This window comes from Callorhinchus milii, unplaced genomic scaffold (assembly GCF_018977255.1).
Source record: "Callorhinchus milii isolate IMCB2004 unplaced genomic scaffold, IMCB_Cmil_1.0 Scaffold2, whole genome shotgun sequence".
Lineage (NCBI taxonomy): Eukaryota > Metazoa > Chordata > Chondrichthyes > Chimaeriformes > Callorhinchidae > Callorhinchus > Callorhinchus milii.
The window spans coordinates 72,523,195-72,667,373 of record NW_024704743.1 but is presented as its reverse complement, the minus strand read 5'-3'; the positions used below and the strand labels follow the sequence as shown (position 1 = coordinate 72,667,373).

Genomic DNA, 144,179 nt, shown 5'->3' with positions numbered 1-144,179 from the left:
TGGATCAAGAATGGGGCTTCTCTTGTGAAGGCACCATCACATGATTGTCACTGAGCAGGCACGCAGAAAGCTGGCCGACTCCATTATACTTGGAATTGGTTATCTTGCCTCAAAATGAGCCATAGTACTGCAGATCCCACTGTTGTGCTGACGGGTTTTGAAACGTCATGAGATGTAGTGAACAATTCGAAGTGCGCCTTCGGATTTGGATGTCTCCGCATCACGATTTTAGATTTTTAGTGAAGAAAATATCAAGGTCACCCACAATATATTTGCCATCTGTGAACTGGATTATAATGAAGTGCATTTTTAACAGGGTTCTACTCAATTCATGGCAGTTTGTGGGACATTCCTGTGCGGAAATTGGCTGCTGTGGTTTTCCACAAAAATAGTCACTACACTTTATACTGTAAAGCTTTGAGACGTCCACCAAACATGAAAGATGGTATATTAAATGCAAGGATTATTTGCAAGGTCTGGAGATTGGATTTTGTCCAATTATTGGGGCTCTACTGGCACATTATATGTAAACCATTTCACTTTAATTTAAATAAAAGAACATATGGTGCTGCTCACTTTAGAGAACATGAAATCCTTCAACCGAGTCCAGTTCTACCCAGTATATATATATTACTGTAGTTAGTTGTGATTGTTGAACATCTTGGATTCGGTTTGTTTCATGCAGTCAGATGTTTTCTCTCAATCATATGTGATGCTTGTGTTTTATTGACACATTCTTGGCTATGTCAAACCAAAAATTACTGTGGGGAAAGTGAGTTGGGTGCGGCAACATTCACTGAAAACTAAAGGCAAGAGGGAAAGCGTCAGAAGTGATTAAAGTCACCACCGATATTCATTCTGTTCTTACTGAAATGATCCACAAGTAGCTGGTCAAAGAAAAAAAACTTGTCCTGCAGAGAACAAAGGCTAGTTTATTTTTATCAGTATTTTTAAAGAATGTTGCTAATATTATTTGCAAAAGAATGTTTCAAAAAAAGGCAAATAAGCTTTGTAATACTCTTTTCCTGTAAAATCAAAAGTTAAAATATTAGCAAATGTAAACATGGCCAGAAAAAATGTTTTTTGCAGAGACTCAATAGAGTGGGGAAAATCAGCCAGAGCTCCCTAATGTACACCATGCTATATTATCTCTGTCAGCCCTACCCAATACTACCACCAGTAAATACACTTGTGTTATGCACTGTCAGGCTTTGTCTTGCTGTGTGATCAGAAGCACCCTCTCAGGGGGTCAGCATGATGTACTCGGATTCTATGCTATGAGAGGATACACTGTTCACTCCAACGTACTTCACAGACTCCACCATTGCGTGAAGGGCACTATACAAATGCAAGTTGTTGTGGTTCCTTTGGTGCCATTTACATTACCTTTTTTTCCCAAATGAACACTTTTTTGTAATCCTAAACCTTATACATTTATCTAAAACCATTATAAGGGAATGAATCTGTTAGTTACACATTAAAGGTACATTGTTAAGTCTTCTGTGGGTCCTGTAGCACATTGGTTAGAGCACTCGCCTCGTAAGCAAAAGGACCTGGGTTCATTTTCTGGGTAGGGTGAAACATTAGGTAAGTTTCCTTACTTCACACGCCTCTGTTTCCCCAGCAGTAAGTAGGAACCTGATCATTAGTCAATTGGCGGATCGATTTTCCGGGGGTAATAATCCCTCAAAAAAAATGTGGTCACTCAATCCACGACTGTTTGTGGGTCACTGCTGTGAACAATTTCTTGCTGTGTTTTCGCTCACAAAATATACAGTCAATTCACTTTACAGTACATTCTGTGAAGGGTGATATTACAGTTCAATGTTTTGTGATGATGTACTATTCCCACACATGGATCTTTTTATTCCATGACGGAGAGAGAAAAGGCAGCAATTTTTTGCAGTTGCTCATTCATCAGCACCGCAGAGCCATTATATACCCTTCACTGCTGCTTGTGCCATCTTCACAAGCAAACTTTGAACATAAGGGCTAAAACAATTTCCTACTGTCACATCCCCTTAAACAACGTCTGCCAGCACAGCAGGGTCACCATACATTGCTGGACTGAACACAGGAGCTTTCTCCACACTACCACTCAGGAGTTTCTGTTCTCTCCAGCAGAATAATTATAATAATCCTTGCATTTGATACAGTACCTTATCACATCTTTAAGACGCAGCAGCCAATTCCATACAGCAGTGTCCCACAGACAGTCATGGATTGAGTAACCAAATTCTTCTTATTTTTTTAAGGAATTATTACCCCCAGACACGAGATCCACCAATTGTCTTACAACCAGTTCCTACTTACAGCTAGGTAAACAGAGGCGTGTGGAGTAAGGAAGCTTGCCCAAAGTTTTGGCCTGCCCGTGAATTGAGCCCAGGTCCTCTGGCTTGCGAGGCAGGAGCTCTAAACACTAAGCTTCAGGACTCCACTGCTGCACAGTGTTCCAGTAATTGTTGTGATCATCATGATTGAAGACAAGAAAGAAAGTGTCAAAAGTGTTTAAAGTCACCACCAATATTCATTCTGTTGTTTGCACTAAAATAATCAAGTGTTCTCCATGTGGGAGGGTCTTTGTAACAACTGCACATTTCTTTGAACATAAATGTTCATGAGGACTTCATAATGATGAAGACTATTGGGAAAAGTGGTCTGATTCCCCAGTCCTAGAGCCTTGAAATTACGTTCAGACGAGCATCAATATCATGCGTAAGGTTAACTCGGTACAGTTGTGTGGATGATGTTTGAATAATAATAATAATAATAATCCTTGCATTTGATATAGTGCTTTTCACGTCGGGAGGACGTCCCAAAGCGCTTCATAGAACACACTGTAAAGTGAATTGCCTGTATATTTGTGGGCGAACGCGGCAGCCAATTGCGGACAGCAATGTCCCACAAACAGTCGTAGATTGAAAATGACCAATTTGTTTTTGGTTTTGGAGGGATTATTATTAGGCGTGTGGAGTAAGGAAACTTGCCCAAGGTTTTGCCCTGCCTGGAATTGAACTCAGGTCTCTCGCTTGCAAAGCGAGTGCTCTAACCACTGAGCTACAGGACTCCACAAATCTGGTCACAGATATATTGCTAAACACATGCGACAGAAAATTTATGATCTCAAAGGGAGGCAAAATAAATCCTCATAATTTGGGGACATGGAGATGGAGAGAGCCTTCCACATTATAATCTACCACAACTGATCACTTACACTGGAGATCCTTTTGCTGTGGACTTATTATAGTAAAATCTCATTGTACATGTTATACCAAAAGATCACTGCAATAAGTACATGATACATCCATTTGGGGGAAATAATAAGACATGAGAACGTGTAGGGGGAGAACTGATGTTTTTAAACCAACAGAGATAAAGCATTTTTTGTGTGAATGAATTACTCTTTGGAAAAACAGTACAATTGTGTGCAAGCTCCTTCCTACCTCAGAAATTTCCCTAGAATTGTGGAAGTCTATTGATTAAAATACTGTACTACAGATATTCTACTCTGCATTGTTGGGTAAAGTTAACTTACGGTGCAAACGCTAGTCAAAGTTTATGTGCCTTAGTCATCTAATGCTATGTTGTTATTAATGGTCTGTTCTCATGTTTGTGGGAATTTCTATATGCTTTACCAGGAAACAATTATTATGCGAAGAAGGGTGGGCAGAACACTGTACCACAGAGAACAGAATTCGGCTGCTCTGTTTTATAATGTTTAAAAAGGAATCAATCCTTTATTTTAGTAACCTAGAATCAGTGAAATGGCTGGAAATGGCTGTAAACCACTTGATTCCAGTGAGTTCTTTAAGGTGAATTATATTTATGAAATCATTATTTTTTGCTGGGCACTAGGTTTTCTGTACGTGCAAGCATAAAATTTGCATAACCTTCGCTGGAACTTATACTTTCATGTTTTAGTTAATTATTTGTGTGCTTTGAAGCTCCTTTCTCTTTTTCTGTTGGAATTTTCTTTCCAGCAAGGCATTGATCGTTTTGTTAGGTGATGCAATTATTAACTGGAAATTAACTTCATGTTCCATTATCCTTGTGTTCCAGGCTAGGGTATGTGGCCCATGCTGAAGATGTTGCTTCAAAACTTCTACAGTGCTTCCCAAAAAACAGACTGTCAGCTCAAGCTGCACTGAACCATGAGTACTTTAGCGACCTTCCTCCACGACTTTGGGAGCTCTCTGACGGTTAGTATTTGCCAACCTTTACTCCTAATCTCTCCAATCTTCTCCTACCCTGCTCCTCTGCTCACCCCCTCTGCTCAGCTAAACCGAACATGCTGTGCACTTCCTGCATTCTCGCCATTGGTGGCTGAGCCTTAGTTCCGACATCCCTAATTTCTTGAATTCTGTCTGCCTACTCCTCCATCTCTTCCTCTCACTTTCTGTCTTTAAGATTCATCTTAAATCTTAAATCTGAAAGCACATATGACCACTTCTCCCTTCCCTCCTTTCCCCACTCTCTTGTTTGGTGTTCAATGCCAGCCTTGAATTCACTCCGAGATATTACTCTTTGTGATTGGTGCTTGTTTTAAAGACACCGATGAAATCAATTAATATGCGTCAGATCCAGTCCAGTTCAGTAGTTTTGCCTTTTTTGCCAATTATAAAATCCTACTGACATCCACACTATAAATCCAAATAGAATAAAATTGTATGTTCAACATGGGACTAAACAGTTAATTTTGTGATGGAAAACTGCATTAATTGGAGATGAAGATGCAAAGTTTGAAGAGTTCTGCAAAGGAACTAAATGACTTAGCAACTCGGTGAAACTCACAGTTGCCTTTACTAGCAGCTATCCTGGCATCTAGGTGCCAGCACTGATTCCAGTTGAGCTTTCGAGGCATGACACTGGACTCATTTTAAAACAAAGCTTCATGTTGTGATGGGAGGAGAGTAGGATGGATATTCTGGAAAGATAAGATCAAATAGGTTGAAGGGCCTCCTTCATGCAAACCAATATTGTGATCTTATGAACTTGTGAACTCCTAAGAGACGGTCCTCTTTGGGATTGTAGTCTGGCCAGTAAAGGAGAAGAAACCATATTATAAATCTGACCATATTCTTTCAATTAGGATGTTTTGCCCAGTCCTCTCTGTTGCTCGTCTAAGACTAAATTTGGACTCCCATTATAAAGCATCAAAAAGTTAGTCAGAGTTCTAAAGTTGAGACAACTGCTTGTGCAATGCTCAAGTCTGCATCAATGGATGGTCAGGTGTAGCCAGTAATCTGGGTACCGAATTTCTCAGCAAATAATTTGAAATTGAAAATAAGACTTAATTTAGGAATTTTCCATACATCTGCACAATCTTATATTTTAAGACAAAATGATTGTTCAGGCAAAGAATAGAGGGAATTTCATGCCTCAAGTGGGGATCCCTTGGCAACACAGGATGGGAAGTTTAAAGGACCATTATCCTCACATGGGTTTCTAAGTGTTTGCTCTGTGAAGGTTAAACAAATGAGGAAGAATAGAAATAAAATATACTGGTTTGGTAGTGGGTATCCGTCTGTTGTTGGAACGACAGAAACGTTTTACATTTAATTGTAACCAATGTTTCAATGCTTGAGGATGATTCACTAATCTTTAATGTACTGAATTTTCGTGCAGTACTTTCTCTGTGAGCCATGCAAGAAATATGTTGAATTAGAGCTTTTAATGAGGTAGTCATGAAGAGAATATATGTTGTTCTATCAGAAGTTATATCAAAGTGACACAATGAGGAGTAACTACATTAATGTTGTTTTCCTGGATGAGGGTTGGGATGGGAGGAGCGTGCACTTAGTATAAGAACTGAGGGTGTGTTTCTGACATTTCAGCTGTGGTGTAGCTACTGCGTCAGTCACAAACCCCTTGTCTGTCACTCTTAATTGTTTGCCTGATGCACTCAGAGGCAGCAAGTGACCTGCACTGTTCAACTGCTCAGTAAAAGTTGACCGTCCATTAACAGATTCACAAAGTCCTCACAGTTCAGCAGTTACCTTTCAAAGCAACAGGCAATTGCAGACAGTAACAAATGAGTTTTCTTTTAATTAAAGCTTTACGTAGGGAATACATTTGAGGATTTTTGTGTGTGTGTGTGCGTGCGCGTGTGTGATGTATATTTTATTTATTTTGGAGAATGGCGTTGTTAAGCTTTATGCTATATACATCATTAGTTTGACACAAACAGCACAGTATGTTTTATTTATACTAGATGTGGCTACTGGCAAATGAAATCCTGCAAAATTGACACATTTCATTTAAAATTGGGTTTGGGGAGAGAACCCCTAAATCATCAATCATCCTTGAAGTCCTTTTGTGTGAATTGTCTGGAAGCTTCAGCTGTCAGTTCCTAATATTCAATCTACGAATTGAGTGACACTTCCTACAGACAAATCTCCCTGACAGGCTCCATGTGACTTTCCATAGAGAGAATGGTTTCCAGGCATTCGTAGGAGAGTGAGCCAATAAAGGAAATAATCATTGCTTTTCTTCAGAACTTCAAAGTATTGTCCACTCATAGATTAAATAATGCTATTGAGAAAACAGCATTGGGTAGTCTAGCTAATGTGATACGTTAACTTCAGTGCACGCCTAATTTGCAATATTGTGACATCTTCCAAAGAAGATTTCAGAAAATGTTAACACTTAAGAATACTGAAAAGTATTCCAAAATGTTCTTTCCACCTCAAAATGGAGGTTGAGATTTATTTGCTGTACAAAAATGTATAAACAAAAACCCTTATAATGTGAAATCACTTATCATGTGAAATCCAATATCTTAGAGGGTGGTTCCTACCTCTATATTCTTGGCATCTCCAACAGCTGTGTACACAATCTAATAGAATAATTACCCCAATAGCATAACCACCTGGAAGGTTTTTTAAATTTTCATTCCTGTTTGTGGAACCAGTGTTTCTTAATTATCTGGCCTTGCAAGCTCCATTTATTTATAAATGTATAAATTGGGGCGGAGACAGCATACATCATGCGGCAGAGAGGAGGAGTTTCTACAGTTTAAGATGAAGCTTTAGCCAAGGGGGGAAAAGGCCTCAAAATTGTAGAGTCAAATCCCAGTTAGAATATTAGATTATTTACAATGACTACATTTGATACACTCTCAACAGTTAAGAATATCTACGTGAACAGAATGCATGTAATAGCGTACTCAGTGTGAATGTAAATGCTACAAATGTACAGGGCCTTACAAGTATAAGAGATTGTTTATAATTGTTCTAACATTAAATGAACTCTACATGTAATTATGTGTTTTAAATTCTGCTGTTCGCTTGTTAGTTTTTGTATATAATTATGAACATTTTGAATCCTTCACTTTTTTCCATTCCTTCTATGCCAGATGCTAGTTAGAAAGTATATTTACATATATATGCACAGGAGGACATGCATATATGCTTAGATGTTTATAACAGATTACTCAGTTATTTAATGCTGTATAGAATTTATAAATTGTTTGAACAGTATGATTAATATAATTAAGGTTTCATTAGTACAGTGGAACAAACCTCTGTATTTTGTTATTTTGGCTATCTTATTGCTCATGATCAATGGGTATTGTGTTGTATAAACTAGATAAAACTGCCACTTCGATAATTGACATTCAAACTGAAGTGATTCATTTGTACATTGTCAGAGGCATCAGATCTTCATTTCTCACAGAGTCCAAGATTTTAACCAAATTCATGCTGTGAGGTGACATCTCAATCCTGTCAGGAGGGACGGTTAGGAGTTGCCAGGATTTTGATAAACCCATGGGGGGCAACACATTTTGAATAGTATAGTGGGACTTCTCCGCTAATTTGGACTTATTACACACTTCCCACTTAGTTATCAGGCTGTGGATAAATCCGGATCTGTCAGTAAACAAAATGCCTCCACATTATCAGACTGTAACAGGCTGCCAGCAGAGAAATGCTTGTTCCAATCATTAACAGACACAATCTATGCAGAACACCAGAGGGGAATTAAAATTGGGAAAGAAAATACCTCAAGGGTGGTAATTTTAATATAAGAATTTAATTTGTTATTTTCCATATTAAGAATTTGGCTGTATTAATCCTTTTATCAGCGCTCAGCAGGTTATTTGCACAAGTATAACCATAAGGTGATATTCATTTCCAGAACAGGTCTGCACAGAGCTCCAAACAGTGACTGATGCAAATCCTTTTGAAGACCAGACCAAAGATGAAAATCTACATATTTTTAAATAAAAGCAGTGCTAAATGCCTAGAGAAATGTTTAGATGTAGTTGAGTAACGTTTCTGCTTCCTGTAGATAATTGCAGCCAGAAAATTAAACCTGAATGCATTTAACCATCTGAGGGCAGGAATATTTCTCCACTGATCTCCACATTAGCTGCAGTATTTTACTGTGTTGTCTATTATAATGTGGATTATACCACCACCAACAGCATCTCATTTTGCAGCATATTTGTCGTAAAATCTTTAAATGAAGCATAGTGAAAAAAATCCCACTGCAATTATGAGACACCCAATTACTTTGCTAGTTCATTGATACATTTACGTATTTGCAATAAGCATTCTTACATGTGTATCCCTTATTTGAGGTGTAGTGGAAGTGACATATTTTAATACGAAATAGCATTTTTTTTTGCACCACTTGTTATTCTCCAGTGGAGTGGACGCAGAGTGGGAATGGCTCAACAACAACAACTTTCACCTATATAGCACCCTGCATGCAGGTTAGCGTCCCGGAATCCAGTACTGGGATGCAAGGAGATGGACAAGAGTGAATGCTGTCTGGTAACTTGCCTTACCATTCTCTGGTCCTCCCACCGTGGTATCTCCTCACTACCAGTGGAGTCCTCTCCTAGGCAGCCTAACTGCTCAATGGCATCAACCCATGTCCTTCACCTCATACAGTCAGGTGCTGTTTGTTGCTGTGTATTTTGAAATAAGATCAATGTAAAAACAAGTCAAAACATTTTCAAAAAAAATTTCAATTAGCTTTCAAAATGTATCCACATTTGATTGCAGATAAGAATACAATTTTTTTTAGAGCACTGTTAATTAAATTTTGACTAACTTTTCAAAATGTGTCCTGGGATATTTTTTTCTTTCCTGCTTTCCTTCCCCACCACAATCATTGGCCAAGCTTTCAACTACTACACCCTAGCCTCTGAAACTCACTCTCCTCTACTTCTCCATCTCATCCCTTCTCTATCCATCTTTAATTCCCATCTTAAACCCTACCTCTTCAACCACACCGGTGATCGCCTCTCTCTTCCTCCTCAACCTTGACTGGTGCCCTACCCTATCATTACGTTCTCCAAGAAGTTATCCTACAGAAAGGGCATTGTAGAAATAAAAGTTGTTCTTGGTGTTTAATGTTGACCTAAAGAACAGGCAGATGGGCCTCAGTTTGATGTCTGATCCAAATAGTGAGACTTTTAACAATGCAGCACTCTCCCAGTACTGTACTAGATTGACAGCCTTGACTATGAGATCCAAAACTATTGTGGAGCTTCTGACCAAGGCACAAGATTGAAAACTGAGCCAAGCTAACCCAGTCCCAGAACAACTGAGAGATTTTATATAAAATGTAAATTAGACGATGATACTTTTATGGTGTAATTTAAACCAGGAGGCATGTACATGTTCCTGCCATTCTGTTGTTCTGGGCACTGGAACTGTAACATAGAACAGCTGTGCTATTTCTCAATTGTTCATGTTAATACAGCTAAGAAATAAAAAAAGTGCATGAAATTTCATCATATTCTTTAACTCTGTGTTTAAAGGAGTCTTGTTGGCGAGATTCTATATCTAGAAAAAAGTTTTTTTTTCACAAGTATTTTTTAAGGTAAATGCAGAAACTAAAATTTTTTGACCACTCTGTTTTTGTTCACCCCCAGTATCTTCTATTTTCACTGTGCCCAGTGTAAAGCTGCAGACTGAGATAGATGACAGCATGAGACTTTATGGGAAAAGCAACAGCCACGGCAAAGGTTTTTCCAACCACAAACACTGAAGAAATCTTGCCCTTGCTACCAGTGTACAGGTAAGGAAGACATCTACTAGCATTCCAAAGTGTCTTCAGGAACAAAGAAACTTTATTTTTAACCTGTCAATGAACGATTCATATCAGTTTGGTTCAGGATGTTGCTTTTAGTTATCGGAACTTTTACTGAAATAATTTATCTCTACAATCAACGTGTATCAGTGTGTGAGAGATTATACAATAATATGGAAGCGAATCAATAAAATCAACTTTTCAAGGAAAAAAATTAAGAGTACAAACAAAGTACAGGGGAACTTTGTGAGAAAGGGGCCTCTGGGTCCAATAACTTAGAGGCAACATTAAAGTGAAGCCTTTAAAAAAAAGTAGGTTTTCAGGTCAGGGCTAATGACATGTCCTGCACGCTAAATGTGAGACTCTATGTGGACATCAGTCCTGCATGTAGTGATCATGCCCATCATACAGGAAGTGACATATGTAGTGCTTTCTAGCAAATAGCATACATGTGCAGGAAGTGATATCAGTGATGCTTCCTGCATATAGGGTGCATGTGCTCAACATGAAAGAAGTGACATGGATGAAACCTGACAACCTGGAAGCCGGCTCGTCATGCCAGAGGCTGGCATACTGTGCTTCCGCTTAATGTGAGTCCACAGAACCCCAGCAATATAAACAAGGCAGCGTTATACCAAAGGTCATTATAACAGGGCCTTCTATACATACCAACTGCATCTGATCTGCAACAGTTACAGTACAAATTTGCCTCTTCTAGGTAATTTACCTACCTGCCATTACTAACAATGGCAAATTTGATTGTTATGGACTACCTTAAGTTGAAATGTCAGCCTCTTGCTTTAATCCATGGATAAATGGTGTGTAAACATAACTGGAGTCACTTCTGAATTGGTTCGCTTGCACAATTTCCTTTTAACCAGTTTGTTTGGTAAGCCTTAGCAGTAGTTGAGGTACTGAGATTTTCAATTTGTTAGTTTTGTTCTGAGCAAAAAATAATTCCATATTTATAGGTGAAAAGACTGCATATTTTTGCCTCATTTCATTTGCTTTCAGTCAGACAGACAGGCTGTGAAGAATATCTTCCCATAGCATGATATTCAGTCAGATATTGCACATTATTAAAATGCCCGTATGAAGTTGGTGAGTTTTGCCATGGAGATGACAGTAAGTGTATAAATTGAATTTGGGAGAAAATAATCAGAAAAAGAATGTAGGCCAGCATGCAGCTGGAAATAATTTTGGCCTTAGAAACCACATGATATCTAATAATAACGCTGGTGAATGAAGTTAAAATTACAGTGTTCAGGTTAGGATTAAATTTTAAATTACTTGGGGAATATGAAGGGATTTAAAAGGTTTTAGAGGCTTTGGTAGATTTATGTAAAGTTCCCTCCCCAATCTTAAAAAGTGAGTACTGGATCACAAGTATCTCCCGCTGTGTTTGTGTTGGAGTCAAGGCATTAGAATCCAGTCGCCACCAGAGAGATTCCTAATTGAATTGATTAAAACCTTTTACCGGGAGAGTCCAGAGCAGTACCGACCTGACTGTGTGGGGATTCATATCCTGCATTCTTGTTCTCTTTAAGTTGAGGCAATACAGAGATGAAGTGCACGCCAGTCATTCCTCTGCATTTGTTATTCATAACACACCGTGCGGCTGCATCAGGTAAATCTGATGAAGGAATTCACCAGGGGATCCATATCCCTTTAAGACACCTTTGTGCTTGCACCTCATGTGTTCCGTTTCTCACACTCATGCTCCCATGAGGTCCATTGCTCTTTTCTGTTGCCCATTACATTCTAGCTGCTGCTGAAAATCAGACAATAATTTTTTTTATTAAGCACTGTCTCCATGTCTCAGCCTGGAGGCTTGAGATTGGTTTCTATCGTAAAGTTTTAATATATTTCACGAATTGTTTCAGTACATTTGCTCAAGTCCTGCCTGGAAAGTGCTTAACTGCCGGAAGACTCCTCCTATAAATAACCATCAATTGCTAGTTACATTGTTCTACAGTCACTATACTTTACAGTAAATCTTGTGATGTGCTTTGAGACATTCCCTGATGTGAAAGGTGTTATAATCAAATGCAGGTATTATTGTTATTGTGGTCTGCTGGCATGGCCATGTTAAGGAATAATGATAAAATGGAATAATGTGGCAGCCATTTTGCACACAGCAAGGTCCCACAGAGGTGAATAACCAATAAATCTAGAGGATTATTGGTCAGGAAAATTCTTTTTTTCTCCAAATCGTATCATAATAATAATCATCCTTGAATTGATATAGCCCCTTTCACTTTGGGAAGACATCTCAAAGTGTAGTGATTGTGTGTTTTTGTAGGCCAATCTGTACATAGCACAAACAACTATGAACTAATTGTGCCCAGCAGTGTTCCATAAACAGTCATGGATTGAGTGAACAAATTATTATTTTTTTGAGGTATTATTATCCCCGGAAAAGCGATCCGCCAATCGACTAACAACCGGGCTCCTACTTACTGCTAGGTAAACAGAGGCGTGTGCAGCAAGGAAAGTTGCCCAACGTGTTGCCCTTCCCGGAATAGAATCCAGATCTCTCCCTTGCGAGGCGAGTGCTCTAACCACTACCAGGATTCGAGGGGATGGTCAGGAGGGAGGTGCGGGGGAAGCTGAGAGTGTTGATTAAAGGCACAGTCAAAGAGATGCGCGTTAAAAGGGTTTTGAAATCTGAGAGAAGGCGCAAAGCAGACAGATTTTGAACGAATTCCAAAGCATTAGGGTATAACAGCGGAGTCTTTAACCGCTGTTGGGGTTGGGGAGACAGACAGCAAGGAACAAGCAGGAGCCCAGAGTTAGAACACAAGGGACAATAGGTCCGGCCGAAGGTGAAGGTTTAAAGCCAGGATATGAAGATAAACAGGGAAAGAGGGGCGAGCAAAACTGAGGGAGTTTCTGAAAGCTCAGCCACTGTTGGTGAGGTGAAGCGGGGCCAGAAACTGTGCAGCAAAAGCTGAGTGGAGGGTGAGCAGACGGGTTAGGGTTGGGTGGGAGAAGATCAGAGGTAGAGAGGTGCTAGAGAGTGGAGGGATTGTAGCCGAAGCTGAAGACACTGAAATTGATCCTCTGGGAGACAGTGGAGCCTGGTGAGGATTGGGACCATGGAGGGGGTGAGGTAAGAGAGAGGAAAAAATATCAACCAGGATACCGACTATCCAGAGCCTTGTTGAAGTTGCACAGTGCAGACAGGACTGGGCTGGGCTGTGATATGTAGAGTTAGAGAGTGATACCAGTCCACATCGGTGTTTATACTCCATACAAGCCCCCACTACCCTCTCGCTCACGTACACGGCAAGTTTTCTGTTAAATACTATACATTGAAGTGATTTACTTCACCATGAATGCAACACAGACAGAATCCTATAACCTCTAACAATGCTGTCCCCCCAATACTGCACCTCTGACAATACAGTGTACCCCAATACTGCATCTCCAACAATGCTGTCGCCCCCAATATTGCACCTCTAACAATATAGTGTACCCCAATACTGCACTTCTAATAATACAGTGTACCCCAATACTGCACTTCTAACAATACAGTGTATCCCAATACTACATCTGTATCAATACAGTGTACCCCAACACTGCACCTCTAACAATACAGTGTACCCCAATTTGCACCTCTAACAATACAGTGTACCCCAATACTGCATCTGTATCAATACAGTGTACCCCAATATTGCACCTCTCACAATACAGTGTACCCCAATACTGCACCTCTAACAATGCTGTCCCCCCAATACTGCACCTCTGACAATACAGTGTACCCCAATACTGCACCTCTAACAATGCTGTCCCCCCCAATACTGCACCTCTGACAATACAGTGTACCCCCCAATACTGCACCTCTGACAATACAGTGTACCCCAATACTGCATCTCTAACAATGCTGTCCCCCCCAATACTGCACCTCTAACCATGCTGTCCCCCCCAATACTGCACCTCTGACAATACAGTGTACCCAAATACTGCACCTCTAATAATACAGTGTACCTCAATACTGCATTTCTATCAATACAGTGTACCCGAATACTGCACCTCTAACAAAACAGTGTACCCCAATACTGCACCTCCAACAATACAGTGTACCCCAATACTGCACCTCTAACAATATAGTGTACCTCAATACTGCATCTCTATCAATACAGTGTACCCCAATACTGCACCTCCAACAATACAGTGTACGACAATACTGCACCAAACAATGCAAATAGCAACTACAAGTTGCAAATAACGAATTCTGACAGTCACTAGATATGAGTCCCATGAACCCGTGGGAATACCTCAATCTACTTCTGAGCTCATCAGAGCAACGTTCCTGTATGTCAATCTCTATTTAAGAATCCATGTTGTAAATACCATATTATTTACCTCAACGACTTGTCCAAACAATAGTCGAAGAAAACTATAACTCAGGAAAATCTAGTCGAAAAAAATATTTTGGGATCAGAGAAGCAGGACTTGCAGACTGCCTTTCACTAGCTCCAATTTCATGCGGAGGAATAAAATGTAAATTAAGCTTAAATATTAATTTCGACCAGCAAGGGAAAATATAACATTTGTGCGATGATAGTAAATACTTAATGCCAAGAGTTTTGTTGCATGAACAGAAAGAAAGATTGGAGGTAAAGTTGCTTTATCTCTGTGGTAGTGGACAGATGAGCCCTTTATTTCAGCTGTATCCATTTTTAGTTTATTCTAATCCGTGATGTGGATACTGGGGTATGCCAATGGGAGTGGGAAAAGCAGAAGAGTAATTCTACCAGGACTCAGAGCTTTTTATTGTATTATTTATACGAAGACATCAGCCAAGTAAGGTTCACTGCAAAGTCCCTGTAGGCACCGAGCATCAGCCTTTGTGCTGTTGTCTGAGAAGCGACTGAGCATAAAAGGCTGTTTCAGCTGAAGTGGCTGACAGTCCACGACGACACATGAATGCACTAAGGACTATATCATGGTGACAATGACTGCATGGGGAATGAGCTGCTTTCGACTGTGAAAACCTAGCGGCCCTCTTCTCCCAAGGCCGGTCACTTCATTCTGGGGAGCATCTGTCACATGATCCCAGTTCCCCTATTCTTAAAAGTGAATCACTGAAGGGGAGAAACTGATCTAAGGCCATGAACAAAGCACATGCTGTTATGCTGAAACAGACCCGTACCCATGGAGACGGGCTGTCTGATGAGCTACTGTCTCCTGTATAGACTCCGAGCATCTTTCCCACATGAAGGTAACATTAAAATTTGAGAACTAGCTGGTAGCTGTAGCCGGGGTTGAATGTCAAATCTATATTTTTATTTTGAGATACCGTATCTCTTCCTGGCAGGTTAATGAAGCGCTATTCATACGTTTATCTTGGTATGGAAGCTTGCCAGTAATTACGCAGATAGTGATTCTGTTCAAACATTTTTTTTCCCTGCCAATTTCTTAATTTTTACTTGCCTCATAGGACTCGAGTAAGTCTCCTGTGACAGCTACAGGAGCAGAAGCAGCAGCTTTCTAACCCGCGCTCTCCTTCTGCAGTGCTCTTTCACAAAGGTAACTGGTGGCTACACTCCACTTTGTCAGAGCTGGAACGTCCGGTAGGGGTTTAATACTTGGTGATTTGCAATAGAATTGGTTTTCAAGAAATCACTTTGACACACTGCCAGATGCTGATGGGAGTCACTGAAAGCGACTCCTACCATAACCAGACGTGAATCATGTAGACCCAAGGGAACTTCACTCTGACAAGATTTGGTTCCCCACGTTTCCATGTGCCAGTGCCCCGCACATACAGATGCCACCTACTTTTATGCATATATTCATGGAGGGTAACTTGTTGGAACACATAACAATGTCATAGTTTGAGGCTGAGTAGCGAGAAAGAGGAAAGTCACCTCTTTCTCTGAAGATGGCAAAGATGAGGCAAGACAGAGGGATTGAGGCAGTGAATTCCAGAGGTTCAGGATGTAATGGGTGAAAGCACGATTTGCAACTTGGGATCACTATTACCAACTCCACTTAGGAATCACCAGAAGTGACTCTGTGGAGTCCTGTAGCTCAGTGGTTAGAGCACTCGCTTTGCAAGTGAGAGACCTGAGTTCAATTCCAGGCAGGGCGTGAAGTTACCCTCCATGAATATATGCATAAAAGTTCACAAGTGTGTTCACAAGTGCTGTGAATCAGAGATCAGTGCGGGGGGTAGGTGGGGGGGCAGAGGATCGAACAACAAAAATAGCATTTCCACAGTATATATTCTAAACCTGTCTTCCTCAGGCAGTCGTCATCAGTAGGTTAATAATAATAATCTTTGCATTCGATATAGCGCCTTATCATGTCTTCGAGACGTCTCAAAGCGCATAAATGATTCCCAAGAACTGCTGCTCCATTTCCTCTCTTCCCACTTCCCCACCCCCATTGCCCACTGTTTCTGTTTGTTGAAAGAACTGATTTATTCTCAGCAGATGTGCAATGTTTCGAGGATAACCCCTAGTCCAACCTGCATACATATATGGCATATCCGTGCATCCATATGCAGGGCATTGTATTCTTGAAAAACGGATCAGTTACATGGATGGGACTACATAGCAGTGTAAATGAGACACTTCCACAGAGATCAGTGGATCAAGATTTCTCATGGCTTTAGCATTAAGGCCATTGCCCTGAAAGGAAAACTGTGCAGAATTTTGTAAGACTTTTACATTCCGTCTTGATTTTGAAGCTATTTTTCTGCAACTCTGAAAACAAATGGAAGAAAAAAGAGTTTTGAAATTAAAACAGCTTAAAAAGCTCTTTCAAAATGTTGCACAATCTCAAATTTTAAAACAATGGTCTAAAGGCCTAAGACAATGAGAACATTTGGACCTTTGATTTCTGAGCCTGCATGGCAGCGCTAGGTCTCAGCATAAACAAGGTATTGCACAACACTGCAAATCAGATTTGAAGTAGCAGCCCACATACGCCAATGGCAAGGATATCTATTGATGTGGCTTACATCAAAGATGCTGCCCAGACAGCACTGGAAAAAAATGTTCCAAATGTACTCACAACCGCTTGACAACTAGAACTTTTTGAAACTCCCCAGTTAACTTTGTGCTTGCCAAAATGTATTTAAACCTGAAGAAATTATTGCCAAAATAGAATAAAACTTGTGTTAAAACTATTCAGCAATTGGAGGTACATGGAACAACAACAGCATGCTTTCGTGCAGTGCCCTTCACGCAGGGAAGCATCTCAGAGTGCTTAACAATGGCGGACTTTGACGCTGAGCCTTGGAGAAAGGGGAGGTGACTGTAGGCATGGTGGAAGAGCAAAGTCGTTAGGTGCAATCTGAAGCCGGGCAAAGAGGGGCAAGGTGGTTGATTGAGGTAGAGATTTCAGAAGGTTCGGAGTGTAGTGACTGAAAGCACGGTCGCCGATGGTGGAGTAGGGTCGAGCCAGCAGAACACAGGGGGTGAGTATAGAAGTGCGGTTTGAGCAGATTGGAGAGGTAAGCAAGTGCGAGGGCATAAAGTGATTTGAAATCATCTCTCACACTGTGCTTTACTAAATTTAGAGTAAAGTGTAATGAACTGCATATTTGAAGACAAAGGTAGCAGCCAATTTTCACATAGCGTTGTCCCACAATCAACCATGAAGCAAAGGACCAATTTTGTTTGTTGGCCAGGACACTGTGACTTCCACTGGATCTTTAACACACCAGAACATGCAAATGAGAACTTGGTTAAATACACTGAAAAACCACAGCTCTGACAATGGAGTGCATCCCCAGCGCTGCACTGGAGTAACATCCAGTGAACTCACTATGAACTCACCAAGTCCTAATGTGGGTCTTGAACCCACGTCTATTTAAAGGCAAGAGTGCAACCAAATGAGCCAAGCTGACACTTCTTGAAAGGTTGTAAAGTTATCAGGTTCAAGGCTTGGCACTGCCTATCACAGGAACCAACTTTCCTCACATAGGTGAATATTGTCATTTCTCAGTTTTTTTAATTATTGGAGTACACCATGGAAGCTCCTACACTGAAAATATAGACAGTACAATACAAATACAAAAGTGGTCTCAATATTAAAGTGTCCTCACTTGTGGACACTTTAATATTGAGACCACTTTTGTATTTGTATTGTATTTAGGTTGCATTTCAGTGACGTCAGCTTAACATATTATGCCATCCTCACAGTCGATGTATATATATGTTGGGGGAAAAAAATGTTACAGCGCTAGATAGATTTTGCAAAATACAGACAAAAAAACTTTTCAAACTATTAACATTGCTGAGTTTATTTTGTAAATCTATTCATTGAGGCAATGAATTGAAAGAAGACTATTGATTACTGTTAATATTTGCTGTCGCAGTTAATAAAGTTTAATAATCATTCCTCACCCTTTAATTGAATTGAATTAATATAAATAAACTGTTGGAAGGAATGATGCAATTAATTAATTGCCATGTTTACTCCCACAGTACTAATGATTCTGACTGTACACGAGAAACCATTCTATAGCGCATAGATTTTAAATAATGCAGCGCTGTCTGTTCATGTTCATGGCTACCAGAATTCACATTCTTCAGAGCAACAGCTCCACTCGGAGATTATGTTAATCAGTTTAATTCACAGCCAAAATTCCCCCCACACACACTGGAGAAGGACAGCATTTGCCCCCTCTGGTGATAAACAAATTATACATGAAATCAATTCCACTTCACAATAATTTTCCCCTTCGGGTATTATCTTCCTCTCCTTCTCTCTTCAGTTAAACTTGTATCCTGTAACTTACTAATGAGTCGAGGGACTCCCATTCCAGGGAGCACCACCTGCCTCGAAGTCGTGACACTTCCCATTTTGAATGCTGCTGGCATTTTTTGACAGTGACTGCTAACTAGCCTTCTTGACCTCCAGACAGAGGAACTCATCTGATTGAATCCTTCTTCCTGTCAATCATGCCCACGCAAATCTTTATAGTTGCTCCCAAGGCGGGAGAGGGCGAGAAAACTGTTTACCCAGCACATTTCACTCAGAAGTAAATCCGGAGTATATTCAATCCCAGTGTAGCAAGAACAATCCGCATCCCGTGATAAAAACTCACCTCTTGGATGTGCACACTGCAGATATGCATTTTTGGACTGGTCTGATGGCCTTTGCTTGAAAAATGCTAAATACATTAAGGCAGCAGAAACGCTCCCAACATTCTTATCTTTCACTTTTTACCTGCTACAATTTGTTGGAAAAAATCTTTCTACTCTGGGGCATTTTGCCTGTTTTAAGCTAAGTTTGCTACACAGCACTCTGAAATAAATCAGTTCAAAAGAAACTAGACACATACATAAAATGAACAACATGAAATAGTGAATTTTAGAAACGCTATATATCAGAGAGATTGTAAGGGCAGAATTTCAGTCAATAAGTTGTGTGGAGTTATTTTAAAATGAAAATAAGATCAGATGCAAGCTCATGAATACAGAGAAATACAGAAAATGCTACAGAAAAAACAACCAGTTATTTTTAAACAAATGCATTATTGGAGAACAAATAATAGTGTAAAAATCATAACCCATAAAGAAAAAGATAAATATTAACTGGTGTAAATCCCTTATAAACCAGAGGCCAGAGATGTAGGATCAATTGAGGTACGGCGAAACCCCATTATAATGCAGTCGGTTGGGTCGAATATCTCAGAGAAAAGATTTACATGAGGCAAGAAAAAAAATGTCCAGTTTCTGGGTCCTCAGGCTCTCCATTTCCGGCTCATTGTGCATGCAAGCCACGCGCAGAATGTGCTCTACAGCAGTCATTTCCTTCTCAATTTGATGTTGGAGGCACGGTGGTCTGGCTGTTTGGGAAATCAGAAAATTTCCTGAGCCCCCCCCTGGATTTGCTCCCGATATTTACTGCTCCAGAGCCTCACATCTGGGTGAATGACACCACGGATCTGCCAGTCATCACCCAGAGCTCACCCTCCCTGATGAGTGACCTCTTCAGACGAGGTAGATCTTGACTGACCAACCTCATAGACCTATGGTGTTGTCCCAAATTGACTGTGGAAGCCATATCAATCTATATAAATCTTTTGTTACGACAACAACTTCACGAAAAAATCTGGTCTTCATTTTTATTGCTGTATGTTTATAGTAAGACTGTTGAATGGCATGAGTCTATTTCAGTTGGATAAACTTGAGATATTATGGGACAAAATGTACTTTCAATTATCGGAATTGACTAGTTGATAAAGCAAAACATATGAAAATTCAACACAGTGCAGAGAATATGAGCACACCTACAGTTATTTTTTATATAAAATACAGCAGATAAAACCACAGCAAGGAGGGGTTTTTTTGGCAATTAAAACATTCTTTTTAAAAAAACATTCTAAATTCCAGACATTAGCCTTATTTATATTTGCCAAAGAATAAGAAGTACTTTTTGATAGTTGTTTTTAATATATTTGCTCACTGCTCCTTGTTACATATTAAATATTATACATCCTGTTTTCACTGGCAGGTAACCAAGTATTCTGTCAGACTGTTGCTCTCACAGTCTTTGTGATTTGGTTTCTGCAGATCCATGATTTATAATGCATCTTGTGTCTTGTGTAATTGTGCTCTCTCTCTCCTCTCTCTCCTCTCTCTCTGGTTAACATGAAAAGAATGGCCTGTCACTGGCCTCCTGTCCTTTTCATCCCCCACGTCTCGAGTCAGCTTTTCCCATTTTGCTGCAGGATGGCAACGCAGCTTATAAATACACAAAAAGTTTCATTCTGAAACAGAAGATTTGTTGCTGTAGGCTATCTAGATGAAGGGGAGGACCAGTATATTGAGGAACATATGTTCATATTAAGATCAGATAAAATGTGATGATTTTTTAGCTGACTTCACGCTGTGCTATAAATTCATGCCTGATTGATGCAGCTTCACATTTCTCGTGGTGTAGATTCCTCTTTCTGGCCCATCTGCCATGTGAAGTATTTACACCTAGGGTTTTGGTGCCGCCTTGTCTCCACCCACATTCCATCACCGTGCCTGAAATGTTACTAGGGAGGAAGCACGACAGAAAAAAATAAAGGCTGCTGTGAAAAGTTTAAAAGATCCTGCGATGAATGCCTCGGTTGTTAGCGTTTTTTTTAACAATTACCATACCTAGGGGAATATGCAGGGAATAGTTAATTATGACTAAATGAGTTCTTTTAGAGTCAGTGCCAGGCCCAGGGTTTCAACTGTCAGCACTGTGAAGGATATTGAATTGGAAGGCTGGTCTCCCTGTCAGCCAGTGGGATGGGCCGCTTGAGATGTAAAACAGACAGTGAAAAGATAGCTATTCTCAGAGCAGCCCCAGTTGAGGGAACAGAGCGGTGAATTTGCATACTTCTTCTCTAAAGGGGTTTAATCCAAAGAGGGAAGGAGATTTCCATATTGTTAGCTAACGCTTTGTTAAAGGATGAAAAGTGGGAAAAAAATCTGATGAAGGGGCCTGTCTGGAACCTCAGTATTAGCCTTGAGGTTGCCCTAGTCTCAGGATATGCTTAGGATTGTTGACACCTTATCTTCTTGTCTCTTCCTTTCAGAGCATTTGGATATTGCACATGGGTTCTCAGGCCTTCTCTCTTTCAGATTGCCTGCTTTAATTTTCCGTGTGTACGTGTGTGTTGTGTGTATTTCACACATCCATTCGAAGGCAAATGGGTTTTGGCTTTGCATTTAATATTGGAACAACATTGACAGAATTACTTCCTGTTTCATTTTTTTGAATCACTGTTTTTATAGCATCTTTTAATGAGTATTATCCCTGATTGTATACGAATATAAAAGCTGATGGAAGTTCCTTGATTTTTTTTGTAGCAATGCAAAGGATTTGTCGTACTGCTTTACTTGGATATTGCAATCTTTTGTGATGTTTATTGCATGGAGTGGAGAGCGATAGCAGGGAATAAGAAAAAAAGAAAGATTTGATATTTGATGAATTACTTTATTCTATCAAACATGTCAATGTATTGCAGACATTTTTCTGTAAAGTGTAGTGACTGATTCATCAAACTCTTCCCTACATCTCCTACCTGCTTACAGCTACACTTATACCCGACCACTTCGCTCGTCTGGCATGGGTCTTCTCCCAGTCCCCCACTCCTCCGCTCCACATCGGTGACAATGCCTTCAGCCACTACATCCCAAACCTATGGAAGTCCCTGCCTCAATCTCTCACCTTGCCCTGCCTTTACCCATTTTTAAATTAGTCCTGAAGACTTTCCTCCCTGGCCCAATATAAAACTCTACCATTGTTCAGAGCTCTGAGATGCTACCTTGACTCAAGGGCACTATATAAATGGAAGTTGTTACTGTGTATTTGTGGGTGAACACTGCAGCCAGTTAGCGCACAGCAATGACCTACAAACAGCCATGAAGTGAATGGCTACTTTTCTCTGTGGGATTGTTGGCCAGCACCCTTTGGAGAATAAAACTGCCTTTTATTTTTGGATAGTATTGTGGAATCTTTAATATTCACCTGACAAGACAGATGGGATCTTGTTTTTTGTCTTATCTGAAGGATGGCACTACCAATACTCCCAGCACTGCATTAGAATGTCAGACTCAATGAACTCAAAGCCCCAACATGAGACTTCAACTCACAACTTCTGATTCAGAGATGGGAGTGTTATCACTGAGCAAGGCTGACTATCCCAAGTTAAGTTTGCTAATGGATATAAATATGATAAATAAGATATGTTTGAGAACAGCTATATAGGGCAACATTAATTTACCAGACATCTCTGTCAACATCTGTATCAATATCCAAAGCAGTACCTTCCAAACCTCCACTTCCTCTGAATCTCTCGCTGCTGATATCTTCCAAATGGCAGAAAAATAATGGCAGTGGTACCAGACAGAGGTGTCTAGTAAGTATAGTACAGTATTGTGTTAATAATGTTGAGAATTCTAGAAAGAGTGGTCTGGATCAAGATGGAAAAGTTTCCCACATCTTAAGTTTATGTTTCCTGTGATCCAATTGTGAGTCTGGTGTGATTCCCAAATAGTGAATGTAAGTTATTTAAACTAATTCAGCATAAATTTGCACTATTCTTAAACTTGTTTATAGTTTAAAATACAGTATGAGTTGGAAAAAGTGTTGAGATAACATCAGGTGATTTTGTTCTCATTTGCAGACTGCACATTTTGAATTTAGAACATTTAGAATAAAGAAAATGCACCTTTACGTCTGAATGCTATTATCTGAATCTCATGGCAGGACAGATGCCAATCATGGCAGATAGGCAATGCTGTCACATATTTCATGCTGAGCTGTGTTGCCCACCAAGAAGCTTGCAGGGAGTTCCTGGTAACTACCATTCACCTAGTGAGGGCTCAAATCCCTACTTAACAGATATCAAATCTCCACCTTGTGACTATCCTCGTTCCTGTGGGTGGGGGGGGGGGGGGGGGGGCGGGGGTGGTGGTGGTGGTGGTGGAGCTGAACTGTCTCCAAAGTGATATATTTGGCAATGAAATGTCAGAATCGAGTCCACCCTCTGTCTTGATAGTTCCTGTCCTGAGCCAGGTGGGTCCATATTACTCCAGGACACTGCTGATAACAGCACAGCCTCCCTGGCTCATAAGTAGATGTAAAATAATAATAATAATAATCCTTGCATATAGCGCTTTTCACATCTTCTAGCCATCTCAGAGCGCTTCACAGAATAGACTGTAAAGTGAATTGACGAAATAAGAAGATGATCACCAATGAAGTCATGATAAAGTGCCTACAGGAAGGGTGGCTACAAGAGAGGGAGGCAAGTAAATCCTCCCTCTCCTGTTTTTGTAAAAATGTTAATAGTGTAGAATAGATAGAGTGTCTTCACCAACAGGAGAATCTACATGTCTGATCTCATTGTGGGTGTGCCCATTAAGGGGAAATTCTATTCCTTGTATATGTCAGTGTGAATCTTGTGGAGTTATATCAAAGAGTGTAATCATTGTCCTAGAAGATACTTTTGCAACCATGGCATGTACTGAATGTAGCCTTTGGGCTCTCTGCCATTCTGGTCCATAGTCACAACATGCACGATTCCTTCTCCAATTGTACACATAACAGAGTTTAGAGTGCATTTAACCTAGATTTTTGTTGGGTGTGCATTGTCTTTGAATACGGAGCCTGAAGTCATTGCACCTCTACTTCCTCTGAATCTCTCTCTGCTGATATTATTGACTTCAGCTGAGCAGCCTGTGTCTTGACAAGGTGATCTGATTCCACCATGATCCAAGGAAACACAGACAAGGTGTATGATTCCAGTAACCTTAGAGATGATAATATAGGAGTCTGCCTGAAGCAACTGCACCTCTTGCACCCTAGATTACAGCCCATTGTGCAAGTTTCAAAGCCATGAAAAAGCTGCACTTTTTACATGGTGAAGATGAGGGTCAGGAAGCAATGTCACCCTCTCATGCATGGTTAGGTTCAGAGATCTGTATGGAACCAGACAATAGCTCATCAGCTGAGTCTCCCAGGACTGGGTGCAGCAATGTGAGAAATGGAACAAAAGAGGGAAAATACTATAAGGAGCGATTGGCGCAGCAAGAAAGAAAGAGAATTAATTGAATGAACAAAAGTGAATAAATGCAAAGAAGAAAATAAACTGAGGGCAAAAATAAAATTGCTGCAATTTTTTTTAATGAAAAAAAGTTGAACTTCATTTACTAAATAAAATGGTCTTGGTTAACAAAAAGAAATTAAAAGTCCAAAAGAGAGAGCATTGAAAATATCACTCCGATCATTAAATAAAAATAAGAATTTTGCTGGAATACATAGGTTCGCATTTCTACTGCTGGGTACAGTTCAACTTTCAACAAAATGTATTTCTTATTTGCATGTATTCACTCTTATTCATTCAATTTTCTTTCAGTCATGTTGGGGGTAAAAGTTCACTTGGGTCTAGATTTACTCTATTGACAGTATTTCAGAGCGTACAGAATTTGGCAATTTGTTTCCTGCAGTTTTTAACTGGCTTCAAAATTAAAGACTATTTAAGAATTTGACTAATTTTGCATGCTCCGAAATGCTAACTTAACAGAGTAAATCTAGATCCAGGTGGAATTTGTAGTCATTTGACATTTATTGGAGATTTGATGATAATCACATATCTGTAAAATAATTTTACTATCCAGCTTAATATCATGCTGCATATTTCATAAAATGCAAAAGAAAAACGTCGTCAACTTTTTGGACTGTCAACTGTTATTATTTTGGAGTGAGAAACCTTAAGTAAAAGGTATGTCAAGTGCCGCTTTAAAATAGGTATTGTATTCCCTCATGATTAAGATGAGATGAAGCAATGCCACCCTCTCATGCATGGTATGGTTCGGAGGTCAGTATGGAAATGGACAATAGCTCATCAGCTAAGTCTCGCAGGACTGGGTGTAGACAAAAGAAAACAAGAGTATTTCCTCATGATTAAGATAAGACCTTCAATATTACTTTGTGTTTTTTTAAAAAGCACAATTAAAGTTCAGGCTTCTTTTTTCTCTTTTGATATTGCTTTGTCGTTGTTGCTCACCATCTGTGCTTGTTGACAGATAATCCTGCCATCCAGAAGGAATATAATAAAAAGAATCCTTGCATTTAATATAGTGCCTTATCACATTGTTGAGAATCTTAATGTGCTTCACAGAATATATTGTAGAGTGAATTGACTGTATATTTTTGGGGGTGAAAATGTGAGGGTATAACTTTTTCTTCACCAGAAATACTGGGCGCTGAAACCTAAGTAAATGTCACAGGTACTTTTTCCAATCCTAAACTCATTGTCTTATTTTTTAGAAAAACATGAATAAATTTTAGTTTATGACTTGTACTTTTATTTTTTTTATCATACACCCAGGAGAGCTAGGGAGAGAGAAGTCAGCTAAAGTGAAAACATTTTTTCATTCTGGCTTAGATTTAGGAGTTATAAAAGTTTTACATTCCATTAAAATTGCTCTGGTGTTTTTATCAGTTTTAATTTTTGTCTACCTCGACATTCCATGATTTTCTTTCCTACATGACTTTCACTTAGTTTTGTGTTTTTTTGTTTCTTGTACGTGCCACAGGCACTGAAATTGAGAAGTGAATTTAGCATCTGAGTGCCTCTGACCTGTACGTAAATGGAGAGGAAGAGAAAACCGAGGAGGAAAGGCACATAATAGAGGGTTATTTGAACTGCTGTAGCAAGGGGGTAAATGATCCAGAGCTGTTGAGGGGAAAGAATAGGAAAATGCTCACAGTAAATATCACGAGCAAAAATGAATGAAATAGAAACAGCAGAGACTGGCGTTTTCTGGGGAGTGAAGAAAAGGCCGGAGAGAAGTCAGAATGAGATGAGAATTGTTAAAAGGAGCAAAGAAAAAGCAGCAGAGGTCAGAGCTTCCATTGGGGAATAGAGAAATGCAGATTGGAACTACTGGGGGAGGGGGAGAAGAGAAAAAACTGCAGAGATCAAAGCTGTGAGGGTGGGGGGAGGTTTGAAGGCACTGAGAGATGGGAGGAATAAGTAAGTGCAGCTGAATCCTGATAAACACGTAACTGGCTTGCCAAGATTTCATGCCTGAGTCAGGATTTCTAAAAACCCGAGATAAAAATAGCCAATTTGAAAATCTTTGTTCCAGAGACCGTTTAGTCATTCACTGACCAATTCAATCTAAACAACTTTCCAAAATTGCACATTTTACACAAACACAGTTTAAAGTCTAAAGTGTCCTGCAGTCTGTAGATGAAATTTCACAGTGGATTGATAAGAATTTGTGTTGAGCATTGAAAACCAGATAACTGAGGAATATTTTATGCTTGTATCAGGAATTCCTATTTGTATTTAAATGTCTACTTCAGTAATACATTCTGCACAATAGAAGAGAGTGGCAAATGGTTCAGGGCACTTTAATTCTGTGCTTAGATTGCTGAGTTTCTTTCCTCCAGGTATGCATTTACCCAGTCAATGAGTTAATTAAATGGCATAAACTTAATATATGTCTGTACAGATGTTGGTGGGTCATTATTACTGATAGGAAGCAAAATGTTTGTCCTTTTTTGCACAGGCCCAGAACACCAGCATATCAGAGAGGAGGAATGTACGTACCAGTGTACAGATCTGTTTATGCAGGAAATTCTTAACTCAGTAATTTGTGATTGCAACTTTTTATTTTTTTGGGATGTCTCCCTCCTCCTCTCCTACAGCCAGTCACTCATTGGGGGATAAGAACTGTAGCTTAATTCTGAAGGATTCTGTTGTTATCGTGTTATTCCACTATCCATCTTCAATGCCACTCTGTGGGAGCCACAGTTTTAACAGCTGTAACATATGGCTTCAGGCCCACCATTGCAATACAGTTGGGGGCAACACCCTAACCACCAGCCTTGTTATGGGCTAAACTCACAGCCACAAGTCACAATTTTGACCACATTGTGGGGTATGTTATCATGGACTCTGCCAGCCCTATTGTACCATAGACCAAGTGAACATTCTTCAAGCAGGAGAATAACTTTTTTAGAATTCACTCGTATACCTTTCAGTCCTCTTAGTTTTATTTTTATCTAACTTCCACACACACCAACATTTTCCAGCAGAGGTCACTAAATAGCGATCAGGAGCAGGAATGTTGGCTGATTCATTCCCCTGTCCTCAATGAGAATTACTATTATTTGTGTTCACAAAACTGGGGAAAATTTCTATTTGTTTTTACCACAAGGAGGATAGGCACATAGCTACAAAGAGAAAGGAATGGAGGATTGGCATTGGTGAAGGAGGTTCCACAGACCTATATCAGTAAGTAGATATGCCAGTCTTGTCCTCATATCATAATGACACCACCATGTGCATAGTGTCTGGCGTGCTACTCTAGCTCCAGCTGTTACACTCCAGCATTGAACTGCCATTTGCTGGGTCTTGCTGGAGGCAGGGAGCTAAACTGGAGTGCGATTATGGTGCTTTGTACTAGGATTTTCTTTTATAATAGGAGCAAATGGTTGAATCCAAACTCTGCAATTCCTGACAGATATCCATGTTGACCTGTTTACTGAGCCAGAATTGTCTGATGCACTATTTTGAGGGCTGGGTATTAACTGTGGGGTGGGGCCCCTTTCTCCTCTCTCATGGTCCCATTTGTTTAGGAGTAATGAGGTAATCCATGTGTGCAGCTGCCTCTTAACATTGCTGCTGAGTGACAGTCTACACACTCAGTCAGCTTTTATAGTGTTGTGGATCAATTAATGCCAGGTGGAGGCATGCCTTAATAATGCCACACATTACCACTCTTATTGGAGTGAGAAAGTTGCACTGGGGTGTATGTAATGCTGCTTTTTTTCCACATGTCTGTTGTCAGTACACAAACTGGGTACTCCTAATACTCCTGATTTTAAGTGCAGGAGGAAGATTTTCTGTTATTGTTGCCATGAAAGAAGGGGAAAAATACACCAGCTGTGTTAATACCACTCACTTGATAATGCCAGGTAATGGAAATATGTATTTTTACAATGATACTTCAATACTCTTGTTTTTGATTCTCAGCAAATTTCCCCTCAATGTTCCCATATTTCAAAGCTTTCTCCATCAACGTTTTTCACACAAGATCTTTTTTGTATACATATGAGCATTACTTTTCTTATCTAGCCGCTGAAGATGGTGCATTTTTGAGCTATGTTGAAAAACAAGTATCTGGGATTTCTACTTGAAAGAATGTAATTTGCATTATATTGAGTTCAAGGAAGTAACGACTTTAAAAACCTTTGCTTCATTTAACAATCTGTGACAAGATTTTATTTAGCTAAGAACATGTTTTTAGATGTCTCCAGTGTTAGAGGTGGTGGTCACTACAATTAGCCTTCCTGCCCTTTGAGACAGAAGGGGGAGAAATTGACACAGGTCTGTACTCCTGGTCTGTGTCATTGACTCTTGCTGGGGAGATTCAGTGAGATTTATTCAGCAAACATTAGGCATTCATTGAGTAGGATCAAACTCAACTGTGATTGTTAAATGGCCTTCTGAATATCACTATCTTACCAACACACAAAGAAGAGCCAAATGCACAGTAAGATGATTGCTGCCACCCTTGATTCTGTACCCAGCATGAGTCACCACTTCTAGGAGGTTAAGGAAGAAGACGGGAGGGAGATAAAAAAAACAATTCCTTCTCTCCTCCCTCCCACCCCTCCATTGCAGGCCAATGATTGAACCTGAAGATTTCTGTATTCCATTGTTACTACCATTAATTAACATTTGGTGCAGCTAAAAATAGGACTGACTTGTCTCAAATGGTATCCACTGCTGGCTCTGAGGGTAGGGTGGGGAAGGGGGAGAAACTAGGCTTCTGATCAGTGATATTCAAGATCACAAGATTCCCAGATTGATCTGGATGAAGAAGGCCCATCAGATCTCATTCCTCCAGAACACTCATTCTCCTATCTCCTCCCCCACCCCATCACAGCATCAAGCTGTATTTTAAATGAGTTCATTCATTGACTTCTATCACCTTTCCTGGTGACCTGTTCCAGTTGATGATTACCCTCTGCGTAAAGAAAAACTTCCTGATACCTGTTCTGAAATTGCACTTTACAAGTCTAAACCTATGTCCGCTTGTTCTGCTGACTTGATAACTCTAAAAAAGAGGGTTTGGTCCAAAGCATTGTGCCAAAACTGGGTAGCATCCCAGAGCGCTTAGAATTCCCACATTCAACTAGTCTTTAGGAATGGATGGAAAGATGCATTGTTTCATAACAAGTTCCATTATCACATCAATTCTGTTAATGAAACATTGCATTTTTCACTCCCTTATGTTTTAAGTTAGATGTGAATTATTCTAAAGATTTAAAAAGCACTTAATGTTTGCTCAATTTGATTGTAAATATCGAACATTGTCACTTCTCACACAATAACAACAATTTGTATTTGTATGATCACATGAATGGCTAATGCAGATTCAGTCTGCTGAGTAAATAATAAATTGGTCACTCAAATCCACAACTGTTTGTGGGACACTGCTGTGCGCAACTGGCTGCCACATTTCGCCCACGGAATTTACAGTCAATTCACTTCACAGTATATTCTGTGAAGCGATTTGAGACATCCAGAAGATGTGATAAGGCAAATGCAAGGTTTATTATTATCATTAACAAAAATTACATTTATGAAATTCCAGAAACATATAGGTAATATTGATATGATTAGAGGCATCAAAATCTTTTGAGCACAGCTTACAGCTGCATCTGGAAGATTCAAGTACAAGTTCTGGGGTACAAGTACAGTCTGCTACTCCCAATAGATATATCATAAGAAGTACAGTTAATAGACGACACATTTGTGATGTAAAATAACATGGATTACAAGTAACAAATAATTTTGACTTCCCGTAAAATTTATATTCTTTCACGTTCACAACCATAGAAGGGCGATAAATCAAAAAGAAATGGTCTTAATTTGGAAATATAAAACGTGAATGTTTTATTTTGCTTTGCAGAAGGTAGCACTCCAGGGCAATAATCCACAATGGTTGTGTCATTTTCCATTTACTGGTAATGGACATAACTTCACCGCCTTTTCTAGTTGGAAACGCCTGAGCCCTGCTCCTGCATTCACTTTAATCCATTTTGTCTGCAGGAAGGGGTAAACCCTTTCTTAGACTGTTTTTCCCCCCTGTGAGAAGCGTGTCTGATTTGGGGAGACTAAATATGTTTCTTTGTTGTCGAGCTTGTTGAGCACAGTGCTAGGTTCGCTTTCCCACCAGGAAGGTCAGACCCTTTAGGTCCAGCCTATTTTCTGTCATGATCCCTACTGTCTGTCCAAGCTGCTGCACCAAATTGAAACAACAGTTGCGCATGTCACTTTCTGCATTCATTATAAAGCTTCAGAAATACAGTTAGAGACCTTCGTTTTCAGGGAAAGAAAGTCTGAAAATGCACACACAGAGAACAAAGGGTGAAAAAAGCCAGGCCTATCATTGATATGCATGCAACCAACAGACTCCAGATAATAGAACTAATGAAATCTTCACCAGCCCTAATACAATTGAACTCTTTAAGCCTCAAACAGTGGTTAATTATTGCTTGGAAATTACAAGCTGAAACTAAATAGATGAAAATATTCTTTGTTGGAATGAGGCTTGAGTTTATTCATTAGGTGGCTTTTGATAAGCTTTAATTAAAACTGCACCTCACCACTGTGATTGGAATGAATGTTCTTGTTTTCTGTAGTGTACAATTTATTCACTCTGGCTATGCTTCAGCAATCAAAGCTGGCACAAAGTTTTTTGTTCATACAGTGTGCGGGAGAGCAAGAGGAAATAATTGCTCAGAGGCAGAGCTGTCAGATTGTGTGAGTCCACTGGCTAACAAATCTCTGGACGGATTTTGTGAGAATACTTATTTGAGCAAATGAGTTTAAATACATTTACGGGGAGTGGAAGTTTAGAACTGGTACTCTGGCCATTAAGCTTTGCAGTGAGTTTTGTTCCTGAAAATTTCAAAAACATTTTCGGCTTGTTGAGAGCAGATCACTTGGTAGTCAATTTAAAAAGCATTAAACTAACCAGCCTCAAGGTGCAAACTTAGCTAATTCCAAATATTTATTCGAAATAAATCTGAAATAACAGTTGCTTTTCCGTGTTATATCAGTTTAAATTTAATTTAGTTTACCAAAACCATCAAAATCTTTAACATTGTGAGCAGCATACGTACAATAAAAACTGCTCGCAAATCTGTTTCATAATTTTTTTAAATTGGTCGCATTAGTGACTACAGATGATTTAGTTATCAATGAAAGCTGTCAAATCAATTGATCTGTATTTGTAATTTGTCAATCTGTTCTTTTCATTCTTCCAAAGCTTTTCCTTTATCAAACTTTCCCCTTTTTGATGGTGCAAAAGCATTGGAGAAAAATCATCTTGTAGATAATTGAGTACAAATCAACAGAAAATCTAATGCTCCCCCTCCCCCAGGTACATCTTTCTAAAAAAAACAGGATTGACTCATTCCATGGGGGCTGGCAATGTAGTGATTTCACGCTCAGTTGTTGGCTAACAAGATACCACAGTCTTTATGTAGTGATGCTTGATTGCAAGATATGCAGAATTGTATAAGACTAGGCTGCCAAGGTTACAGCGCATGCAGCTTAAGGCGATGCTGGGTTCCAAGTGAGAGGAGGATTGTCTCTGCTCAGCAGGTGAGGAATGGATCTGGGTTGAAGATTGTTGTGCACAGGATGCTGGCTTGGCTTGCCGTTTCACAAAGCTGATAAATTAAAACATTCACTGCCATCCAGGAAATTGAGTAGCCAATGCGTGTGTCATTACATTTTATGATAATGTTTGCTTATTATGGTTTGAAGCATATCATATCTTGTGACTTAAAGGTCCACCTCAAGACTTTCCTCTTTGACTGCGTTGCAGCCATCTTTCCTTCCCTCAGGCCCCATCTCCTCAGCCCCCAGCCCCAGCTCAAATGCAAACCTAGACTGTCCAGCACCTTGGAATGTCTTCCCAATGTGAAAGGTGCTATATAAATGTAAATTTGTATTGTATTATGTTGAAGCAGCTAGTATTTGAAACACCATGTACTTCAGCTTGCTGCATGTTTTTGGAAACCCAATATCAGACATTGGGATTATAGTAACACATCTTGTTGCCTCCAGAAAGTATAAAATACAACAAAAGAAATAGTTTACATGAGCACCTTCTGAGGCAGGAAAGACCCATTGGCGAACATAAGCACAAACAAATACCATTGGAGGCAGCCATGTTTTATTTGGATTTCACCAATGCCTCCTTGCTTCTCCAGCTGCTCACTTCAACTCACAGAGCCAATGGAAAATCCCTTATGTTTTGTTCAGTCGTCTCTTCTCCCTTAAGCGTTTCATCTAGTCTTTGACAAAGTCAGCTTTCCTCCATCTTCACAGCATCGCCCACCTCCATCCGACCTTCCATTGTAGCCAAAACCTTACCCATGCCTTTGTCACCCTCCAGATTTGATTTCTCCAATGCCTTCTCAGACAACCTTCTAAGCTCAGCTCTCCATAACCTGCAGACCTCTACATCCCACATTTTCTCACTTATAGGCTCTGGGATTCAATTACCCTATCCTCAACAGATTAAGTGGTTCCCTATTTCCAGCAGATTGACTTTCTGATCCTCATTCTAATCCTCAAATATCTTTGCCCCCTCTCTTTCTCTATGAAGCACTTTGAGACATTTTCCTATGTGCAAGGTGGTGTTGAAGTAGAGTTGTCATTGACTTCCCCCTTCCAGATAAAAGTTGATGACTTACAACCAACTCTGTGTGTGCAAATATTCCAGGTCAGCAATATAAATGTGCATGATGAATAATAAAAACAGTAACAAATACAGTAACTTTACAAAAATGTACAAATATAGTCTGCTTTCAAAAAGGTCATATGATGTATTTCTTGAATTGTGAGTGGCAGCATAGCCTCGTATCTCAATTCTGATCAATATGGTACCAGTTGACCAGATTATACGGCCAGCTGCCATACTGATGTTGATAGTCAACTGTGACTCTGTGCACTTGTTTGTTTTCTTAGTTGAAAGTGATTCTGATGTTGTAGGGTTTTTCAAGTCAACGATCAAGATGTTTTCGCTGCTTATTGGGATGGTTCCAACTTGTTCTGAAAATAATAGTTTCTCTTACATAGATCCACACAAAACGATAAAACTGTGTAACAGTCACATATATTCAAATCGTTCTGTAAACTTCATTGTTTCGTTGATACATTTCAACGTAAATGTGGCATTTGTTCTGCATTGTTAATGACTACGGATCCAAAAATGAATGTGCAATCGTTTGCAGTACATTGACTGAATCGCCAAATCTTGACCTCTGTGAACTTTGATGGCACAATGAAAAATGTTATTCTTTTGATTCTTCAAAGACACTGTAGCTTCTTTATGTGTCTTTCAATTTTCAAAGATGCTGCAGTTTTTTCATGCCACTAACTACTACCTCATACCTTTGGTAGCTCTTCTCTAAATCCATACATTGAAATTTGTGGTCTCACTCTCTCCTTTCATCTCAAATTACATTCTCATAGCTCCACCCCCATTAAGGTCCCAGTTATGTTACAGAGTTTGCATCAATAGAAACCACATTAAATTGACACTACGGTGTAGTATAACTTTATTTTAAGGGGCACGGATTTGAGTTAAAGACCCTCTGAGGGAGATTTTGCAATTGCACCATCCGATGGCTGCAGTATTACTGGTTTTATTGCAGCTAATCCAGAGGGAACATTGGACTTTTTAAATTGAATTTAAAACGTCCCTTATGCTCCACTAACAGCTGATTAGCATTATCAGCTGCCAACACTCTTGGTTCTTCAGTAACTGCAAGACACCCATATTAATGGCAAGCCGACCAGGTTTTAGCTGGTTAGACTCCAGCAGTACCCCCAATGCACACTCTGGGGTCCCCAAGCCTTGGCTTTTGCCAGCCTGCGCCTAACACTTTCCAGAATTAGGTAAGCAGGATGCGTCCCTCCAGGGAGAGGGTGTGCATTCAATTCTAAAAATCTATCTGTAGGATTTTGTGTCGGTTGGATGGATGGAAATCTCAGCTTGGTTTGGATACTGTTAAGTATGGTATTCATCAGGATTTCCACATGTATCAGACACCCGGCTGACACTTCAAAAATAAGAATGTATCCATCTTCTGTCATTGGTAAATGTTTAGCTATTGTACTCAATTTTCATGGAATAAACCTGGATTGAGTGCAATTTGGAGCCTAGACCTGAATCTCTCTTTATGAGGCATCACATTGAATCATAATCTGCAATGTAACTGAGGTATAAATGTGCCTGTGAGAATATTGAGCCCCAATATTTTCTCATCATCTTAGCCTTGAGATCATAGTCTTAAAATACAAGATTGTGCAGAATTTTGGGAAATATTCATACTAAAATTCAGCATTAATTTGGAAACTGATTTTCTGCTTTAAAAATGTTTGGTCTTAAAAAATTAAGGCTGAATTTAAGAATCCTCCAAAATTTTACACAATCTTAAATATCAAACTGTTTGGTCAGTGTAATTTTTAGACTGAAAATCTTTTGGTGCTTGCACACCAGCTTCAAAGGTCTTCAGTGTATTATAGGGTGACTGTATTTTGTATCATATTTTGTAAATCAAATGCAGGGACACGTATATATTAAAAAAAAGGAACTCACCACAATTGCTGATGCTGGCATCACTGGAGAAGCTTGTTGAATTAATGGCTGTGTTTCTCTGATGAGTGTAGCTGTTTTAGAATTTTTCATGCTCTTGCTGAACTCAAGACAGAGCACATTTGGCCCCAGGGACACAATATTTCATCCGGGGACTGTCCCCAGAAATTGAGGACGTATAGTCACCCTAGCCGTAGTGCAGCATTGATCTACGTTGACTAGGAAAGTCTCCCATTGTGTACATTGTTAGCTGATTTAAATTAGATTTGTGAAAGAGGGAATATAATAGTACGATTGGGACAGTGGTCCTAAGAAGAGGGAACATATTATTAGACTTTATGTTTCTAATTGCCATCAGAGACCCACAGGTGAGGTGAAAGATCAATTAATTTGAAGGATTGCTAACTAGAGCACTGGAAATGGCTACCTTCTCTTATTGAATAGTGTCAATAATATAGGATTTTTAATGCCTCCATAAAAAGCTGTATGCCTACAAAATAGAATTACTACACTTTATTGTATATCCTCTGAAGTGCTTTGAGACATCCTCTTGGCATGAAAAATACTATATCAAATGCAAGGATTATTATTTATTATGATCAGAAGAGACTTTAGTTTAATGCACCACCTTTTGGTAAGACGGCACCTCCGACATAGCAGTGCTTTGAGCTGAGAGTGTACTGGGTGTCTGCCTGGGCTCTGAGCTCAAGCTCCAACACTTGAATCCAAGACCTTTTGACATAGAGGTGAAAGTTTTACCAACTGAGCCAAATTGATACCCCACAAATGCCTCTGCCATATTTGATTCCATGAGGACTGTGTGTGTGCGCGCGCATAAGCGTGCGTGCGTGTGTTTCCCTGGCTTTCGATACTATTTAGCAGATCAGTGTAATGCCTTTTGATTTAATTAAACAAGTGGTTTTCAGTGGAATTGTGACTGTGTTGTTTATGATTGCTCTTTGCTTGAGAATCATATACAGTATTTTCAAATCAGTCCTGTCACACATCTGCTCATCCCTTGGTCCTGGGCAGGGCTCAGATAAGCATCGCTCCACTTTATTCCTTTATATGTAAAATAAACACACTTAGAATGTGTCCCTAAGATTTTTCTAGTGAAGTTACTGAAAAGCATCATTATCCAGGAGACTTCTAATTGAGAGAGTGATGAATCCCGGGAGTCTGTATGAATACAAACACATCCATCTGCTCAGTATTGTTACGAGATTTTCCTTCTCCCATGATTTTCCATTAAAACTGCAATTTTCTCAGAATTATTTAAGAATATCATTTGATAGCAAAGCTATAGTCTTCAAAGGGATATCATGGAGATTTTAATTTTGATAGTTTCAACTTAAAGCCTACAAAGGTCAAAGGAAAGCATACTTGTGCTTTGAAATGTCAATAAGGCTGGCTATGTGTGATCTGGGAACTGTATTGGCAATCTCGTTTTTAATACAACATAGTACAGTCAAAATTGTGTTCTAAATTAAATAGACTTTTAAATGAATAATACCATAATCTATCTTCTTCTCCAGTTTTTGTAATTGATTGCAATTTCATGGGACATTACGAATTGTATTATTGTGCATGATGAAAGGAATTTTTTTTAGTGTGTAGGTGTCATTAAATACACGAGTAAACATTCTTTGCAGATTTAGAAAATTGTGTAACAACAATGTTTGCCTGGGTGTTGAGCATTGTTGTGGGTAGGTTATTCAGGCAAGTTTAAACATAGGAAGAATGCACAGTAAACCAGACAAACTGGATGCTGGGCTGTATTGCCAAACAAGTTGAGTTCAGTTCCCTGGAACTCATGCTTAAGCAGTACAGTGCCTCTGGTCAGGCCGCATTTGTATATAACTTTGGTCACAGCAACATAACTGGCCTGTGCAGGTAGTCCAGAACAGAGCGACAGGCCGATCAATATCCAGTGTTAAAGGGATGATCTGTGAACTCAGACTTGAGAGGAAGACTCAGAGGAGTCCTCATGGAGTGTATACAATTTTAAATGGGACTGATAAAGTAAACCCTAAACTCAATGCATCCTAAACAAAATACTTTAGGATGCACCTAGATGAGGACAAGAGGACATACATTTAGGATTGCAACAACAACAACTTGCATTTATATAGCGCCCTTCACACGGGGTAGCATCCTGGAGAGCTTAACAGTGGTGGAGTCTGACTCCGAGCCAGGAGAGAGGGAGGAGAGAGGTGACCATAAGCACAATCAATGAGTAAGATCTTTAGGCAGGATTTGAAAATGGGGAGAGAGGGGCGAGGTGGAGGGATTGAGGGAGGGAGTTCCAGAGCTTCGATGCCTAGTGGCTGAAAGCACAGCCACCAGTGGTGAAGCGAAGGGGGTGATCACAAAGGGCAATTTCAGGACAGACACTAAGAAGCGTTTCTTTAGTCAGAGACCAATTAATAACTAGAACCAGTTTCCAGGAAGGGTGTTTCAGGCCAGGACACTGGATTTATTTAAAAGCTGCTTGATGCTGTGATGGGCGGATAGTAGGGTGGGTATTCTGGAGGGATGAGATCAACGGGTTTGAAGGGCCTTCTTCAATCAAAACCAATCTTGTGATTAGGGACCATTAAAATTGCTGTCACAAGAACGTCTCAAAGCACTTCATGTAACTGACTGGAAGAGGAGATAGGGAATGGAGTAAGTTCATCTCAAAATCGATCCACTGGGAGATGGGAGCCAGTGGAGCCAAATGGGGAGCCGAAGAAGAAAAGAAGTGACAGACTCAGGGAGCCTGGTACAGGAAAATATATGAGCTGCAGAGCTCTGGAGGGTCTGCAACCTGTGCAGAAAAGAGCTTGGGAGTCTGGCAAGCATGGTTTGGTTAATTGAGCCTGGAGTTAATGAATGTGTGGATGAGGATCTCAGAAGCCTGGAGGGAGAGATAAAGGTAGAGGTGGGTAATGTTATGGAGGTGATTGAAAGCAGAGCTAGCGAGCGCTGTAATGTAAATCCAAGTTGTGAAACTCCATTCAGACTCCATTTTTTGGCGCGCATCACTTCCTCTGGCTGTAATGGATGTCAGTTGAAAAACACCCTTCATTTGAGAACTCTGGGTCTGACAACAATTACCTCAATTACACTCAGTACAGTTCTATCACACTAACCAGATGGAGCAGTCACTTTGATTGCATGTATGTTGGAACACACATTGTTACTCAAGATCTCTGCTTGCAAACACATATCTTTGAATTACCTTTCTTGTTTCACATACGTGACATTATCTGGATTTCTGGGGTGGGCAAAACATAATTTATCTGAAATAAGTGAGGGACATTCCAATGGTATCCCCGGTTGGAAAGAGAGGTGATTATTCTTCTAGTTATAGTTCTGTGTAGTAAAGTCAAAGGTTTATGGGTTCAAACCCCATGTCAGTCCTTGAGGTCATAGTCTAGGCTATACTCCAGTAGAGTATTCGAGGAGTGCTTACGTTATTGAAGGTACTGTTCTTCAATGAGACAGAGAGAACTAATACCTTCTTATTTGTCAACTTACATAAATTTCATATTGTAAAGTATATAATAATAATAATTTGATATAGCATCTTACCACATCTTCGAGATGTCTCAAAGCGCTTCACAGAATGTACTATAAAATGAATTGACTGTATATTTTGTGGATGAAACACGGCAGCCAATTGCATACAGCAGTGTCTCACAAATCATCGTAGATTGAGTGACCGAATTTTTTTTTGCAGGGCTTATTACCCCCGAAAAGCAATCTGCAATCGACCTACAACCAGGTTCCTGCTAGGTAAACAAGAGGTCCATGGAATGAGGAAACTAAGGTTGTTGTTATTACCACTGTGTGCAACATAATCTTAATTATACAGATTATTTATTTTATAAAATGTTGTAAACCAAGATCCTGTAGGCTTGTCCTCAGGTGGATGACAAAGATTGTGTGACATTGTAGGAAAAACGGAATTTCTCTCAGTGTCATAGCTAACAATGCTCTGAATTAATGCCTATTCACATATGGCTGTTTTTTTGGTCCATTGCTGTGTGCAAATGCTTACTATGTTTACCTACAAAAAAACAAGTCACTATTTGTGACAGCAGGTACTGTGAAGCATTTTAAGGTATTTCAGTGTTATAGGTACTATAAAATGCAAGTACTTTCTTCTTACTTAGTCCATGAAGACATCTGGCAGTACAGGGGTTAAACTGTTGGATTCACTGTGTTTGTAGGTTCAACTACCCTGTGGTGACTGACTGTCGACTCTGTGTTCAGACAGGCTGTACAGACCCATGCTAGTGGGGATCAGATCTTAGTTGGCTTGCTAGCAAATTTCTAATTCAATTCAGACTTGAATTAGTTGAAAGCAAACCATGCAAATCTTAAAGAGAATCCAAGGCTTACCCCGTCCCTCACAACTAAATAGGCTCCTCAGCTTCGAAGAGAACAGCCTTTGTGTCCTGTGTATTACATTTGTGACAATATACTTGCTATAGGGGAAAAGTCTGAAGACTAAATTATCGGGTAAAATTGTTTGTCTATCAATCTAGCAATAGGGACAAAAAGAACTAATAACTTCTTTCTTGTACAGTCAGATTTCAGATCATTTATTGTTATAATATTTGCTGCTTTTACCACCGTCTGTGTGTGTGTGTCTGTCTGTGTAACATAATCTCAACTGTACAAATGAGTTATTTTCTGAACTGTTTTAAATCCCACTTTATACCAATGGAGCCTTCTTGGCAAAAAGAAACTACTGAAAACGGTATTTCTTCTTCTTTTCAATGCCATAACTCTTGTTTCTGTTTTTAATTAAATATTTTATATTATTGTAAAGCAGTATTACTTTCCTATGAACTGTCCCATGCTTTGGTTGTTGCAACGAGACATCATAATTAATGACAAAGCACTGCTGTTCAGAAGACCTTGTGAACATTATAAGAAACTAATGAGAAAATCAATTAAACATTACGTTGCACATTGTAACAGAATAATCTGCCTTCAATTTCAATTTTAGCAAAGGCAATTCCAGTGAGAAATTGTTTGGTTTGGCATTTGTAACCCAGAGCAGATTACTAAGGGGTATTAGCCAGGTCTCAACAAAAGAGGCCTATGTTAATGTCAAAATAAATATCAACATTGATAGTACAGAAGTTTACAAAATAACACAATAAAACAACCTTGTTATTATGGAATTTGACCTGATAGTCTAGGCACACACTTCAATGTATTCCTGGAGGAACGCTGCATTGTCTGCAGATGAGACTTTAATCTGAGGCAACCTCTGCCTGTTCACGTTGACTTTTCAAAAAGAGAAGGGAGTTTCTCCCAGTTTCCTGGTCATCAGTCTGCCAGGAATAATGATCATTAATTTTAAGTGGACTGGTGATTGTGGGGCATTGCATAAGTATGTTGTTGCATTCATCTATAAATACACTTGTCAAGAATTACGTTGGAAGCACTTTGAGACGTTCAGATGCAATAAGGCAATATATCAAATCAAGTAATATTTACTTATGACATTTTATTCATGCCATCACTGTTCCTCACCATCTAGAGTTCCACCTGTCTGTTTTCAAACTAAAATAAAACGGATGATGATAATAATAATCCTTACATTGTAGAGTCCTGTAGCTCAGTGGTTAGAGCACTCGCTTCGCAAGCGAGAGACCTGAGTTCGATTCCCGGCAGGACGAAACCTTGGGCAAGTTTCCTTACTCCACACGCCTGATAATAATCCCTCAAGAAAAAAAACAATAAAAATTGGTCACTTCAATCTACGACTGTTTGTGGGAAACTGCTGTGCGCAATTGGCTGCCGTGTTTCGCTCACACAAAAAAATACAGTCAATTCACTTTACAGTATATTTTGTGAAGTGCTATGAGACGTCTAGAAGACGTGAAAAGCGCCATGTCAAATGCAAGGATTACTATTATATTTGTTACAGCTTCTTAGCGTGTGATTGAGACATCTCAAAACACTTCACAGGATTTTGCATACGACATTGTCCCACAAACAGCTATGAAGTGAATCACCATTATTGTTTGAAGAAATGTTGGCTAGGACACCTCAAAAATCTTCCTTCTCCTTTCAAATTGTGCCATTGGGTCTTTAAAGCCTGATCCAGACTGCAGTTTAGGGTCCAAGTTGTATGGAGCAGAATATAGTTTTGAATATAGCTTCTGGAGTAAGGTGAACCAGCAGAAGAAGCTGATGCAATGCAGACCCTATGATACAGTGCAGAGGAGAGCAACTGTTAGATCCCTGTTAGAGGAATGAGCCATGAGCAACTACTAGACAAGCTGGGACATTTCAGACTGAGCGTAAACGTTTTAGAGGGGACCTTATAGCTGTGCGTAAATTTTAAATGGATTGAAAAAGTAAACCCAGAACAATATTTTTATGAGGCACCAAAGCAAGAAAACAAGAGGACATTGGTTTAGAATCACAAAGGGCAATTTTCAGTACAGATATCAGGATCTGTGTGGGCAAAATCTAAACATGATTAGATATATACATGGCATCTGCATTAATGGAAACATTTTGTGACACAAATTGCAGATTTGCTGTTAAACTTGCAAAAAAAATTGGGGATGGAGATATGTTCTATAATGAAGGCCGGTAAAGGCTGTTCTGTGGCCAGCCTTATGCTTTTCTACCATTTGGTGTACTTCAGGGCCTTTAATCAGTCAAGAGACAAGAAGTATACCAAAAGTAAAGTAAAATCCCATGAACAATTGCAACTTGAAACTCACCATCAATACAGGAACTTCCTGTTTGTGAATGCCACATTTTCAATTCCAAAGTCGATCTCACCCCAGAATGTAAAAGTGCCATTGGGAACAATGAAAGTACCATCTCTTAAATGAAAAGGACTAATTTGAAGGCAAACATTTTTGAACCGATGGGATAAAAATCCATAAAGCTCTGTAAAGTCAGGTATAATTTCCATATTTGTCAACACTTATTATTGCTTTCCCCTCAAGTACTATAGTTTGAATACAAAACCAATTTTAATTTCAGGAACTATAACCATTTTATTTATCTTTTCCTAGAAAAAAAACACTTCTTTTCCTCTTCAAAATAATAGAGCCTGTTTATTTTAGTAAGCACAAATGAATCTTTGGCAAACTGGAGTGTTTTTTTAACACTGGGTGTATTATACATCGGCCAGTTGGTTTGTCTAAGATAAGTGATTGTCTGTCAATGTTTTTATCCACTTGCAAAGAAAATGAAATGGAACAGTTTTAGATTAAATTCTGATTAAAAGCAAAACAACTGTTTTAAATCTGAGTGAAATTCCGTTTCCAGATTCCTCTGTGTTCCACAGCTCTTGGAATCCCTCCTTCCTCATTTTGCATTGATCTGTATCCTCTGATGTTTCTATTTGCTTTCCTTGGCAGCCATCTGTTGGGAAGGTTGTTTTAGTTATTTCCTACTTTATCTGATTACTGCACTATATTAATACGACAGCTTTGCTGAATCACCGTCCTCTTTTCTGCTCTGTATTAATACACCAATTATTCAAGTCAAGATCCTATCAGATAAGGTGGTTCTTGCAGGACAAACAGCAGAAAGAAGAGCAGCAGGTGTTGTTCTGGAGTGAGACCTGGCATTCCATACCAGACAAATGGAAAACATGCATATGTAGAACTTTCAGTCTGGTTTGAAGATTCTTCAGCATGATGATGGGTTTCTGTGTGTATCAGACACCCAGCTGACCAAAAAAGTCACTCTGGGCTGTCTTCCTTCTGCTGTTGCTGATATTAACAGTGGGCCTTATTGACATGTTCTACTGAATGTCCACCATGACTCTTCATGTGCATCCACTTTGTCTTTGAGGAGTGGGTTTTACTGTAGGCACGTGTAGCCAAAGCAGCTTAACGTGCAGAATTGCTCCAACAGGTGCAAATACACAATCAATAAACTTTACAGAAAACTCTAAGTGCTTTCAGATGCTTTGATGAGATAAGATGCGGTATCAAGGGCAAGGGTTATTATTATTCATTATTATCATCCACTTTTTAACTTTTACGACAAATAAGTAGGAAAATAAAAGGCAACATTTTAACATACTTCTTGAAGTCTTTCACTAAAGTGACAGTCTGTATGATACCTTTCTGGATTTATCTGAAGTGATGGAGCTGTACTAATCTGGATTTATCTGCGTCAACAGTACAAATGTTGGTGAAAAACAGAGTGAGGTCAAGGCATCCCACATTTCCAGGTCACTGCCTGCTGTATACATTAATTTCTATAATAGTGCTGCAGCAGAGAAATATTTCAATAGTTGTACCCAATTAGGTTACCACAATGTTTTATGTTTGTGTTATTTTAGTTTTAATTACGTTTACGTTAGAAAGGGAGCAGTTGTTTTTTTTCTTGAAGATGTGTACCTTTTTTACCCACTTGGCTCATTGAAGCTTTTAGTCAGATGAACAAAATCTAGCAATCCACTCAAGCTCGCAACCCTTTTGAGGTGGTTAAAATGAGTGCTATTTTTAGGAAATATATTCTCCTGGAAAGGGGAGAAGTAAGTGGAATCTTTCTGAGACTGAACTGGCCCTAAGGAAACATGCTGGCAGATTCACTGTAATCCAAGGCAGACTTGGAGGTGCATGTATTCAACCTTGTAAAACAAAGCCCCAATAGCTAGGCTTGTCCTATCTGCATGAGCACCATGCTGTACGGTTACCAATTTTTTAATGGATGCTGCTCAGCATAGGAATTCTAGTTTCACAAATCATTGAGCATTGATGTGTGCATTGGTAATTACAGTGTACGCTGTACAGAATATTCTGCTGTCAGTTATACGTAGAGTCAGTTCAAACTCTTGGCAACATGGTTAATCTTTATGCAACGGACAGCATTCGTAGTTCAAAGTCTAAAGACTTCCAACTTCAAAGACTTAGACTCTCTTGTTGTTATGCATTGCAGCAGTAAAGCCCCTGGTGAAGCTGGCAGTTAGCAATGCTGTGGCCAGCTACCTAGTGAAAACATTAACCTTCCGCACAAAATCCTCTTTAAATATTCTGATACGCGTGGTGGGAATATGTTTAATTCTTCTTCCGCAGCAGGTGTTCATTCAGTGAATAAGGTTTTAACGCTTGATTTTTGGTGCTGTACAAAACAGGAGCATTCTTTGCTGAATAACTCTCAAAACAGAAATTCCTGACCTCATTGCAAGTCTGAATGATTTCACGGTGAATGAATCCCAGGCCTGTAATAATTCCGCAACTGAGCCTGGAGAGGCAGCCTTTGCTTGATGTGCAAAAACAAAGGTGACTGCAAGCTTTTATGAATGTGCCAGTGGACGTGTAACTGTAGATTTAATAGTTCTCGTTGTCGCAGTCCATGCTCATTCTGTAGAAGCTGTGGAAACTTTGAACCTTGGGCCTCTGAATTTCCTTTGGATGGTATCTGAATACATCAATTACCATTTAATACATCTTTCACCATACCGATCTACCGAGCCTATTGTTGTGAACAAGGCATTGGGGGAGGGTGTATGTATGTGTGGAAGAATAGCATGTCATAAACCATTTACTCCCAAATTTTCTGTGTTAAAATTTTCTTTCATTCTCACAGATTTTCTCTTCTCTCCTCTCCCGAGGACTGCATTTTTCTTTTACCGGAGCCTAGTTCCCTAGATGCTGGTTACCCCCTCTCAATTGTCCTATACAAAGAAAGAAAAAGTGCAGTTGGAATAGAGAAGATTGAAGGGTAACCTGAAAGAGCTCTTTAAAATGATGAGAGGTTTTGGTAGGGAGTCAATAAGGAGAAATGATTTCTACTGGTTGGTGAGTCAGTGACTGGAGGGCATCAATTTAAGATAGTTATGAAACAACCAAATGAGGAGCTTTGGAGACATTTTTTTCACATACAATCCACGACTGTTTGTGGCATATTGCTGTGCGTAATTGGCTGCCACATTTTGACCACAGAACACAGTCAATCCACTTTACAATATATTCTGTGAGGCTCTTTGAAATGTCTCAACAATATGATAAGGTGCTATATCAAATGCAAGGATGATTATTATGATTATAAGAGAATTCACGCTGTCGTGAAGTCTGTTGTAAACTGGGCTGCACTGTTGTAAGGCTTCGAGGAGGGGAACTTCTGCATGGTTCTAGAATTAGGTTTTTTATCTTAGCATTTCAGTGTGCAAAAATTCTTCAATTCAATTGAATCTTCAAACTGGTTTTCTGTAGTTCTGAAAAAAGAGGGAAAGAAAGGAGAAAAATTGCCCATCAGATCTCATCCTTGTAGAACATCCACCTTATCATCACTTTAATCAAGCTGCTTTTTAAATGAGTCCAATGTCCTGGCCTTTCCTGGCAATCAGACATTAATTTCCCTCTGGGTAAAGAAAACGTCTAGTGTCTGTCCTGAAATCTTTGGTAAAAATAATTTTACAAAATTAGATTCAAAAAATGTTTTTATGTTGTTTTATTGAGTCAGGTTTCATGGGTCAATAGTAGGTCTCCAGCAAGGGAAGTAAAGAAGAATTAAAAGACCTCAATAGTCTGTAACTGTCAACAACATCAATAACCCGTTGCACTTATGTAGCACAGTGCCTTTCACATATGGAGAATGTCTCAAAATGCTTTGCAAAGCCTGAGTGGGAGCCCGGGCTGGCAGGGAGATGATGGAGTGGGTTTGGGGAAATGTTGCTGAAAACACAGAAAGGTTTTGAAAGCAAAGAGTGGAGGCCGTGAGGCAGTGGGATTTCGGCAAAGAATTCCAAAGTGGCTGATGATGGGGCAGAGCAGGTGAAGGTGAAGGGCATGAATCAGGCCAGAGTAGGACAGTGGACATAGGATATGGCAAGTCTGTAGAGGATGTTATTTGGGGGTTGTGGAGGTGAGGAAGAGAATTTTGATATTGATAGGGAGCCATTGGATTTGAGGAATAGTGCGGAAGATGACATGGGCTGCAGAGTTCCGTATGGTCTGATGGTAGCGGAGGCCATCAATTAGAGCATTGGAAAACTCAAGTCTGAAAGCGAAAAAGGCATGGACGAGGATTTCAACTGTGTTGAGGTGAGGTAATGGCAGAAGGAGGGAGAGGCTGATGTTGTGGATATTGGATGAAAGCGGTCCTAGTCAGAGCCCTCGTAAAAAGTTTGAAAGGAGAGCAGAGAACAAACAAACAAACTATGAAGGTACCACACAGACAACATGAGTTGTGAGAACAGGACCACAATGCAGTCAGCTGTTGAGGTTGAGGAGGTGCTGACTGGAAACCCCTTGGTTGTGTTAATGTGAAGTTGGAGACAATTAAGGCCTGATGTCTGACAAGCAGTGTATCAGAACAGCAATTTCCTTGGAGTTGATGCATACCTGTGTGATTGCATGATCACAGTTATCTCACAAATTCCTTACATCCTTTAAGAAACTACATTCACCTTTTCTCTTACAAGTTTTTAAACTATTCAAGTTTTTTTTTCTCACTTGTTTCTGTGCCACACCAAAGTAATAATAACCCTTGCATTTGATGTAGCACTTTTTACATCTTCTAGACCTCTCAAAGCACTTCACAGAATATATTGCAAAGTGAATTGACTGTATATTTGTGGGTGAAACAACTACAGTACAATCAGTTTTAACAAAGATTTCTGCTTTGTAATGTTGATTTTTGAGAGACTTTTGAACTCCTTCGGGCTAGGTATGTGAGACTAGTTTTGTGCAATGGTTGGATGACAATGTTAAAATTCAGGCAGCTCTGCAAGAATGGTAGGTATGTGGAGTCAGTCCAGTTTCAGCATTTGTTTTAAAGAGAGGGAATTTGTTTTGTTTTTTAACCCATTCCTTCCTAAACACCAGATTAACCATGTTAGTTAGCTATATATGATTTCTTGTGCAACTTTTAAGATGAGTACCTTAGAAACAAATTACTAAGCACAGCTAGTTATTTCCTGTTAAATTTTGAAAAGTACCCCATTTGAAATTTACATAGTAGAATAGTATTGATTGATTCAAAAGAAGTTGTGTTTTTCAATATTATAGTTTAGAAAAAAGACAGATATATAATAATAATCCTTGCATTTGTTATCACGCCTTTTACGTTGGACAGATGTCTTAAAGTGCTTCACACATATAAACATATAGACATATAACATTTATACATTTAATTAAAGCCTTTCATGCCGGGATAACATCCCAAAAGGGGAGAGAGAGAATGACATAGGGCTTGAACTCACAACCTGCTTACTCAGATGTGAGAGAGTACTACAAGCTGAGCCAGGCTAACACCAAAACAGCTGATTTATTTTATATACTTGTGTGTGGTTAATATGGCCCACAGTATACTGTAGGGGAGGAGCATTGCCAACCATAATTGTTAGGAGTGGCTTAACTTATTTTCTACAGTGAAAGCCAAGTGTGCAGCACAAAAGACTACAGTAGTTAGACGGGTATTAGAGGAGATCTTGCATGCATGCGATCAGTATCATTGATCAACTAAACATTTAAATACACAATTATTCTCTCCCTTATTTTTGCAAAAATGCATTTTAAAACTTTTTGTCAATTTAGGTTGCAACTCCTTGTAAATTTCAAAATACTAAAAATAACAAACACATATGAATTTTATTTTATAAGCACATGGAAAGGGCCATTTAGATCATCAAACCAAATCCCTTCATAGATAATGTCAATCAGTCAGGATTCCTGCTGATTGCTGTTTGGTGATTTGTGGTGGAAAGTGCATATTTGTGGATGTCGGACAAAGGTAGAAATCTGGCAGGTAAAGACAGATCCTTCTCTGCAAAACAATATTTTTTTCAATAATAAAGAAATTGCAAGGAGGTGTGAGAACAGGAAAGTGGAAAAAATTAACAATATTAACATGATAAACAAGGCCCATTTAAAAAAAATTGAAAGATATTGCATGAAGCTTATGAATAAAAGAGATGAAGTGGAGCATCAGAAATGGTGCCCACTTAAAATCTTTGATATTGTTTAAAATGAAATCAAATGTTAGCCTGACTCAGATGCTAATACTCTCACCTCTGAAACAGAAGGTTGTGGGTTCAAGCTCCATCTGAGAAGGGATTTTCACCTGGTGTCCTGGCGAACAATCCTACAGATGAATTTGGTCATTCACTTCATGGCTGTTTGTGGTACAGTGCTATGTGCAAATTGCCTTCCACCTTTTTTTTACAAAATACAGTCACTACATTTTACAGATATGAAACATTCTGTGAAGGATCCTTCTGCTGTACCAAATGCAAGGATTATTATAATATTTATTATAAAAAAATAGTGTGGTATTTGGATGAAAGATTGTCTTTCAGGGTTATTTTAAAACCCTCACTGTATGGATGATCACAGTTAAATCATGTTTCTGTTACAGTGATTAAAGTGTTGGTTTAATCACACCATCTCTGTAGGGTGACACAAGACAATTAATTACCAATAACATCACTCCCTACCTATGCAATATTACAGTACACATATCTGACTCAATGTTGTACTTATCTTACCATATCACCATCTAAGTTTAATTCAGTCTGGTAGCAGTCTCTCTTGGGAGAGAAAGTAGTTGGCCCAAACCCCATAATCACACAGTTGTTCTAACTCAGTACTTCATAGCAATGCATTACCAGAGGTGTCATCCTTTGGATGAGATGATCCATGATATCAGTAATTGATAGCAATGCATTACTGGATGTTAAAGATCTCATGACACCTTGCCAATTGTTCTCAAGATAAATAGATCATTCATTGCACGACTGATTATGGGGCATTACTGGCTACCACTGTTGCCTATAAATAGTCACTGTGCTTGACAGTAATTTTCTGTGAAGTACTTTGAGATGTTTTAATCCTATAGATACTATATCAAATGGAAAGATTTTTGGTTTATTATTATGAAGTACTTTCTGATGTTGTCAGATACAATTTTGTTAGTCGAAAATTCACTAAAGTTGCTAGAGAACAGGCGTGGAGTCCTGTAGCTCAGTGGTTAGAGCACTCGCTTTGCAAGCGAGAGACCTGAGTTCAATTCCAGGCAGGGCGAAACCTTGGGCAAGTTTCCTTACTCCACACGCCTAATAATAATCCCTCCAAAACCAAAAACAACAATAAAAATTGGTCATTTTCAATCTATGACTGTTTGTGGGACATTGCTGTGCGCAATTGGCTGCCACATTCGCCCACAAATATGTACAGTCAATTCACTTTACAGTGTGTTCTGTGAAGCGCTTTGGGACGTCCTCCCGACGTGAAAAGCGCTATATCAAATACAAGGATTATTATTATTATTATAAAGCATATATAAGCATTGGAATAACCTTCGCGTCTAAGCAGCCTGGTTCATTAACCTGAATTAATCACAGTCCACAATGAAGATTGGAAGCCACAAGTCAGGACTTCTTAGTCTGGGCTGACATACCTGTATGGTGCTGGGGACAGCTCACAGTCCAGGCTGACAAAGGAGTTTGGTGCTGCAGGAAGTGTTGTCTTTCCAATCGGTCAGTAAACCAAAGTCCTGTCTGCCTGCTCAGGTGGATGATAAAGATCCCATTGTTCGAAAAGACAAGTAAATTTCTGCCAGTATCTTCTAGATTAGCTACCCATTCATGTCATTTGTGAGACCTTGCTGCTGCAATAGCTGCTGCATATGCCTAAAATAAATAGTTCATCTGCCACTCCATCTCCTTCTCTCCCCACACTCTGACCCCTACCCATCCCTCCCTCCACATTTTCAAACCTGCCTCCCCGTCCTCTCTCATCATCACTATATCCAGCATAAAACACACCACTTACTCCCTTGATCCCATCCCCACCCTTCTCCTTACCTCCCAGATCCACCTCGCCCCTCTACTCTCCGACATCATCAATCTCTTATCATCTGGCATCGTTCCCATCCCACTAAAAACAGCTATAATAACCTGCATCCTGAAAAAACCTTCCCTGGACCCATCCCTGCTTTCCAACTACCAGCCCATCTCCAACCTCCCTTTTCTTTCCAAGGTCCTTGAAAGAATCATTGCTTCCCATTTGAGCTTTGTTCATTTCTCTCCTACCATTCCTTTCATGAGCCCCTCCAATCAGGTTTCCGTGCGGCTCACAGATGAGGAGGCATCCTGTTCATCTGTGACCAGGGCTCCCTCTGTCTCCTCGTTTTCCTCGACCTCTCTGCTGCCTTCAATACTGTGGACCACTGCATCCTCCTCTACCAGCTCTCCTCTTACCTCAACCTTCAAGGTTCTATCCTCGAATGGTTCAGGCCTTATCATAGAATCATAGAATTATACAGCACAGAAGGAGACCATTCAGCCCATCGTGTCTGTGCCGGCTCTTTTAAAAGAGCTATCCAAATCAATTCCACACCCCGGCTCTCCCCATAGCCCTACAAACTTGTGCTCCCCAAATAATTATCAACTTCTCTCTTAAATGTTATCAAATCGACTTCCACTACCTTTCAGGCAATGCATTCCAGATGCAATGCATTTATCTCTCACACCACCTCCAATTTGTCTTCACGAACAGTTTCTCTTCCAGCCCCCGCATAGTTTTGTGCGTTGTTCCTCGGGGCTCTGTCCTCGGTCCCCTCCTCTTCAACCTCTACATGCTCCCACTTGGTGACATCATTTGCCGACATGGGGTCCACTTCCACATGTATGCGGATGACACCCAACTCTATCTCTCTGCCTCCACCCTTGATTCCAGGACAACTCTAGGATGAAACCTTGCGCAAGTTTCCTTACTCCACATGTCTGATAATAATCCCTCAAAAAAATCCAATAATAAATTGGTCATTTCAATCCAATACTGTTTGTGGAACACTGCTGTGCGCAATTGGCTGCCACATTTTGCCCACAAATATTCAGTCAATTCACTTTACAGTCTATTCTGTGAAGCGCTTTGAGACGTCTAGAAGACGTGAAAAGCACTACATCAAATGCACGGATTATTATTATTATAACTACGTCCTGACCCTAGCCCTAACCCTAACCCTCTGTCTGACATCAAGTCCTGGATGAGAGCCAATTTACTACAGCTGAATGTCACGAAGACCGAGGCCCTTCTGATTGGCTCTCGCCAGCGCCTCCGCACCTCAGGCACTGGCAGCAACAGCATCCACGGATGCACACTCCATCTCACCAAGTCAGTTAGGAACCTGGGTGTCTTGTTTGACCCTCAACTGTACTTTCTCCCCCTTATCCGTGACATGACCCGCTCTGCCTTCCCCCACCTCCACAACATTGCCCGACTCCGCCACTGCCTCACCCCTCAGGCCGCCAAAACACGCTACATGCATTCATCACCTCAAGGCTCGGCTACTTCCTCCACAAGCTGCAGATCATCCAGAACTCTGGAGCTCATGTCCACTCCCGCACCAGGCTCCGTGACTCTATCACTCCCACCCTCGCCCAACTCCATTGGCTTCCCATCCCTCAGAGGATAGAAATCAAAATTCTCATCCTCATCTTCAAGACCCTCCACGGCTTTGCCCCTCCTACATCTGTGGCCTGCTGACCTCCTATCAACCCGTCCATTCCCTCCATTCAGCAGGCGCCCGGGCTTTCAGCCTCTCTACCCCCACTCTTTGGAATTCCATTCCACAATCCCTTTGCCATGCTCCCTTCCTTGCCTCCTTCAAGGCACAACTCAAGACCCTCCTTTTCGACACTTCTTACATCTCTCTGCCTCTGCTCTGATTGCCTCATCATCCTGGGCGACTTCAACCTGCACTTCACCCCCTCCTGCTCCATCTCCTCAGACTTCTCTTCCCTGCTCTCCTCACTCAACCTCTCCCTCCACATCAACTCCCCCACTCACAGTCACGGCCACCCACTCGATTTGGTGATCACCCGGGGCCTCAGTGTCTCGGATGTCACTATCACCGACAAGGCCATCTCTGACCACTACTTCATCTCCTTCACCACCTCCACCCCCCTCCCCACCTCCACCAGACCCACCACCATCTTCTACCGCCCTGGAAGAAGTTACCCCCACAATCCCTAACCGCTGCCTTGGAGTCCTCTGAACTCCTCTCCCTCTGGCCTTCAACCCTCACTGACCCCTCTTCTCCTCTCACCCTCCTCCACAACACCCTCTCCTCCACACTCGATACTCTTGCCCCCATCACCTCCCGTACTGTCTCCTACTCTCGCTCCTCCCCCTGGTTCACCACCCACCTCCGCTCACTGAAGAGCCAGGTGCGGGCCGCTGAACGCACCTGCGTCAAATCTGGCCTAACGGTCCACCGACAAATCTGGCTGGACCTCCTCAAAATCTACCGCTCCACTCTAGCCTCGGCCAAGTCGTCCTTCTACTCCAGGATAATCCTGGAGGCGAAGAACAACCCCAGGCTACTGTTTTCTACCACATCCCGACTCCTCCGTCCCCCCGCCACCCCGCGCAGGTCATCTCCTCCAACCTTCACTGCGAGGAGATGCTGGATTTCCTTGAATCCAAATCAAGGGAATTCGCTCCGCGGTCACTTCCCCTCCAACATCCACCCACCCCCCCCCCTCCCTCCCACACTCCGACTCCTACCCATCCTCCCCTACACACTTTCGTACCCGTTTCCCCACCCTCTGTCACCAAACTCATCCTATCCCTGAAACCACCACCTGCTCCCTTGACCTCATCCCCACTCCACTCCTTATCTCCCAGCTCCACTTTCTTGCCCCACATATCACAGACATCGTCAACCTGTCCCTCTCCTCTGGCTCTGTTCCCATTCCCTTAAAAACTGCCACCATCACTCCCACCTTGAAAAAACCCTCCCTTGATGCGTCGCAGCTATCAAGCTACCGGCCCATCTCCAACCTCCCCTTCCTGTCCAAGGTCCTGGAACGAGTTGTCGCCTCCCAACTGCGCTCTTTCCTCTCCACCCCTTCAGTCAGGTTTCCGTGCTGCCCATAGCACAGAAACTGCCCTGGTCAAGGTCACCAATGACATCCTGACCATCTGTGACCAGGGCTCCCTCTGCCTCCTCATCCTCCTCGACCTATCGGCAGCATTCGATACGGTCGACCACGCTATCCTCCTCCACCGCTTGTCCTCCCACCTCAACCTTCAAGGCCCTGTCCTTGAGTGGTTTAGGTCGTACCTCTCCCACCGTCTTCACTTTGTTTCCACGAATGGTTTTTCCTCCACCCCCGCACTGTCTCGTGCGGTGTCCCTCAGGGCTCTGTCCTCGGTCCCCTCCTCTTCACCCTCTATATGCTCCCCCTTGGTGACATCATCCGCAGACATGGGGTTAACTTCCACATGTATGCGGATGACACCCAACTCTACCTTTCCTCCTCTACCCTCAACTCCACGACCACCGATGTCCTGACAGCCTGCCTGTCCGACATCGAGTCCTGGACGAGAGACAACTTTCTTCAGCTCAACGTGCGAAAAACCGAGGCCCTCCTGATTGGCTCACGTCAGCGCCTCCGCACCTCAGGCGCTGACAGCATCAGCATCCAAGGCTGCACTCTCCACCTCTCAAAGCCAGTCAGGAACCTCGGGTTCTGTTCGACCCTGAGCTGTCCTTTCTCCCTCATATCCGCGCCACAACTGGCACCGCCTTCCATCACCTCCGGAATATCGCCAGACTACGGCACTACCTCACCCCTCACGCTGCTGAAACTCTGGTCCACGCCTTTGTCACCTCAAGGCTGGACTATGGGAACTCTCTCCTCGCCGGCCTTCCCGGCACCTCCCTCCACAAGCTGCAGGTCATTCAGAACTCTGCAGCTCGTGTACTGTCCCGCACCAGGCTTCGGGACCACATCACTCCCACCCTCGCTCGCCTCCACTGGCTCCCCATCCCCCAGAGGATCCAATTCAAGATCCTCATCCTCACCTACAAGGCCATTCACGGCCTTGCTCCCTCCTACCTCTCCAACCTACTATCCCCCTACCTACCTGCCCGTACCCTCCGTTCCTCTGGCTCCGGTCTGCTCCACGTCCCCCGCCCCAACCGCCCTACCATCGGTGGTCGGGCCTTCAGCCTCTCAGCCCCGAGGCTCTGGAACTCTATCCCCCAGTGCCTTCGCCGCCTCCTCCCTTTCCTCCTTCAAGGCCGGTCTCAAGACCTTTCTCTTTGACCGTGCCTTCAGCTCCCCTCTCGACTCTCTTCCCCCTCCTCGCTCCCTCCCTTCCTTCCCCTCACCCTGACCATTTCCCCCCTGCTCAGGTCCCGACCCAACTGTACAGCGCCTTGGGACGTCCTCCCGACGTAAAAGGCGCTCTATAAATGGAATGTTGTTGTTGTTGTGCCTTCAGCCGTCCTCCTACCTCTCTGCCCTCCCTCACTCCTAAGTCTTTTGCCCAGTCCTGATCTCCGACTGTTCAGTGCCGTAGGATGTCCTCCCAACTAGAAAGATGCTTTACAAATATAATTTTCTTGTTGTTGTTCATGTAGCTAAACAAATATGAAAGTTTCAGACTAGACTGCAAGCTCAGTACCCGACATGGGATTTGAACCCATAATTGTCTGACTTAAATATAAGAATTCTACCAACCAAGCCAAGTTGATACCTTTCACAGAATGAAATGAAAGTATAGTGAAGAACAAAGAAATGTACAGGCTTAAGAGAATTTCATCTTACACATCAAAAGATCAAAAACAGGTTTCATTCAGTATTAACAATCAAATTTTAAAAGTAAAATTACCAAAAGGCAAAGATAAACAACAAAGATAAAATAAAAACATAGTTAAAAACAAAATAGAAGATCCTCATAAACTAAAGAGTGAAAATAAAGTTATAGAAATTGCAGGAAAAAANGTGAAATGGATATATAGTAAATAATAGTACTTACAGAATTAATTTTGAAATGTAAAAGTGAGGAGTTGCGACAGTTCTCACTCCTTGTTGTGTTTGTGAATTTTAGTAACTCTTTTCGTACTAAGTGGCTTGTCAGCGTGAGTCCCTACTCCAAAGATGTCTTAACCAAGTCAGAATTAGTAACTCACACAGGTATTCCCAGACAACTCCAATGCCCGATAACTGTGAAGTTTAATTGGAGTCTGCTTGCACTACCAAAACTCAGATGTCGACAGCTACTCACTAAGTGCTTACTCCTTTTCTTGTTTTAGAATATTACAGAGACTCGAAGATACATTCGGTAAAACAACAGCTCTTTATTAAGACCCAAGCAACCCTAGGCTACCTTGCATATGAGAAATGTAACAATTTAAGATAAACAACAATGGGATCAAATATAACTAACACACATAACTATAACAACTAGCAGCACAATACTACATCAGTATAAAATATTTAAACCAACCTGACGTTACAGTAATCCTGTAATGTCAGTACGTACCAGATGCCCATTAGACAGAGACTACGAGGCGCACCTAGCATTGCTTTTTATAGGCGCGTGGCTCTGCTCGCCTAAGACGCGAATGCTAGGGCTTTTTCCCAAGCGAGCGCCATGTGACTTTCCATGCTGCTTGTTAACTGACTGTCAAACAAGTAACCTTGAACCTAGTATTGTAATTTGGGCACCTCATGTATGCTGTTTGCTCAGTCTTTTGCAAACAGCTTCTGCAATTAAATCTTTTGCAAGCATTTTTTAACCATAATCTAATTAAAGGGACAGGCTTCCCCATTTCCCTAAATATATATCTCCCTCTATATATATATATAGACATGTATATTATTTACATATTATTAAGGATTGTACCGTGACAGAATGGTACAATGAACAAGAAATGACAAGTCCCCATTTCAGCTCTGCTATCAGACAGAGATAACGTGCTTCCCACAGAGAAGGAGAGAAAGTCAGGAGGCAGATTACCAGGTACTGTAACTCAGCCTGACAGCAGGATTGATAGATGGCTGAGCATTCTCTTCGAGAAAGGTGCATAACTCAGTAATACCTAAAGATTTATTTTTGGTCTGACACATGTAGAAACCTATCACAAGGTTTAAGATTATCCAAATCAATACATGTAAATTCTCACATCTTGAATGGAATACAGCCTCTCACATGGAGTGATGCATCCTGCTTACCATATAGTTAAATCCAGAGAGCTTGCCATTGAAAGCACTGTCAGGTAAGCTTACTGTTATGCAACTAGGACCACACTTCCCATAGGGCTTTGGCCTGCAGGGTTAACTGTGTATCTGATACACACAGGAACTTATCCCCATGTCTTCAAGTCTCTATATTCAATCTACTGAGAGTTCTAGATATGCATAGTTTCCATTTGTCAGTATGGAGTGAGCAACCACACCCCAGATGGATGCACTCTGCTCACCTAATCCAGAATCATTAGGTGCTAGTTGGTAAGAGACAGGTTTGATAATAATAATAATCCTTGCATTTGGTATAGCGCTTTTCACGTCTTCTAGACGTCCCAAAGCGCTTCACAGAATAATAATAATAATCCTTGCATTTGATATAGTGCTTTTCACGTCAGGAGGACATCCCAAAGCGCTTCACAGAACACATTGTAAAGTGAATTGACTGTATATTTGTGGGTGAACGCGGCAGCCAATTGCGCATATTAGGGTACTCCTGGAGTTTAACTAGTTGAAATCATGCAGTCTACCTTTGTAGAACAAGCTTCCCACTACTAGGACTCTATCTGTTTGACTTTAGTTTGCAGGATTAACACGTGTCGAGTGGGAAGAATCACAGCCCCCAGTGACTGGTCTGTTCCTTCAAGTCTTGCCAATGAGCCAGATTGATCCATTATCAGCAATGGCTTTGAGGACTACAAAGCTGCCTGGCTCAAGTAGTTGATCAGTAAGTCAGACAGAGAGTACAGACTTGATTCCATTCCAATTTTCCATTGCAAGGCTTGTCACTTTGGAGCCAACGTAGCCTTATTGTACCCCACCCCAGCCCACCCTGCCTAAGAAGGATAGTTACTAGTTAGTCTTTAGTCTCCGCCGAGTACTAGTTTGAGCTTTAGCCAGATGGATAGCAGGCCCCAGGAAAGGTTAAAAAGATTGAATGAAGTCATCTAGTCCAAAGTGTCTGATGTGTAGAGTGATGACTGGTGCGTGTGAAATAAGAATAAAAAAAAGATCAGTAGGTTTATTTTTTTTATTATGAACAAAAGTAAACTTAAGATACAGACCTGTACAGTATGTACAAACTGACTTGATAACTGGATGAAACACAGAACATTGCTTCATCGGGAGACAACCACAGATGTGTGAGACAATATCATTGTTTACGAGGTGTATTGTTAAAACTTCAGATTAATACTGGCTCAATAGAGAGTAAGTGTTTAGCAGTGGGGATTATTTATGAATTCACTGAGAAGAAAGTTATCAATTATTTACAAACACCTGTTTCTCATTTGTATCTTTGTTTCTTTCTATCTTTATTCAGTGTACGTTTCTCCAGCGGAGGACAGAATTAATTTCCAAGCAGATGTTCATTTAGATTGAGTTTTCTCCGGTATTCATAATTGTTTCAAAGTTTGTGTTGTTTCTAAATTTGCCTAAATTTATCCTATTCTCTTTGCCAACAGCAATATGTTCATTTACAAGCCCTTAAACTAACAAGAAAGGAGTTTCTCCCAGGTGCAAAACTGGTTTCCAATTGAGATTGGATTTGAGAAATTTCTAAAATTCTGTGAAATCTTCAATTTTAAGTTAAACTTCAAGATCCTCACTTTTACATACAAATTCCTTCACATTCTAGCACTTCCCTACTCCTCTGTCCTTCTTTTACCCTACACACCACTTGGCCCACCCGCTTTGTTCTGCTAACACAGTCCTGCTGTGTCTCCCTGACCTCTCTACGCCATCGTTGGTGGCCGTGACTTCAGATACTATGCTCCTAATCTCTGGAACTCTGCATTAATCTCTGCCTCATTTATGAAATCCCACTTGAAGACCGAGCTCTTCAATCCTGCTGATGGTCACTTCCCCTGCACCCCCCCACTCCCTTGCTCGGTATCCAACCCCACAACTGTACAGCACTCTGTGTCTCCAATCTTGCATGAAGGGCATTGTATAAATGCAAGTTGTTGTTCTTGTTAGATTAAGGCAATGCTGTTCAAAAAACATTTTTTTGAAAATACGATTGTTCGTAAAATACACTGTCCAGTGAAATTCCATGCACCGCTTTGAAACATTTAGCCACGATAATCAAATATCAAATGCAAGGATTATTATTATTCTTTTTGATTGGCTCCGGCGCTTGTACCTGCCTGCATCTTTTATGAAATAATGATGAAAATGATAAAGTTCTCACTCTTCAACTCTTCGGAAGCTTCTTGAGTGGAAAAAGATTTTCAACATTATCTTGTACAGTGGTTATATTCTCCTACCTGTAATAATTCAATGTTGATTGTTGTATTATTGTGAAATATTAGCCTGGGAAATATTGGCAGTTTTCATTCAGCCAGAAGGCAAGAGCACCAAGCAAATGAAACATGTTGGCAACCCCCTCAGGACAATAATAACCACAGAACACTGTAGATCCAATCTCCTTTCTACTTACTATTCAGAGGATGAGTGTTGAGACTCAATCATTCACTGAAAACTTGAACGCTATATCATTAGATGGCGTCAGACATCATTCTAAGTAATCAGACCCTGATTCAAGAGCAATTTATTTTTCAGTGACCCAGGACTGTCATCTCCAATATACTATATATCATTATATATCAAAATAGAAGCTGTTTTGGGCTGAAAAATCCTGTTTAGTCAGAAATAATTCCTTTTAAATAGGCATAAGTGTAATTAATCAGATATTAACCATATAATCACAAAATTTCAAGGATGAGACATGGATGTTGATTCAGAATTGGCTGAAGGGAAGGAAGCAACTGATCTTTGTTAGAGAACTAGGCCAAAATCGGGTGAGGTATTAAGCAAGGTGCCTCAGAGGTCTGTATATTCCTTATATATATTAATGACCTGGAATCACAGACCCAGTGTAAGATAGTTACATTTGCAGCAGGCACCAATTTGGGGTAAACTAACCCTAACTCCATGACTGGCTGTCAGGATTACACAGTCAATCCACCTTACTTTTTTCCTGTATATCCTGTGAAGCGCTTTGAGATATCTCAATGCCATGATAAGGCACTATATCAAATGCAAGGATTATTGTTATTAAAAGTATGTCACACTGACACACAACATACAGGACATACAGGAGTCCTGTAGCTCAGTGGTTAGAGCACTCGCTTTGCAAGTGAGAGACCTGAGTTCAATTCCAGGCAGGGCGAAACCTTGGGCAAGTTTCCTTACTCCACACGCCTAATAATAATCCCTCCAAAAAACCAAAAACAATAATTAAATTGGTCATTTTTCAATCTACGACTGTTTGTGGGACATTGCTGTGCGCAATTGGCTGCCGCGTTCGCCCACAAATATACAGTCAATTCACTTTACAGTGTGTTCTGTGAAGCGCTTTGGGACGTCCTCCCGACGTGAAAAGCGCTATATCAAATGCAAGGATTATTATTATTATTATTATTATAATAAAGTGATCCACGACAGAGTAGAATTCCCATTTGCCAATGGGTATTCTAAATAATAGATCCTTGCATTCTATATACGAAAGGGATTAAGGAATTTCATTAGGAAATGCTGCAAATTATACCCAAACATGAGGAAAGGTAGTGTGCAGTTTTGAAGGTTACAGATTGTTATCATTGTTATATCTTTCTGTATTATAGCATGTTTTTGGTGAAAGAAAAATGCTGAAATAGTGTTTTTTAAACAAAGGAAAGGTTGTCTGAAGTTGTGATATTCCTTCTTTGTGAGTTATTTCAAAATTATTGGCGAATAGCAGTAGTCTTGTTGTTTTCTTCCGCTGTTAATATAAACATTTTGACAGTGGGGAGTACTTGAGGACCTGGCAGGACAGTTGCGCCTAATGTTCAAGAATAGTTCCAGCAGTGATTCATGCCAGAAATAAACTATTACATGTAAACCGCTGCTCCTCTGCCCATTCATCTGTTCCAAATTGAATTTCTACCAATCTAATCAAAGAAATATGTATTCCCTTCAAAGAAATCTTAACCATATTTGAAAACAACACAATAACAACAAATTACATTTGTATAGCGCTTTTCACATCGGGAGGACGTCCTAAGTTGCTGGTCAGTCAGAGTTTGTACCCGGGTTTACGGGTTGGGATCAGGAGGGGCGGAGGGCAGGGAGGGTGGGGGTAGGATGGTGACCAAAGGTACAGTTGAAGAGGAAAATCTTGAGATGGGCCTTGAAGGAGTCTAGGGAGGGGTACAGTTTTCTACTTACTCATAAATTTCAACCGCAGAACATCTATATTACTTGTAAAACTTATGCTTTTGGGTGAGCCACCACATCATTGACTTCACCATACAAATCCTTCATGGGATCCTCAGGATTCCAGCTATTCCAAAGTACTTTCCTTTTCAAACTTTTTCGACCACATGAACATTTCGCTCATATTGAATGTAGTAATGAGAAGAAAATGCATTTATAGAGGAACATTCTCTAGAAGGGAAAGTAGTTTCAATGTAAAACCCTCAGTCTGAGAATGACTGTTTCAAATAAGTAACAATTTCTCCTGCCAGAGAAGAGTTGTACCAGTCGAAAAGCAAACTGATGGATGGACACCTACTTTGTTGGGATGCCACAGTAAGAGAAGACACATTTAGTTGAGTTACATGCCAAATTTGCCTACACCCAGATATCATTCTAGTGAGTATCTTTCCTCAATCCTAAAGGTGAAGCCCAACTTAACTAGATTGCTGAACTGTTCAATGCTAAAATCTTACCAATAAATGTTCTTATTATTAATTCCCTCTCCTTTTTTAACCCCACTGATGTTTGAACCTCCTATATCCAAGAGAATGGAAGATCACTTCCCATTCCTCCACCAATTCGGATCTTGAGCTAAATGTCTGGAAGTGCCCAGGAATGGCTCAGTGGAGACTTGCTGTCAAGTTATATGCTCTGTAAGTGGAGCAGGGATGTTTCTATACAGGGATGTTCTATCTGCTTGTCTGGCAGACATCAAGGCCTAGATGAGTGTAAAATTCCTGCAGGTGAATATGAATTTGCTTCCATACTCCTTGGCTCCCGTCAATGTCTTCACTCCTGCGGATCTAAACTCTTCAACCGCCCTAGGCTCTCCCTCAGATTCACCGAACCAGTGCGCAACCTGGGCATCCGGTTCGACCCCCCAGCTGTCCTACCTCCCCCAAATCTGATCCCTTACCAGGACCACCATCTTCCACCTCTGCCACATTGTCTCCCCCCAACCGTATCTTTCCCCGAATGCAGCCGAGACTCTCGTGCATGTGTTTGTCATCTCCCGCCTAGATTACTTCAAACACACACCTCACCGATCTCCCCGCTCAACATCCAGCACATTCAGAACTCTGCTGCCTGCATACTAACCTGGACCAAACTCCGTACCCACATCTCACCAGTTCTGGCCGGGCTCCACTGGCTCCCCATCACCAAATGGATCGACTTCAAGACCCTCACACTCGTGTTCAAATCCCTTCACTCTCTGGCATCTCCCTACCTCTCCAACCTCCTCACTCCCCAATCCACCACCCGGCGCCTCCGCTTGACTGGCACCAGCTTCCTGCTCGTCCATCGCACCCTCCACCCCACTATCATCCACTACGCCCCGAAACTCTGGAACACTCTCCCTGAATCCCTCCGCCTTGCCCCCTCTCTACCCTCTTTCAAATTCCGCCTGAAAACTGTTCTCTTTGATCGTGCTTAAGGCCACCTCACCCCACCCCCGACTCAGAGTCAGGCTCCGCCACTGTTAAGCGTTCTGAGACGCTATCCTGTGTGTTGTTGTTGTGGTCTCTGCTTCATGCCTTGCTGCAGTACTGAGGCTGACATTAGCACAATAGAGCATTGAACCCGTGGCTTGCAATTCTGTATTGCTGTGTAACTAACCGGTAAATGCAAATGCACTTCCTTCTTTCTGGTGGGAAATCTTACGTCTACCTTTTGCATGCCCTGACTGAGAATCAGAACAGAACACAGCACTTCATTACACTCCTACCACCACCAAATCAATCAGTGTAATAGTACAGAACCTTCCCTTTAATCACATAGGGACAATACCACAGACTTTGGATGCTATTAAGCAAACTTCATTTAAATGAAGTGGAATCAGTCCCAAATTTGTGAACCTCAAGTCCCAGTCATTCACTTTCTGTATTTCATTTGGAGCTGCCAGAAGAAAGATAAGGAAATCATAAGTGTATTGTTGAAACAAGGCAATACATTTAGCAGTTAATTTTATTGCTGCAGTTTTCCTGGTAACATAATGAGCTATGTGGCCTTGGTAGAGAAATCCATATTGCTTTTGATTCATGTCCTACTTAGATTTGAGTTCCCCAAATTCCTAGAGATGTTCGTTGGCTGATGACTATTTATTATCTTTAAATTTAACATCATGCAGAATTTTGGAAAATGGTCTTAAATTTAATTATATTTTGGAAGCAGATTTTCTTGAATACCAAATAAAACTGTGGAAAATCAGCTTCCATATTTATAAGTTTAAATGTTCACAAATGTGGAACTAATTTCAATTCTTTTAAACAAAGTTTTTAAGAGCACACAATCTCTGGTCTCAACACTATTTAATTACAGCAAATAATAATAATCTTTGTGTTTGATAGTGTCTCAAAAGCACTTCATTGATTTTTTACTGTGAAGTGTGATGACTGTATTTTGTAGTTGAATGTGGTAGCCAGTTTGCACACAGCACTGTCCCACAAACAGCCTTAAGGTGAAGGACTAATATTATATGGAGAATTGTTAGCCAGGACACTGGGAGAAACTCCCTTCGCTTTTCAAATAATACATGGGATCTTTTTACAAAAAAAAGTGCAGGTAAGTTTGCAGGTAGGAATCAAGCTAAAGGTCAGTATTTTATATAGATAATGACTTTCATACATAAAGACGTATTTGATTAAATGAATCAGACCTAAATGGAAAATAATGGAAGAAACATTAAGATGCAAAAATCATTTAAGATGAAAGAAAATAGGAAATCTAAAATAAAAATATGAACAACCGGAAAAGTTAAAGCCCGTTGATCAGTGTTTGATCAAGACTGTGCGTAGGATTTTGAGACGTCTCGAAGACGTGATAAAGCACTAGATTAAATTCAAAGTATTATTATTATTAGTTGCCCATTGTTTCAAATGCCATGTCACATCTTTTGTCACCCTTTAAATCAAATGCAAAGATTATTATTATCATTCTTTATAAATATTTCCTTATTGGTCCATTCAATTCATATAATCCTGACCATGTTTCGTGATCCACAAACAACAGCAAAGAAAGAATCTTGCACGCATTGTCCAAAATACCATTTTCACAGATGAATTATAAACTTGTTTCAAATTGTTTTGAATGTATTTACGTGCGGAAGAGGCTGGACTGAAAGCCAACAAAGGACCACACGCAGAATAGTATTTCATTTTAACCATCTATTAGTTTGTTTACAAAAGTGAACATACTTTATAATTATATGGTACACTACCACGCCTTAAGGCTCAGGCTGTTAGTTTTCTATTATTCCATAAATTTTTAGTGAACCACATTTGCTGAATTCTATCCAATCTAATGGATATTGGAAGAGACAGTAAATATGTTTATACAATGAAGGATTGAGTATTAGTAGAGGTGAAGAAAGAAAGGAATTTGTGTTTGAATCATATACTTAAGATTTCTCATCAATGTGAAGTTGCCATCAATAAAGCCAATTAAATACTAATTGCTTGTTGAAAAACATAAATAGATTTGCATAGATCATTGGTGAGGGCTCGCTTTAACGTTTCATCTGAAGCACGACATCTCCAACAATACAACACCCCCAGCAGTACACTGGAGTGCCAGCCCAGACTATGTCAGCTTGGCTCAGTAGTAGCACTATTGCTTCTGAGTCAGATGATTGTGGATATGGGTTATGAATGGGGTTGCATTGTCAGTGGATGCTGACCTTCGGTTGAGATGTTAAACCAAGGTTCCTTCTGCCTATTGAGGTGGACGTTAAAGATACCAGGACACTATTTGAAAAGAGAAGGGAATTTCTACCGTGTTCTGACCAACAATCCCTCAAATAAAATTAGTCATTTGTTTCATGTTTATTTGTGGGACAATACTGTGGCCAATTGTGCTGCCTACAAATACACAGTCACTCCATTGCGCTTTGAACATCCTTCTGACATGATGAGGTGCTATGCCAAAACAAGGATTATAATAATCCCTCCAAAAACCAAAAACAATAATAAATTGGTCATTTTCAATCTACGACTGTTTGTGGGACATTGCTGTGCGCAATTGGCTGCCGTGTTCGCCCACAAATATACTGTCAATTCACTTTACAGTGTGTTCTGTGAAGCGCTTTGGGACGTCCTCCCGACCTGAAAAGCGCTATATCAAATGCAAGGATTATTATTATTATTATTATTATGATGAGAGTTCAAAGTCTGGAATTGGGGTTTGATCCCATAGCCTTCTGACTCAGGAGGCGAGAGTGCTAAGCCAAGCTGACACCCTTTGTAAAGATTGACATCGCTGCATCATCGATGCGTCTAATGTGAGTTTTACATTCAAACCAGAAAGTGGAAGGTGTGGAAGAGTGAATCAATTCTCAGCATCAATTAAATGATCACCTCTGGGCACAGTCTGTGGCACATTAAGCATTCATGATGTCTGTCATTGAATTTGGAAGATATCAAAATACAGAGGATAAAGGTAGTAATTGAATAATATTGCAGAATGCAGAGCACATTCCGTGCAATTTGTTTTGAAACTTACAGACTTTGGAAACATAAATAAGCAGATTCCTGATTCAATAGAACACAGGCTTGATGCCAAGATACGAGATGTTACTTGTCCACACGGGCTCAGAACATGCACCTGAATAACAGGAATTCCATTTCGCTCAGTAGTTACCCGACCAGAGCAACATAATTGAGTGAAATCTTCCATATTTGTTGACAAAAACAGTCACTACTATTATAACATGGGAAACACTTTGTAACATAAAAAATAATAATCCTTGCATTTGACAAAGTATGTCTCAAAGTGCTTCACAGGATTTACAACAACAAATTACTTTTATATAGTGCCTTTCACGTAGATAGGGAGTCCTAAGGCTCCGGACAGTGGAGGAATTTTACCTGAGCTGGCTGTTGGATTTGGGAGGGATGGGGACAAAGTGGGGGGAGAGTGAAGGTGCTATCAAAAGGGAGGTCTTGAACCGACATGCAGGAGGAGAGGGAAGTGGCGAGAGGAAAGGACTTCAGGATGATGTTCCAGAGAGTGGGGGTAGGTAAATTGAAAGTCTGACTGCTAATAGAGAGGCGGGCAAGGAGAGGAATATGAAGCAGGGCATTGCATTGTGAGCAGATGGAGTAGGTGGGTTGGTACGGTTTAAGAGAGTCGCAGAGGTAGGGTGGGGCAAGACCATGGAGGGATTTAAAAGTGAGGACAAGGATCTTGAACTCAGTGCTTTGGGGGATGGAGAGCCAGGCGAGGATGGGGAGGATTTATTATAAAGTTTAGTGACTGTATTTTGCAGGCGAATATTTTGACATAATTAAATGCTGTAAAAATACAATTTTTTTCTTTGATGGCTGCAGAAAGACTTGCTGCCAGCACTAACCTTAACCACGCCTGCCCCTGCAGGAATGTTCCGTACCCTGATACGTCAAATTAGATCCTAGGTATGGGAGGAAATAAAACTGGAAAAACTATAACAGGTTCCAGCATTTACTCTTCCAACTATGCAACTGTGATTAATGTTCCCTGTAGTAGTTTCGGTCTATTGCCCATTTCAAAGAGTACAAAGACTGTACAGCACGGAAACAGGCCACTTGGCCCAACCAAACCATGTCTGTGTTAATACTGCACATGCATCTTCACCCATTCCTTACTCCCATCCATATCTTTCTATTCCCCTCTTTCTCACGTGAAGGTCTAGTTTCTTTTTTAATGCATCTATCTATCCGATTCAACCACTGCTTCAGGCAGTGAGTTCCACAGTCTCACTTCCGTCTGCATCAATTAGAGGGTAATTCCTCCTAAATTCTCTTTTAGGTTCCTTAATCGCTATTTTATATTTGCATCCTCTGATTATGGACTCACCAGTGGAAAGAGTCTATTTATGTTAATCTTACTGAGCCCTTTTATAATTTTAAACATGTCTATTAGGTCCCCCCTTAAACATTTCTTCTCTTGCACAAAGAATAGGCTAACCAATTCAATCTATCCTGATAGCAGTAATCTACTTCCTCTAGTAGAATAATAAAAATAATAATAATCCCTGCATTTGATATACCACCTTATCACGTCATCGAGACATCAAAGCGCTTAACAGAATATACTGTAAATTGAAATGACTGTATATTTTGTGGGCAAAATGCAGCAGCCAATTGTGCATAGCAGAATCCTACAATCAGTCAAGGACTGAGTAACTAAATTATTGTTATTTTTATGTTTTATTTATTTTTTGAAGGGATATTACCCCTGGAAAAGCGATCCTCCAATCGACTAATAACCGGGTTCCTACATGCTGCTAGCTAAACAGAGGCGTGCGGGGAAAGAAAACTTGCCTAATGTTTCGCCCTTCCTGGAATTGAACCCAGGTCCTCTTGCTTACGAGGCAAGTGCTCTAACCAATATGCTACAGATCTCCACAAGTATACCATATTCATAAATCTACACTGTATTCTTTCCTGTTACATCCTTCTAACAGTGTAAAAACCATAATTGGACATAATACTCCAAATCCTAGGGTAAGAAATCCAACAGTAGCAATTGAGGCAGTTTGTGCAGTGTGCATTTACAAAACACAAAGGGGTTCAATTTGCGTTTCATATTGTATTTATCACATTGAATCGGCTAGGGGATGGCTTTCCTCCCTCCTCCCACAGCAAGAGAAATGAGTCCATGGTATTGTATCTCTGGCTCACAGATCACAGACTAACTGGTTTGTGGGATACCAGTTTCCATCTTTATGAGGTTGTTGTTTATATAAGCCAGTGGCCTACTTAAACCGGACGTTCAGAGCTGGGAGGTGAGCTGGATGGGAGGGGGAGTCTGTCTCTGAATCATTCAGAATGATAAGTATCACATGAGCTGCACATTTGACCCTGAAAATTTTTATCAAAATGGAACATTTCCTGCTGCCAGGAGGAGGGAAAGTGTTGATTACAGACTTTTCACAGCCTTGATTTTGGTTGCTTTCTGCTCTTTGGCTGATTATTGGTGCTTATTTGGCTGAATTCCTCTCATTTGCACTGGGGCCTCCAAATTCAATGTTTAATAAAGTCACTCAATTGGTGGTAGCAACAGCCATTTAGACATTCTTATATTTTTCATTGTGTGGCATTTTTAATACTGTGGTTATCAAATCGTATTCCAAATAATCAATCATGGCCCCAGTATGAAACACAGTGTGAGATGTGAGAATTTAACGTTATACATGCAGTCTTATCTTTTGCCCCAGAGTTGAGAAGGGTGTTCAAAATTAGGTTGCGATAGGGCAAATGATAATAATTTTTTTCCACTGCATGTTAAGTCTGTAACACACACATAAGATAATCACAAAAGTAATGAATAATGATAAAATATAGGACCCATTGCCTTCATAGGCAATTGGTGTCAACTTGTGATTCTGTATTTATAGGCAAATGTGGCAGCCATTTTTCAGAGAGAAAGGTGTCACAAACAGTCATGAAGTGAATGACCAATCTAACTGGAGAATCGTTGGCCATAGAATCAAAAGAAACTCCCTTCTCTTGAGGACTAATACAATGTAATCTTTTCACATCCTTTTTTTTGGTCGGCCGAGTGTCTGGCACATCTGGAAACCCATCACCGTGTTTAAGAGTATCCAAAGCAGACTGTGAGATCCACATAAACATGCCATCTACACATATAACTAGCCCATTTTGTGGCATAAAATGTACACTCTCCCTAAAGGAACACATCCTGCTTCCGTAATTAAGTTTTCGATGCAGAATGGTAGGAGTCGAGATTTAGGAACCACAGAGTGTGTGCTGGGGGTACTCCTTGAGTTAACTAATTGAAACTGCATAGCCTTTTATCGAGAGCGCTATCTGGCAAACGTCCCACTGCTGAGACCACCCTGCCTGTTTGGGATTTGGCTTGAAGGCTTAACAGTAGTGGAGTGGGAGGAATCCTTGCTGCCACTGGTCTGTCCATCCATGTCCTATGGACAAGTCAGGCTGGCTGGTCTATTATCAGCAGTGTGTTGGACTGCTGTGGGCCCACCTGGCTACCAAGACGGCCACAGAGGGTTGCCTTGATTCCAACATTCCGTTGCCAAGCATGTTACCTTGGAGCTAAGGAGAACCCCCTTGTCTCCTCTGCCTGCCCACCAGTTAGTTCTAGTTGAACCCCTGATGTGAAGGATGCTGCCATGATAATGCAGCACTCTTGCATTTGAATACTCATTTGTCTTGACTCAGTCAAAATCCCATTATAGAGCTTGAACCTTCAACTTTCTGGCCCAGCTGACCATTAAAGCACAGGTTAGAAAACAAATCTTTACACACATGTTGGATGGTTGGAATATGGTTTTGTCTGTTGAGGCTGAAGTACATAAAATTATTTTAGAAAGGGATTAAATACTGTAGATGCTTGAAAAAGAAGAAGATTTCATATCATGTCAGGACTTTGGACTCAGTCTGCACAAATTCTCCAAGGCAGTGCTGGGGGTGAGGGTGCAGCGTTGTTGGAGGTGCTGTTCTTCAGATAAGACTCAGCAGCCAGTTGAATCAAGGTCTTGCTTGCCTGTTCAGGTGGTCTCATGGCACTATTTGAAAAGAGAAAAGAGCTTCTCCCGGTCTCCTGGCCAAGAATCAACCAAATAAAATTGCTCATTCACCTCATGGCTATTTGTGGGATATTGCTTATGCATTTGCCTACAAAATACATGGTCACTACACTTTACAGTAAAATCCCATGAAGCACTTTGAGACATCTCGACAATGTGATATATATCAATATATATATATCACATTTTAGAAGCACTATATCAAATTCAAGCAAAATCAATTGCAAGGATAATGATATGGGGAATTAACAAGTGAGTGAATTCAGACTGGGTGGCTCATATGAAAAAATACACCGGCGCAGACATGATGAGCCAAATTTTCTGTTTTGTAACATTAATGGTAACATTAATAGTAACACTGTAACATTACAGTGATACAGTAATGCAAGGATTATTATCTGCAATAATAATCCTTGATACAGTGCTTTATCACATTGTTGAGATGTCTCAAAGGGCTTCACAGAATATACTGTAAAGTCAATTGAGTGTATATTTTGTGGCCGAAACTCAGCAGCCAATTGCACACAGCAGTGTCCCACAAACAGTCGTGGATTGAATGACCAAATGATTGTTATTTTTTTTTTTGAAGGGTTTATTCCCCCCAGAAAAGGGATTTGCCCTGCCTGGAATCGAATCCAGGACCTCTCACTTCTGAGGCAAGTGCTCTAACCAATATGCTACAGATCTCAATGAGTATATCATTCTCATAAATCTCCATTGTACTCTTTCCAATTTTTTTTTGAGGAGTTTGTTACCCCCGGAAAGTAATCTGCCAATTGACTAACATCCAGGTTCCTACTTACTGCTAGGTGAACAGTGGGATGTGGAGTAAGGAAACTTACCCAAGGTTTCGCCATGCCCGGGTTATGAAGTGGTAAGGCATCTCTAGCGTCAATTAACTGCAAGGATTATGAACCTGGTTGCTTGTTGATTGGCAGATCACTTTTCCAGGGGTAATAATTCCTTTTTAAAAAAAATTGGTCACTCAATCCATGACTGGGACACTGCTGTGTGTAATTGGCTGCTGCATTTCGCCCACAGAATATACAGTCAATTCACTTTACAGTATATTCTGTGAAGCCTTTTGAGACATCTCAAAGACGTGATAAGGATCTATATCAAATGCAAGGATTATTATTATTATTAATTAACCAAGATACCTGCACCATCTGCATTCCTCTGTGGTGAGCTTATGCCACTCTCAAAGTTCTTCCCCATACTTTATGTATTTGAGAAAATGATGCAAGAAATTTGAATGAGCCCTTAAATACTAATCATGTTCAATTAAATTAAAGCAATAATTTTATATACGTCGCCTGTTAAAGATGACTAATATGTTCCTTTCCAGTCTGAAGAAATTCTGGGAAAAGTCTTCTGGGAGTAACAAATAATTCACATCATTGTAATTTTTATTTTTATCGGAATTTTAAAATCCCTGTAGATAACCACTGAATTTTCATATCAAATAACCATGATAAAAAATATTTGCATTGGCCAGACCCAAAGGACCTGACCTAGTTCAATACAAGCGAACCTTTGAATCAAACTTCCACTGAAATAAATAGCTGGGTGAAATGCAGCGATGTGCCAAGGCGTGAATAGGGATGTCAGATCACACATGCCTGTTTTTAGCACTTGACTTTTATAGCTTTTAAAAAATATGTTGAAATATTAAAGCTAATTGTTTAAACGTGGGTGATCTGTGTCTCAGCCTTTGCACATATTTCCATATCTTTCATGAATTTGATCTCATTAGATTGTATTTTGCTCAATTTTAAGAGCCAGCAATTTTTTCTGTTTATCCCTGTATTTTAACATACTGCAGAGAGCACTAATTAAGATGGACCCAATTCTAAATATGAAAATAGTGTCTATGCATTTATATGTGTGTGTGCATGCGTGTCTCTCTTTCCTCTCTCCAACCGCCTCTGTGTGTTTGCGTGCATACAGGAGTCCTGTAGCTCAGTGGTTAGAGCACTCGCTTTGCAAGCGAGAGACCTGAGTTCAATTCCAGACAGAGCGAAACCTTGGGCAAGTTTCCTTACTCCACACTCCTAATAATAATCCCTCCAAAACCAAAAACAATAATAAATTAGTTGTTTTCAATCTACGACTATTTGTGGGACATTGCTGTGCGCAATTGGCTGCCGCGTTCGCCCACAAATATACAATCAATTCACTTTGCAGTATATTCTGTGAAGCGCTTTGGGACATCCTCCCGACGTGAAAAGCGCTATATCAAATGCAAGGATTATTATTATTATTGTTATTATTATCAAGTCAGGCTATGATATAATCTAAAATTGCTTTGTTCGTGATTTTTCATGTAAATAATTTGGTACCAAGCTTGATGTTACTACATTTACGAATTAATAATATTAATAATTTGATATAGCGCTTTTCATGTCTTTTAGACGTCTCAAAGCGCTTCACAGAATATACTGTTAAGTGAATTGACTGTATATTTGTGGGTGAAACATGGCAGCCAATTGCGCACAGCAGTGTCCCACAAACAGTCATGGATTGGAAATGACCAATGTATTATTGTTTTGTTTTGGAGGGATTATTATTATTACAAATCCCTCCACCGTCTCCTATGCCTATGCATATATGCAGCCTTGCAGTCTTCATCCTGACCTTAAACCAAGCTTATTGGGATAAATGAGCTGCCTAATTTTCCACACTACTATTAGCACTGTTGTGCATCAGCCAGAGGTTAGCATGCTTTGTAGCTCAGGATAGATCCTTTTGCAGTGTTAACTCCCCTGAGACAGGATGGTGCACTGTGCAGCAGACTCCGAACAACCCAGGCAAGAACCAGTGAAATCCCCCCCCTTGTGGGGTAGCTATTTGGAGGTAGCGTAGGTAAGACAGGATTCATTGCGAACTCCATGGAGAAGCAATAAAGTAATCAATTCGAGATAATGTCGATTGCCTCACACGTCTGATGGACAAGGTGGTCTTTTGTGTACTGTATCCTGTGTTGCTAGCCAGCTCCCTCTCTGTTGGAATCCATGGCTTGTTGATGGAGTCTGGTGATTACACAAGACAGCTGCATTGGCCTTTGACACCCCCCACCATTGCTGACAGCTGCCTGCCATGTGTGGAGGAAACCTCACAGACAGAAAACAAAGATCAGATATAAACACACAGATGGACTTAAGGAAGTGAAGCTGCTGTTAAGACTTACCCAGTTTCTTGGACCTTATTTTCTTGCAGTACTGACTAGATATTCTGTTGCTGCTATTTATTAAAGTGAGAAATAAAGAAGTAACAAACACTGGTTATTCAAACATTAAGTGAGTTGTTAACTGTAATCTATTGTTAGACTTCCTCAGTGCTTGTATTGGTGGAAAAATAATATTGCAATAAAACCAGTAGAAAAATACGGTAAATGGAGTCATGTAGCTTACTGGATAGAGCACTCACCTCAAACATGAGAGGACCTGGGTTGATTCACGGACAGGGCGAAACGTTGGGCAAGTTTCCTTACTCCACACACCTCTGTTCACCCAGTAGTAAGTATGAACTACTAACTACTGTTAGTTGATTGGTAGATCACTTTTCTGGGGGTAATAATCCCTTCAAAAAAAATAAAGAATAATTTGGTCACTCAATCCACGACTGTTTGTGAGACACTGCTGTGCGCAATTGGCTACCGCGTTTCTCCAACAAAATATACAGCCTATTCACTTTACAGTGTATTCTGTGAAGCACTTTGAGATGTTTTGAAGATGTGATAAGGTGCTATATCAAATGCAAAGATTAATGTAATTATTATAATTCAGTTACTAAGAAACAATCAGTTCACAGACATTAGCCCTTAATACAGTGATTACTGGTCTTAGACTCCAGAGAAGAGACCAGAGGGAATATTGGACAATACCCTGGGCTTTTGAGACTATATTGAGGTGCAATAAGACAATAAAATTGACCTTTGTCACACCGTGGATTCCTATCGAGAGGTGGGTAGAGGACGTGAAGATCAAGCAATAGTTCAGAGTCACAGGAGCAGAGACGATGGCAGGAGAGTGGATTTGGAGGAAAATTCAACTGTAGGAAGGGATTTGAAGGTTAAGACAAGGATTTTAGAATCAATATTGGGAGCCAGTGGCATCTGACAAGTTAGAAAATATAAATGTTCTCACATAAAATGTTTTGTCCACGTCAATCAGGTGAATCCTTGTAGCCAATTGCATTTTTTTGACAAATATTGCTGAAAACTCTGAAATCTAATACAAAATAAATTGAAGTTGCAGTAGATATTCAAACAACCTGAGAAATGTAACAGTTAATTGGAATTTTTGAGAAGTTAATATTCCCAGCTGCTTTAATTAAAAAACATTGGTCCACATGCATCTGAAGCAAGAGAATTATTTAAACCCACATCACACAAAGGGAATGTAATGCACTGCTGTTCAGACAAGAAAACAAAGCATTTTATAACCTTCAAATGAGGGTATATTTACGAAGAAGGTAGTAATTGATGAAATGTCTGAAACTTTTTGTTTCATGTCAGGGGAATTTGTCTTAATGACAGCACATTGGTATTTTTTTCACCAATGATTTTCTCCCCCCTTCCCTTCCTCTTCCTCTCCTGGATGTATTTGACTCTTATTTTTGTTGCTGATGTATGGTTTCATGGGCAGCGAGTGCCCTTTGATGCACTGTCCATGGGTGAGTTTTGACATTGAATGCTGACAGATTTTTCAACCATGGGGGTCATTCAAGCCCAGCTAATCCTATCTTACCCCAACATCATCGCACATCAACTTCCAGGAGGGGACTCTGGATAACAATTGGAAGCAGCCACTCTGGCTGATTTTCTTCTTCCTACTCCTAAGGGGTGTTTAGTATCAGACATCTCTCCAGGGTACATCTGAGCATGCTTGTCTCAAGCTCTCAGTACTTATTTCCCTGGACACGTGCCTCGCCATCCCCTGGACACACACTAAGCACGTGATTAATTGATACAGTGGGTCACCATTTATGTGGTGTAAGACAAGATAGTAATATTTTCCAAGTGTAAGCCATTCTTACAACTACACACCTGCAGGGCAGTGACTGGGGTGTGCAGGTCCTCGTTGAGTTAGTGTTCTTTCTATTCCATTAAAAGATGTGGTTTTCCATTAGGACACAATATTGACATTATGTGCATTGTCTGTGGATTTGAATTGGAATAGATTCATGCAGTTTATTTTTTAGTTATTTTTACAGTGAATTTGGGTTTCTCAAACCTTGTAGATAACTACAATTAATTATTGATAATACATCGAAGCGGATGACATTGGCAGTTTGACACAATTCAAGTTGTATTTTCCCTGGTCACCATAATTTGAAGGATAACAACAGATTCCCATGTGCAGTATATGTCACATGGCCTGCTACAGAGCCAGTGGTTAATTTGATTTTTACACATTGAACATTATTTATTACAATTAAACTGGTCCGTCTTTTCCTTTTAGAACCATTTGTTTTTGCAGAACCTATTGATTTCAAGATGCTCACATTCATGTATAGATTGCTTTGTGCCCTGGCATCTCCCTTTCCAACCTGCTTACTCCTCACTCCTCTATCCACCTCCTTCGTTCAGCTGGCTCCACATTAGGGCTTAGTCAAAGCACTGAATGGGGTCAACATTGGAGATATCAGATGCCACAAACTTTGATAGCACCATGTAAGGCTATGTGTAATTGTTCTATTGTTTTAGTCAGTCTAATGGGGGAGATCCCAGGGCACAAAGCAATCTGTACATGAATGTGAGCATCTTGAAATCAATAGGTTCTGCAAAAACAAATGGTCCTTTTAAAATTATTTTGTATAAAATTGACCATTTTGTTAGAAGTTGCAACAGAATACAATTGTCAATAAAAGTCCAACCATTCCTTGCTTCCATTCTGATGATCAATGTTGTTTGTTGACCAGCGACTTTGCCAGAAGCTAAAGACAAGTAACGTGTGTTTCCTGAATCAAAATTCAAATGCAAAGAGTTGACTGGGGTCAGATCTCATCTCACTGTTGGAATGTAAGAGTGTTGTATGGAACCAATTAAAATCCTACTGCGGCGCTTTGTTTACTTGTAGTACAGAAGTATGTTCTTCTAATTAAGATGAAAACTAATTATACCAGATGTGCCCACTGGCTGTTCTGGGCTTTACAGCTTTGTCTGTGCTGTATCTTGCTTTCTTTTCTCCTAGCTTTCTCTTGTTCTTCCTTCACACTGAAGAGACTGAACACAGAGAAATCTGGTATTTTTAGCTGCTGACATTTGATAGAAAACTTTGCAGAAACATGGGTTAAAATGTTTTTTATGGGTCTCTTGTCACAGAGGCATCGATAAAACTGACACCTGCTTGATCCTGGGCAATCTGGGAGTGTTCGGTAAGAGTATCGTCTAAGGACCAAAGGTCTACTTAACTAAGAGCCCTATCTCAGAAGGCTCAAGAGCAAGCAGTCTTTAAGATGGATGTACAGCTGTGTACATAATCAAGAAGAATGAACGATGATCACTTATTTACAATCCAATATCTCCATGCCCTTAAAAAATAAATATAAATATTTGATAGAATATACAGATGTTCTGTGGCAGTGATTCAGCTTGTGTACTGTTTGAGAATCAATGTCATTTTATTTTAATAAAAGAAAAATGTAGGATGGTAGAAATAAATCAATACTCTTGAGGTTTTTTTTCCCTGCTTCTTTGCCATGTGCCAAATAATATACACCTTATGGGGGGAGAGAGAGCAAAAAAAATGGAATCAGAAAGGTATCTGGGGAATTTCTGAATCTAACAGAAGGAAGAGTAGATTTCTTCCTATTTTAATGATACTCAATAAGCCAAAAATATTTGAACCAAGAATAAAAGAAATTTTGACAAGCAGGAAATAACTGCACTACAGAAAAGTAAACTCGGTCAGCAGGAAATAAATAGCACATTTCCAGGTATGTTTGGGGATTTCTGTGTAGTTGTGTGCATCAGGGCGTTGGAAGTGCTCTCATTGGTAGTCTACAAGCAGCCAACGTCTCCAGGCAATTCACATTGCAAGCATGTGTGAAGTGGACTAACAGACTCACCAGAGGCTCTTCGAGATATTGCTCTAAAGCACACTTAATATTTTCAGCTTGCCAATACTATATAGAGTAGTGGGGGAGCGCCTTTGCTTTAGAGGCAGGATGCCGTTCTTGCAGATTGTCAGAGTGATTCTAATCAGATCAGCCGTGTAATTCTATTTTATTTTAACTGTTTATTATGTTATCTGTAATCATCGTGTCCCAAGGCTTCCCTCCCAGATACTCGCGTCTTGCTGCAGATGAGAAAATCTGGTCAGGCAATGGCCTGTGAATCAAAGCCAGGAACCAATTTAGGGAAGAAGAAAAAAAACCTTAACAGAGCATAATCAGAACTGAATGTTTCCTCTTGACTGCATCAGCAGTTTTTCTTTCTACTTTGGTTGAATATTTTAAAGTCGAAGCAAAGGAGAGGATCAGCGGCACTGACCATATGATCCCACAGATCGACGAGCAAGGCTTCAGATGATGAAAGTGAGGAGCTTATTTTGCTGCACACAAGATGGCTCGGCATGTTGTTAACACTTTCAAATATGGATGTATATTTTAAGTCTAAGACTAACCAACATTTTTGCAGCATTAGCTCATGTGTTCAATGTGTAATTTGTACTGCTTCCTACTTAACCCTGAATTGTAATGAAGAGATTTCTTCTCTAGATATCTATTTCATTCATTTCATAGCAAAAGAGATGCATTATGTCTTCACCCATGTACTTTTGTATCTTGAAATTCACAAACTCAATGTACTATTATATTGTGTAATCATTAACTCCAGGCTTGACTCTGAATCAATGCTAATACAACTTATACCTATAAAAGGACAGAAGCATCTTTAAGTTCTAGTAAAAACATTGAGAACAAAAGTACAAGCAACCTGAAGGTTAAGGTCTGACCTGATAGAGATTTTAGAGATTTTTATGAAGTGTTATGATAGGGTAAATAGTAATTGATTATTATCGCTAGTTGGTGAATCAGTAAACAAGAGAGCACCAAGTTAAAATCACAGAAATAATTAAATATTTATGAAAATAAATTGGGATGAGGATGAATCCTTCATTGGAAGAACAAACGCTGACACTAATACAATGAATCAAATGGCTTCCTACCTAAATGTATATGGTTCTATGGTAGCAGAAGTTGCCTTCCAGCAGCTATCCTAGCAAGCCTCCGAGTTTCTTCATTAGCTAGGTGACTGATATGGTGGGAGGACCTATACAAGATCATTTATGACGTGACAGTCACCTTGATGTTCTAGAGATCCAAGTCCAATGGTTTATTCTTGATTGATCAGACACCTAGAATTTATGGAACCTTTTATACAGTAGAGTGTTATAATTTAATATGTTACAACATAGATTGACTTATATCGCAGGTTAGAGTGTGGACCCCAACACTTACTTACCCGGAAAATCCAAAGTGCAGACATGAGCTCAAACGGCCCTTCGAGATAACAGCTGGTTCGCGGGAAAATGGCTGTTTTCAGGGTCACCAGGTTACTGCTGATATTCCTTTCCATGTGCAGCACGTGTAGAAGAGCTGATGGGTGATTCTGCCTGTTGTAACACTGTTTGGGATTCTATGTCCCCCATCCCCCCAACTACGACACTATAATGGGGCTCCACTGTATTATTGATAACATTTTACAATCTTGTGCACTAACAAGCTGATGCGAGATAATTCAAAATACTATGATGCTATACTGGCTGGTCCCAACCATCCATTTAAACACTGATTTTCTGTGTTGTGCATTTGTAAGCAAGTATTGGGAATGTTTTTAAAATGTTTTACTTTTATTTGAAATACAGTAGTTGATTTTTGTGTTTTTGTGAATGTCTTAGAGCATTTTACAGCAATAGTGCTAGTTGTAAAATGCTCTAAGACATTCGCATAAACTAGCCTGAGCACCTTATTGTAGTATTAGTATTTCTTTCAGTGTTCACAGTGTGAATCCTTGCACTGCGCATTGCAGACCGACCAGCAGGCTAAGGGTTAATGAAATGGCTTTTTACATCTGGTTCTGGTTTCCTATGGTCTGTGATACTGAACCCCTGCATTTAATCAATAAAAATAGAAAAACAGGCATTTTTGATTAGGAAAATGTGAACAAATTAAGTGTATGAACAAGTCGTTTTGGGTGATTTTCTGCTGGGATGTTTGCAGTTTGCCGTCTGCTGCAGTGTGTTTTAAATAAGAATGTTATCCCTGATTAGGGCAGATAGTGTGAAATTAGTTTTATTGTATTCATTTTTATCCTTTAAGCTTGCTCAAATATCTGACCAGTCTAGGTGGAAAGTTAGAAACGTCACAAGCTGAGGTTTAATAACTGCCCCTCGAGTCATGTTATAGTAAAGCTTTTAATAAGACTCTAGTTAATGGAAAGATATTTCTGGAGAAGTGGAGATATGCAGACTGTGCATGGCATTGGTGGCTGCTAAGGCTGCAAGTGCTTCACCTGGATGCGCTGGTGCTTTGTACACAAGTGCATTGTGTCACAGAAGGGTGCAATGTGGCTTCATGTCCATTGTTTTCATACAGGTAGCTTCTCAGTTTGTACTATCGACAGGAAAGAAAGGCTTTGCATTGATATAGTGCCTTATCATGCAAAAACAATGCAAAACTCTTCAGAATTACTAAAACCTCTGGGTCAGAGGATTGTGGGTTCAAGCCCCATGTTGGGATCTGAACTAATGAATTCAGCGTGACAGGCATCTGCAGTAGTGACGTTGTATTGTCAGAAGTTTCATAGTTAAAATGAGATGTTGAATCAAGGTCCTGTCGATATCACCGAATCTCCAATGCCATAACACATCTGAAAGTATTATTCTAGGTTTAAGTTCTCAATCTCATTTAAAATCTTATATACAATTATGATCCTTCTTCTTTGTGGCAAAGCACGTGATAGGTTGCATCAATGACGCTTTGCATAATACATTCACAAATTCAGCCAAGTCATCTGAATAGATGCCAAATAAAAGCTCACAAGAAAGATTACTTTTGATGACTTGTCCTTCCTCCTTGTATCCTTCTCCTCTAACCTGTTCTTCTTAATGACACAATTGTAATTAGCCGTGTGGACATAAACGTGCATCACTCCAAACTGCTGCCCCACCTTGTTAATGAAAATCAGAAATCTTTTTTAACCAGGGCTTCCGGAGAACTTGGCCAACAGTGCTCCAGATACGGTCATTCACTGTATCGCTGTTTTGGAATTTTGTTGTGTGCAAAGCGGCCACCACGTTTGCCTATAATAAACTTGGCAGCAATTACTAGTAGAGCTCTTTGAGATGTTTCAATGTTATAAGTGCTATATCAAATGAAAGATTATTATTATCGTTAATAATAAACATGTTGCATGCTTTCTCTCTGTTCGTTATGTATTTTCTTCCCTGTAAAGTGCATAAAGTCAGTCAAAAAGAAAGTCATTTTTTAATCCTGTGTGTAAACAGTGCATGCCTCCTCATTAGGACATATTATTGTACAGTTATCACTGGTAATGTGTACTTGTGATGCAGAATTTCAGTAGTAGTAGCTATTTCACGACTAGCTATGAAATGCATTTAATCCAATCCAGATGTGTGTGACTGCAGCTGATTTCAGAAGTGGCTTACTTAACCATGCCTTCCTCAGCAATAGCTAAATGGTCTGGGATTGATTTGCATTGTGAGTTTTTCGTCAATGGCAGAGACCTCTACACTGGCTGTGGCACTGAACCTTGCTCAGTTTCAGTTGGAGCTGTGTTTTGTTTAAGTGCCACAGGCACCTCTTACTTGTTGTGGTATTGTGAGCACCATCTGGCTGAATGGGGTGTGCCACACCCCAAAACCTCCCACAATCCCGTCGCACTGATTTCGTCTGAGCTAAAGTTATGCTTCTCTTTGATCACATTGCACCAGAGAATCTACATCTGTTCCTACTAAGTAAACCCCTGAAACAACAAATTCCATTGGTGATTTCCTCAACGTGAACTACTGTATTTCATCCCCCTCACAGCTTGCCTGAAGCTTTCTGAAACATTTATTTTATTGTAATCACAGATTATAAGGATATGCAGTCGGCTGAACTATTTTCAAAGGATAATGGGTCTGATTTCTCTAGTCGTATTACAAGAGCCATTTTCGGTCTGTGCAGTTTTGAAATTCCATAAAATCATCTTTTTTATAACTTTATATTTAGATCACTTAAAAATGGAGCTTAATACCATACAACAGTACAAATTTACATTTATATAGTGCCTTTCGCATCAGGAGGACGTCCCAAAGATTTTAATCGTACTGGATGATCACCCAAGCTTGGGGTGGGATGCAGGCGAGGTGGGGGGAAGGGGGAAGATGACTGAAAGACTGAAAGTGTGGTGAAGGAGGTACAGTTTAAGAAGGACCTTGAATGAGGTGAGGGAGGGGGTCCGAAGGTTTCAGAGATGGAATGGAGTTTTAGAGAGTGGGGCAGAAAGGCTGAAAGCCTGCCTGCCAATGGTGGGATCGGGATCACTAAAAATAGTTATCTTCAGAGTCCTGTAGCTCAGTGGTTTAGAGCACTTGCCTTGCAAGCGAGAGACCTGGGTTTGATTCCCGGGCAGGGCGAAAGGTTGGGCAAGTTTCCTTATTTCACGTGCCCGTTTACCTAGCAGCAAGTAGGAAGCCGGTTGTTAGTCGATTGGCTGATCGCTTCTCCAGGGGTAATAAATTGGTCATGGCTGTTTGTGGGAAGGTTCTGTGCGCAATTGGCTGTTGCGTTTTGCCCTGGAAATATACAATCAATTCACTTTACAGTATAATCTGTGAAGCGCTTTGAGACGTAATCGAAAACATGATAAGGTGCTATATCAAATGTGAGGATTATTATTATAATAATAATAATAATAATCCTTGCATTTGATATAGCGCTTTTCACATCGGGAGGACGTCCCAAAGCGCTTCACAGAACACACTGTAAAGTGAATTGACTGTATATTTGTGGGCGAACGCAGCAGCCAATTGCGCACAGCAATGTCCCACAAACAGTCGTAGATTGAAAATGACCAATTTAATTATTGTTTTGTTTTGGAGGGATTATTATTAGGCTCTGTGTGGAGTAAGGAAACTTGCCCAAGGTTTCTCCCTGCCTGGAATTGAACTCAGGTTTCTTACTTGCAAAGCAAGTGCTCTAACCACTGAGCTACAGGACTCCACAATCTTTTCAATTGTATGTTTACAATGGTATTGGCTGAGTAACTGTCATGGGACCCTTTTGAGATAGACTCTACTGTTTTTTTTAATCCATTGCACACGTGAAGAGGCAATTTCAGGCAGCAATGTGTGGTCTTAGATGCTAAAGTCCTCCCACAACACACAGACAGTTTTTTTAAAAAAGGAAACCATGTGGATGCTCCCAGGGGTAAGGTCTAATTCTCGCTGTTGTGGGAAATAATATTTTTGAGGGTGAGAAAGTATGAATCTATGATAACTATGTAGCATATTACTTGAACAGCTAGGACCACCACAATCGTTACGGCTTTAGTTTGCAGGATTGCGTACACATCATCATGTCCAAATTTACTGTGAACCTTCTACTCTTGAGTAGTTCAACAAAAGAACCATAAGTTCTTAAGAACCATTGAACACAGTAGGAGGAAACTTGGGCCCTTGATATTACTATTGTGTTTGCAATCACAGAGAACCCATTTATCCTCCTCCCAATTCCCTGCTCCTTCCCACACCCAGAGAGATTCCAGAAGATATTTTTAGACATAATACTGAGACATGATCCTGCATATAGGGTGCTATATCGTTTGTCAGCCTGGCTCAGTTGGTGCCACTCTTGCCTGAGTCAGAAGGCTGTGGGTTGAAGTCCCATGTTGGATCTTGGAACCCATATAGTCTAGGCTGACCCTGCAAAGCAGTGCTTGGGATGTGCTGCATTGTTGGAGGTGCTGTCCTTCAGATGAGACGTGAACCGAGGTCTTGTCTGCCTGTTCAGGTGAATGTTAAAGATTCCACAACACTATTCAAAAAGAAAAGGGTGTTTCTCTCAGTGTCCTGGACAACAATCCCCCAAATAAAATTGTCCAGCTAGGAGTATCCTACCTGATAGGGTTTGGGCTTGCAGAGTTAACAGAAGCTGAGTAGGAAGAATCCCCGTCCCAAGTGATCTCTCCAAGGTTGGAAATAATTTATCTTGAGTTGCTTTGAAGTATAGTGACGTGATGTTTTGAACCTACTGTTTGGAAACCCAAAGGTGGGAGTGAAACCTCATAGGGGGTTTACAGCATAGAAAGAAGCCATTCAGCCCATCATGTCTGTTCATGCGAGCTCCCCTTTTTTCCTCTCATCCCATTGCCTTGCTCTTTCCCCATACTCTTTAATTTGGCTCTAGATTTTGATGTAATTTCATACAGTTTTTGCCCCTTGTAATTGTAGCTGAGTAATTTACCTTACATTTGAATATAGGATATTTAATCACAAAAATGTGCTGATACATTTTAGAGATTTAGAAACTATGCGACAGACAAACATACCTTTTTTAGAAGCATAGTTTCAGTAGCATTATACTATATGTAGTTGTTTTGTTTACTGCTTCCTTGAGTTGGTATTAAACAATAACTCACAGAAGAACTGCATTTATAGTGTTTATAGAATTTAATAAATATCAGAATCTTTACCATGCAATAAATCATGCAGTTTGACTTTATGGCATCTGTCACCCATGTAACTGTTTACATCACATTCAGTTAACTTGGACCACTAATAAAATGCACTGACAGGGTTATTTATAATTCAGTTGGGGGAGGGGGAAGGGAAGCGTTCGTCTCTTGTCTGTAATGTAAGTCAAGACGAGAGAAAGCACAGCTGTAGAGATAATGCAGGCTCCCTCATGGCTCCAGCTGAGCAAATTTAGTGTCAATGGGGTGCCTGCACAGGCAATACGCTCTTTAATTAGTCTCACGAGCCTGGTTGGTGGCATTTCCTCAGACTAACTAATCAATTTGTAGCTGTCTGATGCTAGGTGTGAAAATCTTCTCTGGCTAGGTTTCTCCCACAGGTCACTCACCTACCCTACAGGAGTGCATGGTTTCATTTTTTAAAAATCTTTTCCATCATGTGGTGCCGTCAGTTGGTTCTAAAAAAAAAGGAGACATAAAAAAATGTAGTTCAAAGTGCATGTAGGTCAGGATGAGAATGCATTATGGGAACTGATGGAGCAATTAATTATTCAAGGATTGGTGCTTGGCAGGCTGCAATAGGATAACAGCTGAATACAAATGTATAAAATATAGGTAACAGCAGTCATTTCAGACAGAATGCATTCTTGTGGAACTGTAGTTTTCAGCTGAATGGATTGATGATGAGTAGACTTTAATGCCAGGGCAAAAATGGATGAGTGATTGGTGTACAACCCAAATGGATTATTGATCAATGAAGTGTGGCTACAGGGTGAATGGATTATTGATCAATGGAGTGTGGTTATAGACTGAATTAGATCATTGATCAATGGAGTGTTGTTACAGGTTGAATGGATTATTGATTATAGATTCAGGTTGAATAAGTTATAGTAGTGGCTAATTTGCTGTATGGGATTTATAATTGTTTCTGACTGAATGATATTGCAGCTAGAATGCCGATCAAACTTTGTTTATTGCATATTGTTATAACTGAGTGACCGAGCTTTGTTTATATCTGTTGTGCAGAACAATTTATTACTTAAGTTTATTAAATAATAATCCATACATCTGACAAAGCGCTTTTATCATGCCGTTGAGATGTCTCAAAGCACTTCACAGGATATATTGCAAAGTGGATTGACTGTGTATTTCATGGGCGAAACGAAGTAGTCAATTGCACACATTTAAGTGATAATTATGTACATGGCTGTGTAGCCTTATGTCTTATCACAAAAGTACTGAATAAAATGGAAAGAATGAAAGGAAAAATATCTATAGTAAGAATTAGTAAATGTTGTGGTCGAGAAATTCTTGGGACAAAATGTAAGCAAAATGATCGAGAAAATTAAAGCTGAGTGCTCATTTGTCCAGTCAGTGGACATTAAATATCCCATGAAATTATTTGAAAAGAGAAGGGAATTTCTCCCACTGTTATGGTGAACAATTTCTCAGATAAAATGAGTCACTTCATGGGTGCTTGTGGCATTGCTATCCGCAATTGGCCTCTTTGTTTGCCTACAAATGCACAGTCACTACACTTCACAGTAAATCCTGCAAAATACTTTTTGAGACATTTCAACAATGTGATAAGGCACCACATCAACTGTGAGGATTATTATTATATTTGTTATATCTATCATTATATGATTCAGACATAATGCATATTTGTTGAAGCAAATTGTCTCCAAAATACTTATTTGACAATTATTCAAACTGAATCTGTAAGTCAGTACAGCTACTAAACTTAAAATTGAAATGTCCTCTGATGCTGATCATTCCATATTTGCTTTTTTTCTTCAAGTATTTGTAGTTCATTTCTTGTGAAACGATTTACAGTGTAAAGCAGAACTGAGGCGACTGCTTCACAGAAACATGTCATTAAAATTAGTGACAAGCAAAAGTTTCTATATAGGTTAGACAGATTATAAAGCACACTATGTCGGTGTCGTTTATCTGGCATTTAAATGTTCTGATTGATTGTTTCTCTGTTAGTTTAGTATTATATTTATTTTTAATTGATCATTACTGAGCAACAACAACAACAAATTACAAAGGTTCTATGCAAATGTCATTTGTTGTTCTTGAACCTAGTGAATGTGCTTTGAAAAATATAATTCTGATTGAATGAGACACATAGAGTAGTCCTGTAAACCATTTTTAAGCTAAAATCATCTAGGTTATGGGAGGAGGTGGGGGGAGGGGGTGATCAGTGGTATAGTGTCACTGTTCCCTGCTTTCACACAGTTGATTCCATAGCCAAATTTAATTTCACTTTCAGCCTTTCCAGGTATCATGTACGTCTATGGAACTTCAACGTTTATGCTTTATGCTTTCCATGGTATGACGAGGAACATTGAGGTTTCCGAGGCTGAAATTTCTTGTGGTCTGAAGTGTTAAAATTGTTGTCTTGAAATGTAATATTATGCTGAATTTTAGAAAATTCTTGAATTCAGGCTGTTTTTTAGAAAGAACTGCAGAAAGCCAGCGTCCAAATTAAGATCGAATTGAAGAATTTTCCAAAATTCAGTCACAGAGGTTTTAGAGATTCATAGTCCAATGATGGCTGCGATGGTGTAATTGTCATTTGCTTTCTGATTGCAGGTTAGCACGATCATCAGTTCCAAAGATCAGCTGAAGAATCGGAAGAGGAAAGGAATTCAAGAACTTATTCCTTATCATAGTCACCTTGGCTAATGGCTGCTGTCTAAGAAGGATCTAGCTATTAGCATTGTGTGGGTTTATTTGTGCATCTGCTCTGAATTTGACATCTTGAATGCTAGACAGCAGCATGCAAGAACAACCTCGCTTTTTTAATAGTTTTTTTTAGATCTACTTTGCTGATAACATGGTATGTGCTGCTTTACAGACTCTTGTCTGTCAGGTCTTTTGATTTTCTGTGGTAGGATAGGATTTTTGTAAAGCTTATTCGGATTTCACTGCCAACAATTGAAATTCTGACGATCTTTTTTTTCAAACCATCTTTGGCATGCCAGAAAATCCTCTGATGCCAGCATTACAAAGCAATCAACAGTGGCATGAAAGACATTGCATACGTTTTACAAAAATCAGCATACCTTTGTATACAATTGAAATGAAATAGCTTGTGAGAGCACTCTGAACATTTCTGACAGCGCTCCAGCTGGGATCTCACACAGAACACAGATAAATCCACAGCTGATGGGGTAAGGTGCAGAGTTTAAAATGGTTTGTACTATCACGAAGATCACCTGCTTAGCTTTTGGAAGAGTACAAAAATAAAATGTGTAAGTAAAGGCATGTCTGTAGCTTCTGTGCAATCTGAAGACAGATTTATATCCAATCCTTTGCTAGTTCAGGCTATGGTGAGAAAATTATTGCTATAAGACTGCTCCTGACAAAACTCAGTAATGCAGGGATTCATTTTTAATAAAAGGTTTCAAGAACTAGGGAGAGTAGCACTGAACCAATTCAGAGCCATGAAATTCTGCTACTGTCTTTGTAACCTTGCAACCTCAAAGCATATGTTGTTCTGTACTCACTGGAGCACTGCCCTGCGAGACAAATGGATAAAAGTATAATTTTGTGCTTAGTTCAGCCCAAATTGAAGGTTTTCAGTTTTACTGGGATTATTGGCCATTTGTCAATGTATTTTCCAACCTCGGGGACAATCGTTTATGAATGTTCTGTTATAATTCGCCAATTAAAAATTCTGGAGGTTGTAATTTTAATGTTCCTAATGTATATGGAATTTATTTGTATTGATTGCTCATAGATTTGCTTTCCTCTACCTGTTAAAATCATTGTCTTTCAACTAGCCTTTTCTCCTTCCTGTCTTTAAATTTATATTTTCCAGTAATTTGCAGTAGTATGTTGGGAAGTTCAATTTACATGCACTTAAATTTTGCAACACAATAACATGTTCTTTGATTACAAGTCTCATTTCAGCATTTTTTTCTTGAACAAAACTACCTTTATGTTAAACATGCAGGTTTATCGGTGTTTTAGAAATTCCATTGAGGAACATTTTTGCGACAGACCGAGCAATTCAACTCACACAAGGGTACATAGAGTAAGCTGGGGAAAGCACTGTACAGATGGTAGACATTGCAAAGGCTGATTGCTGTTAAACCCACGACTCTAAAAGAACAATCAGAATTAAAACACAAGTTATAAACTGGTTTAAAAGCTTGGCACCAAAATGTTTTCGATTGCTTCTATCCTGAAATGGCACATCCTGCGAAGAATTGAATACTGACGTAAAATAAACTACATTAGGTTGTTTACCTAATACTATCACCAAGACTCAAATACAAATCCGATCGCCGTACATTAAAGCCGAATAAAACCATTGTAGAACATTCCTGTTTTTCCAATTAATTTCCAAACCCACACCAAAGAATTCCCTCTTAAAGCTGCTTTTTATTTTCCTGGATATACCACCCTCTCCAACAAATACACACATGCCTTCTTTGCTCTCTGAATTTTACAATTTTACTATTCACTGGCATACTACCAGTTAATTCTTGCTTTACTTCCAAAACATAAATCTGTATATTTATGTTAAATATTGTGTACTGTAACATTCAAAATTGTAAATATATAACTTAGGAGTGCTGTTTGAAATATTACAAAGCAACTGTTAGTATGATTCACTTTATATATCTGTGATATTAGGAAAAGCAATCAGACTAAAGTAAATCAGACTATTAAAGGCATAAAATAATTTTCACTCCTTATTATTCAGTCCCAGTGTGAAGCTCTTTGAGACATCCTTCTGACGCAAAAAGCGCTATATAAATATAAATTGTTGTTAGAATGTCATGGGAGTAAAAATAGCTATTTAAAGTCTTTCTATTATGTAGGACTTCTTTTTTATTGCCTTATTGTTATTATCTCACAACCTAGATTATTTCATTAAAGTACCTTTCACTGTGCTAGTCTGTTTTTTGCTCCCAAAAATATCAAACATTATTCTGAAGAGCATCACCTTGTACCATACCATTGTCAAAGGTTAACTACATAAATGAATCCTGAAAGCACACTTCTACACATACAACCAATGAGAGTCATTGCAATAACGAGGGTTTGGGAAAATAAACAGATAAATGTCTTTAAAACAAATGTTAAAAGTCGAGTTTAGCCAAGAAAAGTACTTTTAAGAGTTTTTTTTACAACTAATATAGTGCACAGATATGTTTCTAATATTTGATTAGCAATAGTCAGGTGTCTGTTTACATAATTTCTGTGTATTAATAATAGCACACAATACTTGTGATGTACTTTGTTAACTTCATGGCTCAATTTGTCATTAAAACAAACTTGGAAGGAAAATATACTTAGAATTAGACTGAAGGCTACAGGGCAACTATTTGCCAAAGTTCAGAGAGTAGCATATGGGGCTGTGACAGCAATGGATATTGTAATTCTTATTTGTCCTTCTGATTTTTTTTATGACAGTAACAATAGATTGTGCTGTGTTGTGCTGACTTTCCCAATCACTGACACAAGCTGTTTAGAATTTTAAAGGAATTTGTGCACTGAAATTAGATCGACACTTACATGAGCTGAGAGGTGGGAGCTTTAGGAAACTTTGGAACTATAGTACTATGAATTGAGCGTATCAGGGGCCAAATTTCTCAAGTACTTAGGCTTAAGACATTAAGATTTTAAATCATGCAGTACATTTTGGGAAATGATCTTAGATTTGGTATTAAATTCAGTCTTAATTTTCAAGTCAAATTTTGGCAGTACAGTACTCAAAAAGATTGTCTTCCAAATTCAGTCTGAATGTAATGATCTTAAGGCTAAGAGCATGAGAAATTTCGGATCCTGTTGTCTCTCTTTTAAGTGATCACCTTTTATATACTTGCTGGTGTTACTGGCATTATTTTAGGCATACAGTATTTTATTTTTATTTCTTTATGTTAGTGGTACACCAAAAGGACTTTGCTAATGAATTTTCATTTCTTCAAATATATAATTCTTGATTCAAAAACGTTGTATATGACAAAATCACAAAAAGCATAAGCGTTGTGCAGTCTGTTTGGTGATCAGTAGAGTTGTATTCACTTTCTGTGCACATATGATTCAATGTGCAGTCTCGTATTTGTTATCCTTGTAAAGAATATGTTCTCCTGTGAATATTTATTCTTTTTTGTAACTTTTATTGAGCAAATATATTGTGTGTGCCCTGCCAAGTCTTTAAAAAGTGAGGTAAAAATGTACGCCCCTTTAAGACAACAGGAACAAAATTCGAGAGAATATCTTACATATTGGGTTCTGAATGTCTCCCCACGGACATTTACGTAGAGATCATTGTATATTTATGCTATGCTGCCTTGTAAATTCCTTGAGCACTAGGGTGAATGCAAGTATCCCAAATATGTCTCTGTGATGTGTTGTTCAAAGCAACTGCATATGTATGCTTCAATGATATTGCTTTTTGTATGATGCATCTATTCAAATCCATCTCCTTTGACAAGTGCAGCAGTTTGGTACAGAAACAAAAATGTACATGAAATGTAAACAAATGACACAAACTTTAAAAAAAATCCTAGAATGTAGTAACATAGAATAAATGTTGCATTATTTGTTTCAAATTGTATGTAATGTATGATTGCAGATGTTACCGATATGTCCTTCTGTAACTGTTCATTTCTTGTTACGTGGGAATAAATAAAATATAGTACATCTGACCCATTTTAAATGAGTGAAATTTATTTTTTGTTTAATTATTCATGGACATAGAGAAAAGATGGGTATCATCATGAATTATGTTAATATTACAAGCATCCCCATTGTGTGTAAAAACATTGGTTGTTACAAAGTGGCTTCAACATCTATTGATTCAATGACAATCTGCTACAATTGCTGTTTCCTCATTGCTCTTTAACTTCAGAATGTCCACGTAAAATACCTAAATACCTGCCCTTACTCGCAAAAGTCCTAGAACGCGTTGTTGCCAATCAACTTCGCGCACACCTCTCCTCACACTCCCTCTTCGAACCCCGTCAATCTGGTTTCCGCCCTGCCCACAGTACAGACACTGCGATTGTGAAAGTCACAAATTATATCCTCTCTCTCTGTGACCAGGGCTCCCTCTGCCTCCTTGTCCTCCTGGACATCTCCGCCGCGTTCGACACAGTTGATCACGCCATCCTCCTCCACTGCCTTTCCTCCGTCATCCACCTCAGTTGGACCACACTCGCCTGGTTCGAGTCCTACCTACAAACCGCCAGCAGTACATCGGCACAAACGGCTTCTCCTCCCGCTCTCACCCGGTTACCTGAGGGGTACCCCAAGGATCCATCCTTGGCCCCCTCCTTTTCCTGATCTACATGCTCCCTCTTGGGGATGTCATCCGCAGACATGGGGTACATTTCCACATGTATGCAGATAATAATAATAATAATAATCCTTGCATTTGATATAGCGCTTTTCACGTTGGGAGGACGTCCCAAAGCGCTTCACAGAACACACTGTAAAGTGAATTGACTGTATATTTGTGGACGAACGCGGCAGCCAATTGCGCACAGCAATGTCCCACAAACAGTCGTGGATTGAAAATGACCAATTTATTATTGTTTTTGTTTTTTTTTTTGGAGGGATTATTATTAGGCTCTGTGTGGAGTAAGGAAACTTGCCCAGGGTTTCGCCCTCTGCCTGGAATTGAACTCAGGTCTCTCACTTGCAAAGCGAGTGCTCTAACCACTGAGCTCAGACTCCATCTGAGCTACAGATGACACCCAACTCTATTTTCCCACTTCATATTGCAATCCCCAGTCCCCTGATGTTCTGTCAGCCTGCCTGTCAGACCTCAGGGGCTGAATGAGCACAAATTTCCATCAGCTGAACGTTGACAAGACGGAAGCCATATTCTTTGGCTCTCATCAACGTCTAAAATCTCACGGTTCTCACCTACCCGACCTCCCCCGAAAATTCTCCGAATCCATACGCAATCTCAGGTTTGACCCCCAATTATCCTTCCTCCCCCACATCCGGTCCCTCACCAGCATCGCCTTCTTTCACCTCTGACGCATCGCCCGTCTCCACCAATACCTCTCTCCAAAAGCTGCTGAAACCCTGGTACATGCCTTTGTCACCTCTCGGCTGGACTATTCAAATACCTTCCTTGCCAGTCTCCCCTCCACTACCATTCATAAAATCCAGGTCATACAAAACTCTGCTGCCAACTCCTCTCCCCAACTAGAATAACAACAATAACAACAACTTGGATTTATATAGGGCTCTCCACGCCGGACAGCGTCTCAGAGCGCTTTACAGTTTTGGATCCCAGTTTCCTTCAAAGGCAGTTTACCACATTTCTTGTGATGGAAAATATAGACTTGTACACAATTATACACTGTGAGCTCCCACAACAGATAATTCCAATGCGTGATGTGACGACCCAAAGGTGGTCCCTGGTTCAATCTCTGGTCTGTGTTGTTATTTGATCTTAGTTGATGGAGGGGGAAGTGACAGTGAAGTGGGGAATAGTGATTGTACACGTGTGCATGTGATTACATACTCAGAGCTCCCACAATGGGTAATTTTGCTGCATGATGCAGCAACCCAAAGTTATCCCTTGTTCATAGATTTACATAAACTATACAGCACCAAATTAGACTGTTCGGCCCAACTAGTCCATGTCACACGTGCGCCTCATAATCATCTTTCCCTATCCCCTCGCAAACCTCTCTTTTTGTTCTTCCCTCTCTATTCCCTTTTCTCTCAGGCATATGATCAACATTTTGTCTGTGCTGCTATTCAATCTCAGTCAAAGGCAGGAGAAGCAATGGTAAACTGGGTAATATTATATGTATATGTGGGTATGTCAGGTACAGAATCAAGATCAAACTCAGTTGTGACACCATTTACAGTAGAATCCCCCAATTGCACTCGCTGGGGTCTAAAGCACAACCTAGATTTGCACAGGAATTGTAAAGATTGATTCTAGCCAAATGTGCATAACCCCAGCCCAACAGAAATGCTCAATCTTTATGAATCCTATGTGAATCCATATCTGTGGTTCCTGTGTTTGTATGTCTTATGCTCTCTGGGATGCCACTCTGCGTGAGGGGCGCAATATTGTCATATGAACATGCCCGCTCCCTCCAATCAGCAGACTCTGGGCTGCTCCACGTCCCCCGCCCTTCCCACCCCATCTTCGGCGATCGGGCCTTCAGCTTTTCTACCCCCACCCTATGGAACTTCATCCCACAGTCCCTTCAACTTGCTCCCTCCCTTGCTTCCTTCAAGGCACGTCTCAAGACACCACCCCCTTCAACTGCACCTCCGACCACCTTTCTATCCCTACCCTCTTTGCCCTCCACCCCTCCTGATGCCAATCCCCTGCTTGTGTCCAAATCCCTGACTGTCTAGCGCCTTGGGACGTCCTCCTGAAGTGAAAGGTGCTATACAAATGTAATTTCTTGTTGCTTTATAAATTCAAGTTATTGTTATCTTGATTTACATAAGAACAATGGTCCCTTTATTCACAAGATCACAAGATGGGTTTGAATGAAGAAAGCCCTTTGGCCCATCTGATCTTATCCCTCCAGAACACTCACCCTACCATCCTCCCATCACAACGTCAAGCTGCTTTATAAATGAGTCCAGTGTCTTGGCCTCAACCTGTTTCGCTGGCAACCAATCGCTAATGTCTCTCTGGGCAAAAAAAATCTTCCTGGTGTCCGTCCTGAAATTTTCACTTGTAACTCTTAAACCTACGTCCTCTTGTTCTACTGTCTTGGTACATCATAATGTATTTTTCTAGGTTTACTTTTTCAATCCCATTTAAAATTGTTTACATCTTAATGAGGTGCTTTCTGAAATGCCTCCTTTCAACAACAACAAAATTACATTTGTAAAGCGCCTTTCGCATTGGGAGGACATCCCAAGACTGAAGACTGAAGTGTCCTAGCTTGTCTGATTGTTGATTATACCTCATACCTCTAACACTGGGAAATCATCCTTGTTGTTTTCCTTTGCATTGCTTCTAGGACCTTGACAGCCCCTTAAGTTGTGATGCAGTCCTCTAGCTTTGGGACGTCCTCCCGACATGAAAGGTGCTCTATAAATGTAATTTTGTTGTTGTTGTTGTAGCTTTGGTCTGACCGGAGCACTATGTAGCCTGAGTGTGACATCTGGGGATCTAAACTAATTTAGCAATATAGCCTTGTTTGCCTTGTTAAAGTAATTCAAAACTCCAATGCCGATATACTCACCCACTCTAAACACTATCACACCAGTCCTTGCCAGGCTCCATTCTTCCTATCACAAAATGGATCGACTTCAAGATCCTCACACTCGTCTACAAATTCCTTCAAGCCTTGGCACCTCCTACCTCTCTGACCTGCTTACTCTGCTCGGCTGGCTCTGGTCTCCTGCTTGGCCCTGAACCACTCCACAATCGGAGGCTGTGTTTTCAGTCACTACACCCCAAAACTTGGAAATCTCTCCCTAATAAGGATTACTATTATTATTATTCCTTCATGTCGTATCTTGCATGTATCTGTATCAAACTTCAGTTGCCAGTTATTAGGCCACGTGCTGGTCTTAATAGATAAAGAAAATGAATACTGTTGTTCTTCATTGCTGCCTAATACTGTTTTGACCTAGTAAATGATGAGTCAAATAACACCCCTGGATCTAATGGTGATAGGTTTGTTTAGCCACCTCTCTAACCTTCCTTGTTTATTGTTTGATTGCAGTGACCACCTTTAAAAAGACCTATGTTTATGATTCCACTTATCAGAACAAAGATAAGCATGGTGAGACTGACTTCCCTCAGCAGTGCTGCTGGCAACCGTCACTTATCAATGATAAATTTGGGCCATTTACTGTGGTCAGGCTATAGACAAGGTGTCTGTAGTTGATAAACTGTTTGGTGTTTCTATAAAAGTATGATTTCGGTACTTGATCTGTGATCAAGGCATCTAAGCATATGTAAATCACTGCAAATGATCCTGACTTTTCAATATATAGTTATGCTCCAGAAACTCCTATGTATTGAATTTGCCAAGCCTGGAAAATAAGAATGGGTTGAGATGCTGGTCACTGTTTTGTTTTGCTCAGAAGCCACAAATCCACATTACTGTTTATTTACATCAGGTTTAACCTCATATCTTCAGCATATTCCCTCTAATAAAACTGATTAATATATTCATAGTGCTCTTTATACACCAAAATGATACATAGGTATCTTATGTAGTTACAATTTTCCATTTAAATTGGTGCTCAGAATCTGCACAAATGTAAAAAATTCAGAAGGCTATAAGCAACAAAAAAAAGTACAAATCAATGTAAAAAAATTTAGAACAGTCATGGTTTCAATGCAGAGATCCACACTTTTAAATCCCTCCAGGATCTTGTCCCACCCTGCCTCTGAAACCTTCTTAAACCTTACCAACTTGTCTGCTTCCTCCACTCAGCAGGCACCGACCTGCTTCATATCCCCCACCTTGCCCGTCCCACCATTGGCATTCGGGCTTTCAGCCTTTCTGTCCCCACGCTCTGGAACTCCAACCCAGAATCCCTTCACCTCTTCTGTTCCCTCGCCTCCTTCAAGGTCCAGCTCCGGACCTTACTCTTTGACCACTCTTTCTGTTATCTTCTTCCTCCTCACCCTCACGCCACCGGGTTCCCATCCCTCCTATATTCAACCCTGAGCTCAGGTGCAAACCCTCAGCTGTTCAGTGCCTTAGGACATCCTCCCAACGTGAAAGGCATTTTATATATGCAATTTGTTGTTAATCCTTTAATTTTATGGAGCCAACAATGTAGCGTTCAAAAATAGTGGCTCCAAAAAGACTCTATCACTAACATGATTAACATGCTCAGATTTATATATAAAAAAAACATTTGCACCAGATGTGAGTTTAAAATTGGTTTCCTCAGTTTGTTTGTTAAACTCTCAACACATTTACATTCTGGGAAGATCAGGCACTGCTCCTTTACGTCAACAAATGATAGGACATAAGAACAAATATTTTAGTTGATTTAGGAAGATATAAATATTTTTAGGAACAGGAAAGGAACATTAAACCCAAAAAGCACATTCAAGTTTGATTGATTTCCTCCCCACATTTCTGCCTTTTCAAGAGACTCTTTGATCCCTTCTGTCAGAAATGTATCCAGTTGCCTCTTGAACTCCAGTTATTTCAAATCCTTCACAATAGCTTACAGCATACATTTGTTAACCTATGAGTAAAAAATGTTGCTGAACTCCCTTCTTACACCTAAGTTTCTTTTTTATAACTTTCTCTTTTGTAATTTATCACCCCCCAACCCGGTCAAAGGATTTGAACCTTCCATTGTAGGCGGGTAAAATTTACCTACATCAGCTTTGTGAAAACACTGTAGTTCTCCTAATCCTGTAAATTTAAATTCAATCGGTGTAGTCTTCTCTTTTTGAAAACAGGCCCAACTGCCTTCATTTTCCTCATCACTGACCTTCTCACTAATTTGTCTCAAAGGAAGAAATAAGTTTTTGAGTGATAGGAACATTATGTCTTCAAGATAATTAGTAGCTAAAGCTAAAGACTTCCACCATATGAAGTCTCCCACAGAATTCAGAGAAAGATTATTCTCAAGGCAAGCCAGAAGGCTGCTGGCCAGTGTGGAGTATTAATTCAAGTTCACTGCAGATGTAAAATGACTGTGACTATGGTACATGACTTTGTACTCCCAAACATATGAGAAGATTCAACCCACACTGGACCCAAAAGGTGTTAAATCCCTATACAATGGTTGTGTTCCTAATGATACATTATTGGCAAATTGGATATGTTTATTTCAGGAAATAATATCTTGAGATACAGTATATGTTCTTAATTAACTGTTGAAAGAGAATCTTTTGTTTTTCACAATAAGTTAGTTTTGTTTTCCATTTTCCATTTTCAGAGAAGATTGTCTTTACTGAATGCTGTCATCTTAATAATAATAAAAATAATAATTCTTAGGCCTTAGGCAAGTTTCCTTCATTCCTTCATCCACATGCCTGTCATGTTTCGGCCACAAATTATACAGCCAATTCACTTTACAGTGTATTCTGTAAAGCGCTTTGAGAAGTCTCAATGATGTGATAATACGCTATCATAAAATGCAAAGATTGTGATATTCCCTCAGATTATTTGCACACTACATCCAGGAGACTGGAAACAGGGCATTAGAAGAATGTAGATTTGCAGATTGGAATCAGTAAATTCTACAGAATATATTTGACACTCAACATTGAAGGGGAGGATTGAAGGTTCTTCTTTATGGCCTCATGTCAATTCCCAGAGTATTTGTCAAATGCCTGTCAGTAGCAGCAAAGTTCAGTTACAGCATCTTTACATCTACCTTTATCTTAGATGACTGGCTGATAAGAACATCCTCCCAGGACGCTGTTGAGGCAGAAATTCAGCAAGTCTGGAATCTCCCAGTGAGATTACATTTCATTGTAAATCTAAAGTGCCTTGGGACATCCATTCCCAATGTGAAAGGCGCAATACAAATGAAATTTGTTGTTGTAAAAAACGTGTTAGTTACAGCCTGTTACTTGTGAGCAGCTACTTTCAGATTATGTGATTGTCTGGTCACAGTCTTGTATATTCGTATGTTCTAAGCAATATTGGCTGGGTGTGTTTTCCAAGATGCTCTTTTTGTGCATTAGTCCATCAGAGATTAGCATTGGTGTGATAGATAGTGCACCAACATTGTTGACATAATAGGGATGTAGGTGGTGGGTAAACAAATAAAGAGTGTTGATTAACTGCCAAATATGTAAAATCTATAGAGCCACAGAAATTTACAGCACAGAAGAAGGCCATTTTGCCCATCCTGTCCACGCTGACACTTTTATAGAGCAGTCCATTCAGTCCTATATTCACCCTTTCATACTGTTACTAATTCTCATTTGGGGCGTTTTTGTGTGATTACTTAATACTTGGCAAATTAGTTTCCTCTGCCAAGTTAGTATGATTTATGCTGAATGTTGAGTCTTTTGAAAAGAACTGGTCTCAGACCAAGATTCTTGTACGGCACAGAAGTGGGGGAAGATCCTATGACTTTTAGAAAATGTCAAGAAGTTAAGAAAATATCCAAATGGTGTTCTTTCAGTGGACAATAAGAACATAATCTGTGGAAGATTTCCTGCATTCAAAGAGTGAGAGTACACTAAAAACGGATAATGTTATCCTGTCAACCCTTGTAACCTTCACTCTTTGATTGGTCATACTATTACAGCAACTTGCATTTAAAATAGCATCCTTCACACGGAGTAGTGTCTCAGAGAGCTTAAAATATACATATTTCGCTTTCGCTCACGTTTCGCCCACAAATATACAGTCAATTCACTTTACAGTCTATTCTGTGAAATGCTTGGAGATGTCGAGAAGACGTGAAAAGCGCTATATCAAATGCAAGGATTATTATTATTATTAACATATGAGTATATTATTAACCCGCCAAAATAGACACACAGTAGACACAGAAGTTTTCATCCATCACATATGCCTTCTTTACCAGTAACTTTTGAGAGATATTTATGTTTGTCCATTTTTTATTTTTCTGAATACGAATAAAGCAGCATTTTCTTTGCTGTCAATTTAGACTATTTGAAAATAATTTTAAAGCCTCGTCATCCATGATCAACATTAAGGAATTAGTTTGCTAGTCCGTGAACAGATTGGTAATTTAACACAAATGACCAACATGAAAATCATCAATCACACATCAAACCAATTTTAAGAAACATCAGTTTTGGTCGTTTTAGGTCCAGAATAAATGTGAGTACCGATCTTCACAGGTACAGTTACACCGAATTGAAATGTGTGCTAAACATGTCTTGTTGAGTTAGCAGCCTTCCAGATATTTTTGAAAGCTGCCTGTTTGAAATGTTATCATACATCTGGTTTAATAAAATTTCCATTGACCCTATCAGTGGAATCTCATGCTGCTCACAAAGTTATACATTAGTGGATTTAACCTACTCTGTGAGCCATTTGAACTCTACAGACTGTTTCCATTGATGAACCTAGTGCTCAAATTCCTACACCCATTGGAGACAAGCAGCTGAAGAACCTTTTTGGAACTTTTGTTTGTGCCTACATGGCAGGAGAGTGCTCTTGAAAGAAGCAAGGTAGAACTTGCATTTTTCTTTCAGATTTACAAGTAGATTAGAAAATCTGTACTGTTATCTCCTAAGTCAGGTCAAATTCAAACACTAACTTGCTCAGAACTGGAAAAACCCAGACATCTGCCCGATCCATCTGCCAGAGGTAATCGGCTCGGGGGATAGATACCTTAATACAGGACATACTCCATATTTGCTGATGCAGCAGTAGAGGTGGGGCTGTATTTGCATAACATCTAGTGCTGTTGGTACTGATCAATGTTGACTCACCCTGAATCAGTGATGTGCTCTCTGGTCCTGTCACTGGCATAACCCCAACCATCCTCCGACAGTCCACCCACCTTGGGGGCTGGAGAAGATTCACAGGGCCTGACAACGTTTGACCAGGGATCTGCACTCTTGGAAGGGTAGGCCCTCATTGTAACCATATTAGCTGCATCAAGGGTGCAGGTTATATAAAAAACATCCTTGCATTTGATATAGTGCCTTATCACATCTTCGAGACGTCTCAAAACGCTACACAGAATATACCCTAAAGTGAATTGACTGTATAATTTGTGGGCGAAATGCGCCAGCCAATTGCACACAGCAGTGCCCCAAAAACACTCATGAATTGAGTGACCAATTTATTATTTTTTTTGAAGGAATTATTATCCTCGGAAAAGTGATCCACCAATCGACTAACAACCGGATTTCTACTTACTACTAGGTAAACAGAGGCATGTGGAGTAAGGATTCTTGCCCAATGTTTTGCCCTGCCAGGAATCAAACCAAGATCTCGCTTGCGAGGCAAGTGCTCTAACTACTGAGCTACAGGACTTTTTATAGGACTGCAGAAACCCAGTACAAGTGAGTCAGAAGATGCTCTGTAAAGGTCATTCCACCACACTGAAGGCAGGTGTCCATCAGATAGCTGATGAAGAAACTCTGAGGCTTGAGGTGACAGCGGCTGGAGTCCAAGTTGTGAACAACTTGTCCATACATCCAGCATTTGGAATCCAGCTCGAATAGTTTGCAGAGAGAGGTAAGCAGCTGCTGCTGAAACTCTGCACCTCAAACTGGTGGCACCATTGCTCAATGAGAAGGGATGTGTGTCTGAGCTGTGGCTAGGAAGTTGGTGGCAATGCTCTCATGCATTTCATGCTGAGCTGTGTTGCTCACCGGGAAGATCTCAGGAAGTTCCTGGTACTTGCCATCTACCCAGTGAGGGCTCAAACCTATGCTTGTCAGATGTCAAATGACCAACTGGCGTCTACTCTCCTTGGGAGGAGGTACGTGAGTCTCTTTGGAGCTGAATAGCACCAGGTGACATGTTTGGAACATCAGAATTGAGCCAGTCCTCTGTGGTGGTCTTGGCAGTCCAGTTCCTGCGTTAGGTGGGTCCACATTACCCCAAGGCACTGCTGATGACAGCACAGCCAGCCTGGCTCATCTACAGGATTTGGAAGGGCAAAGCAGTCACGGAGAGTAGGGACTCTTCCCACTCAGCTCCTGTTAACCCTGCAAATCAAAGCCCTAATGGGTAGAGTGGTCCTAGCTGGACAAGGAGCAAAAAAGCTTGCTGGAGATGCTTTCAATGGCAAGTTATGTGTGTTTAGCTGGTTAGACTCCAGACATACCCCAAAATGCAATCTGGGTCTCCAAGCCTTGGTTCATACCAATCTGTGCCTAATATTTTCCAGGATTAGGTAAGCATGATAAGTCCCTCTAGGGAGATATTGCACATTCTATTCCAATAAATATCTCTAGAATTTCCATGTATAGGTGGGATGCATGGAATTCTGTTTGGTGTGGATACTCTTAAGCATGGTGATGATTGGTTTCTGCATGTGTCAAGCACAAGGCTGTCCAAACAAAAAGTTTCATTGTGTCAAACTATCATGCAATGGGCATTTTCCTGGAGGTGTAAGGTGCTTTGGCTTCATACTGGTCCCTGTTACACTCCTGCTGATGTAACCCAGTAGTTTTAAACTTTAATGTGAAAGGCAGCTGAGCAGATTAACAACACTGTCATTTCCATCTTCAAGGTTTTAATGATATACATAATAGCTGACTAGTTATATATATATCAGGCACAGAGCTTGGGTTTCAATGTTTAGTGTGCTGAGCCAATTGACTAACAACCAGGTTCCTACTTACTGCTAGGTAAACAGAGGCGTGTGAAGTAAGGAAACTTGCCCAATGTTTCACCCTGCTGGGAATTGAACCCAGATCTCTCGCTTGCGAAATGAGTGCTCTAACCACTGAGCCACAGGACTGCACAGTGGAGGTAAGTGGCAGTATGTGACCTGAAATTTCTCATGATGTTAGCCTTAAAACCATTATCCTAAAATTTAAGATTGTGCATAATTTTCTTCAATTCAGTCTTAAAATGAACGGTGGAAAACTGGCTTACAAAATAAAGCTGAATTTAAGAATTTTCCAAAATGTTGCCATCTTAAATTGTGAGCGAATGGTGTAAGGCTAATAAAATGTGCAACTTTTAGGCCTCTGGGAGTTTTCCACAGGGAAAGAAAATATTTTACAATTGCTTCCTTTATAAGCGTGGTATCTACCTTGACTAAAGAATATCTCAGCAGTCCTGAAATTACTCTTTGTCTTAACCTTAAAGTTATTGTCTTGAAATGTATGAATTTTGTATAACTTTGTTACATTTAATCTTAATTCGATTTCTGCTGTTCCTTAAGAGAAATTAGCATTCTGAAGTATTTTCATAGAAACTGTGCTTCTGTGCTATGAAATTCCCAAGGTTTTAGGGATCTCCAGAAATGCATCTCGTATGCAAAACGGAAAAAGCAGAGATGCGACATTCAGCACAAGTAATCTTAAGAGGAAATGCTTCATTGCAATTTTACGTTCTTTTTTACACAAGTGGCCAATGTAACAACAACAACTTGCATTTATAGAGTGCCATTCGCTCAGGCACTTAACAGTGGCGGAACCAGATGCCGAGAGGGTGTCTTGACAAAATAAGGAGAATTGCCTTCACAATATAAGGAGGATTGCATGTTTCGATTCCTGACTTCAGGAACAAAATCAACTCATTATAAGTCAATGTTCATATATTACTTCTTACACTGGGTATATTTCACATTTACAGTGAGAAGACTGAAAAATATATTATTCTTTATGCCCCTTGTTACACGCATTTCATATGCCAGTTTGTCACAGCTAGTCATAATAAGTTTCTTTGATAATTTGTAAAATGTTTCCTTAGATTTCAACAGGATTTTTTCAAATTATCTTAACCTCGTGGTTGAGATTTTTAAATTCTGATGCTGAGAAATAAAAAGTGAGAAATAAAAATCGAAAATGCTTGAAATGTTCAGTACATCAATCAACATCTGAAAGGGAGCGAACCAGGCAATGAGCCCCAGTTCTTAAGACACATCACACTGAAAATTGGAAGCTTTCTTTCATCAGCTGTGCTTTTTTGTATTTGATTGTATTAGTGGTGACATACAACAATAACAACTTGCATTTATGGAGTGCCACTCATGCACGGTAGCATCCCGGTGAGCTTGACAGTGGCGGAGTCTGACCCTGAGCTACGGGGAGAGGGAGGGGGAAGGTGACCGTAAGCATGATGAAAAAGGAAGGTCTATAGGTGGGATTTAAAAGTGGGGAGAGAAGAGGGCAAGGCGGAGGGATTGAGGGAGAGAGTTCCAGAATTTCGGGGCATAGTGGCTGAAGGCATGGCCACCGATGGTGGAGCGGAGGGGACGAGGGACAAACAGGAGGCTAGAGCAAGCTGAGCCGAGGCAGCAGGTTGTGGAGTGGGGGGTAAGCAGATCGGATAGGTAGGGATGTGCAAGGGAATAAAGCGATTTGAAAACAAGTGAGGGGATCTTGAAATCATACTGTTTGGTAATTGGGAGCCAGTGGAGTCTGGCAAGGACTGGTGTGATGGGGGTACGGAGTTTTGTGCGCGTGAGTATCTGGTCGGTGGAGTTTCAAATTAGTTGAATTTTGTGTATGGGGCAAGGAGGACATTAGAATAGTTCAGTGGGAAGTGATGAAGGAGTGGACGAGGGCTTCGTTACTGCTTTGGTTGTGAGATATGGACGGAGACGTGCAATGTGGCGGAGGTGAGAAAAAGCAATCCAAGTCAGGGAACAGATTATGGTAGAAAGGAAAGCTGGGGATCAAACCTGACGCCTAAGTTACGCAATGGTTTGATGAGTCCAAGAGAGAGCCCAGGAAGGTTGAGGAGTCCAGACCCACAGGAGAAGACGTTGACGGGAGCTAAAGAGTATGACTTCCATCTCGCCAACATACAGCTGCAGGAAATTTGCTGACAGGACATCAGTCGCAGGTGAAGTAGATTTGGGTGTCATCCGCATACATGTAGAAGTTGACCCATGTCTGCGGATGAAATCACCGAGAGGGAGCATATAGATAAGGAAAAGAAAGTGGCTGAGGATGGAGCCTTTGGGTACCCCACAAGTGACCAGGTGGGGGTAGGAAGAAAAAACATTTGCCAAGATGTATTGTTGGCGGTTTCTTAAGTAGAATATATTGTCATTGTGCACTGACACATTGTCACTGCGCACTGAATGCTACCACCCTGCCCTCTGCAGTTTCACTGCCGCCTCTCCCCCAAGTTCTCATCCGAGTCTTCTAAGAAATCAACAAATTGTTCTCTTGACCTTCTGCCAACCCAGCTTTTTATAATTCAAGTTTCCCTTCTTGGCCCCTTGCTTATCACTACTGTCAACCTCTCCTTATCTCAGGAACTGTCCACTCATTTCAGAAACTGTTATAATCACTAACTTTCTTAAAAAGCCCATTCACTGTCACCCCCACTGCTCAAACGACTGTCCTATCTCTATATAAAAGCAGAACTTGCTGGGAACCCTCAACATGTCAGGCAGCATCTATGGAGAGGAAAGTGAGTTAACGTTTCAGGTCGATGACCTTTCATCAGAGTTCTGACAATAGGTCATTGAACTGAAATGTTAATTCACTTCCTCTCACAATCCATGACCTCATCGTCGAGGAAAATATCTACATCCTCACCCTCACCGAAACCTGGGTCACCCCAGGTGACATCTTCCCACTAGTTGAGGTCACACCTCCAGGTTACAGCTTTCACCAAACCCCGAGGCTTAATCGCCGTGGCGGTGGTGCGGCTCTCATCTCCCGGTCCCCCCCGGCCTTTCCCCTTACTCCTCCGGAACCTTCCCCACCTTACCCTCTACCACCCCTCCAGGCTTTCCTTCAAAAATCCTCCTTGTTTACCGTCTCCCCAAGCCTTCTCCCAACTTCCTCTCGGACATCTCCACCCTCCTATGTTCCTTCTCCCTCTGCTCTGAACGCCTCTTTATCTTAGGTGACTTCAATCTCCACTTCACCACCTCTGTTCTACCTCTGCTGACTTCTCCTCCCTCCACTCTTCTCTCAAACGCTCCCTCCTCATCCACTCCCCCACCCACGTCCGTGGCCACCCCTTGACCTGGTGATCACCCGGTGCCTCACTGTTTCGGACAACACCATCGTCGATAAAGCCACCTCGGACCACCACTTCACTCAGTCCCCCTTCCCCCTTCCCAACCCTTCACCATTACATGCCATCCATGGAAAAAAAATTCCTCCCTCTCCCTTTCCACTGCCCTGGAGTCATCTGAACTCCTACATCTCTGGCCCTCACTGACCGATCTCCCCTCCTCACTCTCCTTTCTCCACAACTCCCTCTCCTCCATTCTGGACTCCCTTGCCCCCCTCACCTCCTGAACTGCCTCGTACTCCCGTAAATCCCCCTGGTACACCAGCCATTTCCTCGAATCTAAAATCAAGGAGTTACGTTCAGCCACTTCAGCCCCGTCCACAGCCACCCCCACATCACCTCTCCTTCATGACCCACCCCCACCTATCCCCCCCTTCTCCCAGCTCCACCTTCTGGCCCCCCATCCTGTCTGATGTCATCAACCTCTCCCTGTCCACCGGTTCAGTTCCCACCTCCCTAAAAACAGCTGTCATCACCCCCATCCTGAAAAAAGCTTCCCTGGATCCATCCCTCCTCTCCAGCTACTGCCCCATCTCTAATCTCCCATTCCTCTCCAAGTCCTGGAATGAGTCGTCGCATCCCAGCTCCGCTCCTTTCTTTCTTTCCATTCCCTCTTTGAACCCCTCCAATGTGGCTTCCGCGCTGCCCACAGCACGGAAACAGCCCTGGTCAAAGTCACTAATGACATTCTGAACATCTGTGATCAGGGCTCCCTCTGCCTCCTTGTCCTCCTCGACCTCTCTACCGCCTTCAACACCGTCGACCACTCCATCCTCATACACCGCCTCTCCGCTTTACTCAATCTTCACGGACCTGCCCTTGCCTGGTTCGATTCCTATCTCTCTCACCGTCTCCACTTTGTTACCTCTCACGGTTTCTCCTCCAGCCCCCGCACTGTCACATCTGATGTCCCCCAGGACTCTGTCCTTGGCCCTCTCCTCTTTAATATCTACATGCTCCCCCTTGGTGACATCATCCGCAGACATGGGGTCAACTTCCATATGTATGCGGATGACACCCAACTCTATCTTTCTGCCTTCACCCTCAATTCCAGGACCACTACTGTCCTGACGGACTGCCTGTCGGACATCATGTCCTACAATTGAATGTGAATGTGAACAAGACTGAGGCCCTCCTGATTGGCTTGCGCCAGCGCCTCTGTATCTCAGGCTCTGACAGCATCAACCTCCATGGTTGCACACTACAACTCACCAAGCCAGTCAGGAACCTTGGTGTCTTGTTCGACCCTCAACTGTCTTCTCCCCCACATTCAAGCCATGACCCGCTCTGCCTTCCCTCACCTCCGTAACATCATCCAACTCCGCCACTACCTCACCCCTCAGGCCGCTGAAACTCTTGTTCATGCCTTCATCACCTCCAGGCTCGACTATGCAAATGCCCTGCTTGTCAGCCTTCCCAACTCCCCCCTCCACAGGCTGCAGATAATCCAGAACTCTGCAGCCCATGTCCTCTCCCGCACCAAACTCCGTGACCCCACCTCCCCGACTCCACTGGCTCCCTATCCTTCAGAGGATCCAGTTCAAGATCCTGATCCTCACATACAAAGCCCTCCATGACCTCGCCTCACCCTACCTCTGCGTCCTTCTAACCCCCTACCAACCCGCCCGTTCCCTCCGCTCAGCCGGCTCTGGCTGCTCCACGTCCCCCGACCCACCTGCCCCACCATTGGTGGGAGAGCCTTCATCCACTCTGCCTCCAACCTCTGGAATTCCATCCCACAGTCATTCCGTTTTGCCCCCTCCTTAGTCTCCTTCAAGTCCCACCTCAAGACCGTCCTCTTCAACCATGCCATCGGCCACCCCCCTTTCCCTCCCCTCCCTTACCCCCCCCCCCCTCCCCCAATCTCATCTCGGGTCTGAAATGCTGTACTCTGCCCAATGCCTTGGGACGTCCTCCCGACGTGAAAGGCGCTATACAAATGTAATCTTGTGTTGTTGTTGTTGATATTGTTGTTGGTTTAACATCTCATCTGAAGGATGATAGCTCCAACAATGCACTGCTCCCTCCAGGACTTTATTGGCGTGTCAGTTTGATTATAAACTCAAAGCCACATTTTTTTTTACAAAATATTTATTTAATGGTAGATATATATTTGCACTTATCTCAGAAAGAATCAAATCCCATCATAGCAAAAGAGATGCAACTCGGTGTTTCCTATTATAGGACTCAATAGACTCGGCCCCTTATGGCGGCGGTGGGGGAGGGGTGGGGGGGTTGCCTCCTTGCATTCCACTTTGGTAGAGGTACCAAGGCTTCCCCGCCTCGGGGTTCTGCTGCCCTTTGCAGGGCACAGTTACAACTGAGGAGTGCAGACCTCCTTGCCCCTCTGCTCACAGACATTACAAACCTCTCCCTTTCCACTGATGCCGTTCCCAACCCTTTAAAAACAGTCATCATCACTCCTATCCTTAAAAAACTCCCGGGACCCATTCCTCCTCTCAAACTACCGCCCCATCTCCAACTTCCCTTACTTCTCCAAGGTCCTGGAATGAGTCGTTGCATCCCAGCTTCGCTCCTTCCTCTCGCCACTCCCTTCATGAACCCCTTCAATCTGGTTTCCATGCCACCCACAACACAGAAACCGCCCTGGTCAAAGTGACAAATGACATTCTGTCCATCTGCAACCAGGGCTCCCTCTGGCTCCTCGTCCTCCTTGACCTCTCTGCTACCTTTGACACCATTGATCACTCTATCCTCATCCACTGCCTCTCCTCTCACCTCAACCTTATTGGTTCTGCCCTTGAATGGTTCAGATCGTACCTCTCAAACCACCTCCACTTCATATCCCACAAATGGCTTCTCTTCTAGCCCTTCCACCATCTTGTGCGGTATTCCTCAGGGCTCTGTCCTTGCTCCCCTTCTCTTCAACATCTATATGCTCCCTCTTGGTGACATAATTCACAGACATGGGGTCAACTTCCACATGTATGCGGATAACACCCAACTATACAGCTCTGCCTCCACCCTTGACTCCAGAACCACTGCTGTCCTGACAGAATGTCTGTCAGACATCAAGTTCTGGATGAGAGCTAACTTTCTTCAGACCGAGGCTCTCCTGATTGGCTCCGTCAGCACCTCCACACCTCAGGCACTGATAGCATCACCATCTATGGTTACACACTCCACCTTTCTAAGCCAGTCTGGGACCTTAGCATCTTGTTTGATCCTCAACTATCCTTTCTACCCCATATCCGTGCCATTACCCGCTCTGCCTTCCCCCACCTCCGCAACATTACCCAGTTCCGGACCACTGTCTCACACCACAGGCTGCCAAAACCCTCATACGTGCTTTCATAACATCGAGGCTTGACTATGCAAACTCCCCGCTTGTCGGCTTCCCCAACTCCTCCCTCCATAAGCTGCAGATCATCCAGAACTCTGCAGCCCTTTTCATCTCCCGCACCAGGCTCCGTGACCCTATCGCCCCCATCCTCGCCCAACTCCACTGGCTTCCCATCACACAGAGGATACAGTTCAAGATCCTGGTCCTCACCTTCAAAGCCCTCCATGGCCTTGCTCCCCCCTACCTCTGCGATCTCCTAATTCCCTACCATCCTGACGCTCCTTCCACTCAGCGGGCTCCAGCTTGCTTCATGTCCCCCACCTCGCCCGGCCCACCATTGGCAGGCGGGCCTTCTGTCACTCTGCCTCCACCCTCTGGAACCCTCTCAAGACCCTCCCCTTCGACCGTGCTTTCGATATCCCTGCTTCCCCCCCCCCCGCCCTCCACCCTCCCCAATCCCAACCCGCAGGTCGGGTCTGAAACACTGACTGTCCAGTGCTTTGGGACGTCCTCCCGACGTGAAGGGCGCTTTACAAATGTAATATTTTATTGTTGTTGTTGTTATTAACAGCACACAGGAAGTCTCCACATGAGGCCTCTAACTTGAAGGAGGGATTGTCATGAACTGAGCTTGGCTGACATCCTGCCTTATTTAAAGCCAATGAACAAAGTTGCTGGCACACTTTCTTGCCTGACAGAGGGCTTCAAAAGTGCTGCCAATCCAAGTGACTCTCGCGGATTCTCTTCAAGGCGTTTTTGAGACAAAAGCTGATAATCGGTGTTATTGATTCGGACAAAACCAGACAAAATGATCCACTATCCAGCCATAGTAAATCAAAAGTTACAGCAGTTTGCCAAACGTTCTCTGTAGGATCTTCAATTGATAAAACGTTAATGAATGTGTGTTGGTGAAGAGGAGATTAAACATGTGAGCCCCAGGGAATCTATGCAGTGGTCAACCATGTCGTTGCAATTTATAGCAGTTGAAATCAAAGTGTAATAGAAACGAATTACTTTTATATGTGAAATGATCCGCGATTTATTTCGATGCATTGCTTTGGTGACTTTGGGTCATATATCTAACTAACTTTTGAAATGCAACTCAGCTCCGGGGCGATTGGCGTCACATTTAGGAAATCAACAAGGACCTGCCTTTCCACATTCACCAGCAATTTAAAGCACTGGAGTATTAACATGTCATCGAAGGCTGTGCCAAGATTTTTTAAAAAAAAATCAGTGCAAGTAATAACCTCTTATTGTATTTTGATGTTGAGTTCAAAAAAAAACTGCAATAAACCAGGCAGTAACTTTTAAGTAACCGTCTTCTCGCAGTTGTTCCGAATTACTGACAAATCTCTGGTTGAAAGGATCTGAGCAAATGTACAAGTTTGCACAGCAATTTTCTTTCCTTCTCTCACAGCACAGGTTTGGCGCTGCAGAATAATAATAATAAAAATAATAATCCTTGCATTTGATATAGCGCTTTTCACGTCGGGAGAACGTCCCAAAGTGCTTCATAGAACACACTGTAAAGTTAATCGACTGTATATTTGTGGGCGAACGCGGCAGCCAATTGCGCACAGCAATGTCCCACAAATGGTCGTAGATTGAAAATGACCAATTTATTAGTGTTTTTGGTTTTGGAGGGATTATTATCAGGTGTGTGGAGTTAGGAAACTTGCCCAAGGTTTCGCCCTCTGCCTGGAATTGAACTCGGGTATCTCGCTTGCAAAGCGAGTGCTCTAACCACTGAGCTACAGGACTCCAGAAGCTTAGGAGAGCATGGCGTCCGCTGAAGTGTGGCTGGAAAAGAGTTCCTGCCGATCTCACAAATTCTTGCAGCTTTGAAACAACCCTTTCCAAGAAACTCCGATCTGAGCTTGAACTCTTATTTTTTATATATTTAAGACAAAACCTCTCCAAATGCCCAACAGGGATCCAGTCTCTCTGAACCCTCCACCTTTGCACTCTAAAAGCAAAATAACCCTTGCATTTGATTTGGACCGTGATTTTGTGTTGCAAACCCTCCTTGAAAATCCCCGATCCGTTTCCTCGATCCAGAGACGCGTCTCCCTCTTCCGCAGTTTCCTGTGCAACCGCAAAACTGTGTAGTCCTGTAGCTCAGTGGTTAGAGCACTCGCTTTGCAAGTGAGAGACCTGAGTTCAATTCCAGGCAGAGGGCGAAACCTTGGGCAAGTTTCCTTACTCCACACAGAGCCTAATAATAATCCCTCCAAAACCAAAAACAATAATAAATTGGTCATTTTCAATCTACGACTGTTTGTGGGACATTGCTGTGCGCAATTGGCTGCCGCGTTCGCCCACAAATATACAGTCAACTCACTTTACAGTGTGTTCTGTGAAGCGCTTTGGGACGTCCTCCCGACGTGAAAAGCGCTATATCAAATGGAAGGATTATTATTAAATCTTTAATCGCCTCGAAACACCGACCAGAAAACTCGCGCGTCTTAACCGCCCCATTCCTTACTCCCCCCCTCCCCCCCTCCCCCCCAACCCCACATCCAGAGCATCTCAGGCAAACCACCATCCAGGGAGTATGCAATTGCATATCCCCAGAGACACCCACTCCCCTGCGAGGTCCAAGCCGCTGGTGTGAGTGTGTGTGTGTGGATATTGACCAAACATCAACCCCCCCCCCCCCCCGCCTTGCTGGAGGGTCTCAGCTCCTCTACCCCCCACTCAACTAAAGTTGGGGGGAGGAGGAAGATGGGAGTGTGGAAGGAAGGGGGCGGAGAGGTCAATGCCTGTGCGATCAGTACCTTCACCCTCAGGGCCCGGGGAGCAAGAGCGCCGGTCAGCCAACCCGTCCCCACACCACCACCACACCACACCACACCGCGGGCCGGTCTGCTGCCCACCGGCCGGAGCCCGGCCCGCGGGCCGGCACACCCACCGACACACTGGGGCCGCTCCCAGCCAATCGCCGCGCACCCGGAGCTCCAGCTCGGCCCCGGATTGGTTCGAGTCGGCAGAGCGACGCGGAGAGTGCGGAGGAGCCCCGCCCCCCCCCCCCCCCCCCCCCCCCGCCGGGCGGTGTCGAGGATCCCCGCCCCGCGCGCCGAGCTCTCACTGCCACAGACCGGAGGAAGAGGGGCTCCTTGAAACAGCGGCGGGGGCTCTGCCGGAGTGACACGGATGGACAGTCGCGGAGTCGGAGCCGCGCCGCCGCCGCCGGAGTTGTGACTCTCTCCTCCTGTCCCACATTGGCATCGGGATCTGCTCGCGAACAAACTGGTTTTATTTGGGGGGAACAAGAGAAATCCAAACGTATGTGTTTTATTTTCTAATCCTCTCCCTCTCTCCTCCCTCTCTCCCTCCCTCCATCCTCCCTCCCTCCCTCCATCCTCCCTCCCTCCATCCTCCCTCCTCCCCTCCTCTTCCAGTAAGTCTTGAAGAACTAACTTCTGTGTTAATGTCTTAGAGAGAGAGAGAGAGAGAGTGTGAGAGAGATAGAGTGAGTGTGTGAGAGAGAGAGTGTGAGAGAGAGAGTGTGAGAGAGTGAGAGTGTGAGAGAGAGAGAGAGAGTGTGAGAGAGAGTGAATGTGTGAGAGAGAGTGTGTGAGAGAGAGTGTGAGAGAGAGAGTGAGTGTGTGAAAGAGTGTGTGAGTGTGTGAGAGAGAGTGTGCGTGAGAGAGAGAGTGTGTGAGTGTGTGTGAGAGAGAGAGAGAGTGTGAGAGAGAGAGAGAGTGTGAGAGAAGAGAGAAAAAGAGAGTGTGTGAGTGAGTGAGTGAGTGAGAGAGAGAGAGACGGGTCTCCCCCCCACCTCACCCCCCTCTCTCCCCCCCCCCCCCCTCCCTTCCCCTTTTCCATCAAAGTCAAGTAAGTTTTTTTTTGAACAACAACAGAGAAGGAGAAGAAGAAGAAGAAGAAGAAGAAGAAGAAGAAAGGAAAGAGCCAGGAGGAGGCGAGAGAGGAAAAAAAAAGGGGGAGTATGGCTGTGTGTAATTGCTTCCATCTGGATGTGTGCAAACTTGCGAGCGCTCGATGGCTCGTCTTCCTGCAGCTGTTTCTCTTGGGGTTGGGATCGGTTCGGCCTCAGGGACCGTACAACGGCGAGAGGGGCATCTCGATCCCGGGTCACGGCTTCTGCCAACCCATCTCGATCCCTCTGTGCACGGACATCGCCTACAACCAGACCATCATGCCCAACCTGCTGGGGCACACCAACCAGGAGGACGCCGGCCTGGAGGTGCATCAGTTCTACCCTCTGGTGAAAGTGCAGTGCTCGCCCGAGCTGAAGTTTTTCCTGTGCTCCATGTACGCCCCGGTGTGCACGGTGCTGGAGCAGGCCATCCCCCCGTGCCGGTCCCTGTGTGAGCAGGCCAGGCAGGGCTGCGAGGCGCTCATGAACAAATTCGGCTTCCAGTGGCCCGAGAGCCTGCGCTGCGAGAACTTCCCGGTGCACGGGTCTAACGACCTGTGCGTGGGCCAGAACATCACCGACAAAGGCAGCCCGACCCTGCACCCCCCCCAGTCCTCCCCCGAGACCGACACCCACTACCCCAACAACCACAACAACAACAGGTACCAGAGGAAGGAGCAGTTCGCCTGCCCGCAGGTCCTGAAGGTGCCCCCGTACCTCAACTACCACTTCCTGGGAGAGAAGCACTGCGGGGCGCCCTGCGAGCCCGTCCGCTCCAACGGGCTCATGTACTTCTCTCAGGAGGAGCTGAGGTTCTCCAGGATCTGGATCGGGATCTGGTCGGTGCTGTGCTGCGCCTCCACCCTGTTCACGGTGCTGACCTACCTGGTGGACATGCAGCGGTTCAGCTACCCCGAGCGGCCCATCATCTTCCTGTCGGGCTGCTACACCATGGTGGCCATCGCTTACATCGCGGGCTTCCTGCTGGAGGACAAGGTGGTCTGCAACGAGAAGTTCGCCGAAGACGGTTACCGGACGGTGGCCCAGGGCACCAAGAAGGAAGGCTGCACCATCCTCTTCATGATGCTGTACTTCTTCAGCATGGCCAGCTCCATCTGGTGGGTCATCCTGTCGCTGACCTGGTTCCTGGCGGCCGGGATGAAGTGGGGTCACGAAGCCATCGAGGCCAACTCGCAGTATTTCCACCTGGCGGCCTGGGCCGTGCCGGCCATCAAGACCATCACCATCCTGGCCGTGGGGCAGGTGGACGGAGATGTCCTGAGCGGCGTGTGCTTCGTGGGGCTGAACAACGTGGACGCGCTGCGGGGCTTCGTGCTGGCCCCGCTCTTCGTGTACCTGTTCATCGGCACCTCGTTCCTGCTGGCGGGCTTCGTGTCCCTGTTCCGCATCAGGACCATCATGAAGCACGACGGCACCAAGACCGAGAAGCTGGAGAAGCTGATGGTGCGGATCGGGATCTTCAGCGTCCTGTACACGGTGCCGGCCACCATCGTGATCGCCTGCTACTTTTACGAGCAAGCCTTCCGGGAACAGTGGGAGAAAAGCTGGATCACCCAGACCTGCAAGACGTACGCCATCCCCTGTCCCTACAGCCGCCACCCCCACATGACACCCGACTTCACCGTCTACATGATCAAATATCTCATGACACTCATAGTGGGCATCACCTCCGGCTTCTGGATCTGGTCCGGTAAGACTCTGCACTCGTGGCGCAAGTTCTACACCCAACTCAGAAACACTAATCACGGTGAGACCACAGTGTGAGAGACCCCCACAGAGACCCACCCTCACCCCAGCCAGTAAACCAGCCCCCACAGCACCCCCAGACTGCAGCCCAGCCCAGCCCAGCCCAGCCACACAGACTTTTAAGATGTGACAAGACTATATTTGAGATACTGTATGTTGTACATAGCGTCTGTAAGATTTTTTTTTGTAATTATTATATATATTTGTATTTAAAAAAAAAATCACCTCCCGAAGGTGTTTCTGTTTCCCCAATTCTGTGGAGTTTTGTTTTGTTTTGTTTTGGAGGAGTGATGGGTGGGGGTGGGGGGGCTGTGTGTGGGTGGGGGGGAGACACTGGTTGTTTCAGTGCCTGGAGGGGGGTTGGGGTTGGGGTTTTTGAGGGGGAGATTGTAATAACTCGTAGTCACACACGGAACATGAACTGCAAGTGAGTCAGACTTGAAAGCTGATCCTCTTGCTGTGCCAACTCGCATGTCTGAATGCTGAACCTTTCGAGACATAAATTGGACCTGGAGGCACTGGGACAATTAGTCTGACCCTGGAATGAGAGCATTCCCTTGTGTCCTAATGCCAGTCAGGTTAGCATCGTGATCCTTTAGAATTAAAAGAATCTTAAGGGCAGGGGAATGGATCAGTAAGTAATGAGTTTACCCTATACTGAGTTTAACTCTGGGTACTTGGGGTGTCAATGTACTCGGGTTACAATCCGGCACGACTGGCATCGAATACGATTATACCGATTTCTTTTTAATTGACTGGCCACGCACGTTAAAATCTCCCAGTTCTATGTACGTCTTAAGCAAAAGAATCAAGTCAAAAACGAACTGAGAAATAAATAAAATCCCACCCGATATAGGAGTGCTTAGACCTATTCTGCTGCCCATTCTCGTTCAGTTCAGCGTAAATGCTTTTTTTATTTGCCAGACGAGAAGTGGGGGAGTGGGGGGCAGTTGTACTGCCTGGTGCATTGGAAAACACTCCCATTGTTATGTTGATTTCTTTTTGACTCAAAGATCGCCATCAATGCATCTTTGTTGTAGTTTGTTGTGACTACCCTTCTCGCTGGAGACTGCTTTTCTGTGCACACCGCGCATTTTTATTTTAAAAGAAAGATGATTTAAAAGTCTGGAAACCAGGTGGGGATGTTTATATTCAAACCAGTGTCCAACAGAAACAGAACAGCTGAATAAGCAAGCTGAACTGCACCAGACTTGGCAGGGCTATATTTTGATTTTAGGGTGCGAAGGAACTTCAGAAACCAACTGAACAACGAGTGTGACTGAGAAGTGATGTCAGGACCCAGTGATAGTCTTCATTATGAGGCTCAACCAATATTAGAGCTAAATATAATAATAATCCTTGCATTTGATATAGCGCTTTATCACGTCTTCGAGACATCTCAAAGCGCCTCACAGAATATTCTGTAAAGTGAATTGACAGTATATTTTGTGGGTAAAACATACTCCCCTTCATTGCCAGCACTGGTCCAGCAAGCAAATTCTCAGTAGAAATACTATGTGCTCTACGCAGTGCATTTATTCCATTCATGAAAATGAAGGCAATTCAAGTCAAAATGTTTTTTTTAAAGACAAATAGTACTGTTTTACAAGCATTTTAGAACAAGCAGTACAAGCATTTTAAAGGCACCATAACTGCACATGCAGGCATTTTATTGTACTATATTTAAAGTACTTTGCATGATTGTTATCAAATAATTAATAGGAGTCTGTAGCCATAAAACCATTCAAGCCTGTACTCATGGTTCAAATTCACTATTGGCTTCAAGTCCCTGATGAGCAAAAAATGTCTGAACTTGGTATTCATTTATTCTTGTTCACCATTACAGAATCCTTTATATTTATAGAGCAATAGAAAAGTTTATATATTCCATATTTTTAATTTCTCTGAAATAAAATTTCCAACTTTTGTACAAAATTAAATTGAGTCTGCCTTAACGGTAATTCATGTATGCTAAGATCTTTTCAGGAATATGCTCTTGTATATTATTTTACAACTTGCTGGTAAATTCAGTCTTGCATGGGAAAATGATGTTGAGACTAAAAATGGAGTATTTTCTTTAGGACTTTTCCAGCTATGTTTTTGTATCTTTCCTGCTCCTTTGAGTCAGAATCAATGAACAGTAGATTTTTTTTATATCGTAATGCATTGTTTGTCATAGAGCACTGTAATATAAACCATGCCTTAATTTCACACATCAAATAATACTTTGCAGATCTAAAAACAAGCAGCAGAAACTAGTCTTCGGACTGGACTGTTTGTGTACAGACAATATGTTTAAGTTTGAGAGTCCCTGCTTATATTAAAATTAAAAATGTTTGAATATTTCCACATTTAAAAATTGTTACACCTCCTTAGCGCTGGTCTTCGAAGCCCTGTGGAGATTAATTTGTTATCTCTTGAAAATAAAGAACACACTTTAATGCTAGGTTTTAACATATCCCCAGCAAGGGTAAGAAATCAGTATATGACCTTGACAGATATTTTTAAAGAGGTAAAATTGTTAGATATTTGACCAAATTTGAATGTAGGTAGATGATTATAATTTAAATATAAGACTGCTTACATCTATATAGAGTAACCCTGAGATTTTTTTAAGTTTGTCGGAGGAAAATACTATGAATTCTGTGCACATTGCTAATTCTGCCAGCATTCATAATTGGAAATCATCACAAAAATATTTTTTGTAGATGTGTTGTGATTCAGTGTAATTTCAGAGCTATTTTCAGACCTTCGGTCCTCAACAAGGGTAACATGGCACCATTCTGATTGTGGTCTGACAGTATCCCTGACTAAATTCAACCATTACAACACAGCATAGAAAGGACTATTTTAATTCAGTATAAAATATCACAATTCTAAGCAAATACCTTTAGTTATTCAGGCCGTTCAGCTGAGTAGAGTACTATTTGAATCCATCAGATTTTTATTAGCAGTGGGGATATAAGCGGCTATAACACGAGTGTCAAAATGGTAACTGCTGAAATTATTTTGACGTCTATCATTGTGGCACGGAACCTAGCAGAGCAAACCCTAGACAATTGAAGCATGCCATCAATGCCCAAACTGCAGTTCATAAAACGGCATGCATTTAATATTTTTGTTGATGTGACCATTATAGTTTTATGATGTTAATTGTATGTGTTTGTCAAGGTGACATACCAGCTGCTTTGTGAGGCTTTTCTAAAAGTAGTAGACCATTATTAGCTCCCCTAATCGTTGGACATATTTATGCATATCCTATGCAGAAAGGACTCTCTAATCCTTGTTTATTTCCTATGGGAGTGGCAGATTATTCCATACGCATGACTAGATTTTGGGAGCTGAGTTTTTGGTTTACTGATCAGTTGTTAGATCTTACCTTAGAAATGGGTCATTAAATCATATTTCTATAAGCTTCACGTTCCTTCATCTTGAAGCAGATGTGAACATTTGAGGTCCTAGTTTAAAAACATACTGTGGTTTTATACTAGCCCATTGTTAATTACTAAACTACTGCTGGAATTACTTTATTAGTATATTAGAGAGATATAACTAATTTTCCCAGCTGAATACATATTTTGATAAGAGATGCTCATTTGTTACACTATTTAGGAGTTTTTTAAATAAATTATAAAGCAATAATGTTAGGGGTATATTGTCGAACCAGATTCTTGTAAACCATGTTTAGGCAATGCAGTGATTGATTATCTGTATTATGAAATCTCACTAAAAATGCCTTGCTATTGATCCCACATAAAAAAAAGTTCTGATACATGTATTCACTAAGTGGAGAATAATGGAACTTATGTTTGCAATGATCACATATGTATCCATATAAGTTATAAACATTTCACGGATACCCACTTTTATTTTTGCACCTAAGGCAATTTATTAACCTAACTTTAAAATAAAAAATAAAAAGATGTTAGCTTAATTGCAATGTTTTGGACAATGCTGGAGAATACAGTATTGTTAAGAAAGAGATTATTTTGTATAACTAAAAATAAAATACATTTTCAAAATTGTTTAAAATCTAATATTCTGGGCTGGTCGTATTTACCATTTTCAAATATTAGCTTCAGGTGTGTAAATTTTCCCGGCTCCTACAGCATTTCTTTCCCACTCTTTCTTCTGTTCTGAAGCTGATATCACTTGCTGAGGTGTGTTTTATGTTTCCACAAATGCCAGCAGCCCTCCGTTACCTTGCCCAGGTTGTCATGTGATCTGTGAGCATTTGGACAGCGAATATTATGAGTCTATTTGCCTTGGGGAAGGGAGATATCACAGCCAAATCCATCATGTTTTCACTCAACATCAACAAGTGCATTTCTCAGAAAGAACCATAGGATAGAAATGGTGGCTGGAAATCCTACCTAATGTGAGACCATTTTGTCTTAATACAAGTATTTAAGATCATACAGTTCTTTGGTAAATTCTTAGATTCACTCTTATTTGGAAGGTAGCTTTCTGCATTTCTTAAGAAGAGCCAGCTTCTAAATTTAAGAGTGAATGAAGAATCTGTCATAATTTTGTGTGATCTTAAATTTGAATATTTTTAAAGGCTGAATCTTGGTGAAATTTTGGACCTATGCTGGAGCAGGAGCCTTGAATAGTTATTGCCACCTTCCTAGCCTCGGGTGCTGAAGTTAATTTTCTGGCTGAAATTCACTAATTCAGCACAGACTGTGACTATTTGGTCTGTTGAGTACACTGATAAACCCTTTGTCTTATTTGATGTACGCACCAAAAAGCTTGCCTACAAGGCAAATTTTAAATTGTTGGTTCCATAGCTCTGAAAGATACCTCTGGTTCCTTAAAAAGCATCTAATCTATATTGTTTTACAACCTTTGTTATCAGACCATGAAAGATAGACTGTCAGAAACTGCTTTAGGTTCTAGGTCAAGAATGTTTGCCCATTGCGTTCTTGACAGGAGAGCTATGCTTCACGGCTGCCTTGGAATACATCTTGTTTGTCTTCAAACCAAAGGTAATGGTAACAGTAGAAATTTGGTGTTAAAAAATTTATAGTTCTTCGATGTTCATTTTTAGGAGGTTAGAGTGTCTTTTACGGTAACAGTTTGCCTTTTTCATGTATGTCAGTTAAAATGAGAACTTTTGTATAGTGCTGTTATTTATTTGTTTGACAAGTGTACGTTTTTTTTACAAAGCAAAATTGTTGTCCCTAAAGTCAGTTAAGGGCGGCTACTAAATTAATTTACAATTGTAACCAGTTACATTACGGGGATACATAAGCATTGCAGAACTTCAGATAGTTATGTAAATATTCTCCCTGAAGGACTGAAGAATACTCCATAGGATGATAGAGTAACGATCAGTCTGTTATGTGTATAATTGACTATGCTGTGAGGCCACAAACTGATGACATAAACCCGAAGCAAATCTCAAACAATTTAACAACATTTTCAACTTAATTCATTACTTCTTTTAAACATTAAAAGTCTTCCTACTTTATTCTATAATAAATATTCAGCTGGGTGTGCTGTGATTTGTCAGAGATGGGTGTCAAAGTGGACAACAGACCAGTCACCAAATCAGACAGTTGCACCAACACTGATACTAGCCCTTATCATTTGAACCAAAATGACAACAGTGTCTATTGCAGGGATGAGCTGTCAGTCCTATATGTATGTTACAAGACCAATATGTACATTTGCCAATGTTGCGTTTTTAATTTCCTGTGGTATTAGCTCTTCCTGTAATGTTATGTAACTGGAGATATTAGTCATGATAAGTTTTTAAAACATGCATGAAATGAATCTGCAGCATCTTCAAATGTTCATTGTTGGACTGCACAGCTCGAGGAAGTGTACTGAAATGAAACTTAAACACAAGTTCTGCTATATTAAACAAGTAAAATGTTCTTTTTCAAAGAGATGAGTTGTAACACAGGATCAGCAATGGATATATGAACCATATGAGTTTTCTATAATTATGATCTATGACAACAGTAAGTCTTGCTTTTTACAGCCTTGCAATACATTGCAATACATATTTATCACAAGCGGCCCATAAATAGTATGTTTATGAAGTCACCTTAACACAAGAGTTTCTTATTCAGAATTATCTGAAATAATTGGCCACATGTTTGGTTATCAATCCATGTCCCTTCACAGATACTGATATAAAGCACAAAAATTAAGGAAAGGATATACAGAGCCCCTTATCACATCTACATCATACTTGTTGAAGGAAAGAAATTATTCACTTGTGTACAATTTCTACTATGTAAATTTTATTTCTGTATCCATATGTTTTGATGGCAGTAAGCATGGTTTTCTATTGGGTTTTACCTGTCCTAATTCAAGCTTCACTCTTGTACTAAATATAGACTTCTTAAGTGTGAAGCTAGAAGGAACAATACGGTTGTAGTGCCTGTTTCTTTGTGGATCACAGTCAAAGTTAAATAGCAGTTTCATATTGAATGACAATCTTTTCATTCTTCAAACATTTGTTAGACTCAAGAATGCTAAATATTTCTCTCTTTTTTGCCTGCTTTATGGTTTGCATTGGCTTAAATATGCAGATTTTTTTCTTTCAGTCTGCCACCAGATTCAGCATATCAAAGCTGTCCTGTAAATAAGGTTTATTAACTATTGCTGAAGTCAAGGAGAAGACAAGTTACAATGGTGAGCAGCACAAAGCTTACAGACATGGAGACTAAGTCAACTGAAGTGAGTGAAATGCCGGCTGTTTTTCACCTCATATAGCTTCTTTTCACTTTGCCAGCTTTGGATTTGCAATCCACTTTGCGATGTGTGGATTTTACAATCCAATATCCACAAACCAGAACCCATAATTAACACAGTGATTTCCAGTTTGGAAATACTGTATCACATTGCATATTTCATTGGGTGGTCTTGGAGTATAATGAAGTGAATAAAATAAAGTATTTTTAAAAATTTTCACTGAACATTAAACATTGGCTCACAACAGTACTTCCCTGACAGGATTTATAGATCAGTGCTTTGAGCATGTAAAAAAGTGTTATACACATTTGAATACCACAAAAGTACCCATATATATTGTAAAACTACAAGAGCCAGATCTAAATCCTCTGTATCAATACAATACAAGCAGGCCTAGGGAGAAGACAAGGTAAATACAGAAAACCTATTTCATTTAGTTGGGAAATCATTGGCTAGGAGGCATGGTATCAGGATTGTTAGCTTTATACAATAAGTTACTTTGAAGCATAGAGATTTGTTAAATTGGCAAATGCGTGAGCCACTCTACACCAGAAAATGTCCACAACCCCACAGAAAAACACTAAATGTTTTTTTTGCAATTTGAATAGAGGAATATTGGCCAAGCCACAGGGAAATCTCCATTCTTCCCAACTCTTCCCTCCACAAGCTGCAGATTATTCGGAACTCTGCAGCTTGTTTCCTCTCCCGCACCAGGCTCTGCAAACCAATCACCCCCGTTCTTCCCCGGCTTTACTGGCGCAGAGGTTTGAGTTCAAAACCCTTGTTCTCACCTTCAGTGCCCTCCATGGTCTTGCTCCCCACTATCTCTGCAACCTCCTAATCCCATTTCAACTTGTCCGCTCCCTCTGCTCGGTGGTCGAGCATTCAGCATCTCTGCCCCCACACTCTGGAACTCTATCCTGCAATCCATCTGCCTCACCCCCTCTCTTGCCTTCTTCAAGTCCTGTCTAAAGACCTTGCTTTTCGATTGTGCCTTCGGCCACCTTCCCACCCCCACCCCTCCTGCCCTACACCTCTCCTGACTCCATCTCCCAGCTCGGGTCCAAAACCCCTGATTGTCCAATGTCCCGGGATGTCTTTCTGATGTGAAGGGCGCTATACAATTGGAATTTGCTGTTGTTGTATTGATATTCAATTCTTTCATATCAGAGTTAATATCATATATTTTACTAAACGTCTCGGAGAAGAAAATAATTTCTGAATCAATTATTCTCCAGTTTGCCTCCTTGAAAACATAGGGTTGCAAAATGTAACTTTTGATGTGATAATTGATGATATTGTCAATGTTTCTTTTAAACTTGAGTCAAGCTAGTGAGGTCTGACACTGAAATACATGATAAAAATGTGAATGTTTTGAGGCATATTATTTTTTGGGGGGAAGGAAGGGGAAATCAACCAAGTCATTGTCAGGGTACAATTTAAAGATGTGATATCACTGGTAATAATCAGAAAAGCATACGTCTCATTTTTCTGACCAATATTGAGCTCTTGAAAATTAAACATGAAAATCTAAATGATTTCTACTGTGGGAACCCCAGATCTGACAGACCATCTCATAACTTTACCTTGAGCTTTTCATCTGTACACATTCCCTGACCACATGCCTGAATCTGGAACATGAAATGTGCACAAGGTAAAACCTGTACTCTTTCATTCAGTGGTGTGGCACCTTGGTGTAAACACCAATATGTCAAGGTCACCAAAATGCTAAAGCTTTCCTTGGCAGTGGAGCAACGAGGAGGCTGACTAGGGAATGATACATTAAAACAGATAAATACAAAAATAAAAAACTGGCAGATGTTAATTGTAGCATATACACATTGGTGTTTCTTTAATCAAACACAATTTATAATGTATGAATTTCATCAGTCAGTGTTTATTGTTATACTGGCAATTACTCATCAATTGTCTTCTGAACTTTCTTGTTGCTGACTTTTAATCATTTTACTGTTAATTTCTGAGCAGTACTTTCAGTCTATGGCAATAGCTTATCATATGTATCAAAGTTTCTCCTAACATCTAAACTAAATTAGTAAAATATTCATGCGATTACCCTTCTTGGAGACACAAGAGTAAATGCAGGAAGCCTGGAACTAACAAGGGACCCCATATACCTCTGTAATTCATCCCCTGACCAGCTGTTGTTTTGTATAATTCATTCAAATGAGGTTTTCTGCCTATGAAAAAAACAGCATTACATCTGGATGAGTTCACTGCAAATGTGATCAGGGCTTTTGCATTGAGGTACAGGATGACAGGCATAATGTTAGAAGTGGAACTTAAATCATTTCCATTTTCTGATATGCGAATGAGAAGTTTACCTGCGGAACCACTGGCAACTAACATCAGGGAATGCTCTGTATTCAGGATGATCTTTTGGAGGTGATACATTGACCCTTTGAAGTGAAAAATGTGACATTCAGTGTCATATTAATCACAAATGATGATTATCACATTGCAAAAGATTGCAATCCAAACCTGTCCTAAACCATTCACAAGATGGCAAGAGAGGTTTGGATGAAGAAGGCCCTTTTGGCCCATTTGATCTTTTCCTCTGAGAATACCAACCCAACTGTCCTCCCATTACAGCACCAAATTTTCTTCAACTAGTTTGGGACAGCATTCTTCATCCCCTTCCCCAACTATGGCATAATGGTCAGCCTAAAGATTTCAGTGCTCGTTTCGTTATTTCTGATCATTGAGAACTGAGATTCAGCTCCGCTAAAAATAGAATAACAGCTTAACTCAGCCGATATCCTATTAAGCAGCACTCAAATTGCCAGCTATGGGTCAAGAAAAAGAATTAGGGAATGCCACCAGTAAGTGGCAATCCAATATATTTGGGATTAGATCAAATGGGCCAAAGAGGTTTCTTCATCCAAACCAATCCTGTGGTCTTGTGAGAAACCGTCTTTGGATTAAACAATCATGGGAAGGGCAAATAGGGGTTGTTGACTCCCAAACCTATAGTTTCAATAATTAAAGACAGACTTGGATGGCAAATTTTGGCAGTGTGAGTGTCACATTCAGAGCTCTGGCATCGCCCTTTATCTTTTATTGAACCATTTAGCAAAGTAAAATTACCAATTGTTGGGAGTGAGTAGTTCACTGCAAACTTGCAAATTTTGGGGAATGATATTTGTTGCTTGACCTATTGAGTAAAGTGAGATCGATTCTTTCCTATTCACTGGATTCTGTTGAAGTACATGTTCTGAAAGTGAATGTGATTTGAAGGCCAACTTTGTTTTTCGTTGAGAAACTAAGGCAAATGACCACGTCTCATAGAGGAGGACACCTCTTAGGTTGAAAAGAATAGGAAAGAGAATGCGAAAAGTCAAGAAGCAATGGTTAGGTAACTCCAAGTAATCCCTTGTCGGACACATATCTAAACTGCCACCTAATGCAGTGCAGCATTGTCGGAGGTGCTGACCTTCAAATTAAATGTTAAAGAAGTGAGGCCCTGCCTGACTACAGAGAAATTCACTGGTGGGGTTAACTACGTTCAAATAGCAGCAGAATTTAGAATCTGACTTTGAATAACCTTTGTGGACATCCAAAGCTTTACTTCACTCGTACCTAAACATCAGATCACCAGGATGGATTTGTGCTGGTGGAGAAAAAAAACATTTTGTTGTACACATTCTTTGTTTCTTTTTTTAACAAAAGCTCAAGTACTGTATTTGCTTCTTTCCTAATCAGGACTATGAATTTTATTTGGTATATTAGGAAGGCTAACAATTACAACAAGAACTCAATTGACCTTGCAGGTAGCTATGTGCATAAAACAACCTGAAGATTCTGTGCAAATCTATACCAATGCATGTGCAATTCCAAATAGCTGAATGCATGCCACAGTAAACCAAATTAGTAAGTGATTGTCAATTGTTCCTTTAACCTTCTCCATAGAAATGCCAGAGTTTCAGGTGAAACCATTTTGTAGGATAGAGTTCCACAGGAAGGAGAAGTGGTATGTATAGCTTCATTGGTATTCCATGCGGTTGTTTTAGATTGTTACAGAATACTGAGCTGCAGCTGTAGCAGCTGTTGTGTTGTGATATAAATATGGAACAGAGTTAAATGTTAGCAACTCTTGTGTGCCTGCCCCTGTCAAACTTTGTAGTGTACTAACAGGAGGCACACATTTCTTCAATGATGAAGAGTGCAGACTCTGACTGCAGCCCTCCTGGTCAAATTTACTGGTCTGTATAACTTTAACATGGACTGTGGGGAGAAATTAAATCCCATGGTACAATTCAAAAAGAGAAGGGAGTTTCTCCTGGTGTCTTGTCCAACATTCCTCCAGATAAAATTGGTCATTTATTTTCCTACCATGGCTATTTGTAGGACATTGCTGTGCACAAATTGGCTGCCCTGCTCAAAATACACAGTCACTACGCTTTATAGTAAATCCTGCGAGGCTCTCTGAGATGTTCTGGTGATATGAAAGGCACTGTAACAAATGAAAGGATTATTATAAGGAAGAAATGGATTTTCACTGCAGCCTGCCAAACTGACCACAATACTGTATTTAATCACAGGGTGTATATATAGGCTTTGCAAAAACTAAAGGCAAATCTCTTCAAGAAACCATCTCCATTCAGCAACCAGCCCCTGTTAAAAGCCCAGTTTGCACACCAATGAATCCTTGCACAGAGGCCACCTTTATCTTAATGCCACATTGGCTCAGTCCCCGCAGTGGTTGCTGAAGCCAGGTTTGACTATAAATGGCAATGAGAACAAGTAGCCACAAACATTTTCTACCATTGCTACCATTAGTTTGTTCCAGTAAAGATCAGATGTGATATAGATCTACCAAGTCAAGAAACTGAAAGCTGAGGAGAAAGAGAGGTAGTTGTATAACACGATGGTCCAACATTCTTATTAGAGCTATTACTTGGGTCTTCTCAGCACTGAAGATTATACTTGTTTTGTCCGTCTACACATTGTCTAATTCGGTCTTTGCTTGCAGTGATTCAATCAGGGCTTGTCTTTGAGATGGAGAAATTAATGATTTCTGTGGGGATAGTGACATTAGCAAAAACAATAACTTGATAAGTCACTGACAGAGATGAGTAAATTTGAGCAGCTACACATAGGTATTGTGATAACAATAATCTGCTGTTTATGGTTTCTGCAGAGGGCATTGTCAATAGCATAGAAACAGAAAAGTTATGCACCAAAGGGAGCAGTCAACATGTCACTGTCAGTATATCAACAACAACAACAACAACTTAGATTTATATAGCGCCCTCCACGCCGCACGGCGTCTCAGAGCGCTTTACAGTAACGGATCCTGGGGCCGAGCCAGGGGGAGGGGGGGGAAGGTGACCAAACATGCGGTCAAAGAGAAAGGTCTTCAGCAGAGACCTGAAAATAGGAAGAGAGGGAACGAGGCGAAGGGAGTGAGGAAGGGAATTTCAGAGTCTCGGGGCATAGTGGCTGAAGGCACGGCCACCGAGAGTGGAGCAGAGGACTCGGGGGATGAAGAAGAGGCAAAGCCTGGAGGAACGAAGGCAACGGGTATTGTTTTGAGGAGAGAGGAGGTCAGAGAGGTAGGAGGGTGCGGAGGAGTGGAGAGATTTGAATACAAGGGTGAGGATCTTTAAGTTGTTGTATCATGTCACTATTTTTCTAAAAAAAATTTCAATGTAATCCCACTTTCCAACTCTCTCTCCATATCCTTTATTGTGTTTTACTGTTTGACAGAAGTCAAGCGCAAGCATTGACTTGTTCAAAATTTTGCATCTAATATCCGGTTTACACCACAACAGTCATACTTGAATTAATCTGGTGTTTGCCTAACACCTAGAATGAATGTACCCCCAACTCCCATGAGCACAAACACCCTTTACACTGAGTCTAAAACAATTTAAAACAGTGATCCCAGGTATGCCATGATATGACTCATAATGATAGTGATGTATCAATGAAGCAGAGAGGAAAACAACAAGTTAAATAATGGCAATGGTAAGAATCGCTGGGGAAAATATCCAGTTCCACCTAGAGCTGTGTGGTTATTGGCTTTGAAAAGTAATGCTGATGTAATGTAAAGATTGCATGAAATTTTTCAATGTTTAATCAGCGTCAGAATGGAAAATGTAATATTCGCAAACCAGATTAGAGTTACTAATTGCAACTTCTGGTGTGCAAGATTCACCTGAGGTTCAGGAAACAGCCAATCCCAAAATGGGGATGAAAGACACTATTTTGGTCACAGGCAATCATTTTTGGATTTAGCAGTCTTATCATTTTACAAATCTCTTGCTAATCTTGCAATTTAAAATTTGAATAGCTCATTTTTGACTTGATTTGTGCGTAACTAAACGACAAGGGAAACAAGTTTGGTGACTTGAAGTGATTAGACAGCAGTCTCTCTTCAGTGCCTGAATGAATACATTGAAAAATTTCACGGCAATGTAAATGCAGCGGATATATAGAACCGGTAAGCATACCACAGTCATTCACAATCCAGATATAAAGAAAATACACGTCTAATCTATTCCCTGTTGTTACTATACTTTGTAAAGTGGCAATATAATAATACTAATCAACATTTGATACTAATAATACTAATCCAGCATCTTTCACGTCAGGAGCATGAGTCAAAGTGCTTCACAGGATATACTGTAAAGTGTTGTGACTGTGTATTTTGTAGGCAAATGCATCAGCCAATTTGTGTACCGCAATGTCCCACAAACAAACAAGCGAAAAAGCCATGAACACAAATATCTATACAACTTAAATATCTGATTCCTTGCTACTGAGATTGTGGTATAGGATGACAGCTTGTAACAGGTTGCAAAACATCTGGACAACAGTTGGCCAGGGCTCTAGAGAGCATGCCAGCACACCTCTGGCTAATTTGAAAGTTCAGGATGAATCTTTCTGATCTATATTTCATACTAGAGGAGCATCTTTCAGAGGATGATTTGGATGAATAAAGGGAATAATTGAAAATAATGTCTGTGAGTAAGATGAGAAGAAGGAACAATCTGCAGGAACAATACCTGTGACAAACCCTTTCCCAGGAGATTTCAAGCTGATTCTTTGGCATTAATAATAATTAAGCCTATTAGTTACCGTGTCTACATATTCAAAAATCGTTCCAATCATTTACTACATAAAAAACAAGAGATGGTTTAGACTTCCACATCCATCAGAGGAATCCAAAGCTCTGCAGTGTTTTCTTTAGTTATTATGGGTTGCATTCTAATGTATTATGTTTCCCTTTGTAATTAAATATTCAGTCCACATTCATACTTTGTTGCATCAAAAGGTCGATCAAATGCATAGCTTGATTGATTGTTAAAGGGGAACTCGATCCTGCATTTTACACTTGAATATCAGTTCACAAGTACAGGATCACATGCTGGTCTATTGTGTAGAAATCCTGTAACATTATACTTGGCAGATGTCATTGCTTCTTCCTGCAGTATAATGGCCAAAGGTCCATAATGACTTTGACTCCATGCAATCTGTATTGTAGTTCCACTTTACAAATGTTCACTGAATGTTTTATCTTCAAAAGAAATTATTTTGAACTGTTAAAATGCAGTACATTTATTCCCAGTATCAACAACAACAACTTACATTTGTATAATGCATTTCACATCGGGAGGACGTCTCAAAGATATATTACAATTACACAGTCACAAGAACAACAACAACAACAAGATTTCATTTATAGAGCGCCTTTCACATCGGGAGGACGTCGCAAGGCGCTGGACAGTTTGGTCGGGACCCGAGCAGGGGGGGAAATGATCAGGGGGAGGGAAGGGAGGGAGCGAGGAGGGGGTAGAGAGTCAAGAGGGGAGCTGAAGGCACAAGAAAGAAAAATAGAAAATGACCTGCACGTAGTTCAGTAGCATGCATAAATATAATTTAATGTATGTATAAAAATCTCTTCTTGTTTGGAAGGCCAGGGCAAATTGAAAGTTATTGCACAAATGTAGACACATTCACAGTAAATAATACTTATGAAACTATTATACTCTCATTTTCTGTAGCACTGCAAAGTAAAATGGTCCATTAAATAAAGACAGATGTAAACATTTGCTGACCATAAACATTTTAGCATTGGATGTGATAAGTTGGCTTATAACAATCATGTGACCATTAGGGTAATATGACACAGTTAAAGTGCAGCAGATCTTTGAATGTTGAGGGTTGTTTTCTGTAACGAATGCTGATAAATGGCAATAGGCCTTCAGATGAAACGTTAAACTGCAGTCCCCTCTCCCTGTTCTGGCAGATGTTCAAGATCCCATGGCACTATTTGAAAAGAGAACAGAGTTTCTCCGATGTCATGGGCAACAATCCCCTAAATAAAAATTGGTCATTCACTCCATGGCTGTTTGTGGGACACTGCTGTTTGTTGCGTACAGCAACTGGCTGCTGCGTTTCACCCACAAAATGCACAGTCATCCCACTTTACAGTAATTCCCTGTGAAGCGCTTTGAGACTTCTTGGCAACATGATAAGGTGCTAATCAAATGTAAGGATTTTTAATTGTATTATAAAACAGACAAGCTGGTCTTGTCCTAAAGCAAATTTTCTTTAAAAAATAGCTTCTTGTGGAAGCTGTAAATCTCATGTAGCTTAGTGGTTAGAACACTTGCCTCTTGAGCAAGAGGACATGGATTTGATTCCCAGCAAGGCAAACTTTAGGCAGGTTTCCTTATTCCACATGCCTCTGTTTACCTATCAGGAAGCAGGAATACCATTGTTAGTTGATTGACGGATCGCTTTTCCGGGGGTAATAATCCTTTCAAAATAATTTTAAAATAAGAATAAATGATAATAAGTTGGTCACTCAATCCATGACTGTTTGTGGGACATTGCTGTTTGCAATTCGCTGCCACATTTTGCCCAAAAAATATGCAGTCTGGGGGTATATATTCTGTGAAATGCTTTGAGATGTCTCAAAGACATGATAAGGCGTTATATCAAATGCAAGGATTATTATTATAATCTGATGAAAAAAATCTTCCTGGATAAATAAGGACTAACAACCAAATTGCTGTTCATAGAATAATTAGAGCAATAATAAATGCTCTAGTTAACAAATGTTCTTATCAGACCTAGAAATACAATTTTTCTAGCCCTCCTCCATGTCTACTTTTTCATTACACTTTATCACAAGGGTATACCACTGCAATAGTGTGGGAGGTGCATCTGTGTGCAATGATTTCTGTGCAAGGGGACATTTGGTAGGAGGTGAACTAAGGCAAATAAATTTATGCCTGAAAGCAGAAATAGCTGAAAAGAAAGAATGTTTAAATTAAAGGAACATGTTCCCCATTGTACCTTCTATTCAATTCATCATGTTCAGTCATTCTGCAGCAGCTTGTAAAATGTTTGTGCCAACACTTGACAGTCATAAATCAATAGTGATCTTAAAGCAATCTACAATGGCGGAATTCACAGAATAAAGTACTGCTGGTCTGCAACTCACCCATTAACGAGACCCATTTAAGGTTTCTATGATGATAACATGAAAGTTTTACCACTGTAAGAAAAGACCTATGGAATTTCATTATGATTTTAGTAGGGGTTGCAGTAATTTACTCTCTGAATTCTGGCATTAACTTTACAAATGTTTGGCCAGAATTTGTTCCTTTGTATACCTTTGCCTCGGCATTTAATCAACTAAATACTCACAAAAGTTCCTTAGAGGGTTTACACAAAATTCAATCCTTCTAAATGAAATACCTAAATGAAAATGAGAGAAAATGGTTTGAAACTCTCCAAGCACCTTGTTATGCTGTTAGCCAACTGTGCAAGAAAATGGTAACAAAGTACAGTACATGATTCCAGGATAAACATGTCCATAACAATCAGTAATTTAACTAACTGCGTTATAAACTGACTTAGCAATACAGAGCATAATATATAATAATAATATAATCCTTGCATTTGATATAGCCCTTTTCACGTCTTCTCGACATCTCAAAGCGCTTCACAGAATAATACTAATAATAATAATCCTTGCATTTCATATAGCGCTTTTCACGTCGGGAAGACGTCCCAAAGCGCTTCACAGAACACACTGTAAAGTGAATTGACTGTATATTTGTGGGCTAACGCGGCAGCCAATTGCGCACAGCAATGTCCCACAAACATTGGATTGAAAATGACCAATTTATTATTGTTCTTTGTTTTGGCGGGATTTTTATTAGGCGTGTGGAGTAAGGAAACTTGCCCAAGGTTTCGCTCTGCCTGGAATTGAACTCAGGTCTCTCTTGCAAGGCGAGTGCTCTAACCACTGAGCTACAGGACTCCACAATCTCCAATAATCTGATCATAAATAGAAAAAGCTATGTCCGCTCGTATGAATGTATGAGTGTGTTTGAGCGCATTTGTACGCTTGTTTGTGAGTGTGTGTTTGCAAATGTGTATGTATGTATGAGTTAAGTTTGAACCCATGGGCATGTGCATTTGCGCATTTGTGTGAGTGTGTATACGGTTGTGTGTGAAAAAAATAAGTGTGTGAGCACGAGTATGTGTGTATGTGAGTGTTAGTATTACAGTGAGAATGTGAGTGTATTAGAATGTGAGTGTGTTAGTATGTGAGAGTGTTAGTATTAGTATGTGAGTGTGTTGGAGTGAATGGGAAGGATTGCAGTGACTTTTTAAATCGCAGAGCAATTTTGCAGAGTTCTCTGCTGTTCATCTTATTCACTCCTGTAATATAATGTTCATTGAAGACAACCAAGCATTGCGGCAGCATGACAAATATAATGGAGGATGATAATATTCAGAACATGAAACTTTTTCAGAATACGTCTATCAAACTGCTCCTTCCACAGGGCAGACACAACCCTGTAAAACTCATGCTCCCAGGTAGCTCAGATGGTATGAGCTCTGGATTTGGGATCAGAATTGTTTGTGTTTGAACTCTGGTGATTAATTTCAGCCTACAACAACAACAACAAAATTATATTTGTATACCACATTTCACATCGGGAGGATGTTCCCAATGCGCTGGACAGTCAGTTTCGGACCCGAGCTGGGGGTCGGGATTGGGGAAAATGGAGGGCAGGGGGGAAAGCAGGGTTAGTGAAGTCAAGGTCGAAGAGGAGGGTCTTGAGATGGGTCTTGAAGGTGGCAAGGGAGGGGGCGAGGCAGAGGGACTCCGGGATGGAGTTCTAGAGTGTGGGGGCAGAGTGGCTGAAGGTCTGTCCACTAATGGTGGGGTGAGCAAGGTGGGTGACGTGAAGCTGAGCGTAGGGAGTGGGCAGGATGGTAGGGGGTTAGGAGGTCACAGAGGTAGGAGGGAGCAAGATCATGGAGGGCTTTGAAGGTGAGGACCAGGATCTTGAACTGTATCCTCTGCGTGATGGGAAGCCAGTGGAGTTGGGCAAGGATGGGGGTGATAGGGTCATGGAGCCTGGTGCGGGAGAGGACACGGGCTGCAGAGTTTTGGATGATCTGCAATCTATAGAGGGAGGAGTTGGGGAGGCCAACAAGCTATGAGTTTGCATAGTCAAGCCTGGATGTTATAAGTGCATGCATGAGGGTGGCCTGCGGTGTGAGACAGTGGCAGAGGAGTCGGGCGATATTATTGAGGTGGGGAAAGGCAGAGCAGGTCATGGCACAGATGTGGGGTAGAAAGGATAGTTGAGGGTCAAACAAGATGCCAAGATTCCAGACCGGCTTAGTAAGGATGGTAATGCTGTCAGCGCCTGAGGTATCGTCTGACAGGAGCCAATCAGGAGGGCCTCAGTCTTGTTGACGTTCAACTGAAGAAAGCCTAACACCCTTTCAAGGTTGATAAAATGAGCTTCACGACTAAATTGCCCCCCCCCCACCCCAAATCTTTATGCTGAGGTGAGTGGGGTGACTCCAAGGTTACAGTGGTTTTGAAGCGGTAAGCCTGTCTCTAATGAAGCCACTCAAAATCAAGCATATTATTGAAATATTAGTCACTCACTCCATGGCTGTTTGTGGACATTGCTACTGTTTCGCCCACAAAATACAGTCAATCCACTGTACTGTGAAGCACTTTGAAACTCTGAATGCCATGTTAAGGCATTATATCAAATGCAAGAATGATTATTATTGTCAATAAAATACTACAACACTGAAGAAAAATGTGCATCTGGATAAAATTTCTGTTGAGAGTTTATGAACATTGCCTTTGGCAATGCCAGCCACTAATGAGATTTTCAATTTTAGTTGTGCTTTACGCAAGGCACCACATGTAATGCTGAAGGGAATGTTTATTTCCCCCACCTGCCCCCACCCCCGTCGTCTATTTTTTTCATTCTTTGCTCCTCCCTATTCTCTCTCTGCAGTTTATTAATTTCACATTTCACATTTCTAATGCATTCAGGCTCTATTCTGTCAGTTAGATTTTTAGCAAATTATCTTTCTTCTGCCCCTCTCCACCCTACAGTAGTCACAAAGAAAATCTGATTTAAAACTCTGTTTTGGAGCCTAAAAGTGCTATTTCAATGCCAGAGATCTGGAAACCATCTGAATAAAGTTGGTTTCCTCTCAGTGATATTTTGCCCAGTTATCAGTTTGAAGGAAGGCAGAAATGATATAGCTTGATGGAGGGAATTAAGGGTGACAGTTGGCCCTTTGCTGATTGCCTTGTGAGTTTATGATAAATGGGTGATAAATAAGTAAGAGATTTGCAGTATTTAATAATGTTATTCTTCATGAGGGATTGCTTATCAAATGTTGCAAATTTTGTCCAGTAGATTTATGCAAAATTTACATACAGAGCAGAAGGAGACCCTTTGTTCCAACCTCCCCACTGAAGCTATCTGTTCTAATCTCACATCAATGATCTTTTCTTGTACTCTTTAATAACACCTTTCACTTAGGAAAAACAATCTGAAAGTGCTTTCCAGAGGCTGAGTGGGAGCTCAAGGAATGTGGGAGATATGGGTTTGTTGGGAGCGGTAGGTGGAAAATGCATGCAAGTGCAGTCAGAAAGCTAAGTTTTTAGATGGATTTTGAATGCAAAGAAGGGGGAGTGAGGGGGAGAGATTTAGGGAGAGAGTTTCAGAGAGTGGAATGTTATTTTTTCTCAAATATTTATCGAATTCACTTTCAAATGCTTTTATTTTATGGTCTTGACTTTAACCATTATTTGTGAAAAGGTATTTATTAATCTAACCACAACAATAACTTTATTTGTTATAACGTCCTTCACTCATGTAGCATCTCAAAACACTTAATAGTGGGGTGGTATAACTGAAAGCTGGAAAGGGAAATGAAGTGACTGATGGTATGGTCAAAGAGGAAAGGCTTCAGGTGTGATTTGAAGATGGCAAAGAGGGACAAGACAGAAGGATTGAGGCAGGGAGTTCCAGAGATTTGGGACGTAGTGGCTAACAATTCTCTGTGCGTAAAAAAAATTCTCATCGTCAGCCAATTGTATTTAATAAAAGAAATGTCATTCAATGGCAGTCTAATCTTTCCAAATTTAAATATCATTAACACTTAAAACAATCCAGTATGTCATTGGAAAAGATGAGTTACTTTGTAAAAGGAAGGTCAATCCTGATCCGCTTATCATTTGGCTGTGACCTATAATGTCCTTGATTCCTGTCACAGAAAGTAGTTGAACTAGATTATATCTAACAATGAAACATTGCATAAGCCACACAGCGCAGAAGCTCAAAGATAAATACAAAAATAAATTACACTGTGGTGGACATGGTTGGGGGGGAAGGTGCAATAGAATCAGCCATGATTGGTAACAGAACATATCGACTTTAAATGGATCAATATCAACAAATCAACAAACTGCAGATGAGGGCATCAAAGCAAGATATGTCAGCTTCCTTACTTGCTCCTGTGTCTATATATCATCTTTAATGTAGGAAAATAAATCTCAATATGCTTTACAAAGGCAGAGTGGGAGCCCAAGCCAGACTTCCAGTTATCAGGTGGGAGTGTTCCTTATATACACTCCTTTTGTACTCCTCTAGTGTGAACGTCTTTTATATCCCCCTAATGTGAATGCCTTTTGTACCCCCTCTAGTGTGAACAGCTTTTGTATTCCGTCTAGTGTGAAGACCTTTTGTACCGCCTCTAACGTGAACGTCTTTTGTACCCCGTCTATTGTGAAGGCTTTTTATACCCCCTCTAGTGTGAAGGCCTTTTGTACCCCCTCTAGTGTGAACGCCTTTTATACCCCTTCCAGTGCAAATGCCTTTTGTACCGTCTAGTGTGAACGCCTTTTATACCCCCTCTCAAGTCCTGGACAAGGGCCAACTTTCTCCAACTCAACGTCAGCAAGACCAAGGCCCTCCTGATTGGCTCGCGCCAGCCCCTCCGCACCTCAGGCGCTGGCAGCATCAGCCTCCACGGCTGCACACTCAACCTCACTAAGCCAGTCAGGAACCTGGGTGTCTTGTTTGACCCTAAACTGTCCTTTCTCCCCCACATCCGCACCATGACCGGCACTGCCTACCACCGCCTCCGCAACATTGCCAGACTCCGCCACTGCCTCACCCTCAGGCTGCCAAAACTCTCTCCCCCGCATTCGTCACATCAAGGCTCGATTATGGAAACTCCCTCCTCATCGGACTTCCCAACTCTTCCCTTCACAAGCTGCAGATCATCCAAAACTTTGCAGCTCGTGACCTCATCGCTCCCACCCTCTCCCGACTCCACTGGTTCCCCATCCCCCAGATCGAGTTCAAGCTCCTTGTCCTTTAAGGCCATCCATGGCCTTGCCCCCTCCTACCTCTCTGACCTGCTGACACCCTACCAACCTGCCCGCTCCCTCCGTTCAGCGGGCTCTGGCCTGCTCCATGTCTCCCGCCCGACCCACCTTACCATCAGTGACCGGGCTTTCAGCCTCTCTGCCCCCACACTCTGGAGCGCCATCCCACGGTCCCTTCGCCTCGCTTCCTCCCTTGCCTCCTTCAAGGCCGGTCTCCTTCTCTTCAACTGTGCCTTTGGTCGCCCTCCCACCTCTCTGCCTTCCTTCACCCCTACACCACCCCTCCCCCATGCTCGGGCCCCGACACCTGACTGTTCAGCGCTTTGGGACGTCCTCCCGACTTGAAAGGTGCTCTATAAATGTAATTTTATTGTTGTTGTTGTTGTTGTTCTGTGAATGCCTTTTATACCCCTTCTAGTGTGAGCACCTTTGGTAACCCTCCAGCTTCCCCCCAAGGATCATCCACTGGTTTCCTTTCTGCAGGGAAGTCTGGATTATTCCATTGGACTGAACTGTGCCGGAGATCCGCTTGACCTCCAGCCTGCCCATAATCATCTTGGAGCCTCTACCTCACACTGCTGTCCCTAATCCACTGGATCCACAGCCTTTATTGTGGGAGCTCAATCCCCAGTTGAGGTGAGTCCTGGCCTCAGATGACCCTTCCTTTACCCAGAGAGTAATTAACAATTGGAACAACAACAATAACTTGGATTTATATAGCGCCCTTCATGCCAGATGGCATCTCAGATTGCTTCTGGGGACACAGCCAGAGGAGTAGGGGGTAAGACCAAGGGAGGCTTTGGAGATGAGGGCCACCCCGCTGCCACAAGTTACCAGAAAGTTGGGTGGAGGTCAGGACATTGGACTCGTTTAAGAAACAGACAAATGGTATGCTGCGAAGATAGGAGGGTGGGTATCCTGGAATAATGAGATCAGATAGCTCAAAGCATTCTCTTAAATTCCGAAACTCTCTTGTGATCATGTGTGAAGAGTTAATGAGGATTTAATTTGCAGTAATTTTTGATGGAAATTCCATAATAAAGAAAAGGAATCTTCCCAAGTCCCGGACTTCTTCCAATAACCAGAACTATGTCACATCAACCCACGGAAACTGCACTGCAGCATATTCTGCTCGTGGACTGGAGTCTCCACAAGTCAACAAATAATTCTAATAAGATGTCTTATTAAGGCATTTTTCATTACAGAATCCTGTCAAGAAATTCCACATATTGGATTCCAGCTTTAAATTCTTTGCCATCTTAGCTGATATACTGTATCCATTCTACAGCACCTAGATTGTCATTAAGTTCAGTAAAGCTCCCTTTTCCCTGCCCCAACTACTTTTTGAAGATCAGTCACAATTGACTGGGAGCTGGCCCTGCAACACAGCATTTCACACACAGAGCAAGCAGGAGGTAGTCATTCACCTGTTAAATGAGGCTCTGCAAAGAGTTCTTGCTATAAGTACTGTACAGAAACATCACATCGCATTATGCAGTTTCTCTGGGCACAGTTGGTGCAGTAGGTTGGCTGTCTAGTCAGTCTGCTCACCACACTGGATCAGATAAATATTATATGTCACTTTGTTCTATTTGCAGATCTACAAAGTACTGACTGCTGAGCTTTGGGATGACCTGTCACTCTTTAGTCAAAGCAGAGAGCTTGTTTCATTTTCACTTCTGACTCTATAATTCATTTTTCCTCTCCGTGCCTAGTTTTCTATATCTATTTTGTACATAGATAGGAGCCTATTCAACAGGTTGGCTGTTTACCCTCCTGGGTGGAACAGTTACCTTTCTAGAGTGTTTAGTTTTTATCCTGTAAGTCCTGCAATACTTGTTGTATTCATCAGGAGATTGAGTTATCTCAATTGCAAAATAGAAGTTTGTTTTGTAAATGTTGCATTTGCATCCATTTCCAATATGTCCATTCGAAGATGTGATGCAAAGAGAGTTAGTCAAATGTGCTGCATATCCCACCTTTCATGCAAATTAACGAATATTTTGCGAGAGTCAACAATGTGTAACGAATACTTGATTTCTCTTTATATATTGATATATTTCAAAGTTTCATGTTACGGCTTGCGAATCTGCATTCTGACAAGAGTCGTCACCTTTATGTGAAGAAAAAAAAGAGAGAGTACCGTATTCTTTCACTAAATGGGCAAAGTAATGTTCCTTTCAATTATTTTCTACAGCTGGTTATCAGATTATGGTGCAACAATATATCGCAATGCAGAGAAAAGTATAAAGTATCAAAAACAATAGCTGTTCAATTCTAAATGGATCGAATGCATATGGTTACCTGATATTATGAAATGAGGGCAGTAATCATGCATGTTTATATATAGAGTTATATGTGGTGATACAGTTCAGAAATAGTCCACATATACATCATGTTTTCTCTTAAATATGTGAATTATGTTTTTTTTTAAATGTTTTACTCTCTAATTTTTCTTTTATTTGACTCAGGTCTATTGCTTGTTTTTTTTTGGTCAGCTGTAAACTCATCACCATGCTTAGGAGTATCTAAACCAAACCGAGAATTCCATGCATCCCATCGACACATGAAAATTCCAGAGGTAGATTGTTGGAATGGTACGCACATTCTCCCTGCTCACCCAACTCCGGAAATTATCAGGCGCAGATTGGCAAGAGCCAAGGCTTGGTGACCGCAGAGTGTATGTTGAGGTACTGCTGGGGTTTAACCAACTAAAATCCCCACTCTCCTCACTCCACCATCGTTGGTAGGGCTTGCCCTCTGCTTAAGCCTCTTCCAACCACCTTGCCTCACTTCCTCTTTCTCCTTGTCTTCAAAAACTTCTTAAAAACAAATCCCTTTCTGTGCCTTTGGTCAACATCTTTAAATCTCTTATTTTCCTGCTTGGTTGTCCATCTCATTTGTCAAGTGCTTTGATATGACCTTTTACCTTCCAGCACTCTGGGATGCTACCCCACTTGAAGGGTGTATAAATACAAGTTGCATGAAAAAGACTGCATGGAGTAAATTCAAGTTGATGTTGTTGCATATTTTCCAGAGTCAACAAGCAGAACAAAAAGGACCATGAGATCATCAAACCATTCAGCCAGCTTCTGACAACCTCCAAGCATTTAGTCGCCTACTTTAAAACAAGGCTCCATTGAAATCACATTGCATTAAAACCACTCCCCAAATATCTTTATGAACAGCATCAAAACTATTGACTTGCACTTCATTGACTAGCATTGGTGAGTAAACCTCAAAGCTGTAGCTTAAACAGTGGGTTCCTGTAGAGGTGATCGCCCCAAAAAGGCTTCCAAAATCATTCAGTTGATTCAAATGAATGAACATGCACAAAAAAAAGGAAATTCTAGTTGTTAAGGGAAATGTATATTGTGTCATCAACAACCCTGGGCTGCTAACCCAGCCATGCCAGATGGGTCTGAACAGGTTGGCAAGTATAGGCTTGTTGTAAAACTAGTCTCTTTTAATCCATTTAAAGCGATGAGGCAACAATATGTTTCAGATATCTTACTCTGATAAATTAAACAATTCTCAGTAAAGTTTATTCTGTCTTGAATTTTACTGCATGGTTTAGATGAAAATAATTAATGAAAATTTGAAGCCGGCTTCATGCAAAAAGACTATTTTCAAAATTAAGACTGAATTTAAGAATTTCATACAGTTCACACATTTCTGGACAAAGTTATCTGACAAGCTAAGACTAGGTGAAATTCTGGCCTACATTGCTTCCTTTGATTTGATTTATATGTCAAGATTATCACTGATTTATAGAGGATATAATGAACCTTGAATTCTATTGACAAGTACACAATGGTGCTTCTGTTATACCAGGTTTTAAGGAGGTCATAATGGAAATATTATTCATGCTGATCAAGTACCAGTCAGTGAATTGTAATTGGACACTGAGATTCCTTGCAACTCAGGTATGCTTACTCTGCTGCATGTGGTACCTTTTACTCTCAATGATATTCCAGTACCAGGCTCTAAATCTCTCGCCATAAGGAAAAGATTATTAGCCAGTACCGCATTACCCTTGCAGACCTATGACGAATGATTTACATAGCATTTAGAGCCTACCCATAGCTTACGTTAATTCTCTGTGTCTAATTTTAAATTGTTGCCATATTTCTTGTACCTATGCATACGAAAACTGTACCAAGGCTTACAAACTATCAGGAGTGTATGAATGGCAGATGACACATTGGAAAATGGCTTTCATCCTTGAGAGCAAATAATTTTGTTTTTGATTCAGCTTTGGTAATAAACACAATGTTTCAAAACCAATTAGATATGATAAATATCACATTGAATCTTGTTTTTAAACCACATTTGTCATTCTAATTGGTGTTCCAGTCACTGCAAAGTGATGCCAATCAATATGGTTTGTTTAAAAGGGAACAAGTGAGAGAAAAAAACATGTCACAAAGCAAATTTAACTCTAAAAAAAAACCTTTCAAGGAGCATTTTAGTCATTGTTATATTTGGTATAGTATCTTTCACCTCAGAAGAATGCTCCAAAATGCTTCACAGGATACACTCTAAAGTTTAGTGACTGTGTATTTTGTGGGTGAACTCAGCCGTCAATATCCCACAAACGGCTATGGAGTGAATGACCAATTTTATTTGAGGGATTGATGGCCACTTCACCAAGAGGAATTCCATTCCCTTTTCAAATAGTGTCATTGGATCGTCAATATCCACCTTAAAAAGCAGAAGGGGACCTCAATTCTATGTCTCATCCGAAGGATGACACCTCTAACATGCAGCAACCACCAACCCCCACCACCACCCTGCACTGGAGTGTTATCTTACACTATATGAGTTCCAATTCACAACGTAGGTCTTCAATCCACAATCTTCTGACTCAGAGGCAAGAGTGCTACCAACTGAGTCAGGCTGACTTTAGTTTTTGATTTCAATTTTTATAATGAAATGGAAAGCAGGGGTATTTTGTGCCTGATTATAAGAACTGATATGTTGGTACAAATGTCATTGTATCCAATTTCCTAAAATGTTTATGGGCAACATGAGACATCTTTAAAATGTTATTTATAGTTCAATCCATTACTAGTCCAGAGTTTACACCTGAGCTGGGGATGGGAACCGGGAGAGGGAATGGGGGCGAGGGGAGTGAGCAAGGCAAAGATGGATTGAAAGCATGGTCAAAGAACAAGATCTTGAAGTGGACCTTGAAAGATGTGATGGAAGGGATGAGTCGAAAGCTCTCTATGATGGCGTTCCAGAGAGTGGGAGCAGATGGTGGGGCAGGTAGGACAAGGGACATGAAGCAGGCCAGTGCCTGCTGGGCAGAGGGAGTGGATGGGAAGATAGGGTGGGGTATAAAAAAGTTTGGGGAAAAGGAAGGAGAGTAGGACCTTCGGTGCAGGCATAGACACAATCAACTGAATGCCCTTCTGTACTGAAAAGTTCTATGATTCTTTTCTCTACACCACGAGAAACCAGGTGTAACATTAAGAAGCAGAAGAAAAGAAAACATTAAAAAAATTACAGATACAAATCAGCATTTAGAGGCCTTATCATTCTTAAATCAGTCTGCAAATTTCATTACTAAATTACTACTACTTCATGTTCGGAGTCTACGATTCCCTTTGTTACTTTCAGTGAATGACGCTATTCAAATGTAAATTGTTGTTATTGCTGCTAATCTCAAATCAGCCTTTCTAATAATAATCCTTCCATTTGATATAGCATCTTATCACATCTTCTAGACGTCTCAAAGTGCTTCACAGAATATACTGTAAATTGAATTGACTGTACATTTTGTGGGTGAAATGTTACAACCAATTGCATACATCAGTGTTCCACAAACAGTTATGGATTGAGTGACCATATTATTATTATTTTTTTGTAGCATTTATTATCCCCGGAAAAGCGCTCCGTCAATCAATTAACGACCAGGTTCCTACTTACTGCTAGGTAAACAGAGGCGTGTGGAGTAAGGAAACTTGCCCAACATTTCGCCTTGCCCAGAAATCAAACCCAGGTCCTCTCACTTGCGAGGCGAGTGCTCTAATCACGAATCTACAGGACTCCAATAGTAGGGCGACAGCATACTGAATTCATGTGAAGTATGTCTGATCAGTGCCTCGCACTGAAGGGATTGGATTTTGATGTATATGGGTTTGAGCAGCAGTTCAAGTTTCAAGCTGTTGTTTTGTTGAAGAACAAATGAGTGATCATACATGCAGTTATAGTAAATGTCCAAATACCCCCTCCTGCCCAACTTAAAATACAAGATATTGAACATAGCAGAATATAACCCATTAGGGGCTTGCCTCTAGCAGTAATGGAAAGTAGGGTCAGAAATTAGGATCATAAATAATTAATAACCTATATAAAAGGGGTTTCTTATTTCCAGCTCTCTTCAAAAAGGGGCAATGCTAGAAGCCAATGCACCGATGTCACTGGGTCAGAATAGGGCAAATCTGTTTCATGTCAACTAACACAACACAATGTTTTCAGCTTCTAATGGCTTGGTGCTCTGTCAATAAATGTGCCTCTCAGTAGAAAACTGTTTCCCAGAGATGATAGAAGGGTAACAAATACATCTTCTTAACAAACCCCCACAAGTGTATAATCGTTTAGATGTTGGGAGTTGTCATTCTCTTATCCTCTGCCAGTGATTAATGAAGGAATGCAAGCAGACAGGTCAAAGGGAACTGTTCAGGTTGTCAGACAGGAAACGTTTATTGCCAGCAGATGATGGAATGAGAGTTAAATTGACTTGCAGCTTATTTTGAGTGAGCAAGGTTAAAGTGCTTCTGTAACTGACACTATCAAGGATTATTAGTAATTGTTTTGCCCTATGCCGTCAGCCCGTGAATGGCGCCTTTGTTTTTTTTGCAAGCTTTCAGCTTAAAAGTTATAAATAACAATAGTTATCACCTTCAGAAAAAAACACACGAGCAGTACACTTTTTAATTGTTTGCCAATGTGTAGTTATTTTTAAATGTAAATGTGTACTTCAATGGAGAACTGTGAGCTCTGTAACAGACTCAGAATTTTTTGTGATGGGAAGATAGTTATGAAAAGGAAAAATCTTTGCTAATAGTCATCTCCAGCTTGGCAAATACTCTATGTCCATTAAATACTCAACATAAGGCACTAAATATTTAAGGCAATAAAAGAGACTCAAATCTGCCTCAGTTAGGTTTGAAATGTTATTCTGTATCAGAATTTGACAGTAAAATTATGGCAAATTATTGTCCGATATGTTTAGTGCAAAGGAATGAGGTCCAATTCATAAATTAAATCAGTATCCTCCCTGAATTAAATTTGTGTTCAGTCATCAGGCATGTCTGTGGATTTTGAATTTTCGTTGTTTTTTGATTGAAACAGAAGGATGGACTGCGTATTTTAATGTTTCCTTTCCCATCCTGTAAGTAGAGACTGCAAAATGGAGTTATATTAACTATACAGCGATTATCAAAATAAATATTATAAACCTTGCATTAGATACAGTGCCTTTCAGGTCAGGAAGACATCTCAAAAGGCTTGACAGGATAACACGGTGAAGTGTTTTAACTGTGTATTTTATTGCAGCTTGAACCCACAACCATCTCAGCCAGTCTGATACTCAAACTTAAAACCAAATAGCAAACTATCTGGTTTCCATAAAGCTAGGTTTTGTAAAGAATTTTATTATTGTTCTCCACCACACACATCCCTCATGCACATGGAAGAACATTTGCAAATGAGCTAAGGGAAGGAACTTAGAAATGACCAAAAGCATCAATGGAAGACATGGCTCACAGGGAGATTTTTAAAAGCAGGGAGAGAGGTAGAGAGACATTGTGGTTTTCAGAGTTGCATAGGGCAGACCAAAGTAGCAAGAGCCTTGGCCTGCAGTTGTGGAGCAGAGAGTGTGGCCCATATGAACTGGATTGGGGTGTGGGTAGGAGAATATTGCACAGTCTGGGTGATGGGGTGGAGAATATTGCAATGTCTGAATGCAGTGAGGTCATGGATGGATTTGAAAACAATGGCAAAGATGCTGAAATTTAGGTATTGGGGGCAGAGAGCCAGTGGGGTTTGTGAGCAATGAAGGTGTGGGACCTTATACAGAACTGAATTCTGACAGTCAATTCTGAATGAGGAGCTGAAGTCTGTGAAGGATGAGTCAGTATTCCATATTTGTTTGGAAGTATTCAAACTCATAGTCTTGGCTGACACTCCAATGCAGTGCTGGAGGAACACTGTATTTTGGAGGTGCCGCCCTCCAGATGAGACAAACCGAGGTCCTGTCCACCTGTTCAGATGGACGCTACAGATCCCATGGCACTATTCGAAAAGAGTAAGGAGGTTCTACCAGTGTGCTGACCAACAATCCCCCAAATAAAATTGGTCACTCACTTCAGAGTTAGTTGTAAGCCTCCCCGACCCCGACCCCCATCTCGGGTTCGTAACTCTGTCCAGCGCCTTGTGACGTCCTCCCGACGTGAAAAGCACTTTACAAATGTAATTTTGTTGTTGTAGTTGTGAGACATCGCTGTGCATAAATTGGCTTCCCTGTTTGCCTACAAATACAGTCAGAAACTTCACAGTAAAATCCTGTGAAGTCTTTGAGATCTCTTGTGATAAGGAACTATATCAAATGTATGGTTTAATATTATTAAGTAAGGTACCATTACACCAAATAATGTCATTCTCACACTTTGTAACAGAATCATGAAGTTGTTAACTGCAGCAAATGGGCACATTACAGTAGATCCTGATGTGCTGAGTGTAATAGAGATTCCTTTGAAGGATTCATTCTGACGAAGGGTCGTGGACCTGAAACGTTGACTCACTTTCCTTTCTCCATAGATGCTGCCTGACCTGCTGAGTGTTCCCAGCGACTTCTGCTTTTGTTAGCGATTCCTTGCTTATGTGACCACATAGGTGGCAAACAATCACCACACTGATTTCAGTGGGAGGGACAGCTTACATCTAATGAGTAACACATAAATAAAGTGCTTGTGGTCTGCTACCAATCATTCCATCACTTGAATAGCTGTAAGTCATTGAACAGGAGATGTAGGGTATGTAAGGCAAGAGTCATACTTTTGGATAATGCCATTTGCAGCTACATGCAGGTGCCAAGGTGATGCATTTGACATGGGATAGCATAATTAGCATAGTGAAATGGGACATTTACAGAGTAGTACAAGGAGACGCACCAGGACACTGTCAGTCTCTGCAACACGTGGTTCAAGCAGTTTAAAAAGCTTGCTCTGCTGTCATCCTATCCCTCTGGATCTCCTCTGGCACCCCAACCTCTGTATCCTCTCTGCCACCCCACCCTCTGTGTCTTCCCTGCCACCATACCCTCTGTATCTCCCCTGCCATCCTACCCTCTGTGTCTCCCCTGCTACCCGACCCTCTGTATCTCCCCTGCCACCCCACCCTCTGTTTCTCCCCTGCCATCCTACACTCTGTATCTCCCCTGCTATCCCACCCTCTATCTACCCTGCCACCCCAGGCTCTGTATCTACCCTACCCTCTGTATCCTACCTACCAATGTGGTAAAGGTAAAGAAAAGTCTTAGTCAGGGATGAGAGAGAAAGGAGAGCTGAGGATCACACTGTATGCCAAGGTTACACACTAGTTCAGTGAGTTTCCTTATCGATTAACATTCTTGTTTATTCTCCAAATCATGTCACATATCTTAATTAAAGTGGATTCTTGGAGCTCAGTGGTTAGAGCACTCGCCTCGCAAGCGAGAGACCTGAGTGTGATTCCCAGCCAGGCGAAATGTTTGGGCAAGTTTCCTTACTCCACACGCCTCTCTTTATCTAGCAGTAAGTAGGAACCCGGTTGTTATTCGATTGGTGGATCGCTTTTCCGGGGGTAATAATTCCTTAAAAAAATACGTTGGTCACTTCAATCCATGACTGTTTGTGGGACACTGCTTTGCGCAACTGGCTGCTGTAAATATACAGTCAATTCACTTTACAGTATATTCTGTGAAGCATTTTGAGATGTCTAGAAGACGTTAAAATAAAGGCTGGTGGTGAAGAGTTACTCTTCTCCATTCCCCGGACATGGAATTTGAAGTAAAATGTTTTTTAAACAACTTTTCAAAATATATTTCAATATCAAAATAAAAAAGTCTTAAAAAGTCAAGCAGAATATCAGTGTGAATTTATTAGTTTAAAGTATATTTCCAAGAATGTAAAAACACTGGGTATATTTGTAAAGTATTCCTTTTTGAGGCACAGAAGAAAAGTCAAATCAAAATATTCTCTTTGTTAAGTATTATTGTAGCATGACCTCAATGAGCAACCCCCATAAAAGCATGTTTGGGGTTTAGAATTTTGCTGCCAAGTCTGACTCAGTGTTGGGTGCAGCAGTCAATATACACTGCATAGCACAATTTCCCTCTCTCCAGTACTTAATATCAAGATGCATTATCCTTAAGAATCACAAAAGGAAACTCATGAGCCCAAACTTGGAAGGATAAATAATAAAGGATAAATAAATGTGCAAATAATTTAAGATCTCCCCTCCCCCCTACCATAAGGTCTCCATGCACTGTTGCTTGCTTCTT

The 144,179-nt window shown here is 41.0% G+C and overlaps 2 protein-coding genes and 1 long non-coding RNA gene across 4 annotated transcripts in view; all 3 read left to right on the top strand.

The window, feature by feature from the left end:
• Positions 1-10,036, top strand: part of cdk14 (cyclin-dependent kinase 14) — a 266,289-nt gene extending 256,253 nt beyond the window's left edge. Inside the window, exons 12-13 of the mRNA XM_007897534.2 lie at positions 4,060-4,199; positions 9,887-10,036. Coding sequence (XP_007895725.1) covers positions 4,060-4,199; positions 9,887-10,002 — 256 coding nt within the window. The 3' untranslated portion in view covers positions 10,003-10,036. The remainder of the gene's footprint in view (positions 1-4,059; positions 4,200-9,886) is intronic.
• A 17,724-nt stretch (positions 10,037-27,760) lies between these two features.
• LOC121848138 lies at positions 27,761-89,329 on the top strand. 2 transcript variants are annotated; one of them, XR_006084869.1, is made up of 2 exons: positions 27,761-27,802; positions 85,257-89,329. It is a non-coding gene; the product is annotated as an uncharacterized LOC121848138 (long non-coding RNA). The 2 variants fall into 2 exon arrangements; XR_006084868.1 differs by lacking the exon at positions 27,761-27,802 and adding an exon at positions 76,436-76,492.
• Positions 89,330-110,470: 21,141 nt separating this feature from the next.
• On the top strand, positions 110,471-112,464 carry LOC103181223 (frizzled-1). Its single transcript, XM_007897535.2, has one exon. The coding sequence runs from the start codon at positions 110,515-110,517 to the stop codon at positions 112,228-112,230; it is 1,716 nt and encodes a 571-aa protein (XP_007895726.1). The 5' UTR covers positions 110,471-110,514; the 3' UTR covers positions 112,231-112,464.
• The last annotated feature ends 31,715 nt before the right edge of the window (positions 112,465-144,179 follow it).

Excerpts from the sequence above, each read along its gene's own strand:
- LOC103181223 (XM_007897535.2), top strand. The coding sequence starts at position 110,515 with ATGGCTGTGTGTAATTGCTTCCATCTGGATGTGTGCAAACTTGCGAGC.